At 54.6% G+C, this 142,556-nt stretch overlaps 1 protein-coding gene across 1 annotated transcript; it reads right to left on the minus strand.

The window, feature by feature from the left end:
- Positions 1 to 13,187: 13,187 nt before the first annotated feature.
- FAM135B (family with sequence similarity 135 member B) lies at positions 13,188 to 118,393 on the minus strand. Its single transcript, XM_054590106.1, has 19 exons — positions 118,317 to 118,393; positions 98,861 to 98,940; positions 72,889 to 73,031; positions 66,780 to 66,850; positions 61,554 to 61,727; positions 59,232 to 59,358; positions 38,867 to 39,020; positions 36,813 to 36,862; positions 34,069 to 34,224; positions 33,115 to 33,188; positions 26,977 to 27,131; positions 22,415 to 24,368; positions 20,420 to 20,586; positions 19,477 to 19,568; positions 16,874 to 16,971; positions 15,545 to 15,696; positions 15,083 to 15,193; positions 14,187 to 14,300; positions 13,188 to 14,005 (listed from the first exon to the last, which is right to left on the minus strand). Exons 1-19 carry the CDS (start codon positions 118,391 to 118,393, stop codon positions 13,800 to 13,802), a joined length of 4,155 nt encoding a protein of 1,384 aa, XP_054446081.1. The 3' UTR covers positions 13,188 to 13,799.
- Between the last annotated feature and the right edge of the window lie 24,163 nt (positions 118,394 to 142,556).

The following is a 142,556-nucleotide window of genomic DNA, read 5'->3' on the forward strand; positions in this document are numbered from 1 at the left end:
AGCGAAGTTTCCCTCCTTGGTGTCCACAATTCTCCCAAAGTCGGGGCTGCTTTTTACGTATCCAAAAGCAGAGAGCAATGGAACCAAGAACGCGGCTTATCTTTTTCCCCACGCACGATGGCATTTCAGGCACTTTTAGGAAACAGAGTGTCTCCTCCTTCGGGGTGGGGACCACCCCGTCCCGCCACAGCATTCCACAGGGCCAAACCGTCCTGGGGGCGCAGGCGTTCACTTGCCGCCCGCGGCGGCGTCACAACTGCAAACCCAAGGAGAGCCATGAAGTCGCCTGAGGAAGTCCCGGGCACGCGGTACGCGCCGGATCAGAGCTGCGCTGCTGCTTCCATCAAGACACATGAGTGAGCAAACGAGTCCCCACTGGGGTGGGAAGCCATCTCCAAGTTTTGGTCACACGCTCCCAAAGATCTGTATTAACTGCAGTATCTTGCAGATGTTTGTTCCTGACACTATGTGCGAATGCGAATATACACCGAGGCAGCAGGTGAAGTCCGGGAGGAGCTGTTCACGGCAAACCCTCGTTCGGACAAGCGGGTGGCAGCAGGGTGTCATATGTGGGAGGCTTGAGACCAGGAATTTTCCTGGGGATCAGGAAAGGCACTACACTCTGGCATCCAACTTGATCTATTAGAGATTCCTCAAACACCCAGAAAAAGCAGAATTTTTTAAAGAGTACAGATATCATTCACCAAAATAGACCATATTACGAGAGGGTTGGTGGGAGAGATAAACTGTATATTCTTAGGCCACATAGATTGAAACAAGAAACTGCTAACAGAAAGGTATTTGGGGGAAAAAAAAATCCCTCAAATATTTGGAAATTAAACAACACACTTATAAATAATTCAAGGATCAAATACAGAGTCGAGGATTTTAAATTGAATGGAAAGGAAAATATGACATTGTAATCCACGTGGGACCGCAGGGTTTAAAGCAATATTGATAGCATCGAATGTTTATATTACAAAGGAAGAAAGTTCTAGTATCAGCAATCTAAGTTTACACCTTAAGAAATTAGATAAAAAGCAAATGAAACCAAAACAAGCAAAAGAAAAAATGAAAGCAAAAAGCAATGCAATTGCCAAGAGAAAAAAAAAACAGAAAATCAATGGAAAAATGGTTCTTTGAAAAGATCAATAAAAATGATGAACCACTAGCCAGACTGAATAAGGACAAAGGAAAGAAGACACAAATTGCCAATATCAAGAGTGAAAGAGGGGGCTTTACTACAGACTCTTAGACACTGACAGCATAAGAAAAAATAGGAACAAAGTTATATCCGTACGTTAAACAACATCGGGGAAACAGACAATTCACTTAAAAGACAAAAACACAGAAGCTCAACCAAAAAGAAACAGATTACTGAACAGCCCTTTATCTACTAAAATAACCGAATTCATAGTTAAACGTGTCCATGCAAAGTGAAAGAAGAGATATTAAAAATCAACAACCTAAATATGTTTGCAGAATCTAGTTCACAAAAACAACCCAGCAGGTGAAATCCAAAGACATGGGCGAAAGGGAAGATCAAATGTAAGAAAACAACTTAATGAACCAGAAACAATAAACGTTTTGCGTACGAATATTCAAGAATAACACTAAAGTGCTAAAGACAAACAGGCTTACACGTGGCTCTGAGTTGGTCCTCGCTCCGAATCCCCCAATTTTCTGGAAGACAGGGGCTGGGAGAGAAAAACAAACAGGGACCACGCTGACAACAGCCTAGACTTGCAGTCGGAGGGACCCCTCGCGGGCCTCCGGGCCCCATCGCCCTGGTTCCACTGCAGGAGCCTTGAGCCGCTTTCAATCTGTGCCTCATCAGAGAGCCGGCAGCGCGTGCACCTGGTGGGGGCGCTCGGGAAACCAGCTACGTCAAAGGGGCGCCCCCCTCCCTGCCAACTCTTCCCCCCTGCCAGCGTCTGTCCTGCGGATGCGGGGGGCCGCCCGAAGCTGCTCTGGGACAGTGACACCCCACACCTGAGCCACCCCGCGAAATTCCTTTCTCTCAATTCACACATGGGCAAGGAGCACAGTCGGAGACTGCCCTGTCGTCACATCAGACGTGACTTGGCTCCCATGGTGTCCCTCCCTTTCCTGGGCAGTGTCAGGAGCCCAGACCTCCCAGGCTTCAGTCACAGTCAGTCACAGTCACGTTACCCCCGGCTCGAAGGGACGGAGAGAGTCTCAGGACCACGCACGTTGCCTTGGGACGGCCAGTTAGCTGCTGCACGCCTCAGTTTACTTTGCCGGAAAGAGAGGACAATAGACAGTGTTATCTGGCCAGTTCTGACAGCTGAACGGACTCTAGGGTCCCCATCGGCCTCGCATTTCTACTTCTTCTTGGACCCAAGACGCTTGCACTGAAATGCCGCCGCGGCCCAGCCCCGCCAGGCTCCTGGAGACCTCCCGAAATAGACCCTCCAGCCTCTGCCCTCCAGGTCTTTGCTCAGCAAACGCCCCTTCTAGACGTGCCTGTGGGAATAAAACATGGCTTCCTAGGTCAAGTCCAAGTCTATCTTTGTATCCCACTTAGAATTAATCTCATCTGAGTCTAGGGGTTCTCCACCTGGGATGACCCCCCGCCTCTACTCCAGGGGATATTTAGCAACACCTGGTTGTCAGTCATGTCTGTGGCATATTATCTCGTGTGCAGGGCCGTTACTCCTGCTAAACGTCCCGCACGGTGTAGGCAGTCCCGCACCGCAAAGAATGATCGAGCCCCAAATGTCAATAGCACGGAGGGAGAGCGCCTGCCGGAACCTGTCGTCTGCGACTTGATCAGAGGCCTCCCTGGGGCCGCCCCCATACAGAGTGGCTTCCCGCGCATCTTTCTCGGCCACGGGCAGCGCGTGCCCGGAGGAGGGACGTTCTCGGCCAGAGTGACGCAGCCTGGGTGGCGATGGAAGGCTGGCTGAGCTTCGGGGGCCCACTGGCCCCGGACTCATCTGCCCAGGTTATGAGCACATGAACTCTGTGTGGGCCCCCAACAGAAAGTAATGGGACGTTAAATGGAACCATCAGCCTGACTGGCATTCGCTGATACCACGGAGAAAAAAAATCCCCCACGGAAAGTCCCATCCATCACTCCTCGCACCAGTTAAGGGAACTTGAAAGCCACGAGGAATTTTGCACCCTTTTAAAAAATGTACCTTTTAGCCCTGCAGACTGACGTTATATTTTGCCCTTTTGTGAAGAGAAAGCCCTCATGATGAGCGATTGCTTGGCTTTTAAAGACCTTTCAAAGCATTGGGACGAAGGTTAGGCTTTGAAAGTCCCATGAAAGTGCCTGCAAAGAGTTTCTGCTTTGCATTTTTCTCCTGTATTTGCGGTGTCACCTGTGAAATGCCACCCAAAGGCCATTGGGGGTGAGGTTCTCCCACACGGGGCCTGATCTTGCATCGCCACTCTTACTCAGGGCCGAGGGCGGGCCTCAGTCACGGTGCCCCTTCCCCTGGCCCAGAACGCCCCACCTCTCCACAGACGGCATCACTTTCTAAGGAAAAGCACATATCCAGGAATTCTCGTAACATTTTGTACTTACTAACTTTTTAAACAGTATCCGACAGTTTGGGTGCAGTGGATAGTCTTTTCCTTATAACAGCGGTTGGCCAGGGCGGACCCTCTCCCAGACCCCTTCTCATCCTCCATGGTGAAGCTTTCGGGGGGGCGGGTCTTGAGGATGCTGGCTGCCACCTCATGCCCTTGTCCCCTCTTGGCCCACTTCTCCCCAGTGGATGATGTGGCAGGGCTGCGTGCTTGCCTGGAGTCCAGCTTGCCCAAGCCGTTCTCTTTTAAAAGGTTCTCAATCCCATTAAGTTCCACCACGGCCCCCGCCCACAGACCCTGCCCATCTAGAAAGGCCTCCAGACACCAGCAGGCTTATTTCCTTAACCCACAATTAACAGGGTCATCAGAGGGTTGACCAGATTACTCCTCTTCCATGTTCAGTTGTCCTTTACAACATTCTGGGGAGACATAATACACTGTCTTGCTACTGGCACATTTGGGGGTTCCAAAGGCTGCGTGACATACTCCCTCTGAGTCAGAGCACAGAGCCCAGCACAGCGCCTGACGCCGCCCCTTCTGCAGAATAAACGAGAATAAACTGCATACGCACCGTTTGTTGAACACTTATTATTTAGCAACTGCTTTTCATATATCACCTCGATTAACCATGACAAAAACCTAGCCATGTGGGCATCGCTCCACCCAAGGGACACCCGAGGACACTAAAGCATGCAGTGTCCTCTGCGGGAGGCCTCAGAGCTGGATTTTCAGACCTGCCCGACTCCGCGGCTCTTCGGACGCGAGAATCTGTGAACGAGTGAGTGGGTCGGGGACTGAGGGAGTGAGGGGGTGAAGGGCCCGGCTCTCAGGCTGCGTGTCGCGTCGGGGTGAGGCGCGGTGACGCTCCGCGAGGCTGCGCCTTACAGTAACTGCCGAGATTTTCAAACAGGTTATGTGGGCTCCACCCCAGGGATTCTGACGGCGTTGGGTGAAGGGAGGGCACGGATTGTGTGTCAAGCTCCTCCATGATATTAATGCACACTCCGGTCTGATAACCACTGGGTTACAGAAAAGGACGTTTTTCATAGGGCTTAGTTGCTTGATGAAAGACATACAAAGCTATGGCTTATGTGGGAGACCAAGAGTTCGTATTTTTACCATTCATATCAGGTGGCGCTTATCTTCCAGCGAGTTCGGGCATCCTTGTGCCAAAGTAGCTCCTGCCCTCGGATTAGGACTGGACCTGGGCCGAGCAATAGGCCGGGTTCCGCAAGATGGTCAAGGGAGAGAAGAGCTTCGTGGCGCCACCTAGTGGCGAGTGCCGAGAGTAAAGAAGATGCTCTCTTTGCCGACAGGACAATAGCTCGGTCCTCTTCAAACCGCCAGTCTTTAAACGTTCGGTCAACATTTATTTAATGGGGTCTTGGGGTGATTGATTTGCTATTAATGTAAAATGTGGGCACAGCAATGTGTTTATTTGGTTTGCACATTTTATTGCTGTGACAGCGTTTTTGTAAGAAGAAAAATCGTTTAATAGAGTATGTTAGTTTTCTGGGTTTTTGTTTTGAATCATTTTAATTTTCAACTTTGGCAGGCATGACGTCAAGTTATATTAAACCGTTTATTCTGTGGCTGTTGAGAGCCCCTGTATATTATCGCTGACGGGCGCAAAAGCTGCCCTTCTCTTTGGGGATTGGGGGTAGGCTCTCGGAAGGACAAATAAAATCACGCAGCGAACTCTGCCCTCTAGCGGAGCAAATTCTAGTTGCAGAAAATCACAAACCGGGAATCTCGGAGGCGAGCCTCCTTCAGAGGCACGTTCCCCAATGGGAAAATGAGGAAAGGGCCTAGTAAAGTCTTGCCTGGGGGCGCTCTAATGGACTTATTATGGGGTGCTCTACGCTGTGTCCCATCCTGAAGACCTTGGATAGAGACGGACAAAACAGACAGGATCCCGGCTTTCGGGAAATTCATATTCTAGTTGGGAGACAGTGAACAGAAAAAAACAAAGTACATATTAAAACATGAGCAAAGGACCAGAACGGACATTTTTCCAAAGGAGATACACAAATGAAAAGGTGCTGGACAGCACTCATCTTCAGGAAAATGTAAATCAAAACTAAAAGGAGGCTATTACCTCACACCTGTGCGAACAGCCATGTGGACCCTGGGAAGAGAGGACCCCGAAACAGGCTTTACCTGCTGACACGAACCCCCCACGGTCCACCGAGGCCCCACAGCTTATAAGCAAACAGGGCCCATCAGCCGCTGCTGCAGGGCTTCCCGGCAGCTCCCGGGCTTCAGACCCTACCCTCGGCCGCCCGCTTCCCGACTTGCCTTTCGGCCAAAGGATTGAGATCTGCCTCAACCAATCAGAACTGCTCTGTAACAACCAATCAGGAAGCGGTAATGCCGACCAATCAGAACTGTGCAATTCACACCACTCAGAACCGTGGGAATTGGGCCCCATCGTTTACATAAAAGTGTCTAATTAGGAACTTGGAAGGAAACTTTCTATATAAGAGAAGCTCTCCCCTTAGTCTCTATCTTGGAGGAGCACTCTCTTGGGTTATTTTTGTTTTTGTTTTGAAGGAGGCTGCTTCTACCAGGTTTGCAAACTGTTTGCCTCAATAAAGCCTCTCCTTTTTTGTTCTAATGGCTTTTGGATTTATTTACAACTATTATTTTTTAAAAAAGAGAGAGAGAGCTAACAAGTGTTGGCTATCATATGGAGAAAAGGGAACCCTCGCTCACTTTTGGTGGGATTGTAGACTGGTACAGCTACTGTGGGGGAAAAAAACAGCATGGAGTTCCCTCAAGAAATTAAAAATACAACTACCATATGAGCCAGCAATTCCACTTCTGGGACTATGTCCAAAGGAAACAAAATTACTGCCTCAAAGAGGTATCCGCACTCCCATTTCCTTGCAGCATTATTCACAATAGCCAAGGTATGGATGCAACCCAAGTGTCCCTCGGGGGTGAATGAAGAAAGAAAATGTGACTTCATATATAATGGAGTGTTTTTCAATCTTTATAAAAAAGAAAATCCTGTCATTTGCCACAACATGGATGAAGCTGAAGGACATTACGCTATTCTCTAAATTCTAAGTGCAATACGCCAGAGAGAGAAAGACAAATATATTACTGCATGTTATCACTTAATATTTGGAACCGAAAAGGGAGGAAGGGAGGGTGGCAAGAAAGAAGAAAGGGGCCAAACTCAGAACCTGAAAACAGAAATAGGGGGTGGCTGGTAAAAGTGTACACAAACTTGCAGTTACAGGACAAAAAGGTTTGGGCATCTGATGTAATCAGGTGGGTAAAGTTGGTACCATTATTGCATAATTGAAATTTGCTAAGAGAGTAGAACTTAAATGTTCTCATCATTAAAAAGAGATAAATATGCAAGGTAATATGATAATTAATCAGATGGGGGCAATGCTTTCACAGTGTATAAGTAGATCAAATCATCATATTGTATACTTTAAATACCTTACGATTTTGTCCATTATACCTCAATAAATCAGCGCTGGCAGAGAATCATAGGAGGACAGGCTGACTCTGGGGTGTGGTCAAGGCGGCTGCCCCAGCAGGTGAAGCGAAGCCCTGAGGGGCTTTATTCCAGCTAAAATGGAGAGCCGTTTGAGGGCGTTACGGAGGCTGGTGAGCTTTGTGCCGGTTTCAGCCTACAGACAACCCCTGTTGTAGCTGGACCCGCCTTTGTGGTTCTCGTGATTGCAAGATGCACCTCAGCAATAAGCATCAGGAAATCTGGGGGGAAAAGTCTAGCTCACCAGTTTCTGGGACCACATAGCGAAGTCCAGGTAGAAAGAGGGAGTCGAGGGGCTTAGGGGTCTGCTTTTATTTGGGTTCGAGGGTGGGGGTCTAGTATCTCAGTCTCACTCTTTATTGGTGATTAAACCTCAGAACAAGGATTTTAAAAGCAGAAACAAAAAAACCAAGTTGCCTAAATGGTCAGTTACTGCAATCAACCAAGATCTCCAAAACAAAGCAGGGCAGCGTGGGGGTGGGGGCAGGGGCGAGGGAAGGAAGCCTGGTTCCTCATTTAGTCCTGGCTGGCAGCCCTGTTTATTCCAGACAGCATCTCTGAGGCGCGCGCCAGAGCTCACCTTGGGCACTGCGTCACAAAAACCCAGAAAACCCAACATCAGGACTGACACCCCAGGGTGCCATGGTACACGGAACTGGGCTTGGCCTTGGAAGAACAGCTCCCAGGAGCTGAAAAGAACCGGGATGGGAAACAGTGGTGGGGGCGATATCGAATCCAGCCTGGGGAAGCCCCTAGCCTCGCTGGGATTTGTGCCCTCCAGCCATGACATGCGAGTAGCCGCCCCTACTCTGCTGCAGTATGACACCTTTCCGGGTACCAGGGGAAGGTGCCCCGTGTGAGACCGCTGGTAAGTCAGGGAGTCCCCGCGCTGGAGGAGAGAGAGCCTCAGCCTCCCTTGGTGGCCCTTCAGGGAACTGTGTGACGTCCTGCAAGGTCCCTCTCTGAGTGGCAGGTTCTTGTAAAATGAAAGAATCCAAGGATTCCCTTTGCTCTGCAGGCGGCAAGATAATGTGTTCCTTTGAAAGAAAGCTGGCTGGTACTGTCCTTCCGTCGAGGTCTGGGCAGCCCTGTCTGAGAGGGTGACTCAACTCGGAGCTGACGCCTGAAGAACAAGCTCTTCGAGGAGAGCCGCCTTTTCCTGCGTAACTCCTTTCTGCAGCCCTGTGCGCCACTCACCACCCAGCTCAGTGAGGGCCTGAGGATTGAACTGGAATACGTTCCCTCCTTGAGTTAATCCCAGCCACAAACCCTAAAAAGTGACGCTGCCCTCCCTAATTCCACCTTCTTCTGTGTTTCCTTTTTGTTTACAGAAACCAATTCCACCTTTATTTTCTCCTGCGCAGATTCCAAGCCAACTTTGGGAGGCAGGAACGGAGCCAGCCAGCGCCTGCTTTTTGCTCTTGGCCAGGCTCTGGGCGCCCTCTGCAGGCCCTGGGAGGGGTGTCCCCACATCTCCTTCCCTCAGCCGCCGGCTGCACTTACTGGCTGTCTCCCTGGCGGAGGGGACCCCTGTCCTTGGGCAGAGCTGTTAAAGACGCCCTAGGGAGACAGCCTGCTGGGACAGAAAGCCTGCTAGCTCAGGAATTCGTTGATACCCATTTAGAACCTGCTGTGAGTCAAATGCTAACTCATTCATTCACTCACTCAACACGTTTTTAAGTCCTACACGTGACAGGGCACATGGCGTTCCCTGGCCTGACCCCGCTAGAGTCCACTTTGAGTTCCTTCTCTGCTCTGCTCTGCTGTGCTCAGCACCCCGGGTACCCTAGGCCCTTTGCACAGTGGGCACCCCAGAAATGGCCACCACCGGGCTCCAGATGTCATCCGAGCAAACGCAGACGGGATCCCTCCAGCCCCGCCCCCGGTCCCCAGCCGTGTTTACTGCACATTTCATAAACACAAAGTCCTGGAAAAAGGAAGTCAAAAGAGTTTTTTATTAATATCGGTGTTGTTTATCATTCATATATATCACGAGCTACACAAAATGCCAACTGAAGAGCCAATGTAGAAAAATACGAGAGTTCTACAGGCACCGATGACTTGGTTATGACCATTGCCATGGGGTTACAGACAGTTTGCAAGGGTGCGCGGGTGGCGGCAGTCGCTGCGTACAGATACAGTCACCGGAATGAAGACGCGTTAGGGATTCACAGTGGCATCAAGCCGTACATCCGGGATCTCTTCCAGAGAGAGGGACCACGCCGAAGACCCTGCCTCACTCTACCTCCAATGACATAGCAGGTCACGCCTGAAAACTAAAGTAAGCTAAAATAATAAAATCAAGGAAACCCCAGAGCTCTGCGGTGTGTGATCTCTAAACACAAGCCACAGCCCCATTCTCCTGGGCGAGCCTGAGCGTGGCCATGCTTACGGACACGTTTGATCATCGGCTTCTGTCTGTTAACTTGAAAAGCAGCAGGAAGAGAAGCCGTGGAGCGTGCGAACACGTTGTACCACGGAGAGGTGACCTCTGTTCAGGGGGAGGGGCTTCTGGACCTTCTGGGCTGGAACAGGCGCCATTCATTCAGCTGCTCCTTTTGCAAGCTCCCTACTTTGACCCTGACCCAGGATGGTAGCCCCAGGGAAGCTTTGACGTCCTCCCTGGGCCGGCACGGCTGTTCCCAATGTGGCATTTCTCTGGGCAGTTTTCTGCTTCCACGTGCGGATGGGATGTCCAACCCCAAGACCAGGAGGGTGGCTTGTTAGAAAGGGGTCCCGCGTGACACCATCCTGGATATCTCCCCCCGTTCTCCTGCCCCGTTATTCTATCCACCTGGACAGGCTTCTCTTGTGACGGGCCTCTGCTCCCCCTAGATTATACATTTTTGAAGGGCAGGGTCCCATCTGATTAATTGCTGTAGCCCCCAGTGCTTAGCACAAAACCAGGCAGAGACTGAGTGAATACTGTTTGAAAAGAAACGCCTTCACGTGTAAGTTACGGAGAAATTGTGATGGTAGAAATCACAGACTTTCAAACAGTACCATACAGAGGAGACGTGGTCCTGTGTCTGTCCCATACAGTCTGTGGGACAGAATGAACTGCTCTCCTCAAAGGAAATAATACAAAACTAGCAAAGACATGTGCATGGGGCCTGGCCACACCTGAATTACTCTTCACCTCCCACAGAGCAAGAAATTAATGAAGGGCATTTTGTCATATGCAGCAACTTAGCCTTTTCAGCCCAAGTTGTAAGACATTTCACTTTGTTGCAGTAAAAAGATACTGAGTGACATTTACAGAATGCAAACTTCCAATGTCTTAAACCAGACCTGATGTTGTTCTCGCTGTGTCCAGCTTTAGCCTTTCCTCCGCTCTCAACTTGCCGGCGGCTTTCACTAGGCCCTGAGCAGGAAGATGGTGTTATTACATATATCATACAATCAGGCACTGGAATGAGCTGGAAAACTCTAGGATGGAGGCTCCTGGAATCATAATAAAATGTTCTGAGTGCTGGAAGCTTAAGCCTCAAGTTTCAGAAAGGTGACTTACCTCCAGGCCACTGTGAATGAGCCACTTTGGGGCCATGTAAATGTTTAACATACTATAAAGAAAATTCCCTATAGCTAATCCCTGGTTATAAAACGTCCCTACGGTGCCTCCTACAATTTTAGAACACGCCCTGTCGGCAGCCACTGTCCCAGACGCTCTGCCTCTCCTTCTCATCCGTTTCAAAGGCCTTTCAAAGTAGATGTTTTCAAATCTACTGTGCAGACCAGGAAACCTGACCCAACCCCCCTGGCTTGACCGCAACCAGGACTAGAGCGGCTCTGCTCATTCCAGAGACCTACCGCTGCAACACCTTGTCCCTCGAAACTATCCTCCTCTTGCAGATTCGGAAGCTTAGAGGGTCACCGTGAGCCACCATCAAAGCTTTTCTGAGAAAGAGTCCGTTCCTGTGGACTGATAGGCTGAGGGGCTGGAGAAGACGCCATGAGGTCTCAAAGAGCGGACCGTCCTCAGCAAACACTTACCCAGCCCCAGCAGCGGTACGTTGATAAACTAGACATGTTCCTTCTCTCGAGAAGACACGTTCCTGGGAAGGAGACCTACCAGGGTGCAGAGGAAGACAGTGGGACGTGGAATTCGGAAGGGGGGGCCCCTCCCCCTCTCCCTGGGCATAGCTCTCCAGCTGCTTTCAACCTGCCACAGCGGCGTTTTGTTTGCCCCGGTTAGGCTCACCATTAGCCGGGTCTATTTCTAAGAGGTCCTGAGAAACACAACAAATCATAAAAACAAAAAACAAAAAAATGATGCTGAGAATGAAGACGTACTAGACCATTATCTTAGCAGGCATTTGGTTTATAATTTTTATCATCAATAATAGAATGTCCCTGTTTTACATTATATATATATATATATTTTATATATATATTATATATCTATACTTCCATAGAAAGAGACATAAAAAACCCTTTTGAAATGAGGCATGATACATAATACTTGACACTCTTATGTACAATACAGAGATGTACTTTCTACACAATTACAGCAGATGCTCAGAGGCCAGAGAGTGTTTACAAAGAGAGCAGAGCACCCCCCCCAAAAAAAGAGGTGCACCATGCAGCTGGACGTTTATTGCCATGAGTTCTCACTATGTCCAGACAGCATATTGAAGTTAAAATGGCATCTGGTTTTTGGAAAAGACAATGGTCATCGGATTCACCCTGGCCGCAACACCACCGGCACCGTGGTCTTTCAAACGACCCGGTAATGACACGCGTGGCTGATGGGAAGCGGAAGCACACGATGAAGAGCACTCATCGGAGGGGCGGCGCCCCTCCCAGGCCGGGAAGGAGCAGCTGCCACCCGTGGAGGGTCCCACGTTGAGCACAGCGCCCGTCTGTGCCGGGAGACGTGGCGCCGGGAGCTGCCCCGCAGGCGCCCAGTCCCTCCGGGGTTAGACGGTGGGTTGGCACAGGTCACAGAGGCCACGCCCATCGGGAGCTTGGAAAGCACCCAGTGGGAGAGCAACCCAAGGACTGACCCCTGACGTGTCAGGACCAGGATACGAGGCGAGTTTGGAGAAGACCCACCGAGAAGCCTGCCTGCCTTTGATGAACACACAACCCCTGCCCGCGTCTGTCCTGTCTCAAGGCACCCACAGTCTAGCCTCCCGCCCAGTTGCCTCTCTGGCACATTTCCCAGCATCCACGTCAGCTTTCCCAAAGCCACACTGTGAACATGGGAGGGATCGGAATTCTCAGATGAGCCATGGTTTTAGGACCATGACCTTGGTGACCTAAAGTCATGGTCCCGGTGCTGGGACCGGGCACCTGGTCCCAGACCAGTGCCAACGCTTCATGAGGCGATTTCGCAGAAGCAGGAAAAGGGGCCTGGGGCGATGACACTGTCCTTGTGTCCCGTCTGCCCTCACGCCTACAGAAGATGCGTCTCCCGGGTCGGTCCCCTACCGCTCAGTGTGTCCCTCAGCACAACTCAATGATTCTCGGGGCTTCCTTCAGCCCATGGAGTGTCCTCGGTCTTTGGGACCATATTAAACATCCCGGTCAGTTTCAGAACTTCCTCTTCAGTCACTTAACAATTTAAGTTGCGATCTCCATCTAACTGTTGTTGTCCTCTCTGATCTCACCTTCATTCCTGCTCTCTCATTTTGTTTTGTTTTGTTTTTAAATCAATGGTAACCTTCCCTAGCCCTTTATTTTCCTAAGGCAAGAATACATTTCTGTTGAAAGATTCCCAGCACCCTTCTTAGAGCCCCCCTGAGGTTTGGAGCCCAGCACCCCTCCTCCGGCTAGATGTGCTGTCCTTCCGCGGACAGGAGGGGCAGCTGGCGTGTTAACGGTTTTAAGTTTTTTTTGCAATTGCAACCAATGCTAACATAGCATTTCTTTGGAAATATACCAGCAGGAGCTTCACACGCGTGTGCATTAACCTCGGTGCCCCCTTCTGCCAGCTTTAGTCAAAGTCAATTTTCCCTACCACAGACAGAGATTCGAGCAATCACAAAAACAACCCATGGGCCAGGGCTATGCATAGAAAACGTCTGGAGAAGTAGGCGAGGCGGCTGGCTCACCGCATTCTGCCCAGTTTCCTTTACAGCATCACCTCTATCCGCCCCCCCATCCTCTGATCGCCCCGCCCACTGCTGTGATAACATGGACTTGGAGTTCGGAAAGCATTCCTTTGCCCCTCGCTGAGAAACACGAGGAGAGAATGACAGCGTGGCATCACATTTTTCTTGAACAAGTGGCACATTGAGTCCGTTAAGGGTTATATTTACACATACATGGTCACTCTGCACAGAGGTTAACCTGAGTTCTGAGATGCTTGTGTGCACTTCGTTGAATCAAAAATGATAAAGCTATGAGCTAGTAACATATTGGACACAGCAAGTTAAACTGGAGCGCGCTCTCTGTGAGCTACTGGTCTTTACAACGGTGTGCTCCCCAACTCCAAGGACTGTTTCTTTATTTTCTCGTATTTTCCCTAGAAACCATCTGGGATGAGACTCCAGGGGGCTATCAGTTCGGGTAAAATCTGTTGCCTTTAATTAACACCGTTGGTTCAGCCTTCGCAAGTCTCTGACATGGAGGCACCCAGGGTATCTGTCCCGCACCCCGGCCTCCCACAGCGCCCTCCGCTCTGAGCTCCACCCTGGAACAACTGAGATCTACAAAAGGGTGACTTGGCTGACGCCCTCCTGGGTCTCGGGCAGCTCCGGGAGCTCCCCAAGGCCATTCATTACTTGAAGTAGTTGAGTCCCACCACCAAGAAGAACTTCTCCAGGAAGAGCTCCGAGTCCAGTACGGCGATGTGCGCAGCGCGGCCAATGAGCGCGTTGGCGGTGCTGGGCAGGGCGTGGAGCACGTTGTGCCGGACCAGCGTGCAGCCCTTGGCTTCCACCAGGGGGCGCAGGAGGTTGTTGATCATCTCCGTGTAAACCGGCCCTGCAGTGGGGAGCGAGCAGAGGACGTGGGGACGGAGCTCAGCACAGGAACCCAGTGAAGATCACCGAGTGTGCGCTGGGCTCTCGGTCCTGTTCAGGACGCCAGATGCGCCCGACCAGGAGGAGTCCAGTTCATGCACGTGCATTTGCTTTTTAAACTGTAATCATGAAACGCGGCTTACCTGTGTGTCTGTCCTTGAGCGCCATTTTGCACATTTCGATCCTGGCTGAATGAAACGGCACATAGCGATCTTGGGGCGAGGCCACCAGCACGACGTTTTTAAAATACTGCAGACCTGCAACGAGCCAGGCGGGTACTTTAAGTCCAGGGAGAGCCCACGTACACCTTCTGGTTTGCACGCTTTGGACACACCAGCCCCGAGAGAGGACAAGCGAACAGATATCTGACACACGGGTGTGTCAGCGCAGAAGGCCCTTCCCGGCGGAGAGGCTGAGAGCAGAATTTGCAGCAGCAGAGTTTTTGTATCATAGAAGGAAGATGAGGGCATTGTGCCCATCGGGCAGGGCGGCTAAGGCCACACAGAGCAAGCCGCTCGGGACAGGATACCAGCAAGGAGTCGGGACAACGAGCTTTTATGGGCCAGCCGCACTCAGGAGTCCTCGCTCCCTGCTGTTCTCCGCTCATTGCTGGGACAAGTGGCGCTCCTACAGCTCGGTGCCCTTCCTCACTGTCAGCATGAATGGACAGCAACTGTCTGCCCTTTGGTCAGCCGGGGTGCCCCCGGGTGAAGGAGCTGCGAGCTGGCCCCGCCGGCCGGGGGCCCGAGTGATCAGGAGGGTAAAGGGCTGGTGGGGTTCGGAGGCCACAGCTCCCCAGCAGAGACAGCCCCCGTGCATGCACGCATCTCGGGTCCCCTCTGGGATGCCTTTCCCGTGCCATCGGGGACACAGGCCAGGAGTGACTGAGCTCTCACGTGGCCTCCTGCCAGGTAGAGGCCGAGCCTCCCGACCCAGCCCCTCAACGCGTGAATCCACATAGCGCTGATGCCAGCTGGGGTCACGGAGGATCCCTGGCTCGCACTCAGGACACGCCGCGTGAAGCAAGCCACACACACACCTGTCTTCTGGCTGAGCTGGTACAGGAAGCACTTGCGCAGGTCGGCGTTATCCCTGAATGTCAGCTGCAGCAGGGACCCGGATTTCTTCAGCTTCTGCATAAGCCACAGGCCTGGGGGCAGCAAACCAGCCAAAGTCAAACGTGTGAGCAGTAATAACCGCGGAAGGAGCGACAGTGAACTGTGACTTTTCATTAACGTATCATGGGTGAGAGTAGACAACCCCCTTGTGCCCCCAGGAAGCCGGAAGCAGGAGAGAAAGCTGGGGCACCTAGTCCAACCTCGCTCAGTGCAAGCCAAAGGCCGCCTCGCTCCACTCACGTCTCCTCCCACCGTCCACGCTTGGAGGGGCTCTGAAGTCGCAGGATTCCATCAAGAGGAACGGCCGCCTCTGGCTTCTCTGGCTTCGCCTCCCTCCGCCCCGAATGAATTGTGACGAATGTCGGGCTTGGCAAAAATCTTACCTGTGCTGACCAGGGTGCTGTTGTTGTACAGGGTCCCCAGGTGAGGCCCGGACAGCGACAGGAACGTGTGGAGTTTGTTGAGGTAATACCGGAACCGGGGCCTGGTTAGGACCGATCGGATGATGATGTTGCCGAGAGAATGGCCAATGAAGCTGTTCAGAGACAGAGGCAGTGGCGGCGAGGGTGACCGACGGCCAGCCCGCTGCCCGAGAGGCCCAGCCCGGGGGTGCAGGGGCAGCGCCCGCCACCTCCCGCCGGTGCACTGGCCACGAGAATGGGGCCGCTGATTCATCCCTGTCAGGTTTCCAAACTCTGGCCACGTTCGGCTGGCGGCGGGGGTCTCTGTGAGCGGCAGCCGCTGTGCCCGGTGTGGTCAGGGAGGCGTGAGGGCGCCCTGCCCAGCTCTGTGTTATGGGAGCGGCCCCCGCCCCGCCTGGACTCGGTGTCTCCTCTCGGTCCCCCTGGGGGCGCCGGTCGAGCAGTGCACCGCCCCGGTCATGCACAGGCTGCAGTGCCGGCCCCTCGTGTGGCCGTCCTGACCTGACGCGGGGCCACTTGTCTGTGTCATCGGCTCACCACTCGTCCCCCCACAGTGCCCTTGTCCCACTGCCTGCTCTCCGTCCTCACCGGCAACACCCTCCTCCACGCCCCGCCCAGACCTATTGTCTCCGCAGGTTAGGGACCCAACAGAGCCTACTTTCAAGTTCAATAACTACTGTGGAAACCCTGTCCTATGTCCCATGCGCGTCACCTCGCCTCTGGAGGCCTCCGCACCCTCCCTTGGGAGACAAGGAGGAAGTGACGTCTTATCTCTGAGGCCTCCGGGGGCTGACGCACGTGGAACGACTCACCACGGCGCCCGCACGTGGCAAGTGCAAGCTGGTCCCTGTCAACCTCAACGCGTGCGCGTGTCAGCTGAGTCGCCTGTTACCGCGGGAGGCCACAGGCCGCCCCGTGGAAACCCTCTCCTCGGGCAGGCAGTCCGGCAGCCCTGTCCCACGCCATCTCGGGGCGCGGATCCCGCCTCATGGGGACACGGCCCCGGAGATTTAAAAGCTTGAAAAGGTTGCAGCCGGGAGTCAGAAGAACAAAAATCCCAACCTAGGGACGTCTGAGTAAGTGCCAGCCTCTCCCTCCCGAGCCTCCAGTGTTCACTCTCCTGCATTCACACTGGGACAGATGCGGGTCTGCCACCGCTGCTCTGGAAGTTCTCTAGGCCATGAAGAGCCCCAGCTCCGTTTGTCCCAGCGGTATGCGGAAGGCGTCGTGTTGCCCTCGTAGACAGCAAACTCTCAAAAGCGCCCCCTCGGCCCGGGGGTCCCCTCTTACCTGAGTCGGGATATGGAGAGGTTGTACAGCTGGATGTGCTGGATGATTTCATCCAGGAGCCGGTCCGTCATGGTGTCAAAGTCCGCAAACGTGTCCATCTGAAAGAAGGAAGAGGCAACGGGCGTCGGGCGGGGTGGCAGCGAGGCCGGGCCCCTCCCTGCACCATCTTCTCCCACGAAGCACCGCGGCGCGTCCTGGGAGCACGCCCCGGCCCGATGCGGGCGCCACGGGCTGCAACTCAGCCCCGGGAACCGGGCTCACAGGCTGGGGCCCTAATGGAGGAGCTCGGAGATCCCGGAGACACCCCGGTTAGGAGGCGGAAACGGAAGGGATGGAGAGCAGTCCGCGTGCTGTCCCCTGGCACCGCTGTCCCCACGTCACAGAGGAGGCACTCTGCCCTGAGAGGCGACGCGGTCCTGAGCCAGGGTTCACACCCAGGCCCGCCTGCCTCCAGAGCCCCCGGCCTTCCCCAGCTCAGCCTGTGGGCATAGCCCCCAGTCCGGGCCGTCCCCAGGGTCCCCAGGCCACCTGAGCCTTAGGAAGGGCAGTCGGAGGACGCAAGAGCATGACAGGCAGAGAAGAAATGTCACACGTGTCTCAGGGTCGGAAAGGGCAGACATCCTAGAAGGGGTCACACAATGTCAGGGACTAACTCTTGGAACTGCAGACGGGAACAGGCAGGGAGACTTGGGGTCAACATAAAAAAACAGTGTCTCGTAAGTGAAGCCGTCCTACCGTGTCACAGGCTGCCTGGAGTGGTGTGCTGGGGTCTCCTGAGTATCCGTCAGGGAGGGGACGGCGCGGGAGTGACGAGAAAGCCTACAGAGCCCCCTGTCACCTGCCATCATGAGCTGTGAGGCACTAGAGGGAGAAAGCCCACCAGTCCATTCCTCAGTGTCCGTGGCCTGAGAAAGGACCGTGTGGTGGCCAGCTCTCCAGCCTGGGGCCTCTGCGTCTTGGATCCGATCCCCTCTGTCTGAACCTAAGTCTCCTCCTAAGTCTCGAAGCGGGTGCCCTAACCTACTCCTCGGCGTCAGTTTACCGGTGAGGCAAAACATTTGGGACGCGCCTATGGCCGATGCCGCCACGCCTTCCGGACCCTGCTTCCTCGTCTGTGTCGTCCATTTAACACGAATTATTAAACGAACGGCGGGAATTCTGAGGCCTGACTTGACTGGGATGAGACATCCAGAAGTCACAACAGGTTCTCAGCAAAGGCTCTCGGGGACTGCCCAGTCAGCGTGTTCCTAAAGGGACAGACTGAAAATCTCTTTTCCAAAGGTAATGGCACGTGTTGTGGGACATAACCTTTCCTGAGAGACCCCTCGTGCCCTCCACCCAGTGGAGTTACTGCCTATGGACCCAGCCCTGGAGCTTTGGCGGGGCCTGGGCCCCGTCCCCGCTCCGGGAGGGCTGCGTGGGCGGGGCTGCGTGCACAGCCCGAGACCGCCTCCCTGCGCAGGCGTCCCCGGCTAACGACACCCACGTCCTGGGCACAGAAGCCCCCCTCAGCACAAACCACAAACACCGCGTCACCGAACGGCGCTGGCACTCCCGCCCCTGACCGTCATCCTCCGCTTGTCCTGGGCCCCGCGAGACCCCTCCTCCCTGGGGACAGGAGCCACCCCGGGCACGGTTACAGCGGGGGTCGGGGGGCCCAGGGCGGTCTCCCTGGAGGCAAGGGCGCTGCCCTCCTCTCGGGCCTCACTGACCCTGGGGACTCTCAGAGCCTCTGGCCCCTCGTCTGAGACGGGGAGGCAATGGTGCCGATGCTTGACCGAGGCCTGTGAAGTTCTAACGAAGACCCAGGCCCGGAGTGTTCAGCACAGGGTCGGCGCTCAGATGGTTCTCCTTCCTCCCCTCCCCTGCACACCTCTGTCCACTGCGTAGGACACACGCCCGTGTATACAGCAGGTGTCAAAGAAAAGGCAGCAGCGCTGAGCAGGAGTGGCGCAGGAAAGAGACTAGGCTTTCCGGTGTTGGCTTGTTGATGACTCCGGACAATTCCCATGTTCAGGGGTCACGGGACCCCTTCATCCTAATCAGGCTATGCCGCCCAAGAATAGCTGGCGCTCCGCCGTCTCAAGGCCCGTGGGCAGGGACTCGACAGCGCTCCCCCCAGCCCCGCCTCTCAGTCACAGCGTCTCCAGGGTCTCACCGGCTCTGACACCTCAGTAGGGCTCCAGGCTGCACCTGCCGTGTACTCACAAGGGCCCCAGCACTCCCACGGGGTCATAGGCCAGCTCCAGGGGTCACACAGACTCCAGGGGACCCCGTGCAGCCCACGGGCACCCAAGGCACGCGTGCACGGGGCTGTCAGCCCCCATCCCCAAATGCCGGGGGCGGCGGAAAGGGCCCAGCCACCGGCCTCACACGTTCCCGCTTCCGCTTCTCACTCTGTCCTCTCCGCCCAAAGAGAACAAGGAGCCCTTGCTCTCCGGACCCCGACGGGCCTGGCCGTGCTGCCCGCAAGGTGCCCCGCGGCCTGCGCGTGCACGAGCTGCCCGGTGACTGCCGGGGGCCGCGTCAGCCGCGGCTGCGGGCGCCTTATGCGCGGCCCGGGGCCCGTGGCCCCGGGCCCCGCGGCCCCATGGCCCTCGTACCTGGTTCTTCTCCGACATCAGGAAGTCCAGCTTGCCCCCGGGGAGCCCCAGCTCGATGAACGTCCGCACCAGCCGGAGGTCCGCGCTGTTCCCTGGAACGACAATGAAGCCGCTCACGTCAATCCCGTCAGAGCCGACGCCCCAGGGGTCTTTACCCCCTTCTCCCGCCATTCCCCGCATTCACCATTTTTTTCTTGGGCAGATAACGTAAACAACTAAAGCAAATCCAAGCCCCTGTCACATGCAGCCACCCTTCCCCCAGCATCAGAGCCTTTCTGGAAGTGTCCTCGCTCCGCGGGCTCACTCCCTGACCTGGACGTGCGAGGCTGTGAGTGTTGAGCACAGGAACGGCGGGAGGCACGCCTGCGGCCCCTTCGCCCACAGCCAGTTCTGTTTACCCAGGACCGTCTGCAAGGGGCGCCCTCGGTGACGGGCGTGCCACAGCGTGATGTCGACAAGCCCCGCTCACATTTCTTGCTCAATACAGAGACTGTTTAGTTCTAGCCACTCACAGGTAGTCTGCGAGTCCCCCAAATGGGCTGGTCAGCTATCTGTCGCCCCAGGGACAGACATCATGAAGGTGGAAGGGCCATGGGTCCACGTGCTCCACAGTGACCATCGGGGGCAGGGAGTGAGGACTTAGAATCTGGGGCTACTGCTCATAGCAGGACAGAGTCCAGTCCTCCCTGCATTCATTCCACTTGCCCACTCACTTATTCCCCTCATTCCTTCCCTTCCCCCATTCACACGTGTACTTCATTTTCCCAACAGCTGTGTGTGCCAGACACATCTTTTCTCTGGGGCCAAGGCCACTGCCATGTACCCAACGTGCTTCCGGCCACCCGACAGGTGCTAACCGGCCACTTGTTGAAGGAGGGCCTGATCCAAATGAATTCATGTTTGCAGCGCAGATTTTCCCGGGGGAAACCCTTCCGGAACTCACCGTCCAGGCCGTGGACACAGACTACCAGGTGAATCCCGTCTTCCAAATTTTCCTCCTCTTCCTCTGGTGGGAAATACGGTATGTCAGAAGCTAGTACAGATAAGTCACTGTACAGAAATCCGTCAATCTTCAGTTCTTTTTTAAATTTCTCTTTGGCCTGATAGAAACTGGAGAATACACTAGTTAATCACACGCCACGCTGTGCGCTGCACGTTGAGCAGAAGATGAGCCGAGCTGGAATGCAGGAGTGATGAGCAGCTAAAGGAAGTATCCGCCGAGTGGCAGGGCCGCAAAGGCGACCTCAGGGGAGACGCCTCGGGGGAGATGCGGGGAGACAGGAGAGTGCCCGCGAAAACCAAAGGCCGCACTGGCTCGGGTTCTGCAGGTTTCTGTCGTTCCCACATTGAGCGGGACTGATAAGGCCCTCCCTAGCTCCGAGCACCCACACAATCTTTAAAAAGACCTCCCCAGAGCGAAAGCTTCTTGCCCTTGACCGAGGCCACTGTGGCTTGGCTTCCACCTGCTTCTCCAGGGTCATCTCCCAGCTTCCAAAAAGAACGCGTTTCTCGTAAGGCCCTGCAGGAATCATGTTGCCTGTTTTCCGCGCCTTTGTGCCTTCTCCCTGTCTGAGATGCCCGCGTATCGGACAAGGCAGTGGCCAACAGCACAGACTCGGGGGCGCGCTGCCACGGTCAGAATCTCAGCTTTGACACTGGGCTGATCACTGAACCTCTCTGCATCCCGTTTCTCCAATTGCAAAAGGGGAATGGCATTCATCGACTAATCAATAAAGTTGTTTTGTGCAGTGATATAATCTATGCAAAATGCTTAGAACATACTTGAAACAGAGGAAGTAGAACAAAGGTATCTATTACTAACCATAGCATCATCATCGCCGTCACCACCATCATCACCAGCTTGGCGTCGCCTGGCCACCATCTCTATCACACTCTCTGTCCCCAGCCTGATGAGGTCCCTCTCTGCACCTCCGCTCGGCTGTGCACCCAGAGACGGTCCCATTTACCCAGTTCCCCTCCCTTCCGTCTCTCATCTCGCCGTTAGACAGCGAGCACAGTGGCAGGCAGGCCAGCGCTGGCCAGGGGTTGGGAACTGCCTGTCACGCGTTTGTTAAATCGATGACAGGGGCCCAGAAGGGCTATTTAGTAATCTTGACGAAGCAGCGGTCCCTCCCCTGGGGACCTGCCTGGGCCATTTCCTTTGGAACTATTGTGATGATGTAACTCTTCAGTATTTTGCAAAACAGTACCTACAGTGAGATGCTTTGATTAAATGATTCGATAATAGGCTTAATCAAATAGATAGTTTGCCGGTGAAGTCGTCATAGGGCTACAAACCCAACACCAGGATGAGGCGTGGATTTGGACGTCGCAAAAGGAACAACTTGTAGAACCACACACAAAAGGGCCGGCGAGGCAAATCTGATGAAGCCACGCTACTCCCGAAGGCCCCTGAAGAACCGTTCTTTCAAAATGTGCCAACACAGAGGTGCACGACACTCAGAGAGAGTTGTTTATCGCAATAAAAACCGAAAAGGAAACTTAGGTGCCCATCTCTAAAATAGTTTGTTGTTAAATAATGGTATATCTATGCAATGGAATATCGTTTAAACAGGAAACGATAATGCAAAAATAGATTGCTAAACATAGAAAGGTGTTTCCAATATAGTAGGTTGAAAAAACTTAGTTTGTACAGAATTATCCTATTTTTGCTTAAAAAGAATCTATAACTATGGATGCAGGTAGAAAAAGTGTGGAAGGACTCACATAGTGGCTATACGTGAGAAATGGGCTTATTGATACTTTTTACTTCTTTACGCGCTTCCACATCTCTGACTTGTAGGGTATAAACGTGTCACCTTATTTAAACGAGGAAGCAAACTGCGAACTCGGTTTTGGAATGGGGCACATGGAGCGGGGGAGCACGTGGGCACGCGGGGCAGCCGGTGCTGGGCCAGGTGGGGCACCGCAGGCTCACCTGAACATCCGCTCACCGACGTCCTCCTCCCACTGGCTGGAAGGGGTAGAGACGACCCCAAAGGAACCCAACGGTTGGTGCGTGATGGGAAACGGAGTCTGCTTGGAGGAAAATCCAGCCCTGGCGGGGGTCTCCTTGGGCACAGACGAGAACGGGAGACACGTGGCAGCGCAAGACACAGATAAGTTGACGACTTCCACAGCCTTCAGGCTGTCCAGAGGGAAGGTCTCTGCCGGGGCCAGGGGGGACCCCGCGGTGGCAGAGCCGGCCCTGGGCTCCTGGTGACCCACGACCTGGGAGTGGGCGGAGTGAGCCACAGTGGGGCACCCCGCGCCCGCCTGATGGCCCTCCTCCCGGGGAGCCGCGTCCTCGCCGCTGCAGGCTGAGCCGCCGGGTTTGCCGGCTAAGCCCTGGCCAATGGCCTCAGCCGCTGATGCGCAGCTCAGTTCAGGCGCCTCGTGGTACGTGCGGCGTTCTACACCCGAGCTGCCGCTGCCGGACGGAGGGCTCACCCCCGCGTGCCCGTGTGTGGGTGTGTCCTTTGGGGTCTCCGCTTGTGCCCCAGGGGATCTGTCCCAAGGGTGTTCAAGGGCTATGATATGTGGTATTTTAAAATTAAGACCTTTGGTTCCAACCCCCGGAGGGGTCTCAGTCCTGCCGTCCAGGCAACAGGATCCTTGAGGATCCAGGTGAACGTCTTTATTTTGGGGGACGTCTCTAGAACCGGGGCCTCGCTGGCTGTCAGCATCTGAAACCACCTCCACAGGAGAAAGGCCCGCCCTGGTGTCCTGGACTCTGGGGCCACCACTGGGTCGACTGCAGGGTCCCGGGGGGTCTACGCTCTCAGTGTGCCCAGCTGAAGTGTCAGGGACAACTCCCCGAGGCCGCACGGCATCCGTGTCTTCGGCAGATTCCTCGGGGCTACTGATCTGGGGCGCCGACGCTGACTTGGTCAGTTTGGTGAGTGCCAGCTCCCGCTCCTCTTCCTCAAAAGGCAAAGAGCTGATGGAGGTGAGGGAAGCCTGGATCCCGCTTGGCAAACTCATGTTGCTCTCGGTGTGTCCGCCCTCTAAGGAGTCCCTGTGCAGGGCGTGCCTTCGGACCAGCTGGTGCAAGGCCTCCCGGTCACCGGGCACCTCCAGGGCCCTGCTCCGGGCCTCGGACCAGGCCACGGAGCTTGGCTCACTCTCAATGCCTGAATCCGAGATGATGGAGGACGATCTCTTGATGACCCCAGAGAGCAGTGACGCTTCCTCCTGCTCCTCTGGGGGAGGGTCCTTCGGGGACGCCCGCCAAGCAGAGCTCAGGGGATCGCAAGACTCACCGGGGCAGAGCTTCACACTCAGCGGCAGCATCTTACCGTCCTGGGCGGCTCCCTTTCCCAGAGTCCTTACCTCGTGGGGTGGTGTTTTCTCTGAAGAGACGGCATTTGGACGATTGCCGTCTGCTACCCCTTTGCCGTCTGATTCACAGTTACCTTGAAAGTGTCCCTTCCCGTGCCGATCCCTCATGGCCGCCAGGGGTTCAGCTCTTCCGGGGTGCTTATTGCCAGACCTCACATCGATGTATTCCGGGCCGTCCTCCGGGCCCGGGCTCCTTCTGGGCAGGATGTCATCGGCGAGCGAGTGCGTTCCAACGTCAGACCCGTGGCCAGCCCCGTGTCCCTCCTCAGGCAAGCCCGCTGCGTGCTGGAACTCGCCGACCGTCAGGGACACCTGAGATGCGGAGCGCACGTCCGCGTGGCTGGGTGTGGTGGCGTTCTCGTCTGACCCCACAGAGCTAGTCCCCTCCCCCTCCGAGTCCATGTGGGGTGGTTTCAGGGTGGGCAAGGCCAGGTGCTCCCTGAAAGGTGATCTCCTGTCTTCCGTATGGTTCTGTTCTCTGTCTTTTAGACTCGTTTCTGCAGGGCTGGTTGCTGGAACATCAAAATTAGAGTAAATATTCAAATGATGCCCTACACAAAGGAAAAAGAAACCATATACTATAGTTTACGAATCTATGTTCACAAATTATCCAAATGCCTGATTGTGTCAGAAAGAATTTGGCTGGACTCTGTGCCTGGTTCCTTGGAGGTAAATTCTAAATTCTTACAATTTCCCAAGTGATGGGGGGTCTTGGTATCCATGGGCCCTGACGGCCTAGGGTGACCCGGTGACCCAAGGTGAGTCCTTTGAGAGTTCATGCCAAGGAGGCGACTCGGCATGCGGTGGTAATGCCGGAGAGGCCAACCACGCCATTGGCTGGTGGGAGCTTCGTGCCATGTGACACCCGAGCGGCCTCTGATGAGGAAGGTGGGCTGGGCGGTGAGGTGTGATGTGGCCAGCAACGCGGTCGACCACGCCTGCCTCAGGAAACCCCAGTAAAACCCTGGACCCCGAGGGACACCTTCCGTGCCCACACACCCCAAACAGAAGAGGTCGGGGGGAGGGGAAGGGCTGGTCTTCTACTTCCTTTAAAAAGTTTAAATCCTCCTTATGGTTTTAATAGAAGTAGAAGGGTTATAACCACTATTGAATGTTAACGCAAAGTAAACCATTGAGACACTTATGTAAAAACTGCGTAGGACTTGGAAACGTCATCACCTCATACCTTTAAGTGAAACCTATGACTGGATCAGGATCAGACCAAAGGTTGTAAAGACATGGATCGCTTTCTTATCTGGACACATTCTCAGCATGGTGAGGGACTACGCCAGTGTCCTTCCTCTGGGTACGAACTGCTGCGATTATTGGACACCCTTTTGGGGCTCCCTTTGTGCTGGTCACCCTGAGGTGCTCTGCGGACAGATCTCGCCAGGGCCCACGGGAGGCTGCAGGCAGAAAGGGCCCTCTCTGGCCCAGTTCACACAGCTGCTAGGGGTGGGAATGAAGACGCCCGGGGCAACCGCCGGCTGTGAAGGGCTCGATGGCCTTGGGACAGGGGAGTGAGGCCGGGTGGGGGGAGGGACAGGTAGCAGAGGCAGAACTGGAGTGCCTAGCACACAGCAGGCATTCTGGCCGTGGTAAGGTAGGTGGCAGGCCTTGAGCCAACGTCATTACTCTGATGTGCTAATGCAACTCTTCCGTTTCCCTTTTCACTCCACTAAAAGAATGGAATTCGGGTATGATAAGGTCACTGCGAGTTATAAATAGGAAGGCCGCCAAGCCCTTGAGGAAATGGAAAAATAGTTCTTGGTTTGGTGATACTTTTGCTCTGGGATTGAAGAACCATCAAAGTACGTCATAAAAAAAAAAAAGCGAGAGGCCAAGGGAAGCTTTGGGTTTTGAACGGGGGCCTGGATTACTCTGCACAAGTCGTGTGAGGGCTGAGGGTAGGGGCGGGGCGGGTGAAGGTGCTGGGGAGAAAGCCCGGCCTCGTGACAGTAACATTAGAGGGTCTGAGAGCGAGGGCAGCCTTCCCTTAAACTTCTCCTCTGACTCCTCAAACTTTCTCTAGGTAAATGATAAAGCTCTAGTGAAGAGGGACATAGACACGCGCACACACACACTCACACATGCAGTCTCAGCGCAAAGTTCAGCTTCCTCCCCTCCAGCTGGGCTGGCTGCCCTCGCTGGAGCCACGTTGCGGGTGTCATACCCGGTGTGGACACCAGGTGTCAGCGTACAACTGAGAGCCAGGCAGCATCCTTCCCGTGCAAGGCAGCGCTGTCCTCGGGAGCCACCCGGACTGCTGAACATCCCGCCCGCCTGAGCTTGCGGGCGCCCTGGGATGTAAAGGGGCACCAGAGTTCCAGGGGTTGGAACTCCTTGCCGAGGTGGCGAGGTGGGCGTCCTGGGCTTCGGAATCGGGGTGAACTGGGCTTTGAGTGTGGGCTTCTATCCGCTGCCTGCTCCTTCATACATACTCGTACTCCTCGTGCCTCAGTTTCTCCCTGTGAAATACAGCCTGTAGGGTTTCTGTTAGGGGATTAAAACACTGAAACATGTAACACCTGCCGCAGAAGGCTTGGCATTTTCTGTCCTTGAAGGGATCGTGGGCGTATTCCAGTTGCCGGTTTCCCTGAGCAGGGCTGTGCAAGGGGACAGAGAACTAGCATTCACTGCCTATCCCTCGTTAACAAACTGTGCAACACCAGCAGAACACACGGTGTGTGAACAAACACACACAGACGTGTTATCTTTCCTCCCCGGAACGAGCCGTTCTGGGCTGGGGGAGGAACGCTGTGCACGCGCAACCTGACATGCCCTGATGTCTGAGCTGCACATCGAGGCAGGAGGGCTCTTCCCGCCGAGGCACGGGGCACCCTGGGAGCAGGGGAACTGGGCTGTTCTGCAGGTGAAAACATTCAGACTCTCGGTACCATTCCTCCCCAGAACGAGCGGGCAAGGGAATTGCTACTACAATTGTCCCATTGTTACACGGACTTGCCAATTTCACTGGGGAAGAAAAGGCATTCGCAGTTAACTCACACGTAACCTATAGTTTTTGCTTCTCCTCTAACAACGAAGAAGCTCCTTCTTCACTCCCTTGGCCCCCCTGCCCTTGAGGCATAAATAGAGTGACGGACGTGACCCCACTGGGAAGCCCTGGTCTCCAGTGTTTCCAGAACAAAGAAGACACACCTGTCACAGGGCAGTCCACGTATCTGTCCTCGAAGATGACCGGCAGGGTGCTCCAGTCGCCGTCGATGTCCAGGCACTCCGCGGGCAGCGGGGGCATGGTGGTGAGGTACTCTGAGTTCCGGATGTCCAGAGACAGCTGGCTGTGGGCTTGGACCCTGGGGAACGCACAACCAGGTGAGCGTCCGAGGAAGAGTTTGATGCGGTAAAATTGCCAGCCCATCCCCTTATCCCAGGAAACGTTCAGAAAATGTCCAGCAGATTCCGAGAGTCGCTGTCCGTCTGCCCAGCCTTCCTGTCTCCCCAGCCCCCCAAGCCCTAGTCTGCTTTGTGGTGGAACTGGTCTGGGCACCGAAATAGAGGCCGTGGATCAGGCGTCATGTGATTAGTGAAGCATGGGGCATCTGTCACGTTCCATTCCATGGAGTGGAATAAATGCCATTCCAGTGGAACCGGGACTGGATTTCCAAATGACTAGGAATGCCACCTTTGGGAGGAAAACCTGAAATCTCTGTATTTATACTCTTCCTTCTCTGATCACCTTCAGCATTCAGGGTCTGACACATTTTGGTGGCACTTGAATTAAGAGTCATCTACAGTGAACTTTTTCCCTGCTCACTGTGTGGACCCCAGCACCCTCGGACCCCAGAACTGATAGGGTATCAGTTCTCTTAGTTTAGGATCATGTGTTTTAATCCCCCCGTACAGGGCCCTAAAAATGCCCCCATCTTCTTCTCCCATGACTCCAATACCCCTCCACCAGCAGGGGTCCGGGTCCAGAACCTGAAACAATCAGAATCCCTAACTCAAAGCCTGGTCTGGTGGAAAACGTTCATTCCCTTCTTCTCCACTTCCTGCAGAAGGGAGAGTTTATTTACACCTCCTGTTCTGGAAAGAAAAATATTTTCCATCATTTTTCTCTATGCCCACTTGCTCTTTCACACGGGAAGAAGAGGGTATTACCGGGTTGTGAGTTTGGGAGAAGAATTGAACATGCATAGCTGGAGTCTGTCTGTCTGTCTGTCTGCAGCACCTTTGGGGGCAGCCTGGCCTCTGGGAGCCCCACCTCGATCCCTGGCGGTGGCAGCCGCCGGCCCCTGCAGAACAGCTGAGGCTGCGGAACTCCGCACGAGCCCCAAGCCACACCTGTGCATCAGCGTCCTCAGTAACAAATGAACACAGACATGTGTGCATGTGTGACACTTTGTATATATACACTTAATAGACAGAGGAACTATGGACAATTTCTTTCTTTCTTATTTCCCAGCAGGAGCTTAACCTATGAAAGAGAAGGGGAAACAATGTATCCCCTTCCTCAAAGCCCTGAGGTCTGCTGCGCCTTCCTGATGCTTTGACCCTTTCTCTGAATATTCAAAGAGACTGTTGTTGCAATTAATTCTGTACTTCTTAGTCATCATCAGGACTTGGGACTTCTGGTCCAGTTTTTAGTTTACTTAAAAAGTATATTTATTGACAGCAATGTGCATAGAATGTATAAACAAGCCAAGACATATACCCAGGGGATTGAAACTTGACTCCAGACCGAAAGAGCTTACGGAGTCAGGACTGAATCAGGTAAATAATCAAGTAATCCTAAAGCAGCAGGGAGGGCTCTTAGGATAAGTCTAAGTTACTTCACGTGAGGAATTATTTCCTGCCAGAAGGTGCCCCTTGGCCGGAGGGGCTTTGGGAATGTGACCCAGTACGTACCCAAAACTGTGCTTCCGATGTGTTTACAAAATGACTTAAAATGCTAGGGGCATATCCACAATGAGCTGCCACCTCCCACTTATTTGGTGGCTGTTATTAGAACAACAACAACAACAACAACAGCAACAAGAAAAGCCCAAGGGTTGGCATGGGTGGGGCGGGTTGGAGCCTTTGTGGGAATAAAAAATGGCGCACCCGCAGTGGGTAGTGGATAAGAGTCCAGAAGTCCCCTGACAATTTCAGAGTAGGAACACCACGTTCTGCCGCGGTCCCACCTCCGGGTGTGAGCCCCAAAGAATTGCAGTCGGGGCCTTGGGAGACAGCCGCACTCCCTCGTGCTCCGCCGCGCTGTCCGCGGCGGCCAAGACACGGAAACACGCTGCCTGCCACGGCCAGGTGAAGGGAGGGAGAGAGCGCGGCGCGCCGGAATGGCACTCAGCCTGCAAGAGGAGGCAATTCTGCAACCCGGGACCCCCCGGGGGGACTCCCAGGATGCCCCGCTTCATGAAAGGAGCCAGTCACAGAAGGACAAATACCGCCTGAGTCCACTAGTCTGAGGAGGCTAAAACAGTCACGTTCCCAGGCTCACAGAGTAGGGTGGCGGTTGCCAGGGGCTGGGGTGGGGTGAGGCAGCTCCTAATCAACAGGCATGAAGTTCCAATGAAGCAAAATGAATTAGCTCTGGAGAGCTGCTTTACGGAGCACACGGGGCCTGGTTTATCACCAGCTAATTTCAAGGTCAGATTTCCCCTGACTCCAGGAGTACAGCCCAACAGCATGCAGATCCTTCTAGTTCAGGGGCTGAAGAATCCACGTTTTATTTTTTGGGTGTATTCTTTAGATAATGGCTCAGTACTATACACAGGAAGCAAGTAGAATGGGGTGGGGTCCGGATTCCCACCAACCCACAGCCAGGCCACTGGCTCACCGTGTGTGGTCTAAGATAAATTACCTAACCTCTAGGAGCCGCCCGGGTTTCCCCCGGTGTTTTCCTCTGCAAAGCAGGAGTAGTAGCTGCTCCTCCTCAAGGGGCGGACGGAATACTAAGTGCGCTGGTGGGTGCAGAGCGCTCAGCACAGCTCCACGCTGGAGTCGAGTCTACGGGCTAAGCTTCAGGAGGCAGGCACTGTGCCTATGGCTTTCAGCCCTACATACGTGGCGTCTTGTAGAGTGAATGAGGTTTAGAAGTTGCACAGTGGAAATTAAATCATCAGGACAAGTCTCCGTAGGCACCGCCAGCCCCACATTCATGCGTTCACCGAACTCTCACGGCACGCGTACCGTGTGAAAAGCGCTGGCTGGACGGGTAACGCAGGGAGGGGTAATAAAAGACGCCCTTGCTGCTGGCAAGTTCTGTGCCATTTCTGAACGCCTTTTCAACGTTGCAGCCCGCAGCAGGAAACAGCCTTCGTGTTACGTGGCATCTCGGCACAGCTGCGCCCAGTCCCAGAGGCGCACGCTGAGCAGAAGCTCCGCCGCCCCTTCTCCGTCTTACTGCCAACTCGGTCGCCCCTGTACCATCCTGCCCTGTCCTTCCCTCCTCTGTCCTTCCCCATTTAAGGGGGGCTCTTCCAAATCCGCTCCGCTGACCCCACAGTCCACGAAATGACTGTGACCTGTTTGGGAAATGCAATCCAGTTTGAACTTGACCAAGATGGGTCTTGGCAGGTGACTTCCCCCCGGGCCACGCCGTCTTCCCGCTGTCCATCCGCATTCAGCAGGCGGCTTCGGCCTCCGGTGCCGTGGGCTGTGGTCCTTAAGGCAGCCACGCCTCCCTCCGCCTCTGACCCCCGGCGGGGCGGGTCGCAGCCCAGCACCAGGGCCAGCGGAGCTCCGGGCCGGACTGCTCTCCCCATGAGAGATCCGCTGCTGTTCCCGGCACTTTGCAGAGCAACTTCTCAGTCTGAGACAAAATTCCCCTCTCTGTTCAACAGGTCTTATTCTTAATGATCTAATTACACATGGATGTCCTCTTGAATAATTTAGTGTCTATCCTAGCCCATGCCTGGGGTTATAGGTTAATTATCTACTGTTAATTAATTGCAAATTTCTCTTTTCTCTTAAGCTGTACTATGGAACAAATATTACAATCTCCTCTCACACGGATGGATACTTTTCCATAGTGCTTATTACATTTGGCCTGTCCTATTCGTTTACTTCTGCTACTGATCTGTACTGTCCATGAGGTGGGAAATTTGTTCACTCCTGGATATCCAACACCCCAAACAGGGTCTGGATTGCGGTCAACAGTAAAGAGATATTTGTTGCATGAAGGCATCTCCCTTTTATACCTATGCAATGCATTAAGAGAAGTTCAGCAACTAGTTTGATGTCCCAAGTGTTATAAGTTACAGAATCAGGATTTCGAACCACGTCCATGAGATCTGAGATTCAGGGTCTTTCCACCATACTCACTGGACAATAAAAACAAAAAGGCCTTAATTATAACTGCCACAGTACAAAGTCCAAAGTCGTTATCCTGGTCAGCAGGGTCCCGCCTGGGCCGGTGCCTGCCTCCCGCCCCGGCCCCACCCCGCTCCCCCCTCCTTCCTGCTCTCCTCACACATCTCGAGCTCCCTCAGTAGAGCCCGTCCGCCGAGACCCCCTCCGCCGGGACGCCGAGACCCCCTCCGCCGGGACGGGCTTCCTCACTGTCGTCACGCAGGGCTTGCGATGACCCGGCCCCTCTCCTGTCGCTCTGGCTAAGACGGGCCTCACCCACCCCCAGCGCAGCGTCGGAGCAGGCTCAGCCCGGCTGGCAGAGTCCCTCGTACACGCGTCTTCCCCAGGCCGCGGTCAGGGCCCGTCGGCACGGACCGCCAGGGAGCACCCCCGTGGCGGGAGCCGGCCGGCCGGGCTGCGGACCGAGCTGGCTGCTTTTGCCCCTCTGGGAGCCAGCTCCTGGGCGCTGCTGAGGACACTGGCCACGCCCTCTCACTGGTGTACTCGACGCCCTGCCTGCTTCTCCGTTAAGACAAGCAGCCCAAGGGCACAGCGTCTTCACCGCGCTCCCTGCCACATCCTCAGTGCCCGTGTGTGCGATGAACAATTGGGGCACGCGTGGGTCCCTGCCTAGCCTTCCCTGAGGCTGCCACTGCGGGCTCCGTGGGCCAGGGTGTCCTCGTTTGGTACGCACGGTTATGATCCGGCCCACTCGAAGGAAGATAAGATTAGGTGAGGTTTAGAAAAAACAAACGAAAAGCAAATGTGACATGAAAACAATGCTCTCAAGGGCCTCCCGGAGGTGAATGGAGGGGCAGGACTTTGAACCCAGGTCGGCTGGATGCTGCATCGTCTGTCCTTTGTACAAGCGGGTGGCATGTCAACAACACTCTCGCCGGGGAGCAGCTGCCTGTGTGTCCTGTGCCCGCTACGTGTGCTCACACTCCTTCGGAACACGACCGTGCCCGGCTGTCTGCAGTCTACCTGTGGCCAGGGCGACTCGGGACGCAGAGGTGCAGCATTGTTCTCAGGTCTTCTGATTTGGGTTTTACAAACTACAGGCAGGCAGTCCCAGCTGGGGCTGGAATGAGCGCATGAATAAGCGACCGAGCATCCATCTCGGGCATTTCTGAAGAGGCCATTGTAACTGGCGGGTGTGTTTTCTCCTGGTGCCCCCCGCTTCCACAGCCCAGGAGGCAGCTGTGCAGGTCAACGTGCTTCCCTGATGCAGCGGGGTGCGGGCGGAAGTTGGGCTGGGGACCTCCGCGCCTGTCCTGAGTGGGGGCGTCTCAGGCGCTTCTCCCACGGAACCGACTGCGGCCCCTCAGCCATCATTCCGGCCGCATCTAGTTCCTGAGACAAACCTGCCATTTGGAAACGAGGAAACCCTAGAGCCCGCGGGGCGAAGGCTGACGCACCTTGGAGGGACCGCTGCTTCTGCCACCAGGCAACCTGAGCGAGGAGGACCTCATCGTTCGTCAGCCCTCTGACCTTTCTGAGTACGTTTTCATTTTTTTCCTTTAATTTTGGAGAAAGGCAAGCTTAAAAATTCATCAGTCTCCTGAATGAGGGAGTTCGGTCTTCCATCATAGGCGAAACACATTTCATAGCCACTGCAAAGCCTCCGGCAAAGCTTGCATTCCCCCTCGACCCCCAACATAATTTGTGGCCACACCCTCTGCTTCTAACTCATTTTGCAAAGAGGCCTCGGCACCGATGTCTTTGGGGGCCCAGGAAGCCTGGATCCTGCCTGTGGCACCGTAATGACACTGAACAAAAGCAAGCTTGGCCGTCGGCCGCTGCCACCTGCCAGCTCCCGCCTCTGCCATTTGCCTGAGTCCTCTGCCTGCAGAGAGAACGCAGCCCAACAGGCAGGGGCGGGAGACGTCTCTCCCGCACAGTCAGGGACAGGGAAGGCAGCCGCTGAGAATGGCAGTGTCTTGGGTGGCTCCTTTAGGGCGTGACGCGGGCAGGTAATGGGCTACTTACAGATTTTCCTGAAACGTCAGGACGGCAGGTTTTTGGTGTTCCATGTAGAAGAAGGCCTCGGAGAACCTTCGGACCTGAGGAAAGAGTGTCACGGGCAGGGCGGGCGCTGCCCCGATCGGCATACGGGAGCGGAGGCCCCGGAGGCAGGTGCCACGAGGAGGAGCCGAGCCCGCCCCCCGGGAGCCCTGAAACGAGAGCCTGACCCCCCTTCGCAGGCCGCCCCTCACAGCTCTGGCTCCCGCCTGCCTTAGGGACACATGTCCATGCGGGTTTATGAATCTGCTCTTGTATTGCTTTCTGTCACTTTCATAAGTAGGTCTTAATTCTTCCGCTAGAATAGAAAACACTCGAAAACGGGGGCTGAAGAGAAATGCGGGTGAGACGGAATTTGCAAGGCCAGCCCGGCGCGTGCGTGCCCTGGGCACCCGGGGCCTTGGCTATTTGGTCTGTTTGCCATCTTTTGTTATATGGCAGAACTCGTCCAAGCGGGGAGCCAAGACATACACCGAGAGGGGTGTCTTACATTTCAACATACTCTACTTGCTGGGTATAATGCACAGCTTTTTGTCCACATTTTTGAAGGATGCACATTATACATGGGTATAATGATTATATACCACGGGTTTAATAATCTCGTGGATAATGCGCACAAAACATGGGTGCACATTATACCCAGCAAAATACAGTATTTTTCAAAACACTTTCAAGGCACTTGTCACATCTCTTGACAGGGACTCTGGTCATCTGGCAGCTAAGGGAGGTCTTTTATGGATGGGGGAACCAGGTTTGAGAGGCTCACCCAGGCCTAAGGCATCTCAGGGCCGTTCACCGGGGACCCAGGACCGGCCCTGAGGCCCACGGGGTCAGGCCCAGTTCTCGCTCTGCCCCACGAACGCACGGCCGTGACGCTTCCTCGAGGGGCCACAGCATGGGACTCGCTGTGTGACACCTTACCCGCAGGGTGTGATGCTCCTGCGCGAGGTAAGTGGTCACGTGGGAGTGCAGGGTCACCGCGTCTAGGAACTGGGTCCACAGAGCCATCAGGTGGGAGGCGAGCCAGGCGAGGTCCTTACTTATCTGCTCGGCTATCTTCTCTGGGCTGTTCAGCATCTGAGGAGGCAAGAAGGTGGAGGTAGAAGGCCCCTCCTCCAGGGCACTACCGGGGGCTTCCTCCTGACATCTCTACTTGACTTCTCTGCTTTTAGCGACTCTCTCTCCTTTCTCTGGATGTGGTCCTCTGTCCCCTTACACCCCGAACTCAGTACCCAGCAATCGTCACAGCTGCCACTTACTAATATTGACTGTTTGGCCAGTGGAACACCAGGGCGGTTCTTATGTCTTCCCGTTTCATTCCTACAATTCCCTTGGGGTGGAGTTAGTAACCATCATCGTACAGAAAAGGTATACGAGACGCAGAGGGATTCAAGACCACGGCCAAGGGGACAACAGCAGGGGTTCACCGGCAGGACCGTCTAACCACAGGGCCGCAGCGCTGCGCGGCCCCCACGTGGCGGGTGCGGTCACAACGGCTCCCTTTGACCCCCCAGCCCCAAGGCGGTTAGGTGGCTTCCACCTGGTGGGTGCTCAGCAGCCCCAGCAGCACCCTCTCCCCCTCACTCCGATTTCTTCAGGGGGATCCAGGTTGCCTTGCCTGATACTTCCAGGAGCCAAACCTACCAACCCGCTGCTTGGGGGTGACTTTAATTCGGGAGAGGTGACGGAGAGAGAGGTCAGGTCTCGGGACAGGCAGGGAGCCGGCTGCCGAGGCCTGACCCCAACACTTAGGCTTCACCATTTATTCAACAAGCATTCAGTCCCCCGACAGCCCCCTGGCTGAGCTCCGACCCTCTGGCAGCTTCTGCCCGATGTGTGAACCAACCATTTCCCAGGAGGCTTCTAGTCCTCTTCCATCTTTATGTTCCCAGCAAAAGGCAGTGCCTGGCACGGAGTAGATGCTTAATAAATATTTATCAGGTTCACACAGAGTAGAGATACATATGCATCGCCGCATTACTGTAGAGCTCTGTGTTTGCAAACTGTGCCTAGCCACCTGAAACAGTTGCCATCCCCGACCCCATCCGCGGGAGAAGGACGCATTCAAGACCATGTGTGGCCACTAGGTGGCGACGTCCTGCCTCTAAAACTCTCAGGGCTGTGCGCACCTTTTGGGGTGCTGGTTGGGGGAGCTCTGTTTCTTCCACTCCAGTCACCAGCCTCTCCCTTTAACAAACCACCACCACATCCTGTTCCCTCCCCCGTCACCAGCCACATCCCTGTAGCAGTCAGATAATCCAGTTGCTTTGTGCCAAATAAAGCCTGCGCACCTTAGGGCCGGCACCAAAAGAGGAAGCCAGCCGTGGGTCCCTCAGAGTGTGTGTCTGGTAGACCCATCAGCTGAGTTCTCGCCTGAACCGCTGCAGGGACCAGAAACGACCGTATGACTGGGACTCCCACGTGGCCCCGAGTCCAGGCCCCGGGCCCACAGCCGAGGGGCTCAGGGACTTGCAGGAAGCCACCCTCCTCCGCATCCACTCGTGGGAAGCGAGTGGGCACATACCCATGCCTCCCCGGCCTGGCGGGGCTGCTGTGAGGGCAGCGTCCTGCTCCAGGGGCGCAGGGCCAGCGCCCAGGATGGGGTAGCCGGCCTTGGGATTGTTTTCGCTGTAAACGCGGTCATCTGCTGTTTGCTGCTTAGAGACGCGCTCGCCTGCCACCCCCGGCTTTCCCAGCCCGCATGGAACCTGTCACTCTCCTTCCTCACGGCTCCCTGTGACCAGGCGTTAGTTCCAGCTTTGCCCCAGGCCGGGCACACAGGCCCCCACAGGGGCCTCAGTCGCTGCACTGCTTCCCTCTCTGGAGCCTGGCCCGCGGGTCCCGAAGCGCAGCCCTGCGCCCGCGCCCGCGCCCTCTGCCTCCAGCCTCGGGGCCTGGTTAGCCCTCGCACAAAGTCAGGGCTCCCTCCATGCCTCCAGGCGCGGCTCCAACGCGGCCTCCTCTCTGGGGTCCACCAGCTTCCGCCTCCTCACCGTTCGTGACGCATCCTCCCGCGGTCCCAGGCCATGCCGTTATCTGTGTCCACATCTGTGACCCCGCAGCCTGCGCGGACCAGCGGGGTGATGCACCTGGCTCTAGGCACATGGGAGCATATGTCCCCCTCGTCACAGCCTCTGTCCACACAGGACACCAGGTGACAGGAGGGGATGGGAAGGTGCTCGAGAGGTTGTCACTAATGACATGCACCTGCCTAGCACTTACTAGGCACATGTTCTTAATACACCCTTGACAAATTTTTGGCAAATGCTCACCACTGTCTGCATCATCACGTGGTAGGCGCTCACCTCCTGCCAGGCCCAAGCCCCTCTGAGCACAGGTGGGTGCCCGGTCTCTGTCACCCTCCGTGAGAGGCACGTAGTTGGTCGTCAATCAAAGCTCATTAAAGGGATGGGTCATGGGCAGGTAGGTGTGACCTGAGCTTCACGACACAGAGACCTGCTAACCTGGTTCGTTTCTCCAAAGTATCTAGCACAGAGCTAGGCACACAGCAGGCAGCTAATAGACACGTAACGGTTTAGCATGTTCTTCAGCCTAGAGCGGGGTTACAGGCCTGTCCTTCATCTCTACTTCTTTATCAAGCAAACGCCCATGTCTGCTCTGTGTAACGGCAGCCACTCGGACCCCTGGGTCAGGTCTGCAGTTACCTGTAGCTCTGAGCACAGCCGAGACAGCGTTTCTTCAACAGCGAGAGACTCTAGGAAGAGAAACGACAACACACAGTGAAATGCACACGCCCCGAAGCACAGCCGTTGCTAACTGCGCAGGACAGGCATAGGGTCACGTGGGCGGGAAAGTCCCAGAAAGAAATATGCTGCCAGGAAACCCCCTTCTGCCTGTCCCTACCGCCCACGGGGCCGTGTTGGTCAAGTGGACAACCAGACAGGGAGCCAGCCCTGTGACGTCACACGCCCCGACCACACCACAGACCCTTGGTGCCACGTGACACCACGTCCTTTCATGTCTTTGCAGGCAGCTGTGCCTGTGCACACACACCCTCACACTCAGCGTGTGACCCCCGTGGGACAGGGTGTGTGTCTCCACCGTGCAGACCAGGGCCCAGAAGTGCAGGGAGGTGGAGCGGCAGGGCTGAGCCCCCGTGCAGCCCCGTGGGCTCTGCCGTTCCTGACCGAGTGACCTGGGATCCCGCTGTCTCGTCGGCAGGAGCCCGGGGGCCGGGGCCCTGTGTGACGTGACGTGACGCTCACACTTCCGCCTGCGTGTGAACTCTCCGGGGCTGCACGGTGCTGGGATCGGTGGATGGCCCTCGGCTGCGGCATGGGCTCCGATTAAAGCGCTGCCGCCCAGGTGCGTGGGAGCGATCCTCGATGAGGGCCCGCGGAGCGCACACCCCACCACCCGGCGTCCGTCTCGGCCTGCGGCCCACCCGCAGCACAAAGGCCTGTTGTCACACCAATCGCAGCAGTGTCCTTGGAGTCGGGCACAATGTCTGGCACATGGTAGGTGGTCCATAAAAACATGAAATGACTGCATGAACTCCCCCCGCCCCCCAAAACCGAGTGCCTTTGGGTAGAAAGAAGGGAAAGCGGAAGCCAGTAGCTGCTGAACCACCTCCATGTCCCCTTTGGGCCAGGCGAACTGCTCTGGCCCCGCGCCCGTCTTGGCTGCATGCGTAGCATTTGGATCTACAAAACACATCAGCCCCACAGCCGCATGGCTGGGGGCGGCAGCTGCCCGGTCCGCAGGGTTAGAGCTGCAAAGCTCGCTGGTAAGACCACACCGGAATTCAGTGCTTCCACAGGCGGCACCCCCCACCCCCTCACCGGGCCCCATGCAGGAGGAATCTTAGGGGACCTCTGCCCTCAAAGACCCCAAGTCTAGTGAGGAAGAGAAATGTGCAAGTGAAACATTGTTACATGATGCATTTGGTGCGGCCAGAGGCAACCCCATCTCAGCAGGTGGCGGCCAGAGGCAACCCCATCTCAGCAGGTGGGTCCAGGGCACAGGGAGAGGAGCCGAGGGACCCAGCGCGTCTCTGTTGTTGACCTTGACCACCAGACTAAGGACCTGGTCTAGGGACCCAGGGGCCTCCTTCGAGGACTTTGCACAGACCCTGGCCATTTCACCGCTGTAAATGAGCGTGGCGTGAAAGAGACCCTGCTCCGGGAGTCACGGCAGCACCTCCGCACTCCCGCCGGGGTTCGGCCACTCGCTGCTGGGTGACCCCGAGACCGCTCTGAGCTTCCGCTCCACCATCTGCCAATCCAGAGGGCCCAGGCCCATGGGTCTCCATAATGTCTGAGGATGGGCAGCAAGCGATTCATCCCCAGAAAACCAACTCTGAGGACCAGGAAGAGGCCTCTACCATCAGTTGCAACACTGTAACCACAGCCTAGATAAGATAAGGCTCTACACCAGTGTTTTGCCTTAGGAAGCAACTTAACATTATGCTCCCACGGTGCCAGGCATGCAGTAGGTGTTCAATACATGCTTGGTGGATGGATGGCTGGATGGATGGATGGATGGATGGGTGAATGAACGCTCCTTGAGCTGCGTGTGTCTTTTCTTCCTGCATCTGCACCTCCGAGAGTCTCTCCTGCTAGAAAGGCATCGGGTGCAGCAATGCCGACCAGACACAGGCCTTCCTGCTCTGGGGCTCACAGGAGCACGCCGACTTCGCTCGCGCGCAGGCAGAAGAGGCGGGGGCCGCGGGAGGAGTGCCCCTGGGGCCCGGCCTTACCCAGCTCCATGTGCGGCAGCTCAGCGACGTCCCGCATGATGCCCAGGAAGTAGGCGCGGAGTCCGCCATGGGCGCGGAGGAGCAAGAGGCACAGCCCCCGGTGCCACCTGTGCGCGCGCTGCATGCAGTTCTCCGAGGGCACGTAGAAGCTCCCCTGCGGGGGGACAGAAACCAGAGCTGAGAGCCATCGCACACGGCCTGGCCCTGAGAAAAGTGGGAAAAGGGCTGGAGTTTCTTCCCTACCCCTGCGTGCGGGAAAAACACTGAAACCTTCCACGTCTCTGTCTTACCATGTTCACGTGAAAATAATAATAGCCATAATAATAACAATGTTCATAGTGATAATAATAACAGAGGATGAGGATGAAGACGATGATGATGATGGCACCGACCTGTCAGCTTTGTGACAGCAGATTGGCACCCACGTACCAGCCTCTTTCCCTTGTCCCTATAAGAAGAGGGCGTGGGGACAGACAGAGCGGGGCTCCTTTCCACAGGGGGATAGGAATTGAGAAAGACCTTCGCGGTACGTGGGTGAGTAGCACCTTGTGCTGAGACGGAGAAAACGCGTTGTTGGAAACGAGGAAGCCTCTGGGGGGTGACGTCATCAACGCCGGGAGAGCTTCCTGGGAGAGGCTCTGAGCGTGACTGTGAAACCTGGCTTTGCGCTCCGGGGGCCCCTCCTGGTCTGAACTTAAGAAACATGTTCCACAAGGTCTGGAATCAAAAGACTTTCCCGTCTCATAAGCAAAAAAATCCCACTGCCGGACACCCACGCTCACCAGGCACGCATCCCCACGTCTCCTCTTCCCTGGGGTGCAAGATCAGCGGTCGGCCCAGCTGTGGAGAAGCGAGCACAGCTGGCACAAAGCGGGTGTGAGGCGGCCTCCCCGGGACTCCGGAGCAAGGAGGGCTCCGGTGTCCACGAAATGGCGAGAGTGTCCCACCACGCTCCATCCCCCCTGGCCGCCCACGAGCACTGTCCATGGCAGATACTCCGATTCTGATACTCAACATGAAACAGAAACACGTCAAAGTCCCCATATTCCCAAGGAAATGAGTAGAGAGTGCCCACCCCCAGAATCCCCACTTTCTTGTAGATCCTTCTCGAATATGTCCATCCGTCTATATGCATGCATGTTTGCATGCACCTGATATACACAGGTATGTCCTAAAAGCACTTGATATACACAGGTATGCCCTAAAAGCACACCCAGACACACAAGTTGGTAAATATGCTGGACCTTTCCCTGTTCCTTGCTTTGATCACTTATGCCTTGGAGTTCTTTCTTATTGGACCAAATAATAAATGCGAGGAACCCCTGTTCCCATTTCCCAGATCCAAAGATGGTGGCTCAAAGAACCAGTAACTTATTCAAGGTCACTCCGCTCTGCCCTCCACGGAAATGATTCCCAAGTTCAGGTGCTAAGTGGAGGCAGTCCTTCCTCGGTGAGTGGCACAGGTCTCTGGGAACCACGCGTGGCGGCGGACGGATGTCCAGCGAGGTCTGCATGCCTTGCCTGAGGCGTTGCTTTAAGCCCTGCGGCGCCTCTGTTAGCTGCGACCAAGCACAAATGAAAGCGGGCAGCGGGCTAAGAATGCATCGGCTCTGGGGGTTCCGGGCCCCAAGTCTCTCTGCGTCGAGCAGCCCTGGCCTCCTGGGCCCGGCCCTGCGGCCTGCTTGCCCTGGGCCTCCTTGCCTGTATCTCCCTTAGAAAGTGCCCCGGGCCCACCGAAGAGGCCCGCACACCAGGGCATCTGCGATCGAGCTTGGCTTGTCAGACTAAACACCGAAATGAAGGGATGTTCAAGAGAGACATGCAGAATATGTTGGGGAATCTTCATACGGCTTATTCAGCATGGTTTCAGAGACCAAATAAAGTCAAAACGCTCATCCAAAAAGAAACCCCGGGGAAAATCATACAGCGGAAGACCATCATACACAGAACGAAGCAAAACAGAGCTCGTTCTGCGAGAATCCCTCACCAGCACCGCCCTCTGAGAGCGGCTGACATGCTGCAGAGAAGCCCGTCCGCGGCCCCTCCAGCTGCGACCGGGGGCCCGAGGAAGGGCCGGCGCACCCCCGTTAGGGGGGTGTGAGGAGGATGGAAAGAAAGCCTTGCCCAGTTGCCCCAGTACAACAAGAGGACACTTTAGCAACCCCCCCTCCCAACAGGTTGGAACAGGACCCCTAAATAGCACAACAGGGCCAGCGCAGCAAGAGGCCGCCGTGGACTGGCGAGCGCTGCTGGCCAGGGCCCGCCCGCCATGGGCACCCCGTCTGTGCAGGGGGCGTGGGCTGCCGGGCGCTGGTGGGGACTGGGCAAGGCTGCTCAGGGCAGGTGCGGACTTGCGCGACGCCCCAGTATAATGTCAGCGAGCAGGGAGAGTGACTTTTGGGCGCTCCGACGTACCCGCCGATGGTCCCTGGCACACGGTGATGGATTGTGCCGCTCAAACATCACCAGTGATCCCCTTAGAAGCTTGAAAATGGACTTTAACTTCATGGAAGTCCTGTGGGAGCTCCAAGGGGACCTGGTTTGGCAAGGCACTGACCCTAGAGTCTCTTGGATGGGCCACTCACTGTCAGTGTGACTCAGCCAGTCCCTCAGCATCTCGTGTGTCGGTTTATAATGTGCGAAGTCGGGGTCACACAGCAAAGCGCTCACTGGAGCACCCGGTTGATATTAAGTGCATGTTAAACGTTCGCTGGGAAGGTTTGCTTTTTACTTCATTGACAGCAGAGATGGCTGAGCTTGCTCTGCACTCGGACCTTCACATAAATGCCCCGTGAATCCACATCTCCCATCTAGTCCTGCCCTGGCCCCCAGCTCTCTGTTCCAAACTGCTGGCTTGGTCCTTGAACCTGAAACACCCGGCATGCAGAAATTCAATTAATGTGTGTGCGAATGAACTGTAGCGCCCTCTACAGGTCTCACCAACATCACGGCAACGTGGACTGGATGCAAACAGAACTGGATTCAAGGTCCAACTCACCTGCCTTGTCCTTCCTTCAAAATTGTGGCACTTCCTCATGGTTTTGGGATTTAGACTGGAATTGGCTAGATTACCACTATAATCATGCTATAGATATTGATGAGCTACATAGCTATATTTACTCACAATTTTTATGAACTACATACACAATCTCATTTTTATTTGGCAAGTAGTAAACACCGATAACCTTTCATTCAATTCAGACACAGCCATTACAGCAACATTTTTGCACAGAAATATCGGTCTATTCTCTCGCATGATATAATTTGGGAGGAATGCATAAATTGTATTGGTTTTAATATTCCCAGTGCTTATTTGAAGAAGGGAGGCAAGCTCTATCAGACCTCAACATCTAGAAATCTATTAATAGCAGCCACTGTTCATAATGTGCCTGCTGGGCGCCTGCTACTAGTTTTTGGTCCCTGGGTTCCTTCTCTTGGTGATTCAGTGAGTTTTGCATTATTATCCCATTTTTGCCAATAGAGAATAAAAATAATAACCACACCAGCATAATCAACAGCCAACCTTTACTATCTGACCCTATTAAATGTCAGGTCTTCAGTACTTTACGAGTACTAATCACTTATCCCAACGCCAGCCCTAAGCGTTATCTCTAGGTACGGGTCTCTAGGTAAGCACCATTCTCTCTAGACCGGGGAACTGCACTCCAGAGTGGCCGACCTGCTGGCCGGTTTCGCGGCCCACACGTGCTGGGCCAGAAATTCAGGCCCATTCTGACAAAGAGGCCACACGCTCCCGCCTTTGTGCCGAGCTCCCGCTGTGGACTGGACCTCAGGAGGCTTAAAGATGCACCTGTGTTCACACTCCCGCAGGCACAGAAGCTGAGCGGGGCCCTGCTGGGGGCCCAGGTTTAAAAGGAAACCTGCTCTTTAAGTGACAAGGGGGATCGAGCCCTCCGGGGCCAGCCTTTGCTTCACGACTCTCCAGCCGGGGTCTGGAAACACTACTCTAACGCTCTGGCCTTTCGGCCCCTTTCTTCGTCAGCAGCACTTGGCTGCGACATGAGTCAGCAGTTCCCCGGCATTGTGCCGACGCACTGGCTTGTGGTGGGGAGCTGCGAGTTGAACCACCAGTAAACATAGTTAAAACACAGGCATTGCAAATGATTTCCCATTACTACGACCTGACTCACAGCTGCCCCTCCTGAGCGCTTCCTGGCATCTCACTGAGTTTCCTTGAGGAGGAGGATGTGGTCAGGCCTCGGCCCATGGGTGGGCAGGGTGGGGGGGTGGTGGCCGGTCCCAAGCCCCAGGCCCCAGGCCCCAGGCCCCGGTCGCATTCCCACCTGGGCACTGTGGGGCCCCCTGGCGGCCCAGCACCTGCTCATCATCCCAGCATCGCGGGACCTTACAGGGAGCTGTGAGTGAGCAAGAGAAAGCCACATGGCTTCTCTCCCTCTGTGAGCTCATTTTCCAGCCTCCCCTCCCTGCCTGGAGACCAGGGGCAGAACCCATCGCCCATCCGCACGGGTGGCTGAAGCGACGGAGAAGAGGAAGGGGCGCAGTGAAGGCAGGGAGCTTCTGTGGGCCCTGTGCGGGGCGAGCGTCGGGGAGCTTACTGCTTTGGTCCCATGGAGTGGAGCAGGGACCAGGGAGGGGCGTCCCGGGAGGCGGGGGCACAGGAGCGACCCCGCATCTGCACCATTGCTGCACTTTCAGCCTGGAGGGACACCCGAGCCCAGCCCCCAGCCCTGCCCCGCCCCTTTCCAAGGCAGGTGCGCAGTTCTGGATGGGAACCGGGCCCTGCCCGCGGCCCGCGTCTGGGGAGCAGGTGCCCCCTCAGAACTTCGCAGCTGCTCCATCAAGGGCCAGAAGACAGGCACACAGCGGGGGGCCAGGAGCCAGACCCCAGCAACCCCAGATGCTCATTGCTTTCAACCTGGATTCCTAAACATGGGTTTCTTCCCCCTCTGTGTATAAGCCTGTTTCAAGCAGTGATTATTAAAAGATACATTTTGGATTCTGCTTGATCCAAAAAAGTCACTGCAAAGTCAATTTTATTGACTTTCATTTTGTGGGGCAAAGCAACAGAGGTCCCTAAAAATTCAGTGGGCTTGGAATTACAGGAATAACCTGGTGACAGACGGTCAAATCCAGCCTCGGCTGCCCACCGGCCCCAGCACCGTGGACCAGGGCTGACCTGCCCTCACTGGGCAGGGGGAGAAAGCTTTCCCTGAGAACCACACGCACGCAGTCCATCAGCCGTGCAATTGTTATCAGTAGGAACTCCATATGACTCCTTCCTCCGATGTCCTTAAGTGATGGCTTGTTCTGTAGTAAACTGGCCAATTCCTACATCACCGAGAGAGTCTGACCTATTTAAACCTTTAATAAATAAATAAACCTGTAGAAGCAATAACTCATGAGTCATTAGATAAGTTGATATAGTAACTCTGAATAATTCACAACCGTTCTCTGAGATACCTGCGTAATGCCTAAGATGCATTTTGGGTGAACACACAGGCCGTCACTATTGATCTCTTTGACTTCAGAGAATTCTGTGGTCATATCACAAGCATGATGGGGAGTCCCACTGGGTTTCTTCACATTCGTCAGCAAGGCATGGGGTCATTCAATTCCATTCATCATCATGACCCTAACTGCTCTATATTTGGTGCTTCCTGTGTGCTCAACACGTGAGCTCCAGAGATTCACACACGCCAGTCCCACCCCAAACCTCTACCCCGGGAGATAAATATTCTTAAGTTGGAGGAACCGGGGACACAAACATGTAATTGTGACGAAATGCGGTGTCACGTTAGAAGAAACCGTAGGATGCTAGGGACGTGCGATGGGTGGGCAGGGAGGGCTTCCCGGAACAGGTGATGCTGCAGTTGATTGCACCCCTTTAAAGAGGGGTGGAGCGAGGGCGCGCCAAGCACAGGGAGTTTCATAGGCAAAGACTCTGTGGACAGATGAGTCGGGGCAGGGAAATAAGATCCCTGGTTTGCATCTAAGGCGGATGGGTCCAGGGGAGAAAGGGAGGGGCGGATATGGGACAGACAGGCTGGAGCCCTGTCCCGGATGGTCCGACGCATCACGCTGATCAAGAACCAGTCCCCAGGCACCCGGAGGCACGTAAGAAATGGCCAGAACACGTGCCAGTGACCCTGTCCCAGGGGCTGGGAAGGTGTGTGCTCCCTGTCTCCAATGTCTCGCAAGTCCTCGCCTCTGGTCTCCAGACTTTCAGGGAAGTTGAGCTCCGGGATGGAAACTACAGAAGTGGATCGGGCCCTGAGACGTTGAGCCCATGGCTCTTGGAGCCATAGTTCCTAAGAGACAAGTCCAGAATTCCTGAGCAGCGTGGCCTTGCTCTCTTAGCCCACCGGGCCCTACTCCACATTCAGCAGCCTCCTGGTCCTCTCAGCCGAGGGCCAGAGAGCAGAGGGATAATGGAGGTGTCGGGGGAAGGCAGGCCGCCCATCAGATAAACCGGTTAGTCACGCGGCGTGTGAAGGGTCGATGACCGCTCCCGGCCCCGAGAGGCCAGTCCCGAGGTCAGAGACTCAGACATATCAGCAGAATAAGTGAGCTGTCAGTCTCTGGGACCGACGCCGCCCCGGGACACTGTGACCATGGTAACTGTCCCTACTCTGGAAGTCGGAGAGGCTCACGATGGTGTGCTGAAGATGCAAAATGAGTGTACGCCTTCGTGATTTTAATTACGAAAGGCACCACATTCCTTCAAAGCACACCGAGGGAGGCCTAGAGTCGGCCTCGGTAATTCCTCTCCTACTCTGAGCTCTGCAGTCTGGCCTGTGGATGTGGCCCTTGTCTCCCCCCAGAGGACTTCTAGCGGGCTTTCCACACACGGCTTATTCTGCAGGAACCCTGAAAGGCAGGCCACAGCAGGCCAGCAAGCGCTGAAAACAGATTTCACGTTCCGCTGCCACACACGCACGCAGGCGGCTCCTCCTGCAAGTCTGCATCCGAGGGTCCCGGCGCACCCAGGATCATGGCCAAGAGTGAGGCAGGGAGCGATGGGGACTGTCAATTTCAAACTTGGACGGTCCATCCAGGCAGAGCTATGACTTGAACGAGACGTGCCTGATTCCAGAGTCCACCCTCCTGGCCACTGTCGATTCCCGCCTCCCTGTAGAGGACACTCAGGGAGCCTTGGCTCTCTCTTGACCACTACAGAAAGCAGGCCAGTCTATTCCGAGAGATTGTCAGGGCAAGTGGGAGCCCACAGCATCGGTGCTGTCATATTAGAATGTTTAGTTGTCTATGAAACCAGCCTCAAGTATGTCTAGTTTTTATCAGCATGATCACTGTAATTGCAAAATCAAAATAAGAGTATTTGCACAATAAATCATTCTTTACTTGGAACCTTTAAATCCACTCTTGTAAAGCATGTGTCATTATTCAGCTGATTTTATGGGCAAAGAGACAGAGTGGTGGCTCTCTCAGAGTGTCAAGAATCAAGAGTTGGCTACAAAAAATATTTGTCAAAATTAATAGACCAAAAATATTCTGAACACATTTTAGGTAAGATTTGGATTATGTTGATGACCACGTTGTGATCAAATATTGCTGTGCACTGGTTGTAGCTGTGTTTTCCTCAGGGTTCAAGATCAAGTGTTAAAGGCAGGGCCACCAAGGTGATAGCATTTATATTCTTAATTGAGGCTGGGGCACCTGACTCGACTTCAATGCTGGTCTGCATCTATCGACGGCTTAACATCTAGTCATACTCTGCTGGACACAGGAGCACCTTCTCCATGACATACAGCCCAGTGTGTGTTTCCGATCACTTACAAAACAGGAAGAATGATAGCAATAACCTTGAGCACCGTGGTAAGGGATAGCTAAAGAGGTAACGCAAGGTAGGTATTGTATTTAGCAAAGTATCAGGCAAAGAATGAGCACCTGACAAAGCTTGGAAGGCTGTACCATGGGAACACAGATAAGGGGAACACCAGACTGTCTGCAGTGTGGGAGGGGAGGTGACACAGTTCTGAAACGCACAGAGGGGTCAGGCTAGAGGGGTCAAGCCAGAGGGCCCGCCAGCAGAGTGACGACGTGGCCGTCACGCCGACAGCCACGCCACATGAACACTGCCCTCCCTTTCTCTGAGCTGCAGAGATCGAGGTGTAGGAAGAGGATGCCAGGGACCCGCACCTCACTTCCCTGCAGCCTTCTTCCCACAGCTGCCCACCCCGCTGCACATCAGTATTGTGACAGAGCCTTCAGATGCTACGAACAGGCCAGGTCATGAACCTGCTATGATCAGGGACTCTGCGGACAGTAGAGTCTTTAACCAAAGTGATGGCCGTCAGAGTAGGACATTCTGAACACCCCACGTGCGAAAATGCTGAACCTGCCCGCTCAGACATTTAGAGCATCAGCACTTGCATTTTCTGGTGTTTCGCTTCATTTGCTCCTCATTAAAAGTAATTCCCCAGACTGTGAGCAACGTTCGGCAAGTTTGTGAGCAGTTGGCAAATTGGATTCTAAATATTTAATTAAGAACATTCCACAACTCAAACTGAACAAACAAATTTAGTTGTCGGATCATCATAAAACCCCAAACACTTTTCTGACGGATATCTTTATTTTTACAGCCTAACTGGAGGGGAGACTGCAATTTAAGGAAAAGATTTGCTATTCTCTGGTTCGATTAGGTGAACACGTTTTGTAAAAACTGCCACGCCATCGCTCCCTGGGATGCCTTAAAGCCACGAGAGACAAGGGTGTGGGGGGAAGTGGGCACGGGCCCCGCTGTCCGGGTCCACCCAGACTCAGACACCGCTTTGCCAATCGCAGGCTCTGAGACCCTGCGCAGGAACTGCGGCTCCACGGGGCGCCACTCTGCGTGGGAAAGAGATACCATCTACCGTGTAAGAAGGGCAACAAGATAAAGCTACCTGATAAATCAAATGCCTATTTGGTATTAATGCACCAGACGGCCACTCCATAAATCGCAGTTACACTGAATAAAATAATAATAATTACTGTGCTCATTATTATATTATTATAGCTCATTATATTATTTAATATTAATAGTATTGATACCACGATAGTGTCAGGAGCTGTCATCTCATTTTCCCGCACAATGAGGTCACACTCGGGGGAAGGGGAGGCAGGTGCATGGCAGGGCAGAGGGAGAGGACGGCTCCAGCAGGGGTGTGTTTGCATTCGGCTGCCGGTGTCCTTGTTTTCCTGGACTCGGATTCTTTACGGGCTCACTCGCCCATCCAGCAGGAACGTCTTCGGGGACAGGAGTCGAGCCAACTGGGATTCAAACATGGAGGCAGGTTCTCTCCTTGGCAAATGGCCGCATGTGGATTTAAGCAAGAGAAGGGTGAAAACAAGAGGCGGAAAGACAGGGAGAGGACAGGGCACTGTGGGGGTCTGGATGGACTCAGGGTGGGGGGCGGGGAAGACGCGCACCTCGGGGCTGGGACCCACTGCCAGGTCGCCCCGAGCAGGCACCAGAGAGGCGGCGGGGTGGGCGGACGTGAATGCTTCGGCACAGGAGCACGCACGGCAATCATCCCACTTCTGTTACTTCTCATGTAACCGCATGAAAATTAATGAGGCCAATAAAAACAGGAGAAGGAAAAAATTAACTCGGTATTGACCCTGTGCCAATCACTCTAAATACACGAACTGTGAGAGCCACCCATGGGGCTAGCGTGTGTTCTGCTCGGAACCACGGTTCGAGTTAGTGCAAATACAACGCACAGAAGAGAACAATCGCCTCAGAGGGATCTAGAGCCAGGTGAGAATTTTTATTCAAATAACTATGACTAGGAAAAATGACTGGCCTCTCGAATTCTTAGCTTCCTTGTGCGTAGAATGGGTCTCATAGTTAGAAACGTTCGTGGACGTTAGGAGACCTGGAAGAGTTCGTGCTTGTCAAAAGTGAGCACTGGGTTCAGCACTAAGTAGGTGCTCGGTATATCGACCTCCTCTGGTCTGCTTCCTGGGTGCTGGATTCCTGCACCCTGAGGTTTGCTACAGCCACTGATCTATACTCCAGAGACCCTGTTCCACCCATTCAATGACCTGCCTCCCAAAATACACACACACACACACACACACACACACACACACACACCAGACTAAGCAACACAGCCAAGAAACTTCTCACTGACACTGGCAATGTGCCCTCTGAAAAATCGAATTGAACCACACCAGAAAATAAAACCATTTCTAAAATCCCCACAATAAACATCAGTTGCAACAAGCTGCCCACACCGCAGGTGATGATAAATACCACGTGCACACTGCTCAACCAACCCAACACGCGTTCTCGGGCAAATGCCATTAATAATCACCCAGCTGAACACTAGTGATTTGGTTTCCATGGGAACGGGGGGTACTATTACACCACTGTGCTTTGATGGATCTTCTATTATTTCAATATTTGTAAAGTGACTTCTCAAGACGATAGAAACTATCCAATATATTCAATTATGCATAACGCTGGAGACAGGAAGTGTGGGGTGTGGAGCACTCCTTCAGTCCCGTTCATGTTTCGGGGAGGAAAGGACGCGGATGGGGGGCACAGGCTGGTGTTTTGCGGGGAGGACCCCAGTAGCCAGCTCTCCCGTTGCCGCTAGAACCGCTACGCCAGGAACATGCCCTGGTGGCGCACACACAGAGGTGGCGTGGTTTCCTGCCTGTCACCACGGCGGGTGTTACTATCGCTGTTACTTCACTGACTAAACCCAGGACAAAAGCTGATCAACCGCAGAGTCCATTTTAAGTCTGGATTTCTTTCCTCCAAGCCCAGGGCAGGAAATGCAGTTACCCTGCTCAGGAACCCGTGCCGAGTCTTGGACCCCTCAATGAATCATTGTGCTCAAGTTGCGGTTTGCATTTGCTCGGCTGGAGCGATTGAGAGCACAGGCAAGCCAGAGAGCACGTCCGCTGCATTTAGGAGAAAGAAATGTTCTGTACAGGGTGCCGGTGAGGGGGAGGCGAGGAACGGACAGGGCGCCGCAGTGTGGGGGGCTGGTGCTGCCAACACGGGGCTCTTTCCTGCCACGTGCTGCTTCTAAACGAGGCCCATAGGTGTTGGAGTCACCACGCGGGGTCCTCCTCCCTGCTTTCCCCCGCAGGACCCGAGGCAAGCCAGTCCACCTCCCCAAACCTCAGTTTCCTGATGTCCAAATGCAGGTGACGCTCAGCTCATAGGGTTATGACGGGCATTAAACAGGACACAGCACGGAGGGCATCGGGAGCCATGTGGCGACGGCCACCCCCCCAGAGCCCATTTCTGGGGCACCCGTTGGTCTGAAACTACACAGTGGGACTAGTTACTGCCCCCAGCCTAGGAGCTCAGAGTAAAAGAGTGGCTAGAAAGCAAGCAACAACAACGAAATGCAAGGGTTCAAATGATAGAGCGAGCAAAGACATCCTCGAGGCCCAGAGGAGGGACTCCAAAGCCGGCCTGGGGTCAGAGGAGGGGGGCAGATGGGAGGCTTTGGAGGAACACGTCCTGAACCAGCGAGCCCGGCGGGACACGCAGGCGCGCCGCGGGGAGAGCTCCCGCTGCCCTCCGCCCAGACACACCGTGCACCCCCCCGCGGAGCCACCCGAGCTCCAACTCCACACCCGGCACTGGCACCGGGTGCGCGCCTGATCCCCAGCGCAGGCGGGCGGTGACGTCAGGGCCTGGGGCGGAGGGTCTGGCGCGGACCCGCGAGTGCCCAGCTCCCAGGCCTGAGCCTGTTGGTCGGCTCCAGGAGACTTCACGGCGGGCGGGGGAGGGGGGCGGATATTTATAACACTCCTTTCTTTTTTCTCTTTTTCCTTTTTTTTTATTGACAGTCTTAGCGATGTCCCCCATTTTCTCCTCCTTCATCCCCCGCCTCCTGGCCCTCACGCCAGCCGGGCTGCATCAGAACCTTGAAATGGGGCTCAGGCACACATGAGATTACATGAACAAGCCTTGTGTATCCCGCGGGCTGGGGCCCCGTAAGATTCTGCTGGGCACTCCTGGCCCATAACGACTGTGCTGTCCCCAGCTGCAGGGGCAGCCCCAGGGAAGGACTCTCTGCTTGTCACCGCTATCACATTATCGCCATCGGAGCTACTGAAAAGTGAGAATTTGTTGGACTCGTGGTGTCGGCATCTATGTTGACAAATATATCAAGAGCCGGGAAGCTGGGAAGCTTGACAGGCCTGTGTCAGCGGAGGGACGGGCTGCGTTTGACCAGGGAGGTTTGACAGGCTGAGCTCAGCGATGGACTCTCCTGAGCCAGATTCTTGGGGCGGGGGAGGGCGTGGCCTCTACGTCAGCCTTTCGGTCGTCTCTCTGCATTTCCCTTTCTTCCTCTGCACGGTACGCGTACCTTTAGTCCAGGGCGAGGCTTGGGGAAAGCGGGGGGAGAGGAGGGGCAGCTGGCCTGCAGGTGTTGTCCGCATCGCCCCAGGGGCCCCTCGATGGCCCCCCGGCTGCCAGGATTCTCCCCAGTCCCCCGCCTGCAGCTCCACTGATCCCTGGCAGCGGAGATCTGAGAGCGAGGACAGAGAGGCGGCGGGGCCTTCGGGAGACAGGTGCGCCTTGTCCGCGGGTCTGCGGGCTGGGCTCCAAGCAGGGCGCGGCCACTTTGTGCGGACTGCTCCGTCTCCCGTGCGAACACAGCACACGTGCCTGGAGGAGCCCTCGCCGGGGCGCGCGTGTTCACCACACTCATGGGGACATCGCCCACACTGTCACGCACAGCCAGTCGGTCGGTTGCTGGGTGTCTTCCTTGTCGGGGTTACGGGGAAGTCATTCAAAGGAGGGTCCCTGGGTTCTTCGCCTACGTGCTTTCTCCCTGCATGACCTGTGCTGTGCCCCACTGCTGGGCACCCTCTGCTTGGGGCCTGCAGGAGACCGGGTTTGAGAAAGTCACCGCCTAGGACGTCAGGGCCTGGTGCTGGAGGCCTTCCATGGCCTGGCCCGCCGCCCCCCAAACCCCACCACGTGCCCTAGATCTCGAGGCCACACCACAGTCTGCACAGGTTTTGCACACCGGACTTCTAGTGTTTGAGAATTCCAGGTACCTTTTTGCAAAGACCATGGTTATAGTCAGGGTAGGTCAGACGGTGCTGCCGTAACAAATAACCCTGGACATTCACTGCATACACTGCGGAAGCTGGGTTATTATTTACGCGAAGGACACACTGCGGGTCAGTAGTTTTGGTGGGCGATTCCTAGGAGCAGGGACTCAGGGATCTCCCGTCTGCGATCCTCTTAGATTAATGTTCTCCAAGGCGGCACGCAATGGCGTGGGCAGTCTGGAGCCTCATGCAACCTACTTTTAAAGAATGAGCCTTATGTATCCCACTGGCTGGAGCCCAACACCTGGTCCCAGGCTAACTGTGTGGGAGGCCAGGGGGCTTGGAGATGTGTCTTCAAATGTGCAAGTTCCGAGGAAACGGGACTGGGGAGGATACGGCTGGCCTTGGCCACCACCGTCACTCTGATCGCCAGCTGCTTCTCTCCTCTCCCCGCACCCGCGACACCCTCCTCTGAGGGGAGCTCTCTCCCGCACTCAAGGCGTCCTATCCCCACCGCAGGATTTCTGAGAAGCCGGAGGTGGGTTAGCGTTATATCTGGACGTGGCTCCTCTTGGTCCAACAACCTATGCCTCTGAGTGAACGGTCCTACCTGGAATACCAGGGTAGGAGTGGAGGGGGAGCAGACGTGGACACCCCGAGGAAGGGAGAAGAATGCGGACACAGAGCAGCTACAGGTCTATGGCAACTGGAAATCCCACTGGGCCGGGTGTGGGAAAGGCTCCTTCACTGGGGACAAATTCTGCTGCAGGTGGGGACTCCTGGGCCCATTCCCTTGGGTCCACAGAACCTGCGGCCCCTGGGCCTGCCTTCTGGGAGGCGGAGGGGGGCAGTAGGGGGCCTGGTCCTGGCATACACCCAGTCAAAGCCCATTGCTTGCTGTATGGCACGGGGAACCACATGTTGGGATTACTCCCCAAAAGTCTTGAACTCCCCAGGCTTGTGGTTTTGTCACATAACCAAACTCAGCATGCTGCTGACCTGTTGGTTTCTGGTCTCTGCTGTGTGCTCCTAAATCTATTTCATTTCTTTGATTTTTTTTTTATTTTTTCTTTGCCTCCAGGTCTCTCTATAGAAGCTAGATGGAGGCTGACCTGAAACTTTCTGGGTCGATATGTAGGAGACTTGGGACATTAATCTGATTTTAGCCCAGAGTCCGTGTCACTTTATTCAACTGAGAAATGTTCCTGGGACCCGATACCAAAGGCTTGTTCTGTTTTCATAGTAATCTTAATGTTTGTGTTCAAAAAGAAATAGGCTTCTCCGACACTGCCCGTCGCCATATTTCAGCCCAGGCTGCCTCGGCCGCTCTTCCTGTGTGAAGGATGGCCGGGCCTTCGCGGCGCTCACCGGCCCCTTGTTTCGGCACCCCCAGCCAGCTGTGGACAGCACAGGCTGGTGGCCAATGCCCACTCCCAGCCTCTTCCCCCAGAGCAGCGATGACCGATGCTCGCGGCTGAGTGGGAGGGGCTCGTGGTTCCCACTGGGTAGGGGCCTGGATGCCACTGGATACCGCACAGCGCACAACAGGGCCCCACCGCAAAGACTTACCCAGCCCCCTGGGCGGTGCTTCCTCGCATCTGTAATCAGACACACAAATGAGAAGAAATCATCATTGATCCCAGGGCCAAATTATGACTTTCGTGGGCATTGCCTGAGGGAGTGGGGGGTGCTGGGCCAAGGGGGGCAGAAAGGGAAAAATCGGGACAACCATAATAGCATAATCAATGAAATAAAATTTTTAAAAAATCAAAAAAATAATTAAGCATCGTTGGATGGCTGCATGGATGTAGAGATGAATATAATCCAGGTTGGATTAGATCCAATTTTTGTTCTGACTTGAAATACAATGAAAACAGTCTGTTGGCCCTAAAGGTACCGTGACCCCTAGGCCCTGGGCCGTCTGCGACCGATGGCTAAGTCAGCTGCAGTCACTGCTCACACAGAAGCGAGAACCTAGCGACATACCGTCTTACCCAGCCTGTGCATCCCGCACTGACTGAGCACCTCCCTACAGTCCGTCGGCGACAGCAGGGCCGCAGACACGAAGCCGCCCCCAGGTGCGGCCTGAGACTGCCACGCCCATCAATTCCGTGTCACTAACTCCTTGCACAGAGCCCGAGACACATTAGGTGCTTATTAAGTACTTGATTAGTAAATACACCCAGAGAGACATCTCGGTCCAGAGGCAATTATACGAGGTGCCAACAGCACTAACGAGTATCCATGTCCTTCCCACATAACTTGAGATCCTCGTGAAAGGGGTAGAGACGTTGACAATGAGAAGCAAGGTAAAAGGCATATTTAGAGCAAGGGCAAAATGCAAAGAACCCAGTAAGAATACAGCGCAGAGTGAAAAGAAGGGCGCGTCTGGGAGACGGGAGGCTTCTGCCCAGAAGTCAGCTCTGTGCCTCGGTTTCCCACCTGGCCCTGCCAGAGCCACGCCTCCCGTCAGCAAGAGGGGCTGTCACGGTCCGAGGCTCCGCGCGGAAGGCTCTCTGAGGCCGAATGCCCCGCGGAAGTGCGTCCTGTGAGCATCAGTGCTTTCGAGGAAGATTCTGCGCTCGGTTCCCAGCAGCCCGACTTACGAGGGAGACGCTCCAGCCAGCAACCTGCACGGTCATGTCTCCCCGGCACCCGCTCCTGCGTCCGAGACACCCTCTTCCAGGCCAAGCAGAGGACAGAGGGGTTTCACTTCGGTGGCCGGCATGCTCCTCCCCGACAGGTCACCTGCCCTGGCCATGCACGCCGCCGGCTCGGCTGCTGCAAGCGCCACAGGCCGGCGGAGCGCCAGGGAGGCTCAGAGTATGGCCGGGAACAGACCCGCTGGGAAAGTTAACCCCCCCAGTCAACCTGCCAGGGCCCTCGTTCTCCTGCTTTTGGGGGTGCTCGGGGCCCTGGTTTCTGACACTTGTTCGTTCAACAAAGATTTCCTGAGGGTGTGTCCCGCGCCGGGCACGCGCGGGTGAGCCGTCGGCGCCGCGCCCCGGCCTGGCAGAGCAGAAGAGCCGGTGTCCCTGCTGTGGTTAACGGTCAGCCTCGTGGTTAATGGCCAGGGTGGGGAGAAAGCATCACAGGATGGCGACGTTCAAATCCCAGCCTGGCCGCTGCCCCGCCGCGCGATCGCGGAGACCTAACCGAACCCCTTCTTAAGTCGGTTTCTCCGTCTGCAAAAGGAAACGTGGGGTGACTAAGTCCCTGGGTGTCACAGCACCTGAGGACAGGTCGGGCGTTCGAAAAGGGGATTTGAAATGGTCAGCATCACGCTTTTTCACACTATAGAAGATGTTTAAATTTCCGTCACTCCTTGCGACAGGCACTCGGTCACGTGACCCGCTGAGGGTAGACACTGGGTTTTACGGATCGCCTGAGACCCTGCGGAACACAGACGCCAGCACGCAGCAGGGGCTGAGCGAACGCCGGAACGGCCCGTGGGCGCCGCGGCCCGGGAGGCAGCGCGCGGAACCCAGGCGGCTCTAAATCTGCATCTCAGCGCCACGTTGCCACCCCTCCTCCAGGCAGGGGAGACACCCCACTTATTTCAGGGAGAAAAAGGGAGTGTGTGCAGCCCCCTGCAAGGTGAAGGGATTCCGCTGACGTTCAGTCATTGGATTCCTGACCTTGGGTGAGGGTCTGCCAGACCCTGAGCATGTGTTACCCGTGAGAGTCAATCCCTGCATCCGTTCGGCCAGGCCACCGTACCCAGACGTATTCGGTCAAGCATTTTTCTAGACATTGCTGCAGAGGTTTATTTTAGCTGAGATTAACATTTAAATTAGTACACTTTGAGTAAAGTGGATCTCATAATATGGGTGGGTCTCATCCAATTGGCTGAAGGCCCCCAGAGAAAAAGACTGACCATCCCCCACGCCTCCCCAGAGAAACAATTGGAAGAAAGTTGATCGTTTAGGCAGCCGCTGCCTGTGGACCCACACTGCGCCTCTTCCTTAGGTCTCCAGTCTGCTGCTTTACCTGCGGATTTTGGGACCGGCCCCGCCTCCCCATCACAGGAGGCGATTCCTTAAAATAAGCAAATCCTGCTCCCTCTGAGGTTTGTGTGCACGTGGACACATGCAGGCCACGGATCCTGATTCTCTGGGGAACCTGGACTAACTCAGCAAGCAGGTGCCAGAGACATCACAGTACCAACGGTAGAGAGGCCTCCAGGACGACCTCGGCTGACCCTCTTTCCGCACGATGGGAAACTGATGCCCAGAGAGGGCAAGCGTCAGACGCAGAGTCACACAGTGGGCTGGTGCCGAGAGCCAGGGACGGAACCACGTCCGCGTCCTTTCATTGGGCGCCCGGCCCACAAGGCCACACTGGGGCTCTTGGAGCGACATTAGATTTAATTGTGTGGATAAACAAAAAGAAATATAATACTAGCAGAGGGTTTTATGGAGCACTTTTATGCCCGGCTCTAAGCTCCAGGCTTTTATGAGCTTATTCGTTTAATCTCAGCCACCCCGCCAGGCAGGCATTAGTATCTCTTTTGACAGATACGCCACGAGTCAGAAAGAATAATTCCCCTGGGAGCCAGGGGGAGTAAGGCTGAGAGGCGCAGTCCTCAGCGGCTCTGGGGAAGGGGCTCCAGGGCGAGAGGGGCTCATGACGAAGGGACGCAGCCCCCCACGGCGACCCTCGCCCCCCTGGGATTTGAGATTTGTCTTGCCGGTCAGCTCATGCTGTAAACGCACGTTTCTGTAAATGCCTCCGCACAGGGAGCCTTCTTTTGAAGGGAACGCCCGCTCTCCAGTCCCCCAGCTGAGGCTGCCGTCTGTGCAGATTCCAGCGGATTCCAGCGGGTTCCAGCGGGTTCCAGGGATTCGCTAATGCTCAGGCTTCTTGGGGACTGAGAGGCACAGCTGTCAGAGCCGGTGGGGGTGGTGCGGCGGGGGAGGGGGTGCTGTGTTCTCTGCCTGGCGGCCCTTGCCCGCTGGGCAGGCGGGGGTGGGCGTGGCACTGAGCCCCCAGGATGGGAGGGGGTCCAGAGGGGTGATGCGCGAAGGAGAATCGCGTCCTGAAAGAGACGCCATTGAGCTGAGCCCTGAGAGCAAGTTCACAGCTGAGCCCCCACAAATAAGCTACTTCACCCAACTCCGGTAAAAGACAAGGATGGCTTCTTTGACACATGTCCCCAAAAATAGCCAAGAAAAAAAATTATTTAATAAAAACGATATTGTATCACATGCCTGCTAGGAGTCTATTTCTGGACGGTTTTTACACATGTTAACTCCTGAGATCCTCTCTAAAATACAGGCGTTATCCCATTTTAGAGTTGAGGAGCCTAAGTTTCGACAAGGGTGAAGGAGTCCCCCCAAGTCACACAGTGTTTAGCACAGCAGGAATCTGAGGCCAGAACCTTCTCTCTGCGCCATGACAACAGCCTCAGAGGTACAGATGTGGCTGGGTCCTGCTCAGCCTCCTTAGGTGAGATACAGGAGTCTCTCACCCACCAACCCCCACTAGGTCTGGGGGCTCTGAAGAGTCTCCAAGGGAGCCCCCGGTGGCACGTCACTGGAGATCCCTGTCCCGTCCCTCCATCTCTGTCTGTCTGCAGGGACAGAACAGAATGACTGCGGCTCAGCGCCATCACCACCCAGCCTTCTATGTGAGCACAACTCACACAGTGTCGTCGGTCATTAGTCCCACGCCCACGTCTAGGGCACAGCATGTGGGTGCCCGGCACAGCGCTTAGCCCCAGGGATGTGGAGCTGAGCCAGACGACCTCTGTCCCCAGCTACTTGAAGCCTAGCGCGGCAGGGACAGAGACGGCCTAGAGCTGGCTGTGGAGGAGGAAGTGTCTGGAGAGAGACCTTGGGCTAAGGAAATCAGAGAGGGCTTCATAGAGGTGGTGTGACATGGACAAGCCCCTAGGAGATGTGCAGGGAGCTGTGCGTCTGCATTCCTTTGGGGCAGATGCCACATCGTCATCTGCATACATTCCTGGGGCCCCAGCAAAGGCCCTTGTCTTGGGATATGTGTCAAACATGCTTTCGATTGCTCCACGACCTTTGACATTGCCGAATGTTCTAGGCACTATTACCTGGAAAGCCAAGTCTGAGCCGGAGATTTTCAGGGAGTGGATCGAGGGGAGGCTCGGGGGCCAGCGGGTGTGGGGGTGGAGCGGCAGGCCTGGGCTGGGCGGTGGAGGGAGGCGGGGCTGTGATGCGGGCACAGCAGCGGCATCCGGCTACTACAGGGGTCTGGAGCAGGGGTGGGCTGCAGCCGGGGGGCAGACCGACCTAGGGGACGCACAGGCCTCCCCTTGTGACGAAGGGTCTGTGCTTGGCTCGGGAAAGCAGGAGGAGCAGGAAGTCCCTGCCTTCTCACTGCGGCCCGCAAGCCAGCCGTGCGCGTGAGGTGGCAGACAAGCCCAGCCGCGCCGGTGGGCTCCCTGCACCCGTTACTGTCTGCCTGGTGCCATGCCCACGCCGCGGACACTGGTTGCTGGTGGCTTGGTGGTTGCCCGAGGTCCTGCACCTACGAGTCTCTGGAGGCTACTTTCAGAACAGCTCTGTTTGGTCTCAAGTCTGCTCCTATCATATATTCGATATATGTATAGCTTACATATATATTCCCTAACTACCTCTCTATCAATCATCTATTTACCTGTATGTTATTGGTCTGCTTCTTGGGAAAACCCACACTGGTGCAAGCTAGTTATCCCTGAACAGGACCCTAAGGAAAATAATCCAACTGGCTCGGGGCCAATATGGACAGAGTGGCTCTGCATGTGGCCAGTGCCCCGTGCATCACAGGAGACTAACCATGGGGGTTTCTGTGGAAGAAGGAACAAGGGAGAGGACAGGATGTGCAATTACTGAGCACCTACTGAGTTCCAAACCCTGGAGCGGGACTGTACATTCACAACAGCCCTGGATACACGCACAACCCCGAGAGGTTACTATTACCAAGCCCACTCTACAGGCGGGGAAACTGAGGCTCAGAGAAGTGAGCGAATGAGACACGGAGCCAGGTTTTGAAGCCAGCTCAGGTCCAACCAGCTTTGGAGGTGACCACAAGGTCAGGGGGAAGCCCCACCCGCAACCCCCAGAGAACCATATCCTTCAAGGGGCCACGTGAAAGGGCTGCCACAGGAAGACCCTCTCCCTGTGTTATCCCTGCGGTCTGGCCTTTGGAGTAGGGCAGAGGAATGCAGCAGCGATTAAAAGAAGGGATGGATGGGTCGATGGCAGGGAGGGACACACAAAGCGAAGAACCCGTGAGTGGGGCGTTGCATGGAGTTGGAATCTTGCAGAACCCACACAGCCCGCAAAGCGGGGCTCGCTGGCCTTGGCACCGCTGCCCCCTCCCCTGCTGGCGTTACCTCGGAGGACGTCGGCTTGCAGTATCCGGCTCCGAAGACCAGGTTTTCCAGAGAAAGGCTAGACTGTTCCGGTCCCGTGTCTGGGCCGCCCTTACCGAGCCAGGAGCCTCTTCCCGGACGGGTAAAACTGAAGAGGAGAGAATGGAAGAGGGAGAAGAAGAATGTAGAGAAAGTGACGATACCACCACGTCAGCCCCCTTGGGGTGGGTGGGGCGCCTACAAGAGAAGCCCCCCAGAAGGGGTAGTTCTAGTCAGACCCTGGACGTCAGAGACTGACATCTGCAGTGTCCACGGGGGCTGGAGGCACGGCAATCTGTCCCACAGGCCAGTACCCAGGCCCTGCCCAGTCACACTAGTCACCACCAGGATCAGCTGACCCGGCGTGACAGCGGCCATCAGAAGCAGGACCGGAGGAGGTTCGGGATGCTGGTACGATGACCTGAATTTATGTCACTTGGGTGTGAGGGCACCCCGTTTACCTTTCTGATTCTCTATTGACACATTGACCAAGTCTGCTTGTACTCATTTCCTCTTTCTTTCTGATCTCTCCTATTAAATATCCTAATGGTTATTGCCTTATATTGTAAATACTATGTGATAGACATGCCTTATTCCCCCAGGGAGATTCCAAGTCTCTAAGGGCAAAGAGTCCTTGAGAAGCAACAGCCTCAGATGGCAGCATCTCCAGCGCAGGTGCCCAGAAAATACTTGTGGAACGTTTTTAATCCATTCTATTTCTGCTGAATTCCTTTATTCAAACACTCAGGAGGCCCACGCCACATGCCAGGCAGTGAGTAGGTGTCGAGGTGGCAAGACGCTGCAGGCATGGCCTTCACCATCAACGCCCTTCGGTCTAGAGAGGCAGCTGTAATGTGAGGGAGGGGAACTCAGGCCCGTGAGCACAGAACAGCTCCTGAGCCAAACCGGGTGAACAGGATGGCTAGTGAGAGGTGTCACTCAAGGAGAACATGGCCGGCCGATTAAGGGGCAGCCAGAGAGCCCCGTCGGCCAGGGCTGGGCCCAGGAGTGGCCCCGGTCAGCTCTGGGGCGTGGGAATAGTTTGCAGGTGTCCCGGTGCCTGTCTCTGGGGGTGGGGGGGGGTGGCTGCGAGAGTTTCATGAAGCCAGACAAGCACAGCTGTCGGTCCTGTATCTGCCAAAGAGCAATGACTCAATAAATACTGGTACTTACTGCCAAACTCCCACCAACGTAATAAAATCTAACATAATCAATATTATATTTATATAGCTATTGTTGACAATACCACAAACTAAATCAAGCCTAACATCATCACCAGTCTGATTTGTTTCTAACTGAGATTTGAAGCAAGTGCCCCGCTTTACTAGAAGGAACATTCCAGAAGCAATATAGAATATATCTGAGTAGTGATGCACGTGGCACATTCGGGAGACAGGCTGCAAATTAATAACTAAAACGACTCATTACTTGACCAAAGCATGGTCTTAGGCAGCTTTTCCAGTGGCTCCGAATCCCTCAACTGAAATCCAATTGCAGCCGGGAGCGTTAACAATTGGATTCTTCTCTTCAGCCTGTTTCAGGGGAGGTAAGGGTCTCCTGAGGTTAAGTTTTCCTTTCACACCTGCTTCCCTCTGGCTGGGTTTCGCTGATGCCCCGAAAATGGCTTGGCTAGAAAAACTAGAGCTTGCCCTATTTGACAGGTATTTCCCATAGCTTTCCAGGCTTCCCTTTGTTTCCAGCCACGGTGAGCTAATGCACAGAGATGCTTCCTGCAAAAAATAGGGAGCAGAAGACGGCTCTATTTTTAGCGCATCCCTGGAGGAGCTGTGCTCTAACGGCGAATACCTCTCTCAGGTCGGGCGGGGAGGGACCCGAGCCGTACCCCCACTGGCTACTAAAACCTTAAGAGGACAGGACCCATTAGCATTTCTGTCTTAGAGAGGAAGGTGGCTGTCTCTGGGCATTAGGTGACTTCTCAAATGAGGCACAGCAAAAAAAAAGCCAAGCCAGATGCAGGATCCAAGTCTCCAGGGCCGATCGGCCCTGTGCAGGTTGCAGTCTTAGGCTCCTTGTCTGTGTCTTCTTGGCTCCTGAGGCCCTCAGCTCCCCCGTCCACCTGTCCCCTGCCCCTCGGTGAGGCTCAGAGCCAGACCCTCAGCCGGGGAGAGGCTGCTCTGGCCTGCGCCGATCCGCGTTGGCCCCCTCCACTGATCACAACATAAATGAACAAACAAAACAGAAACCGACTCACAGATACGGAGACTGACGGCTGCCTGCCACATACCCTCCAAAGAGGCGGAACCGGAAGGGGCCCGCTCGTGCCTCGGGGCTCAGACATCATACCTGATCAGGGGCTGCTGCAGAGCCACCAGCGCGGCGTGGACGGTCACTGAGATCACTGACAGGTGGAAATAGTCGAACATGATGGGGACCTGGTGGTGCAGGCCTCTGCGGGGGTGGAGGTGTAAGCCCAGCGTCCGGCTGCTGATCACGGGGGCCCCCGCCACGTCCCTCAGCCTGGAAGGCAAGCGAGCGAGCTCGCGTGAGTGGCGGCGGGTGACATCTGTCGCCTCCATCCGGGCAGGCCTGCACGGCAGCCTCGCCCCAGCCACCCGCCGCACCCGCGCCAGCCTATCCAACCCTTGCACACAGTCTGCTCGGAACTGTTTTTCCCACGACTGGCAGGCGGGGAAGCTAAGGCTCAGGGAAGGGAAGGCAGGCATCACAGCTGCCTCTGGGCGGGCCTGGGACTCCTGCTCTGCCGTCCCTGACCCCACGTCCCCCGTCAGGCCAGGAGGGGACCCGGGCTCCTTCCAGGTTCATCTCAACAGGGCGCCAGCTGGGCCCACCATCCGCATGCGCTGCACCTCCCGGCGGGCGTCCCACACGGCGCTGCCTTCGCGAGTCTGTCCTTTCCACTCGACTCCTACCTCTTAGCCCCAGGAAAGGTGATCAGTTCATCTTCAGGTCCCCAACACCTAGCCCAGTACAGAGCAAACTGCGGGAGCTGATCAAATGTTTGCTTTTGGAAAGCAGTGACTGAACGAACATATGTACCCCCACGCTCATTGCAGCATCGCTGAGGGAAGCGGCCTAAATCAACAGACGAGTGAGTGGATCAAAATGCTGTGGTGCAAATACACGGTGGAATATGCTCGGCCATAAAAAGGCTGGAATCGTACCCTCTGGGACAGCATGGATGGACCTAGAGGGTATTGCGCTAAGTGGAGTAAGTCACTCAGAGAAAGGCAGACACTGTACGCGTTCACTTACACACGGACTCTGAAAAACAACACAAATGAACAAACAAAATAGAAACCGACTCATAGATACGGAGCCGGATGGTTGCCAGAGGGGAGGGGTTGGGGCCTGGGTGACAAAGGTGAAGGGACTAAGGGGGGCCCACGGGTAATTACAAAATAGTCATGGGATGCAAAGTGCAGCACAGGGCGCGGAGCCAGGGACCGCGTGATGACTGGGGCTGGGGCCGGGTGGGCGCCGGGACCATGGCGGGGGCCAGTCTGCCAAGTGCTTGGTTGTCCACCCACGAGGCCGGGCACCCGAAACTAACACGGACGGACACTGAATGTAAACTGCAGTCGACAAAAGCATTTTTAAAAAGGGAAACCAGAAAGAACGGACTGACCGGCTCCCAGCACCCGCGTTAAATAGTCTGGCGGTTTCGTCAAGCGCTCCCCTCCTTCCTGTACATTTTGTAATTGGATGAGTCTGATTCCTAAGAGATAAACCAACAGTAGACAAGGCCCAGCTGTCTTTGGTTATAAAAATGGGATTGAGTTTTCGCTAAATAAAGCCACCCAGTGCTCATCTCAGCTCTGGGGACCAGTGCCCCAGGCTCTCCACGCTTCTCTGAGCCAGAGCCCTTGGGAAACCCGGAGGGGGGTCTCCCATTGGCGGAACAGAGAGATCAGAGGGTATCAGAGGACAAGTCTCTTCTCCCTCCACAGACGAGGCCGTGCGACAGAGAGGGGAGGGGGCGGGCAGCCTAGACCGCGCCCCGCAGCCTGGCCTCTGGAAATCTGGTTGCTTAGAGCCGGCCAATGACAGGGCCAACTAAATCTCTGGAGACTGCACGACCCCACCAATAGGTCACAAGTAATGGCCTCCTCTTCCCAGGAAGAAACCCGACGGGGAGGGGGCGAACCGGGTGCCCCCAATTCTCAGAGAGCTGTTAACACTGAGAGCCACTTTCATCCTGAGAGCCGTGTATGGAGGCCTTGCGGTGAACTGCATACAGCGCTTTTCCCTCGGTCTGTGGAACAGTCACACGAGGCGCCGAAGCGTATTGTCACCCCACTGACAGGGGAGGACGTGAAGCCAACACGAGAGGACTGACTTGTTCCGAGTCCCGAGGCAAAGCTGAAATGCCAGGCCCTCGCCCAGGGCCTCTGCGGTCTGTTCTGTGTCCCTGCACGCCCTTCTGTGGGGCCCTTCAGACATAGGCGGGGCGGGGGGGCGGGGGGAGTCACAGACCGTCCTTAGGGCTCGAACACCAGGAAGGGAAACAGACGTCAGGGTAGCAGCGATGCAAGGGCGTGAACAAGACTTTAAACGACATTCCTAGGAGTAAAGAAATCAGAAACAGGGAGGGGATAGGTCTTGTGTGCTCTGTAAGGGACAGAGCAATGAGTGGAGACAAACTCAGTTCTTGGAGGCGGGGTGGGGGGGTCTCAGCTTAGAAGAGATGGAGAGAAACTTGAGACATTGGGAGCAGAATACCTGGGTTCTTACAGAGCAGCTAAAACATGAAACAAGATCACACAACACAGAGAAAGCTGCTCCAACGGAGAGAAAGACGGCTGAAGTCTTGTGGATGTGAACTGACCTCTAGACACCCAAGGCACAACGATATGACGTGTTCCTTGAAAGCAAGGAGGAGTCCCTGCTGGCAGGCCTATCTGGGGGGGGGGGGCTTCAGGAGGGGGGTGGGCTCCCCACCCCTGTGCCAGCCATGCCCCTAGGCCTTTGCAGAGCGGCCGGCACTGTGTGGGGTTAGACGAGAGCAGGGTCTCTCGTCTCCTGCGCCATTCACTTTGGGGGCTGAACGATGCTTTGCTGGCGGGGGGGTGTCGCTGTCCTGCGCACTGCGGGGCATTTAGCAGCACCCCTAGACTGCGCATCCCACCAGTGTGACAGCCCGAAGTGGCCGCGGACTTGGAGATGCGTCCCCAGGGCTCCGACTCATCGCCGCCCCTCCGCCCACAACACCCACATGCCCCCTCCTCTGTGTTGTCCTCACACAGACCTGCACCGCTCTGCAGAAGCCATCTGCCTGGGTGACATTCCAAAGCCTAACGTCTACGCCCGGGATGAGCTGCAGGCGCCTTATCATCCTTAAACCCGATTTATGAAAAAGTATGGCAGCTTCGCTTCTTCCACAGCCTCTGTCTTCCTGTTCCTCTCAGCTCGTCTGCTGCTCCGCGGGAAGCCTGCTCTGGTTGTCACTCAGTGCTTCGTGTTGCAGGGAGGCGGTGCCACGCGCCGGCCACGGAGAGGGCGAACACCCCACTTGAGCTGGCACAGGCGCAGCCTCCCTTCATCGTCACAGCAGGCCTGGGACGTGCGGGCTCTACAGTGACGCCCACTTTGTAAAGGAGGCCACTGAGATTTAGGGAAGGACAGGGACTCGCCCGTGGCTCAGGGCTTATGAGCGCAGAGCCCAGGTGGCCGAACGTGATCCATTGTGTTTGGGTCCATCCCCAGTACGTAAGCTCTCCAGTAACTACCGTTTCCAGGGCACGGAGGCCTGTTTCCTGTCTCCACCACGACGTGGCACTAAGGCGGCCTGGAGGGCTGGGTGGGGCGGGCCTTCTAGGCCGAGTTTGGAGTCAGCGGCAGGGTCCTGAGGTCACTGGGAACGTCCCCATGGAGCTATGGGTATCTCTGAAGGAAGCGGGCAGACGGTAGGGCAGGGGAGGGCTGATGAAATAAGGAGGCAGTAGGAACCCTGGAGGGCTGAGTAGGAACATGAGAACAATGCTTCTGAACTTATATGCAAGGCCACCGTCTTGAAGGGCCTCTGCGCTCCACCTGGTGCTAGAACAACAACTCCAGGGGACGGCGGGGGGAGGCGAGGTTTCTCAGGCATCCCCCGGCCACCAAGGGGCAAACAGAGTGCTGAGAAAACAGGCGGCCGGAGCGGCTGGGCCACCCGATTCCCCATCCCCCGAGCGATGAGGTGACGGATTGTCAGTGATGTTGTAGAGCCCAGAAGTGAGGGCTCATCCACAAAGTGTCCAGAGTGTACTGCGATTCTGCCAACAGAACCGAGGGAAAAGGGGTGTCCCCTCCCGTCACCTGAAGCCTAAAGAGAGGGGTCATCAGGCGAGCTCGCCCTGCGACCCCTAGAAATGGGGACCTCGGGCCCGGGTGCCTGACTGAGCCTGCAAACGTCCTCTGGAGAGACGCTGAGGGTGGCGGTTGCATCGGCCAAAGGAAGACCGGGCCGCGTGGCAGGGGACGGGCCCCGTCCAGCACGGGGCGAGGGTTCAAGTGTCCAGGTTCGCCTCCCAGGGGCCAGATGTGGGTTCTTTTGAGAAGCACCTTCTGAAAGAGCTTCCTGCGAGGAGTGAAGGAGCCAACCATGGGAGGCCTTGCTGTATGGAGGCGGCCTCAGGGTGCCACCTCCGAGGGGCGGCCAAGAACGGAGGACACGGCGGTTCCCTATGCAGCTTACGGGGAGCCTGTTCACAAGTGAACCTGTCTGCTCGGCCTCTGTGCCCCTGCAACGTCCCCGTCCTCGCTGTGCCTGGCCGGCAAGGCCCGCACTCCCTGGTGGGGAGGGAGGAAGGACACGTGGCCTCGCTGCTGCCCTGGGAACCCCCTCCTCTGACAAAGCCTGGGGCTGGGCGGGCCAGGCAAGGGGACAATGACAATGAATAGAAGCTCTGACCCGGGTGAGAGTTTAGAGATCTGGTCGTACACTCGACCAGATTTCCCAACGCCTGAAAATAAGAACTGTTTATTTGTTACACCCCCAAAATCCTGGAGAGGCTCCGTTGACCCCGGGCGGGAGGAGGAGGCCGCAGAAGCTTAGAGGAAGCAGTTCTGAGAAAGAGGAGCATCGCCTCTGTCTTACACAGCCCGCCTGTTACACAAGGAATGGTTTTCAGGATCAGGCAGCCGGAAACTAAGAGCAGATATTCGTGCCAAGTTGTGGGACCCTGGCAGAACCTCCTCTGATTCAGAAGGGGCCCTGAGGTCTGCCACCTCTGAGTGGAGGAGGTAGGAATCTAAAATCCTAATGAATGCCGCACTGAAAATGGACGGCGGGGCCAGGCAGCGGAAGGCACCGTCCCTAAAGCCGGAACGCCAGGAAGCCGGGAGGGCTCGGTGCCTATAGCGCAGGGTTCGGGGGGACGCCAGGCGAGCTGAGCCCACGCCCCTGGGGAAGCCATGGGTGTGGAAGGGGCACAGCAGCGATCAGCACATTTCTGAGGACATTCTGAGGCTCACGGCCACGAGGATGCCCCAGGGGTGGGGAAGGGCCTAGGGGGGCGGGGGGCGGGGCGCGCTATACCACAGTTCAGGGGTTTCGAGGACACTCACTGTTGTTCACTGTCGGTAAAGTGCAGGTCCACCTTGAGCTGAAAGTCGACTTCACTGAGCGCCTCTTCCACCTACGAGAGAAAGAAGTTCAAGGGAATTCGGCGGCCAAGCCTGGCCCATGTGAAAAATTCAGCCGGTCTCTTTCCCCAAGTTCAGAAAGGGAATCTCGCCACAAAGGCAATGATTTATGATTACAGCGGAACTGCCGCGCATGCTCCGTGGGATTCTGATTGAACGGCGTGTCTGAGAGTATTACACGGAAAACAGGAGGGGCTGAGGTAGTCAAATTAGGGGAAAATCCAACTTGCAAAAAAAAAAGAAGCTAATGAAACCACTTTTCTACGTTGCAGGGCTTTTGAGAGCCTCCCTCCGCAGGCAGATCTGACCTGTGTTCTAGCACAGCCCCTGCGTGGGGACAGCGGACCCCTTGGTTAGCGACGGTGGCAACCTCAGAGGTGTGTGGTCCCTCTGCCCTCCGGCCGGCACCCTCGCCTGGTGGCCATGGCCGTCCAGGGGCACAGAGACGCGGATGCTCAGGAAACGCAAGTCACCTCCCAAGGCGGCTCAGGGTCCTGAGGAAGCCCGTCCTTTGTTTGGAGAGCCGTTCCATGTCACCGTTTATTCTTTAAGACACTTTATGTCCTATCTGGGGCTGCATCGATTTTTAGCTTTCAAAAACATCTGTTTTCATTAATTAGCACAGGAATCGATCTGCCTGTAGTGCCTGCCAGAGTCTCACTTACATTTAAAAGATGCTACCCCGCCCCCACAGGAAACAGCATCAACCCCCCTCCCCAAAGGGGGCCGTTTGCTAAATACCAGACCCCAAAGCTGCCCCAGCTCAGCAGGGAAACCCAGGTCAGGGCTGTGTCCTGTCTCTACCCCCCCCCCACCCTGCTCCAGGCGGGGCGGAGCCCTTCTCCCCTGCAACACGCAGGACGCTGTTCTGTTTCCACCTTCCATCTTCTTCGCATTCAGAGCTTCCGGTTAAATTTGTTTGTTTCTGGTTTATGACCCGTGAGCCCAATTTCACCTGGAGACACATGATTTTTAGTCCTTATCAAGTTACATACGTTTAAAAATCAAGCTATTTCACATTTCTATCACAGGTTTCAGTTTATGGGGCAAAAGGAGGAGGGGGAGGAGGAGCCCCTAGACCTGGCCACACGCTGGGAAGCTCCTGGTGGGTCTTGCTGCTGTTGGGCCACTGACAATGCCCGCTCAGACTGCGGCTAAACCGCCCCGCGCCCCGGCCGCTGCTTTGGCCCAGTGTCCCCAGTCAGCTGGGATCACTAAGGGAGAGACTCATCTTCATTCCTCCTGGGTCCCCAGCTCCGGGAACAGAGCCTGCCACACAGAAAATATTAATGTATCTTGAGGAATAAATAAAGCTCTTCTCCACTCCCACCCCTCTTGAGTTTGTTTCTTTGCCAGAATGTTCTCATCCACAGGGAAGGAAATCTCTCACCTAAAGGCCTCTTTGGAAATAAGCTCCTGGTTAAGCATAACGCAGGCAGAGACATATGGATGGGATTTATCTTTAGGTCCCTGGTGTTTTAAAATTCATTATTAAAAAAAAAGCACTTAAAAGTTAACATTTTGCCGGATCCAAAGGGCCGTGAATAACTTCGGCTCCTCGCTTTGTTTTGCATAATCAGGAACCGCACTCTGTACACACAGTCCAAGCAACACGATGTCCTGCCGCCGCCACGGCCTGGGGAGGGGGCCTGGCCAAGCGCGTCCTCCCCGCCCCCGCGCAGCGCGTTCGCCTGCTGAGCCTAACTCGCTGTGCGCTCCAGCTCCCTGCTGGCCGCCGCCGCTCGCCCGCCACTTCTCCAGCACCGGGAGACACGTCCATGGGGCCCAGTTACGACGTCGCCGAGGCCTCAAACAATATTTCATCTCAAGGAGCTCCAGAACGAAGTCGCCGGCTTCTCTAACCACTCATTTCATAGTTGGCTGTTGGCTTCCTGCCCCACCCTCCAAACACACATGCTCGCACATACACACATGTGCACACATTCACATGCACTCATACATAGAGCCTTGAACCATGCTGCCGTATCTTGGTTCAAGACATCACCTCACGTAAAGGGTCGTTTTTTTGGTTGTTGTTTTTTAAGCATCAGGAAGCAGTTTTGCATATAGTCGTGAAAACAACAGTAGCTAGTACTTAGAGAAGACTCTCTATGTAGCAGGCATGGAGCTCCCACTGTCTTATTTAACATGGATAATAAAACTATGAATTAAGAAGTATTGTCTCCATTTTCAAACAAGGACATTGAGGCTGGGTGTGGTAAAGCCTCTCTCCAAAGCCCACCACGTGAGATGCAATCTGTCCCTCCTCCTCCTTGAAAGCATCTGGTTACTAACTGTATCCTCTTCATCTTGGCTGCCGGGATGCTCAGCACCTCGTGTGTGGGTCGTGCGCGCAAACGCCCAGCGCTCTTCGTTTTCCTGCTACATCAACCCTGGGCTCTTCTCCTTTTTCTGTTTTCCTGTACCCTGGCTCATTCGATTGCTATTTTATTTCTTTTTACTAGTCTAGGTATTCTTTGAGCTTTCCCAAATCTTCTGGGGCATTACACGGAGTGTTTAACCTAAAATACCCATCCTACCTCCACACTCCTGTGCCTTGCGACCATCGTTAAAACATCCCATCTTATGCCTTAGGCTTTGATTGGTTCTGCCCCCGGTCACCGCTTGCATTAACTTACTTGTGCCCTCACTGTGTTGAGTGAATCTCCACGGCTGCATTTCCTATAGCATGTGGAACAGTGTGCTTGACGCATGGATGGTGCCTAAAGGTCTGTCCACCATGATGGCTGTGTACACGTGTGACCGTGAACTCTGGCCATCTGGTGATAAGCAGTATTTTGGATATTAAAAGCAGACAGATATTCACTGGGTAAGAGCTAATGGATCCATTCCAGACAGTTTTATGGGCATACCCAATTAACGTTCACTGTCTCTGATTTGTATATAATGATTAACTATAACCTCACTGCCGTACAGATTACCCCAAACACAGGAATAAACTGTTAGCTTGTAGAGACACGTGAGTTAATCCGCAGAAGAAAACTACATGCTGTCCAGTCGACACCCTGGTCAGCCTCAGACCGCAGGCTTGTGACAGCCGGGCGTAAGCTGAGCCTGCCTGTTGGGAAGATTAAACTAGGAAAGGCTTTATCCTGTTGGGGAAGGAGCAAGACTGTGAAGGACTCCAGATGGAATAAAGGCCAAGGCGCCTGAGGGAGGCTCCCACCCAGCCTCCAGGGACAGCCATTCTGCTCTTTGAGGCCAATGACAGTGGCCCCTTAGCGAGAAAGTGCCAGTTTCACTACAGTTCAGGGCGCCTGCGCTTGAGCATGCGCCCAAACAGGGAGCACCTTACCACTCAACGCCAGGGCGTCTTTTCCTAACCGAGGGGAGTCAAGGAGGGCCAGGGAAGGAAACAGATGACACTCAAGCCCAGGACTCCAAGTACAGTTTACTCAAGGGGGGATTTACAAACCCTCTCCACCCTGGGCCAGAGAGGTCAGGCAGAAGGAGTGGTGGCCAGAGCTGGAGAGAGAGCTACGTGGCGCGGCCCCGCCCCCCGCGAAGCCTCTGGTAGGAGGACGCAGACAGCAGTGGGCCAGTGAACCCTGGACACCCACCTCTCTGGGGAGCGAGGGAAACCCTGATTTGTAGCCCTGCCCATTCCTGGGGTGTCAGCACTTCCACTGCAATTGGCTTCCAGCTACTGGTGCAAAGTCAGTAAACGTGGAGTTGGAAAGAGATGTGTATCTGCTGAGGCCCTGTGCTGTCCGCTGGCCTCAGCACACCGCTGGACACAGAGCCGTCGATGACCCAGCACTTGCGGAGCCCAGGAGGGGATACCCTGGCCCCGTTCTCCTCTCTTCCTCCAATCACCTGCAGCACCTCTCATGGGCTGAGCCCAAACAGGACCAAAAGGTAAGGACCCTGCTGATCGGTGCGGGCAGGCAGCCTCCAGGGTCCGAACCAGGTGGCGAGGTACACAGGGGAGGCAGAGAGCGGTGAGAAGGCAGGGGGCACAGCCAACAGGGGTTCGTTCTGGACTTTTGATTTCCACTGCAGACCAGGTGCCCGTGGTCACCGTGACGGCGTGAGGCGGACAGGGATCAGAGACCTGGGGGAGCACTTTCTGTTTGCAATGAGCAGCGTACAAAGGCCCCCCAAAGAAGGGGACTCCAAATTCAATTATTTCACTTTTCCAGCTAAGCCATCCGCTCGGCATTTGCTGAGCCTCCCCGGTGCAGGCCCATGGCGGGCTGTGGGGAAGCAAAGAGTCAGGCGGCTCCGGCTCTGACAAGCTACTGAACGGGCAGGAGGGCGGCCACACTCCAAAATAAAAATCGTGCCACTGCACCTTTGCGACAAAATTGCTGGCTTTCCGGTGCCGGAGAACGTGCTCTGCACCCCTCCCATGGCCTTCAGAGCTCACCCGCGCCTCCGGCCCCCCTGCCTCTCCAGCCTCATCTCCCGCTCTGTTCCCCGCGCCCACCGGGCAGGTCGCCTGGGCCCCATTGCTTGTCCTGGGACCCCCCCCCCCACCTCCTCCCACCTCCAGGCTCTGTCCCTGCCGAGCCCCCTCCGGGGAGGCCCTCCCCCTGGGCTCTTGGCACACCAGACTCCTCCCCAGCCCTGGGTCTCCACTCGTCGGTGGCCTCTCAGGAGGCCTCTCCTGTCTGTCACTTGTCCCCCGGGGAACAGTCTCCATCCCCGTGGAGCTGGGCTGAAGACCGCCGGGCAGTCTTGTTATGGAGCATCTACCACGGGCTGCGGCAGGCCCCGCAGAGTGGGCCGGCCAGGAAGCCTCCCCACGGGGCCGCCAACAAACCCCTCCTCGTCACGCCCCTGTCAGTTTATCTCATCGACGCGCAAGCTGAGCGGAGCGCACAGCCGTGGGAAGGCCCAGGGACGGGCGGTCCATGATTTATTTATCTGATTACACTGTGATGTATTGATCTAACATTAACATGTAAGCCCCGAGCCAACAGGGGTATTTCCTTGTTTGCTATTTTATCTTTAACCCATCGTAGGTGTGCTTAATGGGTGTTCAATAAATCTCTGACGGAAGGAAGCATTAATGAAGGAAGAATGAGTGAGAGCATCTTATCTCCAGCCGCACTGGGGCACGCGGTCACTGCCTAGGCCACAAAAGATGGGGATTAAAAAGCCAAGGGGATGAGCGGAGGATTCGGAGGGCCAGGAGGAGTCCGTCTGCCCACCACTTGGGGACGGTGACTAGGGGGCATGCTTATTGCTAGGTGTCCCCGGCTAGGAGCACACTTCCACCTCATTACAGAAAGGCCCTGCAGGAGCTATGCCGCTGGAACGTGACTACCGTGACTACCGGGAGAGGAGGCGGGACGGGGGCGTGGCAGCAGGGGTCTCGACCTCACACGTTCCTTCCATGAGCGGGCGTTAATCTGATGGACGAGGCCTCTGTGGTCAGGCTTCCGGCAAACGGAACGAGGCTCCCGGGCCGCTGGGCTTTTACTCATGCCGCTCCCCCGGCTGAGCTGCCTTTCCCCTCTCTCTCAGTCTGACGAACTTCTAGCACGTGCTCCTCAAAGCCGGCTCCTGTGAGGAACCGCTGACCCCTCCCGGAGCCCACTTGTCCATCCTCGGAGCGCGCCTGCTGCTCTGTCCACACAGCTAGCACAGGGGGCATCATCGATCTGGTGCGCATTGAAACTCTGCTTTCCTGGTCGCTATCGATGCCTCAAGGGCAGAGGGCCTACTCGCTGCCTCCTTCAGGATCCCCCCCCCGACCCAAAGGCTGGCCCCCGCACCGTGCACAAAGCAGGTGCGCACAGACAGCCCTGACTGGCTCATGGACAGTGGGCCCAGACCGATGAACAAAGGAGCAAAGGGAAAGTGAGTAAGAAAGTCAGCAAGTTACTCAATGGAAATTTCCTGCAACAGGAAATGAGAAAGGTAGGCATGTCCTACAGTCACGACTCCTCATCAGTCCGATTTCACAGCAAATCTATAGCTTCCGTGACCATTCCCCGCCGTGGTGGAGACAAAAGACTCAGGGAGAAGACAGCTCGTGGCTGCAGTGGGTCCCACGACTCACCCGTTCACCATCCAGGAGCAGGTGAGCACGGAAGATGGCGAGGTCGCTTATGGGCACCTCCTCGTTCCTGTACAAGATCTGGAAGACCCGGCTGTGCATGGTGCTCTCATGGACACAGGCCGCCGCATGCAGGCTGCTGCCGTCTGCAAGACAAGAATCCAAGGGCGCCCGTGAACTCCAGGACCCTCAAGGACCTGCAGCCTCCTTGGGTGTCTGTCCAGCTCAAGGAAAGCAATGGCCCCAAACCACATTCCATGCCCAAAGATTAAAGCCACAGAGGAATGAGACCCCATCACATAAAGATTTCTGTTCATTGAAGGGGCTGGCATCTCAGAGAACCTGGTTCAATCCCTTACAAGCCACGTGACCTTAGCCAAATCACTTGTTACGCCCTCATCCATGCTAAGTTCCTTTTCTGCTGACATGTCCCCTCCTCCATGAAGCCCTCCATGACCTCCTCCCCCAGAAACAATGAGGAGAACAGGGAGCTGAGGACAGAAACTGCCCTTCATCTTCAAGGACGTCTTAGGGCCCCCCGAGTCACCCTCTCCTGGAAGTGGCATTTGCACAATACAAAGAGCACTCTGTCTTGAGTTTGAGGTAAATGTGCTCATTCTAATTTTATTAGGTATTTTTTTAGGGAACGTGTCCATCTCCATGGCCTCCAATGGGTCCCAGATCTACCTGAATCCCGCGAGGCCGTTCCAAAGTTAGACTGAACTTCCGGACGGCACATCTAACTGGCGAGCGGAGGAGACCTTAACCTCTGACCAGGGTCATCAGGGAGAGCAAAGGGCAAATGCCTTCAAATCACCTAACACGTATACTGCACAGTCAGAAAAATAGAGAACCATCCTAAAATAATCAACGCTCCTATTTACATCAGGCAGTGAGTACCTTCTAATAACAGCGACCGCCTACTTGCATTTTACAGCTTCCTCAACACTTTGGAAGGCGCTTCTGTCCTTAATCCTCACAGGAAGTGGCCGGGATAAGTTTGACTGCAAATGGAAAGACCCAGGCTCTGAGAAAAGGCAGGTATCCTGCTATTTGCTGCGCAATAAGGCCCCGTGTGGGTTCATCCTCACACGTATCTACTTAACACCTGAAAAAACAGACTCAAATAGATACAACTAAAGTAAAAGGAAAGGCACCCATTGCTAGCAGAAGGCTTGTACTCTATAAAGCACGACTGAAAGATGAAATAGCATGGTTACAAAGAAGCCAAGGAAATGAGCAACGGCAGTGCAAATGGCTAAGGAAAACTGCTCAGGTACCCTGTGTACTGTTCCCAGGCAGCTTGGAGTCCCTTGGAAACGAGGACAAAACGTCCCTGTCACCTCCCAGGGCACAATGACATCTAAACCAACGCCAGCCTTGTTGCTGCAGAGTAGGAAGCAGAAACATGTAAAATCCCAGGTCATTTCCAAGGCTGCTCGGATATAGCTGCTCTAAATGGGACTTCATCACAAAGGACATGAAGTGACTGGCCTAACACAGACCGTTCGGACCTGTTGGATTCAGGGTGACGTGGCCTTCAGGCAGCCACGAGCCTTGCGTGCAACTGCCTCTCTGTTTCGTGTTCACTGCCCCAGCCTTTTCTCACTGCCAAGGTCTAGTTCATCTGTCAGCCAGAGCGACCCCGTGGCAGAGGACGGAAGGCCGGAGCAGCATGAGGAGGACCAGCCAGCACGACAGCCCAATCACGTGCCTTCCTGGGCAAGTGACATCACCCCCTGCGACAGCCGCTTCCCACGTGACACATGAGCACATCCACACTGACCTCCCGGGACCCGCGTGGACACGAAGAGAATAAAATAAACCAAGAGCCTACGGCCAGGCACGCACCAGGCATGCGACGCGCTGCGGGATGACTTTTTAATTGAGTTTAGATGAAGGCCTGAGCCTTTTCGGTTGACTGCGTTTTCACTGGCCCCATTTCCATGGCAGATTAAACTCCTCTAATTCGGAAAAGGTTGACAAACTAGACCACAGGACTCAATGGTATTTGCAGAAGGTCACCAAACCCCACGGTGCCCATGTTGCCCAGGACAAGGCATCACTTACACCCAAAAGAACTTTCTGTGTCATTTTCTTATCACTGTTAAGTAGGACATAATACAGGTGTCTTCTTACAGGAGGCTTGCTGCTCAGGAGGAGCCCCGCGGGGCGGTGGGCATCGTGGGGACAGCGCCTGCCTGCTTTGTTCCCACCGGAATCCTCCCTGCTTAAAGGACAGCCCACGCTTGGACAACATGCCCTTTATCCTGCCCCTCCCCCCCCCCCCCCCCGCCCGACAGTGGGAAGGAAATGCTGCTTTCTCCTGGGCAGGCCGCTCCCTGGAATGCCTGGTGCTGGCTCTCCTGCTCATTTTGCTGAGCCTTGCCGGGCGGACAGAGGGCACCTGTCACCTCCTCTGCTGCCCCCTCCCAGTACTCCCAGGCCCTGGGTGCCCAGAGGTGCAGGGAGTGCATGCTCTCTGCGCCCTAGAACACCTTGCTCACACGTTGGGGTGCTGCCCCTTTCCAGCTGTGCAGTAAGAGCCACTTTTTATTTGGGGACCAGATATCTGCTCAATGGTCCAGGGGGAAGCGGCAGGTGGCAGTCTCCTGAAATGTCTGTCTTCTTGTATTTGGGGCGGGTGCCACGCACACGTATCTGAGAGCGGGGTTGGAACTCCAAGGGAAACAGGCGGACGGAAGAGGGGTGAGAGGAGGAGGAGGGGGCGGGAAGGAAAAGGAGAGGTGGCAGGTGGGGGAAAGGGACAAGGCGGCGGAGGAGGAGGGACTGGTCAAGGGCTCCCGCGATCTAAGAGTCCACTTCGAATGGCTTCATCTAGAATTTCAGGCCAGGAGGCACAGGAAGGATTTCTGGTTCTCATGTTTCTTTTCACAATGAAATGTGTACTATCCGCACTTTGCATATCTATGTACCTCTAAGTGTTTATAGCCCAAATGGTGCCTTTCCCTTGGCTGAGTGTCCCTCAGCCCTCTCGGCCCCTGTGAGGGCGGATTACCTCGTTGAGGTGCTGTTCATGTGACGTGAACTTTCTGCCCAGAGTCCAAGCCCACAGCGCTCCCCGGGGCCTTGAACCGTGGCCTGACCCCTCTGCTGCTCTGAGAACTGACCAGAGGAGCCCCCCATGGAATCGGGGTTGTGCTAAACAGCCTAAACACTGGGAGAGCCTCCCCTCTCCGCCTCCCCCCCGGCCTGAGGACAGCTGGCTGAGCTCTGGGGTGTTACCAAAGAAGATGCTGAGAAGCTACCACTGGACTTCAATCCAACCCAGGCCACGTTCACACGGGAGAATCCTCCGACACGCCAGAGCCCAGAGAAGTGGAAAACCCAAGTTAGATTATAAGCGACTCAAGGTCAAGACCTTGGCTTTCTTATGTTTGGAATAGCTACTCCTTCCGTAAGGCAAGTGTACATTCTAGACTTGCCCAGACCCCACTCTCTCGCTCTGTGGCCTTGGATGGTCCATTAAATCTCAGCTTAAATGAGGAAGAAACATGCCCTGCCTACTTTTCATAACGAACGTGAGGCTCCGATGAGAGGAGGAACCAAGACAAGAAGTGCGTGTTTAGCTGTATAATCCTTTAAGACCTGAGCAGATTTCCCGCTCAGCTGGAGGTGGTGTGGATGACGACTCTTTACACCAGTTGTCTGGCTACTTCTAGGACCAGGACAACAGGAAGACCCCTTGAAGCTGAGCTTCACTGTTTTTTCTAACCATTTCAGGGAACAGGCAGAAGAGAAGGCCACCTCAAAGTGGTTGTTCACTGTGTCTCCAGGAAATGGCCGGTGTGATTTCCCCTGGTGTGCTGGTGTTTTCTGTGTTCACCCTGCCAGTGAACACATCGCCAGGGTAAGGAGCTAGAACCTTCTGCGACTCCAGAGGGCTGCTCCTTCTCCTGGAGACCTTGTCACCCCAGTACCAGTGGAACAATGTGCACAGGGCAAAAGAAGGCTCCTGGGAGGGAAGGGGACAACATCTGAGGACTTTGTCTGGAGTCTGGAAGCTGGGGAGACCTATGGGACTGGGACAGACTTGTCCCACCAACAAGGTCTCAGCATACGGTGTGGCTCAGGCATGGACACTGTGTCCAGGGATAACGGTGCCCTGGCCGAAGCGGGGGCCCCAGATGATGACGCTGGATGCTCACCACGGCCCAGGGGTTCGTGAGTCAGAGGTGGGCGGGGCCACACTGAGGCTGGGATGGCCTCACCTGGCACAAAGGTAGAGCTCAGAGAGCAATGGTGGAAAACGTGAACGTTGCCTAAGGAGTTAAAACCTGGGGTCCCGCCCCGTGGGCCCTCGAGGCCCTGCAGACACCTGGTCCAGCGAGGAGTTCACCATGCAGGGTACAGTAGCTTCGCCGACTGTGGGGCATATGTTCCCTGACCCCCAGGGGCTGCCTGAAACCTCCGGTGGTCCCTAACCCTACACAGGGGTGGGCAAAAGGAGGTTTACCGTCGTTTGTATGGAAAGAGACGCACAGGTTATGATTTTATTACAATAGCTTTACTAACTCAAAAGAATGTCCCAATGCAACTGTTAACCCCCTTTGTCCTCACCTGTATATACTGTTTTTTTCTCTTAAAAAGTTAACTTTATAAATTAGTCATAGGAAGGGATTAACAAAAATAACGATAAAAATAGAACAATAGTAACAATGCACTATAAAAACAGTTACATGATTGTGGCCTATATTTTCTTCACCTGAGGGATATGTTTATTGATTTGAGAGAGACAGAGAAACATCCATTGGTTGCCTCCCATATGTGCCCAGACCAGGGATCGAACCCGCAACCCAGGAGTGTGCCTTGATGGGGAACTGAACCCCCAACCTTTCGACCACAGCACGATGCGCCAACCAACTGAGCCACACCAGGCAGGGCCCGCTGTGGCATCTTTAATTAAAACAAGGGTGACCGGAACATAAGCCGTGCGACACTGCATAGTCCGTCTGACAACCCAGGTGCTGCTAAGTGACGAGTGGGCAGACGCACGGGACAACTGGATGACTCACACCCCAGGCACGATGGCCCATTTCATCGTGCTATTCAGACCGGGGCGCTATTTAAAATTTATGGATTGTCTATTTCTGGAGTTTTCCATTTAGTATTTGGACCGTGGTTAGCCGCAGGCAAAGGAAAGCACCGAAAGTGGAACCACGGATAAGGGCCTCCGGAGGACCCGCTTCAGCAGGGACCCTGGGTGGCCCCGCCAGGCCCCGCGGCAGGGGTGCTCAGACCCCGTTCCCTCCACGCGGGCATTTGGGGGCGCCCACTTCCCTGGGGAATCTCAGGGCTGTCGGAGGCTGTGCGAGGGAAAGCGTCTGGCACCTCTGCCCCGAGGCAGTTAGACCCACGGGCTCCTACATGGAGTATCTGGAAGGACGTGAATGTGCCTATACCTTCAATTCGCGCGGCACACCATGTGGGTGACACATCGGTAAAGGGCTGCATTTTGTCATTTTTATGGTCTTTTGAAAGGATAGCCAATGTTTTGAGTACTTGCTACTTCAAGTGCGCTGCTGCACACAGAATATTAAACACTTGGCTTTAATGCATGTGGAAATGAGTTTATGCCTTGTCCACAATCCCATATTAATATGTTTCTATGGTTTGTGCCATAAATTATATGAATTCATTTATTAAATTCTTACAAATCACCTTACGCACCAGGTCCTGGGCAAACCCTGGGATTCCACAATGAACAATCATGGGCGCCCTTGTGTGGACTAGTCCCTTTTCTGTCTGTCCCCGCAGATGCCTCCTTGTGTGAATGAATCCCTCATCTCTCCAAGTGCCTTGCATCCATTGCAACATCTCGTGCAGCCTCCTTTAACTATTTTAACTGAGGTGGCAAATTATGTACCACAAACCGGGTTTGAGCATAGACGGTGTTATTTATTAATGCTATGATTTGGAAGAGTTACTTGTCTGTGATATATAATTCATACGAAATGGCTTCGCTCATTTCTGATTGCTCTACCAGGTTCCAGGTACTTCCCCTTCCTTATCTCACCTGACCTGGGGCGTGAGAGCCTTCCTGTCACCCATGGGGAGACCTAGGATCCGCTGAGGTCAGGTGTAGCTTCAGCATCAAACACAGCCCAGGAGACGATCGAGCGGCAACTTTTAAACTTTGTGCTGCTTCCTTCGCTCTTTCATCCCTTAGACTGTGTAGTCACAGAAAAAGAATTCCCATTGTGGAGCGGTGGCTTGGCTGCTTTTGCATCTGATGGTCGCCCCAATTTCACTCTGTTGACCCTTTCATGAAGTACCATCGTGTCAGGTGCAGGGATGAGGGCGGAGGGCGTGGGGAGCTTCCCGACAGCAGTGGCGGCTGGAGCACCCAGGGTGTCCGACGCCTCACCTACGCCGCAGGAAAATGGAAGCTACAGAGCAGGCCTCGGCCTGATAGAAATCCCTATTTCCTGAAACCAAAGAAAAGAACGCAGGACAAAATACCATTTAACTTGCTGAAAACGACGAGGCCTGATGCTGCAATTTCCTAGCAAGCGGACGCCCGTCAACACCGAAGGGCTTAATTACTTAATTGTAAACCAGTGCGAGGGGCCTATTAAGTGAGCCCAGCAAGGCCGGCACTTGATAACACTTTACCGGCCAATCCTGTGCGTTGCTACGTAATCTCAGAAGGAAGTGGCCTGTGGCGCGCGCCTCACAGACTCATCTCCCCGCTGTGCCCCTGCCAGGCTCCCTTCAGGTCCCGGCCCCTCAGCCACCTCAGGTGTTCCAACGGCAGAGTGCGGGGCGTTCCTTGTACCTTGAGGTTTTGTAAGAACAAGAGCTGGATTTGCACCAAAGATGTGAGCTGGATGTAGGCTCTGCCACTGGTACACTGTGCACCTGCAAATGGGAACATATGTGAGCTGAGCCCCCGTTTGCTCACTGTGAACTGGGGCTCGGCAGGAACACCTGGGCAAGGCCTGGGCGGGATGGAGGAGATGGCTAGCAGAGCACCTGGCACAGGGTCTGCCATTTGACAGGTGCTCGGGGAAACCGCAGTGAATGAGATGCTGCTGGGTGGGGAGTGTGCGGTGGGACCGTGCAAAACAAGCCATGACAGGAGGTCGCCTGCTAACCGAGGTCTGTCGGGACGGTGGGATGGGAACCCCCGTGGCCCCGCAGTGCTGGTGTGGATCAGGGCAGTGGGCGCCGCCCGGAAGGTCGGAGCACGCAGGACCACCCCGCCCATTCCGGGGCGGGGGGAGCTTTGGCTGAGGTTTGAGCTCGGCTGGCCTTGGTTCCTGCTCAGGCAAAAAATGCCAGTGACAACAGGACTCCACACCCCCCGTGCCTGCTAATGGAAAGCAGGTCCCGGCTTCCCCTCGTTCCTTGGGACGGCCCCCTCTGAGCCTGCTGCCCCTCCAGGTTGCGAGCCTGCACCCAGGCCTAGGGCCCAGGTCTTTTCTCCCTGCACGCGTTTCTCTCTTCCTGGGGGTCCCAGCCCATGCCAGGCCTCCCTGGACCACTCACGCGCCAAGACATTGCAAACGGGCAGCGCCAGCCCTGCCTCCCCCAAGTGTGTGCTGCCTCACATCGCCCCCCACTGCCCCTTGGATGTCAAGCGCACCCCATAAACGTCCACCCACAGGACAGAACCTTCCGTCAAGTCTCCCAAATGTGTTCCTCCCACAACCTCTTACCCAGAACAGTAAGATGCCTCCTGGTCAGTGCCGACTCTCTTTCCCTCTCACCCCTTATCCACTGACCTGCAGATCCTGTGGGTTCACACCCCACGTGTGGTTCTAATGAACCCCTGCTGTGTTCCTTCACGATTTTCTCTCTGCCTGGACACACAGCCAGCGCTGGATGGAAGGGTTTCTACCACATACCCAGAGCGAGCTCTGGGATACCTCTTGACCCGAACTTCTGCACGGCTGCCTTAGCCCCCATCTACAACTGGGCCCCCCATGGGCTTAGCGGGGGCAGCTGGAGTGAACGGTAACCCCGCGCTCACAGGATCTGGCCCTTCAGGGAGCAGGGCCTGGAGGGACTGGTGCAGGAGCCGATGCCGCCCCCGCTTGCTGGCCTATTGCAAACACTCTCCCTTCCAGCGAGCGCCGCCTGACTGTCGCGGCTCAGAGCGAACGCTCTCACCTCTGCCTCCTACACATCGAGTCCTGGACGCCGCTCGGCACCCCGAGGATGCCATCCACAGCCCCAAACCTCGCATTCCGTTCATCAAAAATATTAACCACCCCAGGGCCTGGGCAGGACTGCAGTCCCTGCTGTGGAAAAGGCCCATGAGAATTCTCTTCCCATGAACAAGTGTCAGGAGCAGCACACGGTGAGTGTTCACATCGAGCCCCGTGTAGGTGATGGATATGCGTTGAGTCCAGTTCAGAGATACAGCAAGGTGACGTGAGGAATCTAGAGAGCTTCTCTAAGCCACTGGGACCCACGGGGGACGTGGGAGGCTTGGGTCAGTGCCTAGATTTTCCCCTATTCCAAGGGCATGCTATTCCTTTAATCCCTCTGCTTTCTGTAAAATGGAGCTTTAATCCCCAATTTCAGGGTTGTCGTGCGTATCAAATCAGACGATGAACATGAATGTCTGTGGCTTGCTGTAAAGAAACACTATGGTTTGATGTTCTGATGCCTTTCTTTTTTGTCTGGGAGAGCCAGCGCATACTGACATCTGCTTTGCCAAGTGCATGGTTCTTTCCAATCACACAGGGTTATTTTTTGCCAACTTCCGGAGGTCCCTGCCCGGTGCTTGCTCAAAGAAGGTGATTTATAAACACTTTCTGAGCATTCGTTTTCCTCCGACATTTTCCCCTGCTGAGCTTTCTTCTTGTCGTCACTCAAGACCCTGCTGCCTTTGTCTCTTCTTCCAAAGTTCTTCTCTCACTCCCTCCTCTGTCCCCTGAGCAGTTTGCCCCGGCCTGCAGAGAGCGCCTGTCACAGAGAGCCACAGAGGGACGGTTCTGTGTCTTGCTGTGACCAGGCCGAAGCTCCTCGGGGCTGGAGCACACAGCCCTGCTTCCCCGCCCGCCCCCTCCCCACTCCTGCCGCCTGGCGAGGTGCCGGGGTTCCACTTTGCTAATGAATGGAGAGCCCCATCCTCCTCTCAAAATCCTGCCCCCGTCTCTGTGGCCTCACAGACGTCCCCTCCTCCTGGAGGTTGTATCATTTCCTGAAGTTGGAAGCAGCACAGACTGAAATCTGATCTGTATTCCACTTCAGACTCTCTGCTCACCTGCCAATGACTTACCTCTCAGAGCCTAATGTTCTTCCTAGTCAACGAATCATGGGAACCCCCTCTTCTGAAGGGTCATTGTGAAAGGGAGGTGACACAAGCACAGGTGTCATTGTTTTTATTAAAAATGTGCACCGACTCCCACTTTATGCCCCACGTTTACACATTTACATGTCCCATACAGTCCCTGTCCTATTTTATTCACCCCACCCCCACCCAGACGCCCTCTTTTCCTCCACATTCTATAAGCTGTTTGAGGGCAGAGATCACAGGACTGTCAAAGAAACTAAGAGTCTGGCAATAGGACTGGTAGAGCTCTAGCCAGGGACTGAGATCCTCCCCACAGAGAGGCTGAGTCCTCAGTAGGAAAGGCAACTTTTCTTTGTTCATCTCTGAGCCGCCATCCTCCGTCTGAGAATCGAACGTCCACGGTGGGGGCTGATGGCTCACAGGAAAGCACACAGTTCTGTGAACCCACTTCACAGACAGGAGCTGCGAGGCTCAGGGTGGCGGGGGATCCAACCCCGGGGGCACAGTCAGCACTGAATCCTGAGATCCAACCCCCAAGTCCAGGGCCCTGCCCCCAACCCCTCCCTGACGCTCCCTGGGACACAGAAGGACCACGTTCAGTGGTCCCTCCATGCCTTTGTGTCTGAGCAAATCCTATAACCAGCCTCTGAAAGCCGCAGCAGCACCTGCCTGGGTGCCAGCCAAGGCTTAGCCAGCTGGCTCCAAAACCCAGGCTGGCTTAGCTCTTCACCCTCAGACTCAGTTGCCGCAGCTTTCGAGTCAGTTACCAGCGGTCTGTTCCCACAGGCTCCTTTTCCTTCTCACCTCCAGCTCCGCGCAGCTGCAATCACACATCGTGGCCGTGACCCCCCGGCCAGTGTAAGTTGCTGGGGTCGGGAGTGGGGGGCTGCTCAGCTCCTGGACACCGGGCAGAGTCAGCCCCCGACGCTGGGCTTCCCTAGCACGCGGCTCTACCTCCCCCGCGATCACGCATCCCCTCTAATGATTTCTTTGCATGCCTGCTCACGTCTCTTGGGGTCCAGTTGTGCTACGTTCCACGCGGCAGGCCCAAGAAAAGGGAAACTTTTAATAAATGCTGTGTTTGGAGTATTCCTCCTTCTTTATTTTACATCGTCAACTTCTTCTCAACTAGCTCCTACCCAATGGTCTAAAACACACGCAGAGGCCCAAGCGCACAGGGCTGCCAGCTACTTCCGCCTCTCCCCTTGCCTTAGCAACGAAGCTCAGCCAGAGGACGTCTCTACTGGTTGTTTCCACTTCTCCGTTGTCCTACTCACTCTTCAGGCCCCCAAGTTCTGGTTTCTGGCCCCTTAGCACCACAAAGAGCTCCTGTCAAGGTGACCCATGGCAGGCATGTCGCTAAGATGCCAAGGACAGTTTTACTCCACCTGGGGCTTGAATTCTCAGCAGCTTTCTGCCATGTGGGTCACGCCCTGGTGCCCTGGCTCATTTTCCTGCTGGAGGCATGTTGACGGTCTTCTCTTCCATCCAGCATGGAAACCCTCCCCCAAGGGCAATAGGTTGGCCTGTTCTGTGCATCCTCCGAGTCCTGTACAGAAACGAATGTAGCTCAGAGCCTCTCACTGAAAATTAGGTCTCTCACACACACTTTGCCTCTAAATTCAAGACCTGTACGTTCAGTTGACTACTTGAAATCTCCGGCTTGGATTTTCGAAGGCACCATACATCGAACACATTTAAAAGTAAATTTTTTATGCTGCCATTAGGAAAAGAAAATAGCCAAAAAGGTGGTTTCTCTTCCAACATTCTTTATTTTAGCGCATGATCCTACGAGCCAGCCTCTCGTATGAGCCAGGGACCCGAGAGTCATGCTTGACCCAAGGTCATGAGCCTCAGCAGCCGCCCACTCCCTCCAGCACTGACTCACCTGCCTACACGCCCTCGCCTCTCACCCACGCTGCCCAGTGGACTTCGTTCCGCTCAGCCCACCCTGCATTCAGACTCTCTCTCCACGCTCTTTCTGGAGAAGCATCTTTTCAACGCACAAAAGGATCACGCTGCTCGGCTGGTCAAAACCCTTCAGTAGCTGCCCACGTTTTTTAGGATAAAGATTTTTTTAAAAACCCAGTCCTTAGATAGTCCTCAAAGCCAATGTGCGCCCCAGCCCCGCCCCCACCAGCAATCCATCCTGATCGCATATGCGGCCCCCGTGGTCATAGTTCTACAGCCACCGTGGCCCGCCTGTCCTTCTGCGTCACAGCGCTCTGCCCACGCTGTCCCCTCTGCCCAAGTGCCGCTCCCTTCCCTGGGGACCCAGTGGCTTGCTCACGGACTGCTCTCAGTTCAGGTGCCTCCTTCCCCGGAAATGACCACACCCACGATGACAGGCTCTCCTAACACACTGCATCTCTGGGCGTCGTGGTACCGGCTGGCGGAGGCCTGACTTTGTGCAGTTATTTGAGTAGTAATGCCTCCTATGTTAGACTAAGTTCTCTATCACAGCTAAGTTTTGCCCAAACTGACCTACTGCACCAGAGGGCATGCTTACTAGAGATTTGTGGAACCGGGATTCTAAAATATATAGTATTAGTTTGGGGAAAAGTATAAAGCCAGTAACTCACGGACCTTTTAAGATTTTTTTAAAACTAATTTCCTTCTCACTTATTTATTACAAAAATAAATCACAGAAATGCAGAGAGGTCAAGTTATCCACGTGACGAAACAAAATGAGCCTCCCAGCTGTAGCCGTGACCCAGAGGCACCCGGCTCCGCGCTTTCCTCGTTTGCGGGTTCTCGGCGGTTCGGGTGCCTCCCTTGGACATGGAACAGACTCTCGGTGCACCCCTTGCACAATCCGTAGGCATTTCTTGGTGCTGCCACTTCGGATCTGTGAGAACAGGGGTCGGCCGATCACGCCCAGCTCAGAAGGTTGACGCAAAGTCCATTTACTTCAAGGAAGATAAACAAGACCATTCATTTTCAGAAGCCATGGCTTTTACTGCCTTTTTACTGGGCTGTAAACTTGGCTACTATCGACCCAACTTCTCTAAACTAAAGCAATCAATACTGGGGATGGGTGCGCGGGTGAAGCTTTCAGGCAGGATTTAAATGACATCCGCAAGGGGCGTGAAATTCTTGTCACTCGTCTGCTCTTCCTTCCACCCGCCTATCCAGCCGCCCCCTCGACACCTCAGCCCTGGGTGACACACCCTCGAACAGGCGTGCCACCAGGCAGCTGAGCTATAAAGAGTCTCTTTCCTCATAGGATTTACACTATAGTAAGAGAAAGAAAAGGAAACCCCCGAGTCATCATTCCACTGTGATGGCAAAAATGCCCCAAATATAAAAACAGAAGGAAACAGAAATGTGGGGCACGTGATTCGGGGAGGGGACAGCCTAAAGATAAAAACCGCCACTTTTGTGGGCTATTGAGGTCGAAGTGCGACAGAAGCCAGGGCAGGCCGTGCGGACGGTGCGCAGAGCCCCGCTCGGAAGCAGAGCCCCGAGGGAGTGGCTGAGGGCCGGGCCTGTGGAGCCCGTGGTGGGAGCAGGACAGTAACGTGGCACCGGGGCAGAGGGGGGACAGTCCCGGGAGGCAGCACAGATGCAGCGCTGCCATGACGTCGGTCTCTGGTGGCACTGCTCCAGCGGAGGAAAGGAGAAGCGTCCCCTCCTTCCAGCCAAGCAGGGGGCCCTGCTCTAGGACCTGTATGCAGACCCACAGCCTGGGGACCAGGGGACAGTGCGTGTTCACTTCTCAGAAAGTTACGGCCACCCCGACAGAGGATAGAGGCTAATATATTGGGGTGAGCTTAGGCATTCGTGATTCGTTGGGGCAAAAGAGAGAGTATTTATGGACCAGAGGGGAGACCCAGGGGGGAAGAGCTGGCTTGGTGTTATTTTAAAGCCATGACCCACCCATCCATCCATCCATCCATCCACCCGCTCACTCATCCATCCATCCAGCCAGCCAGCCAGCCAGCCAGCCATCCAGGGTCCACCTATAGATCCATCTATTGACATACCCAGGGGTGTGTTCATCTACTTATTCACTCCTCATCCAACCGCTGACTACCCAACATCAACTCACTTACCCTCAATCATGTATTAGGCCAAAGTAGATTTCACATGTCCTTGCTTTTCATGAGACCCCAGGATGGCGATGCAGTTAGATTCAGGTGGGGACCCCCGCACTTCAGTGTGTAACTCTGCACCCCGCATCCCTGAAGGATGAACCATCGCATGCACCCGCACTGGCTCCCCCAGGGGACAACCTGAAGGACAAAAGGACTCCAGCAGGGAAAGTCTGCGGATGAAACATAACGAAGTGCAAGATGGAGATGCAGGCAGGCAACAGCAAAGAGGGCCAGAGAGGTGTCAGCACGGGACCCCGGAGGCTGCATCTCAGCAGCAGCGTGGAGCACTGTCTAAATGCAAAATGACGGTAAAATCAGACAAACACAGATACAAGTTCTGAGCCCCGCATCGACCACCCTCGGCCTCAGTTTCTCCTGCTACACATGGGATCTTAGTTACAACCTTGCGGTGGGAAGAATAAATTGTATTTGTATGAGTAGGAAAGCCCATCTTAGGCTAATAGGCAAAAGCTTTGATATTTCAGACTTCAAAGGTTAACATTTATTTTTGCTAAAAATATCCTAAAAACTAAGTTAAATGTCCACCTACAGAACAGAAGTTATTTTCCTGTGTGATATGTCAAAGAATCACTCTCAAAGATATGTTTGGCAGGAAGGTGGGAAACAAAATTTTATCACTGAGGAGCAAATTATACAAAGGACAAAAAAAAAAGGAAAAGTTGTAAATGGGCAATTCATAAAAGGGACATAAAAATAAATAAGCAGTACACAAAAAGATGGTCAACCTCCTTCGTAACTGGGGAAATGCAAACTCGAAAGAGACACTTGATTTCACCCTCCCAGGTCTGAGGGGGGAGGGGAGGAGAGTCTCATTAACCACTGGTGGAAGCTGAGATGGGAGCTTTGAAATGCATTTTTGAAAACTGAGATCTACACACGCAGCTTTCTCCCTGGACAAGCCCTTCACACCTTGCAGAGGAGGCATGCCCAGGAATGCTCACTGAGTCATTCATCCGCATCTGCAAAGCCCCCCACCCAGGGGCGCGGTCCCCAGCCTGGGGGCGCTTGTGAACCGCTGGCAGAGAGACAGGCACTGGTGACTAACTCCCCACAAGGAGGCGCAGTCGCTGGGAAGGACGGAAAGGGGGCGTGCAGCACGGGTGACGTCGGGGTCAGTCTGCAGGGCAGGGTTGGGGTGGGGAAGCCCTTCTGGGTTAGCACAGCACCCTGAAGGGTCTGGGAGAAAGGTGGGGGGACGAGAGGGAAGGGCAGAGGGAGGAGGAGCCATGACCCCAAGCGGGTGCCAAGGGAGGCAGGTGAGAGGGGGCAGGGATTCTGACGGAGAAGCTGGGGCTGGGGCGTTGCAGGCAACCAGGGCGTGAGAGGTGACTTGGGAGAAGCAGGGCCAGCACTGGGGCAGCCATGTTGGCCAGGCCCACGCTGGTCACCAAAATACTTCCGTGACAGCATCAAAGAAAAAAAAAATTCCTAGAAAACGAATCACCAAACCACAAACTCCCCTGAAGGGCATTTTTTTCCTGCTATAGGGCGCGTAGGAAATTCTCAGCCTTGTGGAGTTTGGGAGCTGTTGCCCCACGGTAGGTCTGCAGTACACGTGGCTTTCCTTCCTATCACACACGTGCCTGTCCAGGCTGGCGGTGCACCTGAAATGGCGGGGGCGGGGCCTGACGCGCCAATTCTCTAGGAAAACACCGAGCCGCGCCCCTCCCCCGGCCCCGCCCCCACATCGGTGCGCCTGCGTCTCCCCACGCCCACTCTCTCATTGCACGCTGTCGGCATGGTTTTCCCGTGGACGCCGAGGCCTCGTTTCCTTGGCCACAGGTCCGGTTTCTTTACGGATGACACCTCCGCTTCCTTTTTTAAAAAATAACATATTATCCGCTCAGCCAGCAGCATCAGGACTTACTCAGCTGTCAATCAAATCTTATGAGTATCGCTTTCAAAGTAGGTGGAGTTTTAAGGATGGTTGTCCGAGCCTCTCCCCTCAGACACGCGAGTTCACAATCGCCATGAAGCTCCCCGACCGGGGATCACAGTCTCCTTCTGCCTTGTACTCTCCCGTCTGACCTACTGGAGGGCTGATCTGCTGACCAATGGATCGAGCCAGCGATGCACTCATTCACTCATCAATAAAGCTGCCAAGCTCTGCTCATGTGTGACCCTTGGCCCGGCCCCTCCCTGGCTGCGGCTAACTTGCGACCCGGCCTCGAGAATGTGCTGGGAGCACCACTACCCCCGCCCCCCGACACACTGGGGCCTCTGCTGAGTGTGGCTGGGCTCTGCCTGCCCTGCTCTGGGGATTTCACATTGGTTGAGCACTTCAGTGCACCAGGCACTTTTGCTTGCTTGGCGATTGCACCCCGTTTTCACAGCCCTGTGGAGCGTGGCCCCCAGCACCTCTCTCCAGAGTGTGGGTGAGCCAGGAGTTTGCGTGAGCTGGTCGAGGTTGCAGTGCACACGGAGAGGGTGGAACGTTGTCGTGAGCGCCAGTCTCTCTCCTCCCATCGCACCTGCAAGGCTGGCGGGGCCCCTCTGGTCACAAATCAAACGCGCCTTTCTGTCATTCTCTCACCTTCGTCTCTCAGTGTGGGGCACCGTGGACCAACGTTCCCAGTTCCTGGCGGGAAAAGGCAGGGCCCTTGGGGTTGCGTCTGCGCAAGCAGCGTCCGGGCTCCACTCGTCTTTCTTTCCTCCTCCTCCTCCTTGAATCCAAGCTGAGGGGTAACTGATGAAAACATCCCACAGCAAGACTCAGGCAACAGAATTCGTAGCAACTTGTCTAAGATCCTGCAAACCTTTGCTCTTTTTTGGAGTCCAAAGTTCAAACTCTGCGTGGCCTTGGTCTACGATGCTGCTTCTGATAGGCAGCGGGTGGCTCTGCTCAGGGACCTGCCAGCTGGGCTCTTGGCACCTTCCCAGCCTGCTCCGTGCTCTCGTGATCTGCGAAACTCATCAGCTGTTTGCTACTCGGGACTTTTCGTAAAATGCACACGCATGTGCTGATAGCAGCTGATTAGAGCCAGCTGATGTTAGCCTGACTCTCATCAAACAAGCTGGCTGGGAAGCGTCCTGAGCAAGGTGGCTATATTGAGACTTGAAGAAGAGCCCACCTCAGTGAAGGACGGGGACCTCGAAAGATCGCCTACGTGCGTCCTCAGGAACCAGGGCGTGACCGCTGCCCAGCACTGCTGAGGACCAAAAGGTCCTGCTGGGGTGCAGGCAGAAAATGTCCATCTCATCCTCACACAGCCTCCCGGGAGCGACACTGAGCTCGGACTTGTCCACGTCGTGGAAGTGGCCAAATACATCACACGACCTTCACGGAGGCTTGGAGGGACTCACCACCAAGCATGAGGAATGCGATCACAACAAATTTATGATACGTAAAAATAAAAGATACAATAAGTGGCTGAAGTATCTCCATTTTCTTTCCTTGCAGAGAGAGACTAGAAAGAGAAGTGTTTAGAAAGAAAAATGGAGAGAGAAGAGAGAAAGGGAATAAGGGGTGAAAAAAGCGAAGGAAAGAGAAGAGTCTGAAAAAAGAAGATAACTCACTAAGTGCTGTGTTTGTATCACTATGATTACCCAGGTGATGGCATTACGGTTTTATTTTAATTCCTGTCCTTATGGTTTTCAATACATTCTCAATGAGCCTGGGTGCATTTTGCAATTAGAAGAAACCCACCCAAAGAATCTACCCACCTAAGGAGAGAGACAGGCATCGAGAGCTGCCCCAAGCCCCTGCTGTGTTTCCCCCTTAAGCCTGTCTCTTCTTGTCCTGTTTCCAAGACCTCAAGGCCGCCAACTTTTCTCGGTGGAAGCTAACTCGCAGGAAGGAGCAGCAGGTCATGCCCGAGCCTCACACACACCTGGCCAAATGCAAAAGCTCCACCCTTGCAGCTCCTTCCTTTGGTTAGACATCTCCTTGCCCAGGTTCCGTGATTCAGGAGCCCGAGGAGGACTGATGCCCAACACAGAGAGTCTCCTGGGGACAGATTCCTCAGACTGTGTCCCGTAAGAGGGGCAGCCAGGCCTGGGAGGAAGGGACGCCACATGCAGGTCCCACGGTGGCTTTGACATAGACTCCCTGGAGCTACAGCTTTGCAGAGAGACAAAGTGTCCTTATCTACAGAAGGTGGCTGCTGGCCCCCTGGACGCAGGCACTGATTACTGAGCTGGGAACAGAGACCAGTACGAGTTGTATGACCCTCGTCTTCCCTGAACCCCAGGGTCCGGGGCCCAGGGGGTCTTTAGGGGTCTACACCCAACTACGCGCACACGGGGATCAAAGCCACAGAGCAAAGGCCCCGTGACTCAGCCAGGCTGGGCAGACTTCTCGGGCGCAGTGGCCCGTGGGCACTGAAGGAGGAGCAGGAGGAAGCAGGCCAAGGGGTGGGGACAGAGGGAGAGACACACAAATGCCTCATCGCCCGCATGTTAAGGGGGGCGCCGACCCCGTGCATCACTGCCGCGTGCTGGGAGCAGCGAGGGCGGTAAGGGAGGGGCGCAGAAAACTCCCAGGAAGAGGACAAGAAGCAGGATTATTCCCACGTGGAAAGGAAACCAAGCTACGAACGTGGTGGCGCGGTAACAGGAGGAGTGAACAAGGAAAAACAGAGGGGGACACGCACATTCTGGGGGGCAGAGGGTAACAGAATCGGCAGAGGCAATTTAGTCCCTGAGGAAAGAGGGAAGCAATCCAGGCTGAGCCAGGGCAGGCGCGGGGCGAAAACTTGAAAAGCTTTATTTCAAAGACCTCGAAGACAAAGCCTAGAAATTGCTGGTAAGGGATGAGCCTACGCCGTATCAAAAGCCTCTCTGGAACTTGGGCTCTGTCTCGCTGAGACGTCCTCTTTGAAATCCAGTCCCGTCCTGTCTTTTCCTCTCAGTTCTGTGCCCATCCCTCCGGAGCTGCTTTACATTGGCCCACCGCTGGGTCAGCCGGCCAGAGGTCCTCCGGGCCCGGGCTTCAAAACCCACGGGGTCCCCACGGTAACCTTGGCTCAGCGCTGCCCTTAGCCCCCGGTGTCTGCTGGGGAGTTAGGCTCAGCTCAGATCCTCCCTGGAACCGACTCTGACTTCCCAGGCTGGGCCACCAATGCATTTTGTCACAACTCAGTCTCCTACAGAAACTCAAGTCTGTACACCATGGCAGTGTGATTTCTTTAGGTCATTGAGTTAAATAATACAAAAGTACAACATTTGCTAAAGAAAATCAATAAAACCATGAGGCTATTTTGATTGACATGCAGGCTTGGAATTGGGAGCTATGGAGCCTTAATGAGTTGTTGTGTTTTTTTTCCCTGATTATGTAAGAGTTGGTATATGTCACATTTACAACAACCCCTGTTTGTGTTTGTAGGATAAATACCTCGTTCCTTCCATCTACCCTGCATATCGGTTTCATTTCTGCTTTTCATTTTAAACACTCCCCCACGATAACTCTTTGCCTTGATGTTATTCAAGAATTCTGGAATTAGCCCTGGCTGGTGTGGCTCAGTAGACTGAGTGCCAGCCTGCAAACCAAAGGGTTGCTGGTTCGATTCCCAGTCGGGGCACAGGCCTGGGCTGTGGGCCAGGTCCCCAGCACAGGGCACGTGAGAGGCAACCATACATTGATTTTTCTCTCCCTCTCTTTCTCCCTCCCTTCCCCTTTCTAAAAGTAAATAAATAAATAAAATCTTAAAAAAAAAAAAAGAATTCTGAAATTGATTCAAACAGGAAAGTTTCAAAAGGTCGCGGAGAAGGGGACCAGCCTGAGCCTGCACGGGACTCTGGAGTGTGCTCCATGTCAGCTTGCTCCTCCTGAGACCAGCAGCTGGGCTCATATCCCTGTACGAACAACCACTGGGTCACAGCAGGCGCTGGGGGTGCAGACAGGGACAGTGGCAAAGTGCCCCTGGGAGCCCGGGGTCGCCCTCCAAAGTGGCGGGACTGGGACTGCCAGCGGCGCTGGGGCGGTGGTGGCCGGGCGGGGTGGGGCGCAGTGCTGGGTGTGCACAGGCCGAGGGAGAAGGAGCTGGGATCCGTAATGCGGAAACGAGCAATGCGACAGGGGCGGGAGAGCACCCTGGGGACCCGCGCGAATAGTTTCCGTGGGTCCAGTGGCCTAGAGCGCTGGAAGGTGAGGAGGGAAGGGATAGGCGTTTGACGTGGAAGGAAAAGCAAGGACAGGGTCCGAGAGGAGACAGGAGGACGCCTGCTGCAGATGGGAGGCCTGAGAGGCCAAGCAGGCTTAGCGATGCCGCTCCCAGGACAGAGGGTAAGGGACCATCGGGCCTGGACCCCAAGGGAGCCAGCTCGCTGGCCCAGCTGGCCGAGCAGAGCCCAGGCCTGGGCAGGGGGTCCGAGGTGAGCGGGCTTCGGCGCTGAGGGCTGCCCGGGGCCGAGCATCCTCAAGTCTCGGCTTGATCAGGCTCATCCCACCCGAGCTCCTGAGTCCCGCTCTCCTGGGGCCCCAGGCAGGCACTCCCAGCCTGGGGGCTGGCGTGTTGTACCTGCTTAATAGTCTCCATGCAAACAGGCATTTTTGATATTTAGGTGCGCTTTAATGGACCCAGAAAAGAAATTAGATTGATTCATTTGAAGAATAAATGTCTCTCTCTCCCCGCCCCCTACGCTGTGAAACTCTTAAATGCTTCCACTTAATGGAAATGGAAATTACCTCTCAAAACATTACTAAAGCTAATCACGGTGGTTTTTACACGTTTCCACAATTTACGGCGCTCTCTCTCCTCTCGCAGTCGTGAGCAATGACTAGCAGGTGCCTGTTTTGTGCCTAATCATTGAATACGGTCTCAGTGAGCTTGAACAATTTCTCTCCCCCAAGTCTGACTTCATTGATCAGCCCCCTAAGGCAAAACACTTTTTTTTTTCTTAAACAAATCCTAGTAGGAGGAGACTGCAACAATCTATGAGCTAGCACCATCTGGGTTGAAAGGAAGGCCAGAGCGAAGCACACTTAACATTGATTTGCAGACATGGACGTGCCGCGTGTTTGTAACCCTGACCTGAAAAGAGGAAATACACCTCCGAGACCCACAAAACCGAATCGAGCCCTTGCGGCGGGGAGGGTCCCACTTTTAAATTTCTGAGTTCAGGTTTCTCTCCTTGAAATACTTTCGCCCTCACATTTTAATCGACTGTCATTCACCTTTGTACCTCAGAGGACTGATGCTTTGTAACAAATAGTTTGTAACAAATGGTTTGGCCTTTGCCCTTCTTCTCACACAGAGCGTCTCAAACCCGTGGAATTTTCAGAAAGAGGAAGCGGTGTCTTTGGTTTGTTGAAGGAACGCATCACCTGGGGGATCTGATTCTGTCCCCAGGGAGGCGGTGCCAGAATTGACCTGAATCAGTTTTACACACGTACAGGTCTATGTATCTATGTGTATAAATAGTCACACACAGGGAAAGTGTGAAATCAATTACACACGTTTACATGTGTATATATAATAAAATTATTATGCGCATGGATATATGTGTATATACATATGCACACAAACATCCGTGTATATGTGTCTTATGTGTCTTATGACTCCTGCTAAGAACAATGAAAGTAACATTCGACTATGGAGACACAAAATGACATTCCCTCACCCGCGTCCCACCGCCTGTCGGCCTCCTCAGGGTCCACCCTCCCATCCCGCCTTCAGGTGTCACGTGCAGCCACGCGCTGCCTGGGCAGCCTCAGCCCTCCTTCAGCCACGCCTGGGCTCCCTTTGCCTCAGTGACGCTAGGTCACCCCGTTTCAGCATCCCCCCTTGTCACCTCCGTCCTGGGAGTGCCTCTGCGGACTCCCAGCACAGGCTGTCCCGGGGTCGCTGGCCAACTTTCTGGTGAGCAGACAAGAGAGGCAGCTACACTTACCTCTCCCAGCTGTGGCTCGAGCACTGTGCTGGGCGCTTCCGCCTCGCCCCCTGCGCCCACAAACCCCCCGGCCACCCCGGGCAGAAGGTCTCATGAGGCCCGTTACAGTGAAAGGGAAGCCAAGGCTCAGGTGCTGGAAGCCTGGCCCCGGCGCTGCAGAGAGGCTCTCATGAAGATGACAGGGACGCTGACGTGGCAGTGAGCCTGGGGCCTTCCGGCCGTCGGGCCTGCCTCCCTCATCGTCAGATCCCTCAACCCACCGCTCCCTCCACTTCACCGAAGCTCAAGGAGAACAACTGGAAGACATCACAACAACATTTCCCTTTGATGCTCTGGAAGAGCCACAGGACGTCCTGGCCTCCGTGACTCATTAGAGGCTCACCTGTGAGCGAGACTTTTCTATTCCCGGGAAAGACCAAGGCCCCATGGCCGTGAGATCCGTTAGAACACGAAGGCCGAGAGCGCCCCGCCACCCCCACGTCTGCCCAGGGCGTCTCCCTCCGGGCCGTCCAGCCGGCCCCAGGAGCTGACCTGACGGGCCGCCCCAGCTGGAGCGCGGCCACCCGCTCCCACGGGCGTCGCTTCCGTCACGCTGGGGCGGGGGCCTTTCTAGAGCGCCCGGGGGAGGATCGCCCCTCGCGGCTGGGAGCTCAGGGCCCGTCGCCGCCTGTCCCGTGAGCCACACGGCTAACTCAGACAGGAGCTGGCCCTGGGTTCCCGAGAAACCGCCCCCAAATCACCTTTTTAAAAAGCGTCAAAAGAAGACAGCACAAGGGGGTGCGGGTTACGGCTGCATCTCACACTCGGGGAACTGTGATTTTTTGTCCTAGTCACAGAATCGCATCGTAAACATCTAGCTTAGAGAATTCACGGAGAAATTGTTTTGCATCTCGAGAAGTCGCCTCTAAATCATTTGCCTAATTGAAGTGCGTTTCCGGGTAATGTGGCTTCGAGAGCACGGACAGGTTGAAAAGGAGAACCGGAGAGTTGCGTTCTCCCCTTCATTTACGAGACCACGTCTTGTGTTTGAACAGCGTTGTGTTTATGTCGCTGAGTCTGGCCTTGCCTATGCGGCTGAGTCACGCTGCTCAGGAGGGCCCGGCAGGGCCTCGGAGCCTGCAGCCTCTCTTCTCATTTCGGCTTATTCTCACCGCCCACCACCTGTCATTCCATAAACACCTTCGCCTTCGCTCTGCTTTGTTCAGATCTCTGGGACATAGGTCATGGTGCCACCTCAGTCCAGGCCTTTCCTACCTTTGTCTGTGGGGCCATTTCTCCTAGTGCTTCCAGGCTTCATCCGAGACCCCATCCCAGTTTGTACCTCTGCTGTATTCACGTGACACTTCTGTCCCTACCACCCCCCACCCCCGCCCCAAAGACTGGGCTCCTCCGAGTCAGGAAGGCAGCCTCTCGTTCTCAGGGATCTGTCCCAGGACCAACAAAATGCTCCTAAGTCAACAGCCCCTCTGTGCTCAGCAGCAACCTCGTCCAGCTAACCGTCATGATGAGCCGGCGCCATTCCCATCGCTTCCGTGCCCAGCTGTTCGATCCGACCACAAACCTGCCACCCGCACGGCACCGCGGAGGGGCCTGCAGGAGAGCCCGGGTAAAACACCCGTCCAGATCCGCCCAGCCGAGGAGTGTCCGCAGGAGGGTGTGAGCCTGGAAGGCCCGGGGCCTGCGGCCTCAGCACCCTGCGCCCCGCCTCTGCAGACACCGCAGGCCGCTTCCGCAGTCACGCGAGACGGAGGCGGGCTAGCCCAGTGGAATCGTTAGTCCCAATGAGACCGCCCGGCTGCTGAGTGCCGCAGACATCATTAGATGCCCAGTGTCTGGGCTCTTTCTGACTCTTGGTCAATGTGTCAAAGCTCTTTGTCTAATCATATATTCTCTATATGTATTTCTTTTCTCTGACTTGGAAATGCATGCAGCAGTAGAACGTCTGTCCGGATGATCGATGGCATGCAAGTATGAATGCTGGCGCTTCCTCCCCTGCGGCACACACAGAGGGGGCCCGTGGCGGGGGGCGGCGGAGTCGGGTTCCTCTCCCCTCGAAGCTGGACTGGCCTTGTCACTGCCCTTGACCAACGGAATGTGGGGATGTGGCCCCGTGTCAGTTCCCAGCCTATCCCTGAAGAGACCTGAAGCCTTTTTCTTTCTCCCTCCTGGAGAACCGAGCTACTGTGTAAGAAGTCAGACCACCCAACAGGACAGGAACCCAGTGTTGCCTCAGGCGCTCCGGCCCCCGAATGCGGGATCGGGCCTGCGAGTGAATGGGTCTCGGGGGCCCACCCCCCATGGAGGCCACAGCGGAAAGCAGCAGGTGAGTGACCAGCCAAGCCGCCCAGTCAAACCATGTGATTTCACTCATACGTGGAATCTAATGACCAAACTGAAATAACAAGGAAAATGGGGACAGACTCATAGATGGAGAGCAGGGTGACAGATAGCAGTGGGGCGGGGGGGTGGTGAGGGAGTGGACGGACGGAGTAAAAAGGAAAAAGGACCCACGGACGTGGGCAACAGTGTGTTGACTGCTGGGAGGGATGAGGGGATAAGGGGCCCAAATGGTAATGGGGAAAATACAATAAAGATTACATTAAAAAATAAACAGAATCAGTGTTTACAGCCATTATGGTTTGGAGTCCTGTATAAGGCAGTAATATCTAACTGAAAATTATGCAGTTGGAAAGTCCACTTTGGAGAAGCCCTCAGAAATGCCGTCTAGTCCAGAGCCGGGGGTGACCTCGTCGTAGTTAGAGCGCCGTGTCAGCCTCCCGTTCTAAATGCTGTGTTCACGTGCAGGTCAAGGGCACACCAAACGCCTCCTGATCAGCCCGTGTCGAACGAGACCGAGAAGGAAAATAGCTTTTGCCCCACAGTTGCGTTTCATTTTTCTTTTCTTCGTCTCCGTCCGGCCCTATCTTCGTCGTCCTTCCCCAGGTCCCTGGCCGGGCCCTGCCCGCTGCTGGGGTCCCTCAGCTCCCAGCGGGCTCCGCCGCCGCCACTCTACCGAGTCACAGAGGAACTGGAGTCCTCGTCAGCCTGGGGCTGGCTTCCATCAGAGCCGCAGGGCGTTCGTCCCACCTGACTGCCAGGTGTCGCCCTTGAGTCTGTGTGTTGTCCAGGGGCACAGGGCCCGCCGGCCTCTCAGCCCTGATCCCAGGAGACCCTTCATGGGTCAGGCTGATGGGACGCTGACCTTGGGCCGTTCCTGTCCTGGCTACCCTCACACTTAGAACCTCTGTGAAATGTAAAATATGCTCTAAGACAGGGACCCTGCAGAGGACGGGATTTTGTCCTCACTTTTCAGGTGAGAAAAGGGAGCTGGAAGTTGCCACTGCCCCAGGTCGTTCAACTAGTCCATGCACCATCGTGGTTCAAACCCCTCCTCGCAGTCAAATTCACACACTTCGTTTCTGGCAGGAACTGGGATGGGTCGGGGACACAGCACGGGCAACAGCAGAGCGGAGGCCGCAGGCTTCCAGAATGGACGCGGGGCACAGGAGAGGGGTGACCACCGTCTCAGGTGCCCGATTTCTTCCCCAGAGAGAGGGAGAGCGTGGAAGAGGACAAACATCTTGGAAGTGTGGCCACCTGACTGCCATTTGACACTTAACTCTGCCAGAGCTGGGGGAGAAGCAGGTGGCGTCCGGCGTCTTTCTCCTTCTAGAACACAGGCTCCCGCGCACCGGATGCCGGCTGGCCATTGCTGTTGTCCCCTTGATGTCCTCTGAGTGACCGAAGGGCCCCGCTCCCCCTGCCACGCCTCGCAGCCTCCTCCAAGGAGCCGTGGAGCAGACCGGGGCGTGTTCACTCCCGGTGCGCGGGGATTCCTGAACGCGCGCGGCGCTGCTCACGGGCCGCTGCCGCCCACAGCGGGCGGCCTAACAGCCGCACCGATACAAACACACTTCCCGGAGGGCGGCTTTAGCCAGAACCCTTATCTCTACTTGATTTAATGTTTACACTATTCTTGGCCAGTGTCACAAGCACAGTTAAAGCCAAACAGATTCCCTGTAGTTCCATCTCTTCCTCTCCTCACTTTCTCTCCTCCATCCCTCAATTTGTCTCCTTCTCCCCAAGGTCTGGCTGAGCTACACGTTCTCGCGAGTTCACGAATGTAAGTCTCTCCACTAGACTATAATCTCAATGCGCACAGCTTACTGCTTGTGGAATGAGGTCTCTCGTTCCGACTCAAAACTCTATTTCACTGAAAACCTGCTGGGAGCCCGGGACCCCCACCCATACGCCAGGCTCCCCCAGTCTGAACATGGATTGTGTTTGGCAATCGCCCCCCAAGCTGAGAATGTGGCTTTTGACTCCCCTTCACAAGTGGGAAGTGCCACCACAACTGCCTACTTATTCGGTCCCCTGCACCAGGCTGAGCATGCCATTCTCTTTGACAACAGCTTCCTCTTACCCCCCCAACCCCGCCCCACGACCCCTCGCCTCTCGGTGCCGTTTCCACCTTCTCCCTCCCTGGCTTGACTTGAGCCAACACGCCCACAGCCAGCTTTATCGCCTAGGGCCAGGTCTCCTGGGACAGCGCTTCCTTCAGCCAGGGGTCCCTTGCAACAATGCACACACGTGGCCACACCAACAGCGGGTCTCCATTTCCAAAACTCACTCACACAGCTTCTGGCGGTGACTTGCCGAGTGTCTCTAGGTACCTCGCATTCTGCTGAGCCCCGACGCACAGCCACCAGGGCAGGGCCACCGCTGGCAGCAAGCGCCCCTCCGCCACCCTCCTGCTCACCTGTCTGCCCGACGATGGAGGCGCTCAGTCTGTGGGGGATCCTGGAGGACACCTTCAAGGTCACTCGGATCTGGTAATACCTAAGGAGAGAGCAGAGGACAGGCTGCTGAAGATCACACTTCGCGTTGTTGGCTTCTTCTGAAAATACCAAGCCTTAACCCTTAAGGCCATGGGAACCGTGGACGCTTCTAGGCAGCAGGCGTGAGCCCCTGCCATCGAGGAGGCTCGCTCTGCCCGCACGAACAGTGGGCCAACCCGGAGACGGGAAGCTGGGCGCACCTGGGATCGCAGGAGGCACACGCAGGCAGATGGTGATGGGAGCAGAAAAGGGGACAGAGCAGTCGCACGGCACAGGAACACAGAGGGGAGCAGTTTCTCTGCGGCCAGAGGAGCCCACCATGTTTGCATGGAGGACCACACATGGGAGTTGAGTTGCTTTCCCCTTGCAACACAGACAGGCGCTTGCTTTGGAAACCCAGCAGCCGAGCTGTGGATTCTGGGTTACGGCCAAACACTATCCCCCGTGCATTCCTCTGCCCTGTTTTCAGCCTCAGTCCCACTTCCAACTTCCCTCCTCTGGTGACATCGCGCAGGCTCCCGGGTTGTTGGGACACCTGCAGGGTAGCCCTCCGTGCACAGGTGCGGACGCATCTCCCTAAGTTCCGTGTCTCGTGGTTAACGACCCCCGTCCCCCGCACATACCCGGGAACATTTCTGCCATCGTAACTGCTCTCCCCTTTCACTGGCTGTGAAATAGCAGGGGAATAAACAGAGTGAAACAGGAGTAACATGAGCCATGGACATGCAGGTCGCCCACAGCTCACTGAGCCCAAGGCCGGGGGCCCTTCTCTTGATGTCCTTGCACTGGGGACACACGCGTGGGATGCTTCTGTTGACGTGCCTGCGGTGAGCTGAGGAGACGCAGGGCAAAGAGCCCTGGCACTGGATTCTTGTCTCCTGGGTCACATCATTGGAGAGCTGCGTGATTTTGAAAACATCACGCAACGGCTCTGAACTTGTTTTTGTATCTGTAAAATGGAAATGTTTGTAAAAGGTAGCTGTCCTAATGTCTGCTTCCAAGAAAGACTGTGTAGACATACGGTTTCCTTGTCTTCCCACTAAGTTCAACTAAAACCTCTGGGCAGTGTATCCACAGCAAACAAAGGAAGCTTCTTCAAGATGGAAAAGGAAGCAGACAGCCCAGGGACCTCCAGGTCCAAGGAAAGACAGAATGGTGTGTCGTTGCATATGCCTCTGCCTCATCTATTCCAAGAGAAGCCAACCACTCAAAAATGCTAACAGCTGCAGATAAAAAAAATATATATATACAGCCAAGAAAGCCCTGCTTTCTCTAGAGGAAGGACCTGAGGCGGGGCAGCCTAGCAAGACGGACAATTTTTAGACGGTAGTCGTTCCACAGTTCCGCTGGCACCATCAAAGACCAAGGAAAAGCCGAGAGGTCCGCTGTGGCCCGCTTCCCCCACCTGGTGGGAGAGGATCCGGGCAGGGAAGCAGATTCTGACTACTAACGGGTAGTGATGAAAACCCCACCTGCCCTGCTGTAAGTGGGGACCATGCGGCAGCCTGGATCTCTGCCCCACCCGGCGGGAACAAGGGCATTAGTGTGCCCATGTGATTTTGACAAGGGTTGAAAGCAATTCAATGAAGGAAAGTAGCCTTTTCAATAAATGGTCCTGAAGGAATTGGACATCCCTTGGCCAAGCCAAAACCCAAACGAAACACTCACCTGAAATCTCACACCTTGTACAAAAATTCAAAGAAGATCACAGACTTAAATGCAAAAGGTGAAACTATAAAACTTTTAGGGGAAAAAAATAAAAACAGAAGAAAGATTTGGAATCTAGAGCTAAGCCAAGAGTTCTTAAACTGGACACTAAAGCACCATGCATTAACTTAAAACTTGATGAATTCGACTTCATCAAAATTAAAAACTTTTCTTCTGCACAATGCTCTATTAAGAGGATGGAAAGACAAACCACAGAGTGAGAGAAACCATTTGGCAGTCCCAAGCAGTTGACCCTCCCTAAGGGTTCTGTTTGTGGATTTTCCTGCTGGCTTCGTTCAGGTATGAGTTATGCTGCAGCTGGGCATGATTCAATGTTAGGGAATCAGATATACTGTAGAAACCCACCTAAACAGAATCACACCTAAAACAAGGTCAGGTATCGATCCATTGACAAAAAGGTTGGGGCAGAGGCTCCCAGGGCCCTAACCCCGCATGTCCCCTGGGAGCGATGGCTCAGTATAGGGAGACAGTTAAAACCATCGTGGAATCCACAGAGAAGTGGCCACGAGCACCCTGACCCAGGTGAGGGAGACCGAGGCAGAGTGGGCTTCCAGCCCTGCCTGTCCGAGGCAGCCGCTCTGTAGCGGTAGCCGAGTCCCACTGTGCAGACACTTTGGCTGTGTCCTGCAGGATGTTTGGGCATTTCAGGGAAAGACAGAAATTACTATTTTAAGAAAACAACTTTGAAATTGTAAATGTTGGCTCCTAAATCAATGACAAGGACAACAGCAATAACAGGCATCGCAAACAGAATTGGTGGCTGCACCCGTGGCCTCTGTGTCAACAGAACAAAAGATGCGCGCAAGCTGCACACCTGTGGGCCGGCAGCTGCCCAACTCTGATTTCTGCAAATGCAAAATGGCCCGGGTAGTATTTCCTGCATAAAAGACCTACGCATTTCAAAAATCCCGTCATTATAGGAAGACACACAAGTCCCCCAGGGCCACCACCGCCAGCCGCAATATTCCCACGGATTCTTCTCTGCGCCTAAAATGGGTCAGTCGTGGCCGGAGGCTATGCGTCACTTTTCGATCAGACTGTGTGTGCTTGGGGCGGCTGCAGCGGTGCTCAGGATTTATGAAGCGTCCCCGTGCCAGCACCTGTGTGAGCGGGACCTCTGCGTATGCAGTCCTGTGGGGTCCTCCCTAAATTCTCTGTGAAAGAAAACACCCCTCCAGTGCCAGCCAAGGAAAACATCGGGTCCCTGCTCATACCGGACTCCTCCCCTGCAGTAGTGAGGCCAGCAAAGGGCAAACAGAACTCTACCTCTCGAGGTAGGTTTTTCCCACACCTTACGGGGCCACATTTGGTTGCATAAATCAAAACCCTCTTGTAAAGAGTTCTAAAGCACCGTCTGAATTTTTATTCCTTAAAAACACTGATGCCACCGAATGGTGCTTTAAGGACTTAGTGGTCATTTTGAACTTCAGGTGCTTTTGTAAGAAGGTGTTGAAAAGAAATGAGTTTCAATTAGGCGCATCCAGGTGGGCTCTGTCTTGGTTAAACAGAACGCTTTAGCCCCTTGGGTAACCCTCTCTTGTTCGACAGGCACTTTCTGCAGGGTCAGAAATCCACACGCCTGTTCACTCATGACACACACGATAGTGTTCAATTCTTTCAGGAAATCTTTCATGCATTTACTATAAATTTCTCCTTAAAGATGAGAAAACTAACCTCTAGAGACAGGGAAATTTGTAAATATCCAGTCATATTCATTAAGTAACATTTATAAGCAAATCTCCAAAATGACTTTTTGATTTCATTATGAACACTCTGTAACTACACGTAGAGCCACCTCCGTCCAGCCAGGGTCCCTCAGGAATACGCTGTGAAGAAAGGTGCCTTGAGCGCACATCCTTGGAGAGGGAGCCAGCGGGAGGAGAATGTGGGGGAGTGAATTCCGGTCAGAGAGAACAGAGAAGCTGATCCCAGTGGGTAGACAACTTCAGACAACATGTTGGAAAGGCTGAGTCACCCCCCCTGCACAGGACTCCTTTGGGGAAATAGTAATAAAAAGAGTCATCCTTTATTGACGTCTGGTGGTAAGAGCGACACTGAAGGATGCCCTTTCATGGTGTGGTCAGCAGAATGGTGCCTCTTCCAACGACATTTATGTCCCAGTCTTTGGCACCTGAGAGAAGTTTGCGTATTAAAAAAAAATCAGAAAAAAAGACCCAGGAAATGACCGATATATTTCCACTACACACTGATAGACTGATTCATCTGTTCTGAGAGTCTCCACCCACCATGACCAGAATGCAAAACATTCTGTTAAATTTTAGCGGCCTCCACAGAAAATCAGATCTTTTTTCAAGAGACGGCGGCTCAAATAGTTGGATAAACTTTGTTTGTATATTGCAATGCGGTCAAAACATAATGATTGTAGTGACGCATTTAGATCCTGCTGATATTCACAGCGACAGCCCTCCTCCTTCCTTTTTCCCATCTCCCTGCTGATCTGGAAGAGTCCGCGTGGCTCACGCCGTCAGCTGTTGGCTCAAAATCCATAATCCCCCCTTCCTTACAAAGAAAGAAGATCTTGTCAAGTAATGCGCCTACCTAAGCGTTCTCCTGACCCACGGGCAGAACTGCGGTGAGTGAATCAGAGCTGTGTGATAATGCATTTCCAGAGCGGCTGCATTACAGCTGCGCTTCCCCGCCACACAACGGTGCGTCCACAGTCCACTCGTTCTTTGCGATGCTTCATGTGCTTGGGCTTCAAGTTGCTAGCATGATGTTGGTCATGGTGGGAAAATTTACATCATGAAAATCAACAAGTGCGGCAACTCTCTCTCTTTTTCAAGCCAGTTTCACACAGTTACCAGCACACCGCGCTGCCTTCTCCCCTCATAACCAGCATCGCCCCGCTCTTTTAACCAAAAGAAACGTGAAACCTGAACAGGGTAAATAATTGGGCCATTTGGAATAATTCTAAGAAAGGCACTGCCGGGTGCGACTCAAACCATCGAGACTTCTGGAAATATCTATTTTATTTCTCAGAGACACCTCACTGAGTAAGACTACACTAATGAGGCTCCTGCGATCATTCTCCTCTGGCTTGATGGGAAGAAGAGCATGTGGCCTTTTCATGTAGCCTTGGGAGTCTGGACAAAATGTCCACAACTCTTCTCCCATTTTCCCCTCTTTCAAAAATCAAAACAAACTCCAGTGGCAGTAACACAACAGCAATGCTTAGCGTGGTGACTTGAGACTATTTCAACTTCTCTGGACTTCCATTTCCTCACTCGCCAGTCGGGATGCCAGTGGCTTTCTGGAGTTCATATGAAAAGAAATATATAGGCTCCAATAAATGATGTGTATTATTATCACTATTGTTATTCTTGCCTGTTGACCCCAAACTGTTCATGGACACAGGTCTCTATTCGTATAAGCAGCTTCTTAAGAACTCAAACCAGCAACCCAAGTAGCCTCACTGGAGACACTGCATATAAAAATCGAGGTTGCTGAGCCGCTGGAGCTCCGTGAAGGGCCCCCACCTCTGCGTCTCATCTGCCGTGTTTGCGCACCCCGCCTGGTGGACTTGTTGTCCCTGCCTAAGGAGTCACCCCAGACGGGCTTGCTTATCTGCCCCAGCCGTGTATTCAGGTTCCTCTCAGAAAAGCAGCCAGTGAAGGCTCCCTTTGCAGGTAAAATGAAGCTCCTTCACAAGGGCCAGTACGGGCCAGGCCTCGTCACAAGCTGCCTGGCACCAAGGCACTCGACAGGTGGCAGCCCACTTCCCTTTGGATCTGAGGGAGCATTTGCTTTTCTTCGCATGCGTGTTGCTTGATTAAATGAGGCTGCGTGTGAAGCCGGCTTTCAAGCTTCTTGCACAGCTTGAAATGACATGGGCAATTTAGAACCTCAGACCAGAAAATCTGCCGCCCAACATCACACTGTGACAGGGGTCTCTGCAGAGAGGACACCTCTAATTGGCAAGACCGGATCTTGCCGCTGGCTCCCAGCCATCAGAGGGGGAGGACAGCTGGGGAAGCGAACACAACTCGCAGGCCGTTCAGGCAGAGGGGACAAAGGCGTGGCATGAAAACAGGACGGAACCCGAGGGCGCTGGCTTCCGCCCCCGACCGGCCAGGTGTTAAATCACGGATTTGCCGCTTACGGGTGATGCGTGACCTTGAGCAATTCATTTTCTGTCTGTGAGCATTGGTTTTCTCATCTTAAAAATCAATTGTTGTGACGATTACTTGGGCTATGACACGTGGAACCCCGGCACAGCGCTGAGATACTGTAAGCACCAAGTCCTCTTCCAGCTACTGTTGTGCTTCTTATCTAAACTCAGACTCATCCAGACGTTGCTAATGGGAGGTCAACACAGAAAGGGTGAGGAAGGCCCCAAAGGCCACCGAAGTAGCTTGCAGGATCCCTGCTGGAACGCAAGACTGCTAATGTTGACTCATCATCCAACCCATTGTACCAACATGTTCGTATATCACTTAATTCTTGGGTATGTGTTGCTTCTTCGACCAAGAGATGGGAAAGTTATCTCATTGTCACTTGCAGGTACTTTACAATCTTAACAACAACCACAACCACAACATCAGAGTAAGAATGCAGGAAGTCACCGGTTCTTAGAAGCCGACCTGGGGCCAGGCCCCATCCCAGATGTTTGCCACGCATTGTCACCTTCTTCCCCGAGAATATTCATAAAGAGGCTCCTTATCTCCTCCATGATTCCTACAAGGAACCTGCAGTTTCAGAAAAGATGTCTCTTACTCATAGACTTATAGCTTAGAAGAAGAATTGGGATGGAAGCTCACGGGTTTTGCACCTGTGAAACTCCAAGGTGCAAAAATATCCTTCAGATCAGCATCAGCTCATACATGCGCACGAGCAGCACATCTCTAGGTATGTGATGACTCATAATCAGAACATGAAGGGCCCGAACACTAAGACTCTAAGGCTCTGTGCCCATGACAGTAGCAGAAAGGCCACTGCAAGCTTCTGTCTGCTCTGTTCACATGCTTACTACTTTGTCATAGTCAACTGCAAGTTGACTGACATTGGATACAAGTCACCAAGCCTGAGGCTGAGGACACTGAGGGGAATGACGATATAGCCCCTGCCCTCACAGAGCTCACAGTGAAGCAGAGATGAAGGCTGGTCTCACAAATAATAACCCTAGTCCTAAGGAAGCACTCAGAGTTCCCAAGGAGATGACATGAAGGTCAAGGTCAGCTCGGAGCACGAAGACATTCTCTGATGTGGGAGGCAGGGCTTGATCAGGACAGAAGGAAATTAAAATGGGTCCCTAACGATAGTAGGATGTTAGGATAGTAGAGACCCCACATGTCAAGAAACAAGGGTGAGAACAGAGTTAAGGCCAGTGAGGACAGAGTGGCTGACAGCAGAAAGCAGGATCCCGGACGTCACCCATTTCCAGCAGAGCTGCACTATGATGCTGGTCTCAAGGAAGCGAGGCTGGGACCGCATTCAGTAGATTTACATTCCCTAGAGAGTCACCGTGTGCTTGTCTGTGTCAGAGCGCAGGCTTTGGCCCAAAGTGGGACGGCGAGGGGCTCTGTGCATGCTGTGTATTGCTACACATGAGTCCACCTGGCTTACCCAGGGAGCGACCCGTTTTCCAAGAATCAGTGCCACTGAAGCCCCATGCCACCGTGGCTCCGCCCTGAAGAAGGGGCAGGTCTGGGCCATGCTGGGGAAGAAGGAACAGTCTCCAAAGTCAAAGAAAAGTTTGAGGAGATGCAGAGGGTTGTTCCTGGAGAATGAGAGTTTATGTGGGGAGAGATGGAAGCTGAGTTTGGCTGGAGTACAGGAGGGAGAGTGAGGAAGTAGAACTAAGTATTTACGCTTGTATGTGCTACTGGACAAACAGGTGGCCCCGGGGATGTAAGTGTGGTCAAAGGCACCAACTGGGAGACCGAGCAAACTTCGGTTTTAAGTCGCAGATTCATCACCCCGCCCCCCCCACACCTGTGCGACCTTAAGAAAGTTATTTAGCTTCTCTGAGCTACCAGTGCCTCCTTGTAACATGCAGATAAACAATTAGACCCAACTCATAGGGTTGCATGAGGGTGATGTAAAAAATGTCTAATGCAGCCCCAAATAAGTGCCCAATAACCCTTAGCTGGATTAATAGAATTATTGCCATTATTATTCTAATACAGCAAGTCTCCGCGGAAGGCATTGTGCCACATTGGGAAGGTGAGGTCTTTGGAATCACAACTGGATTGGGATCTTGGCTCTGTCACCTGCCAGGTGTGTCACATTAAGAAAAGCATTTCTGACGTGGTTCAGGGCAATGGCAGTCTGCGGCGGACAGCACCCCACCTCCCTGAGCCTCAGTTTCTCCACTTGTCCAGGGGAGATAAGAGCGCCCATCTGGTAGACCTATTGTGAGGCACAAATGAGGTAACCCAGGAAAGGCGCCAGCGCACGGCAGGCACCCAGAAAACACAGGCATCGCGAGCACGATTTTGGATGGCGCCCCGTTCGGCCCTGCCTCCCTCCTGAAAAAAATACCCACACCACCTAGAATGAGTCATATTTCACACATGGGCTATGATGACAGGTAAAGTAGGTCACTACACGGTGCCGAGAAAAGCAGCGAGGTGGATGATCGTGGGTGATTGATAGGCAGAGACAGACAGATGACAGATAAGCACACTCGCCAACTGTTCGCTCCGAGGAAGAGCCCTGACCAGCTCCCAGCCCTGCCATCAGAATTTATCTTCGCAGGAGAAACTGTTACCGCCATGGGTAGCTTTCCTCCTTTGTCCCTCTATGTCTCCTAAGTGTCTTTTGATATGAAACCTGCCAGGTGCTTGAAGCCATTCTGGAGTTTTCCAGGGGTTCTCTTTTTTTTTGCATAAAGATTTCCAGGTCCTCATCAATCAAATCTTTGTCTCGCCAAAACTGTTGAGACAGAACAACCACGCAGAAGCTCCGTTTGGCCGTGAGGCGTGCTCGGCCATGACCGTGGCGGGCGGGGGTAGGGGGCTTTGAAGCCAACCATCGTCCGAGGAGGCAGGCTGCTGCTGGAACTGGTCTGCGGTCAGGCGGGCCGGGGAGCCTGAGGGCCCCTCGCAGGTTGGCTGCGAGGCTTAGAAGGGCCTGTGCTGCTGGGAGCTCGGCCCCCAGCCCAACGGAGACACGGCCCTGGAGTCACGGCCATTGGCGGTACCAGAGCTGGCTCAACAAGTTCACCAGGGAGACGGCATGATCTAAGTGGACTGGACAGAAGAAAGGAAGGGACAGCATTCCCCAGTGTTTAAAGGAGAATGCAGAGGCTGTGTCAGAAAGCTCTAGGCACTGAACCAGGAACGGCAGCCTGAATGGGAGCCGGCCCATCACGCGGCCGGCGCCGACGGGTTGCGTGTGCGCTCAGCCCTCCCTCCCTCCCTCTCACACCCGCGCACACACACTTCTCTGCCCATAAAGCCAGGGCACCTGCTCTTCCTTCGGCAGCCAGGCACCCCCTGCTCATTTTTATTGTCAGTTGCTTTTTCTTACGCTTCTCCCTCCACCTGTAATGAAGGTTCGCAAAAACAGCCTTAGGGTCTCTCCCAGCTCTAAACAAAGTACCGTCATGCCACGTGGTCACTGCTTCTTATGGCTCTGCAGCTCGCGGAGCCTCAGGAGGCGAGAAATCAGTGGCGGGCTTTGAGTTCCACACAAACCTCAGAACAAGTCATCCCTGGGATCTGAAGTGCAACAACAAGCCTTGTCACACGCTCAGTGAATGCGCCCCCCATCACTACCTGGTTCAGGCAAGTCCCCTCGCCAAACCCAAGACGTGAGCACTGACCACCTTACGGCCTCTTCACTTCAGCCACTCGATGCTCTAACTCAGATCTGCTCCCTCTCCTCCTTAAAGCCTCCCCCACACACCCCGCCCCCAGGAGCCTCCCCGACCTCCCGCCCCTGTTCCAGCAGCAGCGGCAGCTCTGGCATCACAGCGGAACATGAATGGCCCTGTCCTTTTCTGCCTAGCAACCCCCTCATCCAGGTGGGCGGTCCTGATGCCTCCCGCGAGGGGCGGGCCTCCCAGTCACCCCCAGCACCTCATCGTGCCCCGGCTTGTCCATCCCTGACATCGCATCCCATGATCGCAACTTCATCTCCCACGGTTCATTGTGAACAACGAGCTCGTGCCCCCCTCTTCCTCATCTTTCTGCTCAGGATCCCTAAGGCAGAGCCGACGAGAACAGGAGCTCTGCCTCCTGGACGCGTGAATTAACGACAGTTTGTAAATAAATGAAGGGAGCACCAGGAGAGGACCCTGGGCTATTTGACGAGGCGCAGCGTGTCGGGAACTCCGAGAGGGCGGCACGCGTTCTGTCTGCAGGGGAGGAGGTCAGAGACAGCGGGCCGGGTGAGAAAAAGAGGGGACGCCAGGGCTCGACTCAAAGGGTTCTATTCAGAGAAACAGCTTTCATCAACGAGGTGTGAACCCAGTACAGAGTGGGGCAAGAGTAGGTTTACAGTTGTGATTACACGAACCAGTTTATTCTTGTCTTCTTATTTATACAGTACTGTATTATTTTCCACAGGCACCGCTGCAAACCTACTTTTACCCGCCCTGTGTATTCGGTGAAGGAAGTGCCCCCCGGGTCTGCCAGTCGCTGGCTGGGGGAGGCAGCTCTCGGCCCCTCCCCCTCCCTTTGCTGCACGCAGGGCTCCAGGGTCTGGAGAGCCAGGAACGGAGGTCTGCGGAGGGTTTCCCCGGAAGCGGGGCTCTGCGGGTTGTTGGCTGTGGAGGTCCTGAGACTGAAGGTCCCTCCCCCTGACCTCTCAGGGAGGGGAGGTGCTCGGACGGACAGCCTCCCTCCTCATCAACGCGGCTGGGCACTTAGGACAAGGCCAGCAGCACAATTTATCATTTTCAGGGTGTTTTCTTTATATTACTAAGAGTGAAATGTTTCCTAATTGATCAAGGAAAAATGTCATGACAACGTCTAAATCATGAACCACACTTTAATTTTTTCTTTAAATACCACAAGTAAATGTCCAAAAATAGAGTACTGGTCAAATAAATTATGATGGAACCCTATGACGGAATCTTTGCAGCTATTAAACACTGTAAAGAAGTGTACGGGGTTATGGAAAATGTTCCGGGCATGAAAAAAGAAAAAATAAAGACCTGGTATATTACATTTTTGTCACGGAAAACACATGTGCTTATAAAACAGTGTTTGGCTGGCGAAAGAAGAGAGAGGGGAGAAGAGAGACAGAGCGAGGGCAGAGGGGGGAGGTTCTGATTACAAGTGTAATATGTGTATTGTGGGAAATACGGAAAATTTATAAACATGCACACATGGGCGCAACTCAAAGTTCAAGATGAGGACATTTGATAAAATACATTTAAAGTTGTTTATGAAGAACATTTGACAACCAAGGGAAACACAAGAAGAGCAGGAAAGGACCTCACTCTCTTAACAGCTTCTACTCTGACTCACGGTCCATTCAAAGAACCTTCTAGAAAAGAAACAGCTGTGTTTTCGTGTATCTCTATTGACCGTGTCACTGGTGTCTCTAAAGCAATTATTCTTTGGAAATGTATTGAGTACTTGAAAGTTGCTAAGGGAATAGATCTTACACATTCTCAGCACACGACACACACGTCCAATGGTAACTACGCAAGGCGATGGACGTGTTCCCTAACCTTCTTTTCATGACACATATGTGTATCAAATCATCACACCGTACACCTTAATTTCACACGATGTTATATGTCACTTAAATCTCCATAAAGCTGGGAAACAAAACAGAAAAACAAGAACAGAAAGCAGAACCTCCCCCACGGAGGCCAATGACACTCCGTGTGGAGTCGGCTCGGTTTCCCGCTGGCAGGGAGAGAGACCCCTTCCTGGGGCCGGTGGTGGTGACTATCAGGCACCTGCTTAAACCAGGAAAGAACCGCCCGTCCACAACGGCCCCGGCCACCACTAACCAGCGGCGTCCGTCCGGGCCGGCGTCTTAGCTGCAATCAGAGGACGGGCAGGCTGCCGCGAGCCCGGGCAGCCGTGCGAATCCCGGGCCTCCCTTTAACCGGGGGCTGCCCAAACACTCCCTCCTGACGGCTGCGAAGGGTCCTGGAGGACAAGCAGAGCAACTGAGGTCAGAGAAGGTCCGTGAGTAGCCATAGTACCTGGCTAGGAACAGGAGAAGTGGAATTAGAACCTAGATCTCTGTCTTTCAGGGGACAGATCTGTGTCCCTGCTGTTCCCCTCAGTCTCCTCGAGAGGCTGAGAGGGAGCCGCTTTGAATGCAAAACCGGAGGGGACCTCACACAGGGCACCCAGCGTTCGGCTCGGCCTGGGTCCATGGGAAGTAATGGGCCCCGCAGGAGGCTCTGAGCTCCCCACAGGCCCTTCCCCCGCTGCGGGCTGCGCTCGCCTCTGCCGGGCCCTTCTCCTTACACGCCTGCCCAGCAGGTCCTCAGCCAGGGGTTAAGAGGATAAAAGGCTTACAGCAGCAGCAGGCCTCTGAAGTCACAGAGTCTAAAGTGAAAAAAGAAAAACCGGGATCACTGTTAACCGGAGCGTGGATTCGCTAGAAAAATAATCTGGAACCTCTATCTCTGTAAGCACTTGGGTAACTAGCCTCTGCTCACGCTCCATGAAAATAATTATAATAAATGCTGTTTTATGGGGAGGGGAAGGTCACATTTGTATGGAAATACTAATGACAGGATTTAAGGGAAAGAAAGCATCTCAGAGATTATTGGGCCTACCCATCCCCCATGCGCTAGGTGGAAATGCAAGGGCCCCCCGGTCAGACTGATTTAAACAAACACACAGAGAACGACTCGGTTTGCACAACTGGAAACTCATGGAGCTGAAATAGTGAATTACATCTGCGGCTTCTGGAGTGAAAATCATACCCTCTGACCATTCATCAGGGGGACGCTGTCTCTGCAAACGTGTCCCTGTCCAGGCGCTGGCAATGCTGACCTTGCAGGTCCACCTCCACTCTGGCCTCCCAGGCCTTCCCTCTGCAAAGCTGAGCGCTCGGTGCGCCTCTCAGCCATTTCTGATCCCCTGTCCCTCTCAAACTGGGAATGACTGAAAGGGCCCACAAGCAGCCAACAAGGCCTGTTCAGAAAACATCCAGCCATTGTTAATATAATGAGAACAGTTTGTGCAACATCAGTGCAACCTGGCAGTCAAGAAGAGTGGACTGGAATGCACAGGTGTGAAAAATGACCACTTCGCTGTACTAGTCAGCGGGGGCATAGATGCCGTTGAGCGAGCATGTATACTGTGTGGCTGTCGCATTGAAAATGAGTAGAGCAACGAATCTGCATCCAATTTTGAGTTAAGCTTGAACGTTCCTCCATGGAAACTATTCGGATGATTCAGAGGGTCGCAGCTCTGGGCAGCTGGTGACTGGCAGCTTCATTACAGCAACACGCCCGCTCATGCATCACGCCTCCTGCAGAGTTTTTTGGTGAAACACCAAGTCACCCAGGTGACTCAGCCCCTCCTACAGCTCAGATTTAGTGCCCGGCAACTTTTGGCTTACTTTAAATAGCAATTGAGTTTCCCAAAACTCAAATCACCTTTGAAAGGGAAGAGAAATCAGTCTGTACATGAGATTCAGGAAAACACGACGGGGCAGCTGATGGCAGCTGGGAGAACGGTGTGAGGTCCCCAGGCGCCTGCTTTGAAGGGGACTGAGGTACCATTGTCCTACATACAATGTTTCTTGTATCTTGTATCTTCTTCAATAAATGTTTCTATTTTTCATACTACATGGCTGGATACCTCCTGGACAGACCTCGTATTTTAATAAAAGTAAAAAAAAGAAGAAGGAGGATTGTTTGTGACAGAACCAGACGGATCAATTAATTGATCTCTGGCAGGCAAAGATAATTGCATTTCTGGGTCTATTAAGGCCCATCCGGGCTGGTTAGCTAATTTCACAGGGAGCCGGCTGTCCCTGGACATCAGGCCGTGACGGGCAATGTCGCAGCACCAACACGACAGCATTTTCTTTCAGGAATCACTTGGCTTAGAACTCAGCCATTTTCCCTCTGGGACGGAAAAGGCAGGTGAGTTTGTTCAGAGAGGCTCGCAGGCGTAACATTTCTGTGAGCATTCGGCCTCTCCTATCGGATCTGCGAGCACTGATGGTAGGCCCTCTCTGCACAACTGCTCGGTGGACAGGACCGAGGTTATCTGCAAAATCACCCAGCAGCTCCGAGCAGAAAATCTGCTAGAGGGTACTGTAGAGAAGGCAGGGCAAAGAGACAGACGAGGACGCTGAACCTCCAACGATGAAAAACCTCACTTGGTGAAAATCGGTTTGATTTAGAGCCTCGTATGAATTAAGGTTGATGATGAAATTTAAATTCATTCTCAATGAAAAAAAGATTCGTTCCCTTTCAGCGAACAGTATTAGAAATGAAGGTTCACATTCTCATAAATAGGTATAAATGAGTTTTATATATATATATATAATGACTTACAAATCACGTAATGGGCTTTATCACTCGTCGTTCATTTAGGTATGGTACTTCCTAATGAGAAAATTACCGTAAATGAAATAAGATCTCCCCACTGCTCTCCGACTCCCAGAGCCCCCGTTGGAAAGCCAACCCAGAGCCTCCGCAGGGGCTCGAGCAGAAGACGTGCGGGGAGGCAGCTAAGGTCCACGCTCCCACTGGAGGACAGCAGACGTCACAACCCCATTAGGAAAGGGTTGGTCTGGGCCACTAACTTCCCTACAAGCAGGAGCCTAACAAAGCCCGGCCCGGATAAGGGATAAGCGCTATAACCCCCTCCCTCCCTCCCCTCCCCGTCCATACGCTTCCCCTCACGTTCGTCCCCCTGACAACACTGAGCCATTCTGGTCTGCACCTGCCTTTCCGGGTCCTCTGCACAGCTGACTCCCACCCATCAGGTGATAAGTGACAAGTGACAGCTGTGAGCTCGTCTCCTCCCAGGGCAACTTCTCTGACTCTGCCCGCAGATTGGATTCCCCATCTGTTTCTCCTCACAGCACCCCAAGCCCCTCTCCATGACAGAAAGCATCGCACATCACAGTCCCTTTCCATGGAGCCTCTGTCTTCTCATTGGCTGGTGAACACTTAAGGGCAGCCTACTCTACATGGTCCTGGTTCGAGAGCCGAATGTAGTAACATATATTGGTGTTCACGGTACTGGCTGTGTGAATGGACGACAGAACCAAACATACAAGATATGCTTCAGGAAGAGAGAAAAGGGGATTCCTAAAAACTGGGCTGAATACAGTAAGTAATAGCAATATGCAGGAATGGTTGGGAGAGGGGTTCACACTGGAGCTGGACTTTGCACAGGGTAGAATTTTTACGGCAGACGTTAGGAGGAGGAGGGACAAGAAGGGTCTGAGCACAGACAACAAGGTGGAAGAAGGCCAAGGTCAAACCGCTCAGGCTTTGGGTGCTAGACTGAGGAGTGAGCACAGCAGTGACAATTTAGATAGCATCTACTAGATATCAGGCACCAGGCTAGCTGTCCTGCCTATATTAATTAGTGCAATTAATGCCATGATGCCCTGAGATAGACTTTGTCATCATCATTTAACAGGTGATAAAAAATGTGGCTCTGAATGTTTTAAAGAGATGTCCTCACATGCTCAGTGCTTATAAGTAGCAGCACCTGGCTTCAGAGTCAGGCCTGAGCCCCAAGCCAGGGTCCCGAAGGCCCTCCTAGCCCTGCCTCTTGTCGGGACGAGTCTGGCCAACAACAAGCACAGGGGTGACGATTCGTGATGCTCGTGGACTGGGTGGAAGAGGGGCTTTTCCTTTGAGAATCTGCCTCAGTCAACATAGACTTTGGATAAATGCAGGTTGGCTGTTTGTTCAAAGCAATCAGAAAGAGGTAGCGTGCAACCTGGGTCTATAAAGACTACGCACAAGTCAATATAAATGTACCAGAAGCAAGCAACTCCTTGATTGGGATAATTCTCATGCAAAACTCTGAGTTCTGTGTCCATGTGGTTCACAGCAAGTCACAGGGAAGCATCTCTCTGGCCGGATGGGGAAACAGTGAGTGGGGACACCTGAGCGGCGGCTCAAGGGGGCACCTCCCAGCAACTGGAGAAGCCCGGTGGCAGGTGGGTGAGCACAGTCAAAGCCAGCCTGTGGGAGGGCGCGCTCCCTGTTTTGCAAGCTCCAACGCTAATTTCTGCCACCCAAGGACCCGACGCAGCACACAGTCACACACCCGCACGACCCCACAACGGAACAGCTTCCCTCTGTGTAACGCCATCAGCAGATCGCCCACTGTCTTTCACCCGGGCTCCGCCCTGCCCATGAGGCTTGGATGGCAGCCATCACTTCCCCGTGGAGTGCTTACTGGGTAAAGTAATTACATTTCACCATAAGCAGGATCCTGGGGGATTCCGAGCAGAAAAATCCTTAGCCCTCGAGCGTCAGGGATCATGCCTGTCAGCAGCTTCCCTGGCAGGTGCAGAATCCTGGCCGATGTCACACCCAGCCGGTCCGCAGCTGCCTGTGTCAGGACCCAGGGGACTGGGGACCATGGACCTCACTGTCTTATTACTGATGGGGCCTTCAGGAGAGAGCCTAGAACTTACTCCATCACCCTGAGAGGTCTAACTGCCTTCACCCAAATGTTGTCTTGTTTACAGGTTGTTTAAGAATGTAGGTGCTATGGATTCCACCCTCAAGCATGTTTGATCATAAGAGTATGTCCAAATCCACATCAGAATAATGCCCCTAAGTGTTCACACTCCTTGACATCATGAAATGCTAACGTTAAGAGCTAGGAGACATTTGTGAGAGTCCTTGTTCTGCCAGATGGACCAGAGGTCGGTCACCAACTATGGATGATTTGCATGTTTACCAGTAAGAAAATTTTTGAGCATGCACCCCTCAAAATGTATACTTATTTTAAAATTGTGTGTGTATACAATTCTACTCGTGTACAATATGCATTATAAACATAGGGAAAGGTCTTTTAAAAGATAGGAAATACAACAATCCATGTTTTGAAAATTAATTATTTTATGTTTAATGGACCCATAACCTTTTTGTCCATATATATATATGTGATTCAAAGTTCTGGCTTTAACTTACCCTAATCACTATTAGATTTTAGTGGTGAGCATGACTAAATGAGATGCCTCCCCAAGCCACACAGGTCTAGAAAGATCAGCATGGCAGACTTGCTGAATAAGCCATGATTTCCGTACTTTTCTTTCAACCTCTTTTAATGACAGGGGTCTCCTCGTGTTTTGGACTCATCGCTTTGCAATGTCTTGATTTCATACCAGCCTGAGTCCCAGTAAAACCTGAAGGCCCTACACTGATACAGGTAGGATGAGGTGCGTTATGAATAATTATGATTACAAATCCATCTATCAATTTTTTAAGAAGTCCAAATGGCTCAGTCTACTTATTTTTTCATCTGATGGACTTGTCATGCCATCTGCATGCATGTCATCAACAGGCTTGGGCAAGGGGAGCGTAGGTGGGGCTCTGTCCTTCCCTGGTGTTTGCGATACTTTCATTATTTACCTTCACTTCATGATGATTTTCTTACAGTGTTTGTTTCTAAGCCACTTGCTACTCTATGAGGGTTGATGCAGTTAAAACGAGAAGACAACAGACAGATGAGCATCACTGGCTGGCCACAAACTGCAATATACAGCGACCAGAGGGGGCACTGTTCACTTACTTGACCTGTGGGACACCCACTTTTATTCTGACGCCCGAGTGACTGAGTGGAACTCATGACCTTGAGCCACGTGGACTCAACAGGGCTGCCAGGGGCAGCCAGAAGTCCGATTGTTAAAGAAGCTTGATTTCCCGCCGATTTCTGGTTAAAACTATTGTAAATGGAAGCTCTAGTGTTCTCTCCCCACATCCCGACGGACATACTGTGCACCCCTGGGCAGGTGCGGCCCACTTCAGAGTATCCAACCTTGCATAACAGGAAACAATGTGGGCTCTTGAGCAAGAAAGCACAGGCCCAAATCCCACATCTGCTGTGTTCGAGCTGTGTACTGCTTACTGCCCTGGTCCCAAGTCACCTCTCTGGCATGACACAGGTAATACCACTTATTCCTCTGGTTGGTGACAAGGGGTCAGGAGATATGAACAGAAAACTACCGAACACCATGACAGACCCATGACATGATCAAAATGCTTCCTTTTCTTATAAATGTGGAACTTGAAGAGCAGAGTGGAGGGAGATGACCAAGCGGCTCCCACAAGCAGAAGCCAAGCCAGGTCACAGGAGGCTTGGCCCCAAGTCCTGGCCCTTCTCACCACATCAAATGAGTTCTGACCCAGTGAGGGGGCCGGAGCGAGGGCGATGGGCGTCCACAGACGCAAAGCTCTGCCGCATGCGAGTCCAGCTCCAGAACCCTACCCAGAACCCCTCATGCTGCCCCTTTCCCTCCAACACAGAGCTGGTCCCAGACCATTTCCTGGTAATGCATGTCACCTACCAAAAGGACTCAGCACCATGAAGTTCATCTTTTGTAACCAAGAACCATGACACGTAAGAGGCACTTGAAGCACTCACTTCAGAATGGTCCCTTTGGAACCTGAAGTGGCAATAAACATGCACAGTCTTCCTCCTCCATCAAGAAATGGTGTCTTCTTCCCAGCCTGGAATCCAGCCTGGCCTTGTCCTGGCTTTGGACCACAGAACACCATGGAAACAACGTGACACAGGTCCTGAGGTCAGACTACAAGAGGCTGTGTGCGCTCCCACCTTGCTCTCGGGCCGAGGTGCAAACAAACGAGCCGGGCCAGCCGGCTGGAGGATGAGAGCCAGCAGAGGGCAGAACCCAGCCTCCCAGCCACGCACCCCCCGCCCCAAGGGGGTCCAGTAGGGATCAGCTAAGCCCAGTCCGGCTCCGTGGAACCTCCAGGCTGAGCCCAGCTCACATCGCTGATGCTCGGACTCACAAGCCAAATCCAAAGTTGTTTTGAGCCTCTAAGGTTTAGAGTCATTTGCTATGCAGCAAAAACAAATCAACAGGTACCTATAGTTCTGCTCTGTTACTACGCGCACATCACACAGTGTCTGTGAACTTGGGTTCCCTGGTCTGTAGCTTGGGGAAGGAGAGCGGTCCCGTGAGGACACAGAGTCCTGGGCTGTGCTTAGGTGCCATCTATAACCATTCAGCATCACTGTCAATTATCTGCAGTGACCCTGAGAGGTAAGTCTGTCATTGGGAAACTACTGGGATCCTGCGTGGAACAGGCCAAATTCAGAGGTCGCCCTCAGAAACTGGAAGCCACTGGATTTCATTATGTAGTTAAAGAGGACATCGTAAATGCTCAGTTTCTGAGAGAGCTGGGCACAGGTTATCAGGACTAAACAAGCTTCATTTCCGATGAATTCACTCTCCTTTAACACGGACTGACAGCTTGAGCGGAAAGACCAACTACGGAGAGAACAGGCAGAAGAAAGCGCAGGAGGAGGAGAGAAATTAGCACATTTTCTAGTCTCTCAATATACAGTTTATTTTTAAATGCACTAGAGGTTTGGATTTTCCACTAGGCAGGAAAGACAATGGAGGAGGGAAACTTTTTCATTAATCCAAAAGTTGCTGTAACCTGTCCTCTCTTCTCCACCCCCTCCGCCCCCGCCAGGAGAAAAAACATGCACAAATATCCACAGAACACAAACAAAGGAGCAGACTCACCCTCTCTGAAAGAGATCCACGTTATAAAACTTATGGAGCTCTACAGAAAACTCAACCGTTCCTTGTACTTCAGACATGATCCTGTTGGTTCATTACCTGAAAAACAAGAGAGAAACGAACAGCTTGAGATCACACCCACCCAACACAGACAGCCTGAGCTCCTAGAACAGGAAGATACAGCGCAGCCGTAGGTGGACAGGAGTTTCTGATGAACAGGGCCATGACGTGTCTGCCCCCGGGGGTCACCGCCCATCATTCCTTTCCTAGGGAAAGGCGCAGGGAGAGGAAGTGACTGGCTCGGCGTCACACAGCTCACGCCTGGGGGGACCCAGGTATCCTGGTTCCAAGGCAGGGCTCAGTGGCAGCCCTTCCCCCTCCGTCTCCCGGCGGTGGCCTTCCAGCTACAAGGACCTGCTTCATGGCCAAGAGCCCTCAGAGCCCTTCCACTGTCCACCTGGGCAGCCCTCCGCAAGCCACTCACGTCTCCCCTTCCCGGCCTCCTCATCTGCCACGTGAAGACGGGAACTAGCACACGGCTCTAGCCGATGATGTGACCATGAAGTGAACTGGCCACATTGAGCACTTGGCACAGTTCCTGACATGGAACAAATACTCAATGAATGGGGTATGCCATTCATAAGAACTCATAACTGAAAGTACTTACTATCATGGTTAAAGTGATAGAAAGCCCATATCCTTTCTGCCCCCAAGTCAACTCAGGGACCAGACCACCACCAGGGCTGTGGTTCAGAGCCCAGCCTCCCCGAGCTCATGGGGCCTTCCCTGCTCCCCAGCCGCGGCAAGGGTGCCACCCGGGGAAACATTTCTGAAGATGCAGAGTGCCACGTGCCCTGACCTCTGTAAATTCTGCAAGAGGGAACTTCAGGCTGATGAGTCTGGGAAGACCTGACTCACAAAGTGTGCTGCAAGCCCACCTCCCTAACGGCTCAGCTGCAGAGGCCTGCCCTGGACCCCCCTAACTCCCAGGAGCCAGCCAGAGTCTGACCGTCTTTCAACCTCAAGTTCAAGCCATTGCCAGGAAAAGGCAGAGGGAGCGGCCAGCCAATAAAGCCTCCTCCAGGCACAAGGCTTTATCCCCCACCCTGTGCCTTGGCTGAGCCTGAATCAGCCCCCCTTAGTTCTTACAGCAGGTGGTCTCTTGCGGGTTCCAGCTCCCTACACGCACGGGGCAGAATGGAGGGGCAGTAGGGAGGCTGCGAACTCAAGGCGAGCACAGATATGAACGACGTCAGCCATTTCCTGGCAAACTGGCACTCGCTCATCCGCGGTGGCAGTAATTATTGTTGCTTCTGCTTCACCACTGTTGGCAGAGACTCAAAAGGCCCCTTGTGGGTTCCAGACACACAGCATTGGGCTTCCCTCCTTTATTCCTGAGGTCCGAGAGTCCTGGCGGGCTGGACTCCACGTCCACTGCCGTGGGCTGGCTATTTGTGCTTTTCATTGCAACATTTCTAAAATGTTGACGTGGTTATTTACATTTTCTAAAATGTTTTGGAACATCTTCAGTTGCCTCTGAGGGAATTTGTTAAAAATATGAAGAACGATTGAGTATTTTGGAGAAATACCATGATCCCAAATCCTCTGTTCGCTACTGCCTGGCGCCCAATCCTTTTACAAACATGTTTTCCTTTAAAATGTAATTTTTCTCTTCAAACATCAATCTTCCAAGTGTGTGGCCTTTGAAAAATGAAATGAAAAAAAGAGCACGTTGATCTTCCTACGCATCAGCCTTCGCTTCCTGAAAAGGGCACGCGGAGTTAATGTGCTCAAAAGATTATAAATCGCAGCGTTAGGACAAGGTGAGTGGGACGGTGCAGGAGAGGACCTGCTCGAGCTACGGAGCAGGGAGCGGGAGGTGGCGAGGGTCGCGCGGCACCCAGACCCCCCGCCAGCCGCCCAAAGCAGCGAACCAGCGCACAGCCTTCCCGCATCCTAGGGCAGCAGGGAAACCCTTTCAGGATGACCTGCAGGGAGCTGCCTTCTCCCCACCCCCAACCCCTCCAGGCGAGTCTTCTGAGGAGGGTCAGCCCAGTTTTCTGCCCAATCACCATGGGGAGAACCTGCTCTGTGGTTGAGGAAAATGATCTGCGTAGTGATGAAGGCCAGCCTTCCTTCATCAGAGGGGGAGGGGCGCCTAAGAGCTGCCTTCTGTCTGCTGAGGGAGCACCTCACAGGCCTTGGGCGCCCACCCGGGCTCACCTCCGCACAGGGCCTTGCACAGGCCACGTGACATCTGGGAGTCTCAGTGTTTCCACCCAGAACAGGGGCCTACGCTGTCTTTTCAGGGCGTTTTTGCTGAACTCACTGTCTCCACTCCCCGGGAGCAGCCCCCGGGGCTGCTCAAAGCCCCAGGGGTGCCCAGGCCACTGAGCCACGTCCTGGAGCTGCCACAACACACAGGTCAGAAAGGAGAGTTGGACCACCGCTGTGGTCCTCGGAGACAAATGCCATGACAGAAGACTGCACAGAGCAGGCAACGATGCTCCGTGGTGATGACTGCGGCCCATGGGACCGCCTGTCTGCATCCGCCCAGCCCAAGGGACACAGCTCAGCCCCTCGGCACCCGAACAAACTCAGGCAAGACCTTAACCGCTTATACCTCAGTTTTCCCGACTAGAAATTGCTTTGGAGTCAGGCGCATGGTAAGAAGTTTAGCAAGCACAAGCTGTGACGCTGGAACACCTAAAACCGATGTTGGGGACACGGCAGGGGAGAGGCGGTGGCTAACCGACAGGCTGCGCGCCTCGCTGGGGTGTCCGCCCAGCAGGGGCCAGGGCAACCGCAGAACTCAGGTCTCTGCCTACCCTCTGTCCAGCAAAGGCAGTCCCAGTGGCCTGGCCCCCCAACGTTGCAAGGCACTTTCCTTCCTTCCATGTGGAAGCCCACAGGGGCGCATTTCTGTGTTTGTTTATTCCACATGGGAAGACATGCTGGGGTCCTGCTTTCCTGGGGGTCTGTGTCCGTCTTAGGCAGCACCCTAAGATGCAGGCGCGACAGCAGCTGAGGCCCCACAGCCTGGTCAAAGCTAACGGGTGTAAACTCGGGGCAGAGGCCTCGAAGCCCCAACAACCAGGCGCCCCAGAGCCCCGCGGCACCCAACGCAGAGCTGCGCCTTCCCGCCAGGGCGGCAGGCGGCTGGCGCTTGGCCTGAGCTCCACTGTGGCCACAACGGGGGACATTTCATCTGTTCTGCCAGCCCCCTGCCGAAACGCACGCACACAAATGAACACGCAAGCATGCACAGCCATGGGCTCACGCACAGCAGATGCGTGTTGGGACCTGACCTCCTGGAGAGGCGCACAGAACCATGGAAGGGGCAGCAGCCGCACATCGGCCGTGCCCTGGTGGTTTGAGCACGCGCTGGGCTGTGTTAGACTCGTTCTAGCCCTTCTTGCGTTGTCGTAGCTACTTGGCAGTGGGTTTTGTGTTTTGTGTTTTTCTGCAGGTTGACAGTAATGTATCTTTTTCAGCAACGTTATAAGCACTCAATAAGGTAAATAATGCTAATATTAGAATAACTCATAATAACAATAAATTGTATAGGAGGAGTTACAAGTAGCAAACGTGGGCTTAAAAGTCTTCAAAAAAAGTCTACCCTGGAGGACGGGGTGAGCAGGGCAAGCAAGGGCCAAGGTGCTGGGGCCAGGTGCCGGGGCCAGGTGCCGGAGCCAGGTGTCGGGGCCAGGTGTCGGGGCCAGGTGCCGGAGCCAGGTGTCGGGGCCAGGTGTCGTGGCCAGGTGCCGTGGCCAGGTGCCGGGGCCAGGTGTCGGGGCCAGGTGTCGGGGCCAGGTGCCGGGGCCAGGTGCCGGGGCCAGGTGTCAGCCCCCAGGGCCTGGGGAAGCACATTCAGCAAAGGGGCCCGATCCACAGTTAGGTCCCAGTTCTCTGGTCCCGGGAGACGCAGAAGCCACGTCTCTCCTCCTGGGGAAACCTGGTTTGGAGTTGTTACCCTCCCCCCATTCACTGACATGGGGAGGGTTCAGTGCCGTGACAGAAATAAGACCAGTGAGAAATAACTGTGCCCAGGTAAGCACCTGCAGAAGCCAGAGGGAGCAAGCTCGAGCCCACGACCCGACGCACCCCGACAGCCCCCAGCCCATGAATTCCCCACCCTCTTGTTTTGGAGTTCTGCCTCCGTTACAATGATTCCGGAGCATTCCGTTTGCAGAGCGGCAGTCCGCCCCACCGAGTCCAGGCACCTGACGCGGCAGCAGTGGAGCCTGGCGGTTTCTCTCTTTAACCGCCTGAGAGCATAAGCTTATGTAGGCATGGACCTCACATGTCGAAGTGCAGCGATTCAGGGGGCCCCTCAGTCACCTCCCCCTGCGCCCAGCACGTGGGTGAGAAATGGGAGGCACTGAGAGGGACGTAGCCTGTCACTGTCCCAGAGTGAGAGGCCCCAGAACCCCGCCTGCTCATTTCTAGTCCAGAGACCTTGGCATTGCGGAGGGTCCCATGTGCGCATCCGTGGTCTCCCCTCATCATCACAGGTGCCCAACCCCCCACCAGGCGAGAAGGACAGGGAGCGGCACCCCTGATACCTGCACAGACTCGGGGATGAAAGGCGCGACCCGGGTTCATGAGGACCTCTGGGCTCGGCACCTCACCAGAGACCCAGGGCTCGCGCAGCTCAGCCTCCTCCTTCTGGGGCTGAGGAAACGGGACATCCGTGTGGCTTCGGCTTGCCTCAGAGTCACAGGGCCATCTGGCCGAAGCGTCCCTATTGGACCTTGGTTCTCCGGGGCCTTGGACTTTGCACAAACACACCCATCTCTGCAGCAGGGAGCCGCGCAACTCAGACGCCAGCCGGCCCGTCCTCTCTCACTGCGTCTGCCCCCCAGGGCCCCCGAGAGGGCCACCTCACAGCGCTCCTGTCCTCTGCGCACATCCACCGGATGCCCACCTGTCGCCTCCTACCTGATGGGCTCCGGGCTCCCGGGTCCTAGGCCACTTCCCCAGGCCGCTCTTCCTGGAAGGTCCTACCAGGCCCCTCTCTGCGCAAGCCCCATGCCCTGTGCGCGTCCCAGTGCAGCCCTGACCACCTTCTGTCCTGGGAGCACATCTGTCTTTCAGGTTAGACTGTCGGGTCCTTAGAGGAAGGCCAGCCGCTGAGCGGAATCAAAACATGGCAGAGAAGCACACGCAATAACGTTTGTGGGACACACAAGGGAAGGCGCGAAAGCACGAAGGAGCATAGCAGAGGCGCGCACAGGAACGAGCGGCTGGGTTGCGCACCCATCCAAGCCTGCGGGAAGCGCCCGGGCACGCGGAGCCCGCCCCTGCTCTGCCTGCGAGGCAGAAAGGACTGCACGCCTCTTACTCTGCTGCAAGTCGGAGCTCCTGCCACCCTCCACGTCTGCAGAGGGGAAGGAAGGCGGTGCCGTCTGCCGCGCCTGAGGGGGTCCCGCCGGGCCCCAGCATCTGGACGGGGCGCAGTGACACCGGCACCCCCGCCACAGCAGAAGGCTCTATTTACCCCGCCCGAAGCCGCGGTGTAAACAGGAGAGGAGGTGAGATCAAGCCGCCAGGCCGCCACCGAACCCGGCAAGGCTGGCATTTCCCACGCGCTATCTGTTGGTGCCCCGGCCAAGGCGCTTTCTGGTGTGATTTTACATGTGTCTGTCATTAGCTTCCCAAGTGTGACAATGACTCAGCCTGTGTCTGCGGTCCCCAGGGCCCACCCACGAGGTCTCCAAGGCTCCACGACCAGCCTTCTCCCAGAGACATGGGCGCCTGCCCCCGGCCGGGATAGAAAGCCACACAGGGACACGCTAGGGAGGCCTGAACAAGGACCTAGAACAGTGCTCTCTGGGGCCTCCAGGGAGCCGACAGGAAAGCAGGCACCCCTCTGCACCACACTCTGTTCGGGGGGCAGAGGCTGGGGCTCCTCAGGGCCCCTCGCCCCCAGTCGGCAGGAGGCCTTGGCCTGCTCTTGCCCGCGCCTCCAAGGCCCTGCTTTAGACCACCCCGGAGCTGGCCTTGCTTTCCCTCCTGCTCTCAGCCCGAGGGCCGGGTCCACAGTCAGCCTTGGCCTCCTCTCAGTTCCTTTCCAGCTTGTCGCCCCGTGCCGCATTTTTGGACCATAAGCACCCATGGAATTCTGCAGCTGCTTGATTGCTGTCTCCGCCCCCCGCCCCCGCCCACAGATGCCCACCTCCAGGGAGCAGACTCTCACTGACTCCCGGGTCACCGTACCCCGGGGGGGCAGCTAACTGGATCCAGAGACAGGGCCCCAACCTAACTGTTCAATAAACGAAGGTGGCCATTGAGCTGAGCCCTGCAGAAAGGGTAGGGTTTAGGAGGCGAGGGTCGGCACAGGTCTATTTAAAGGGGACCAGGGAGGCCAGGCAGAGGGGGCAAAACTTTTGGAACAGCTGTTCTACTGGATGCTTTATCATTTTATTTCACTTAATCTATGAAACCTGCCCTAACAGAGCATCACAAAAATGCCCCTGCTTCTGTGGGAGGGGCATGGAGGCTTGGGAGGGCATCCGCAGCCCCCCGAGGCCGCCCAGCTAACAGGTGATCCGGTGGCTCCACAGCAGCATGGACTGCGCTGTCCGTCCTTGGCCAGCGAGGTCGGGGGCGGGGGGCGGTGCTTCTGGTGAAACAGAGCCAAGGCTGTGCTGGGGGCTTGGGGGGGCCGTGCAAGGCCCGGAGGGGCAGGGCCTGGCGGGACTAAGGATTGGAGTCGCCTTCAAGTGTAACATACAACAAACTTGAAGAAGTTTGGCTGGGATATTAAACTTCATAAAATGACAACGAACAACCTGGTTTTGGCATGAATGAATCACGAGCTCACGCGTTTTCATTTCTAAAATCAACCTTCCGTCACCAAACGTCCCAGCACAGGCGGCCCAGACCGCCTCCAGGCTCACCACGAGACCCCGGGTTCACTCAATCGCGCGCGGCGAATGTCAGTGTTGACCGAAGGCCCAGTTCGCGTCAGCACCCACACTGGGCGCTAAGGGGGACACCAGCGAATGGGACAGGAGCTCAAGAAGGAGAAGAGGACACCAGATGATCATTATACCCGGCAGTGATGACGACAGGGGACTCTGCAGGAAGCCGGTCCCGGGGCGCAGAGGGCCCCAGCGCTTCCTCACCAGTGTGAGCAGCAGCGGGAGGTGGAGACGCCCAACGGGCCCCTCACCTCCTACAATCTGAGCACCTGGGAGAAAGGCAATCACCAGGCAAACTTAGCAGCGGAAGCCGACATGTTTACCCATATGCAAGGTGTTGTTTGACATTCAGGAGTGAAAGTGTAAACAGTTCACATAAACAGTCACACAGACCAGGAAGGGAGCTGGCAGGCTGCGTGGGGAAGAGGGGAGAGCAGAGCCAGGCTCTCCAAGGGGCCACACCTCAGCGGGGCCAGGCCTCACAGGACCTGTTCCCGTGCCCCTCCCGCAGCCCCCCGCGGCCTCCCGCAGCCCCCAGTCCCCAGCACTGCACAGAGCCAGGTCCCCTCATTTTCAGTGGCCAGGGACAAGGGAGTCCCTGGAATAGAGCTGGGGGTGATAGATAGACAGATAGATAGATAGATAGATAGATAGATAGATAGATAGATAGATAGATAGATAGATAGGAAGGAGAGAGAGGGAGAGAGAAATGCAGTCTTAGATATGTCTACTCTCCAGCCTATCTCCCTCCCTCTTCCCTTTGCTGCCCCCCACTTTACAGATGGGGACCTAGAGCTCCCAATCCCCCATCACTGGCCTCTCCCCCTTCCACCTCCAGCCGCAGCTCCCTCTCCCACCCATCAGACTCAGTCTACCCACCAGCATCACAGAGAGGCCACCTGTCCCCCAGCCCCCCACTTCCCAGCTCTCGCCTCCCTAGCTCCCTGCGCCGACCACTCCTGGGCTTCTCCCAGCTGCCGCAGCGCCCCCAGCCCGGCGGGCTCCCCCTTGTCCCTCCACGTGAACTCACTCACCACCTGCCCTGGTGGCGCACCAGGCTGGCGGCGATCACATTGGCTGACAGGTACTGAGGGCTCCCTGTGTCCCCCGATCTGAGATTGTTGCAGAACTCACTTCATCCGCCCGGCGGCGCCCTGCAGCGAACAGTGCCGTGACCACCCCCAGCATGCAGGGGAGCCACCGAGGCGCTCCGCAGCCCGCCTGAGGGTCACACCGCTAAATAAGCAGCAAAACCCTGATCACACCCCAGGCAGTCTGGCGGGGCCCCAGCGCCTCACCCCTCAGCGGCTGTCCCTCAGGTAGGCACTGCCCAGGGCAGGGGGACACTCACTTGCCTCGCGGCCCCGCTCTGTGCTCAAAAGGCAGCCCAGGGTAGTGGCCAGCGGGGCTGAAGACTAGCCCATCAATTGAATGGAAACAGTTAACGTAGGGAAACACCTCTCATGCTGACTGTCACACATTCAGATGAGGTTTGGAACTTCACCGCCTCCTTTAAATAAACGCTGGCCTTTCCTGTCCTTGCCACTGGCTCTGCAAACTGTTCTTTCCTCTTCTGGCCCCCCCGCCCAAGGCCCCTCCCACCCAGATCCAGGTCTCCTCCCACCTGGTACCTCGGGCCTCTCCAGGGAGCTCTCCAGGCCAGAAGACGAAGGGGCACTTTGCCAAGTGTGAAGACATTAGCTTAGGAGAGCAGTTCCTACCAGAGTGCGAAGGAAGCCAACAGCTGGGGGCGCGCAGGGAGGGGTGCACTTCTCAGCAGGAGCCGAGTAGATCCTGCCTGGCTGCCTGTGCCCTGGGCCTCCGGGGCTCCAGGAATCGGCCTGTAGCCCTCCCTCAGCGCTCCCTCACCTGCTCCTTCTGAGCCGAGCGGGACCAGAACAGTGCGTCGGACAGACCTGAGTTTGCATGCCGCCCCTTTCTAGCCTTGTGACCTTGGGCAAGTCACTTAACATCTTCCCAGCTTCTAAGTACAATGGGTGAGGTTGGGGGTCGGGCGTAGGGGGGTGACGTTAGCTGAGCACAGTCCTGGCCCAAGCAGGGGACAGTGTGCTGGGTGTAGGTCTCTCTTCCCCACGCCATCCTCCCTACCCCTTTGCCCCCTTCCCGTCCTCTGGGAAGGAGCCGGAAACTGCCTCCTGCTCTCTTCCCAAAGGAACCTCTTGGTCCGGTCAACTTGGGAATCACCCCTGGAACAGGCTCAATCGGGGACCCGGCAGGACTTCTCGGAGACTTTAACGTACGGGCGCTCGGTGTGGCTCTGCACAGTGGGAGAACTCTCCCTGGCCCAAGTCAGCCCCAAACCTGCATTTGGTGCTTGGCGGGGTGGGGGTGCTATGTGCCATGAATGGTGTCATGTGTGCACAGCGAGCTTCCTTCCTGAGACTCAGCCAGCAGGCTGCGGGGGCAGGGGAGCTGCAGAGAGCCCCCTTCCACCTGGAACAAGGGCCCGGCTTCGGGGGCGCCCCTGTGTGGCCCCAGGTAGGAGCCTCAGGCAGTTTGCTTTCCAGCCCCAGAGCTCATGCCTAGCACCTCCTCCCCCCGCCCCCTCCTTTGCTCCGTTACATTATCTCTGATGTGCGGGGAGCCACAAAATAAGCATCTCTCTGCACAGTGACGGTTGAATAGATGGACGGAGGGACCGATAGATGGACAGATGAAATGCCACAAGAGCCAAAGTTGTGTGCAAGGGTTCACAACACCCAGATCGCCCGTGAGCACACCGCGTGCCTCGGACCCAGCCATGGGCCCCCTGAGCCTCGGTCCCTTCATCTACGACGTGACTCTGGAGTCCGCCAGAGCGGGCCAGGCAGGCAACATGCACGAGTAAACAGAGACGGGCCCTGTGGTGAACCAGACAGCAGCAATGAAATTCTTTCATTGGTGGGGGTCCCTGAGCCCCAGTGACCGTGATTTTTGAGCCAGGTAGGCCTGGGGCTGCCCCGTTTTTTCCCAGGAGAAGACAGACACCTTACGCACTAGGTGAAATCCCCTGATATCAACAATGGGAAATTGATTCAGAAATGTTCAGAACCCTCCGCAGTCCAAACAGAACCCCTCTGTGGGGTGTGTCCCCGGGCCTCCAGAGGGCGAGCTACAGACCAGGGAACAACGAGCCCCATTTATTCAACAGCTGCCTCGCGCCAGGAGCCGGCCTGTGTGCTTTTCGGCGCCAGTGCATTCAGTCTGCCATCCGCTCCAGGAGGGGCTCCTGGTATCACCCCCATTTCACAGAGGAGGACGTAGAGGCTTGGGGGGCTGAGCGCTTTCCCCACCGTCAGAGAACGGAGTGGGAGCGGGGAGCTGCAGACCCCCTTCCAGGAATGGCACGCACTCACGGGGCCTCTGCCACGCTGTCCTCCTCCGCACGGGCTGCCACTCGGCCCCCAGCAGCCCTGTGGGGTCATGCTCCTGTCTTCCCCCAGAGCTCACTGAGGCTCAGACTGGCCACGATGCCCCACGTGCCAGCGCCAGCCAGCGCCTGGGGGAGACAGGTCTCGACTCAGCCGTGCGCACCGGAGAACAGGAGCGCGGGAGTCAGGCCGCGAGCTGTGCCCACACGAGGAAGCAGGTGCTTCAGACAAAGCCCTGAAAGGCGGGGAGGGAGGTGACAGGCACAGCCAGGTGAATCATTTAATGGGTGATGATTAGGTCACTTGTGTGCCTTCTCAGGACCTTCACTGTGCTCCACATTCGGCCCTTCTCCCCGTTACCCTTTCAAACCACCCCGCCCCCACCCCAGCAAGGTGCTCCCAACACCTGGAGTTAACGCCGTTCCATTCTCGGTGCCACCTGCGCCTGGCGGGGAAGCCTGTCCTGAATCCCAAGTGCTAATTACTGCATAAGCCTGCAGTTACATTAATTATATCTAAATGTCTCCGCTTGTGCAATAAAGCTGCCTGCACAGCCCTGCTGGTATCTCTCTGCTCTCTGGCCCCGCTCTGGTCCCTGGGTCCTCTGAGGAGTTCCCTGCAGAACCGCCAGCCCCTACATGCATGGAGCTGGCAGGGAGATGCTGGCCCTGCTGTGTGGCTGGAAGGTCTTCTCCTTTGCATTGCAGGTGGGCTCCGCCCTGAGCCAGGCACAGAGCTGGGGAAAGCAAAGGAGCTCCAGGGGATGGGGGAGCCTGAGGGCCAGAGACACCTGGGTCTGCCTCCAGGCTCTGCCCTCGCCCTCTGGAGGCTCTCACCTGACCCCTCCCTTGCCTGGCCCCTCCCACACCCGGCCCCTCCCACACCTGGCCTCTCTGTTTCGATCCCACTAGATTCCAGAGTTTGAATGTGAACAGGCATGAGGAGGACTCTCATATTCCCGGGTCCCAGCTGGGTCTCCTTGGAGGCAGGTCTCGTATGCAGCAAACATTTACTGAGCCTGTATCACGCACCAAATAATATCCATGACATTGGAACACGAAAGAAAACTGTTGATCTCTGTGCTTTGGGGACAGAAAGCAGAAAAATTCTGGGCTCATAGAAGACCTTGACTTTAACTCTCCACTCCTTAACAAAGAATTTGGGCAGATTATTTAACTTTGCAGTGCCTCGTTTGCATTGTCTGCAAAACGAGAGTAACAGTTCGGCTCTTCACGCGTCTATGAGGATTAAAATAATACATGCAAAATCGCCACCACAGCCTGGCTCACAGCCTGTGTCCACTAATCAATGCTATTCTACTGGTTTCCTACAAACGGGCCCAGGGCACCAGGGCTGCAGTGTCGGCTTCCCCGGAGTGAATCATTTTCCTGAGAATGGACCTCAGTTTACCCATCTGCTCAGTGAAAGGGCAGCTCTGCTTCCTGGAAAGACTGTGGGTTTCGGGGTCAGACAGGACTCTCTGGCCGTGTGGCCTGGGTTACAGAACCTCTGGTGGCCCCTTTCACGGCTGTCTCCCCGACAGGACCATGCAGCCTATAAAGGAGGTGCAGTGGCCAGCATGCGGCTCCCAAGTCAATAGTACGTAAAGGAAGGAAAGGGATGGAGTGAGAAGACAGGCAGACACTTCGCAGCTTAGCTGTAAAGGCCCATACAACAGCTTAAACGCTGTCGTGACGATGTTCGGGCTCGCTGAACCCCCAGGACCCAGGGGCAGGGTGGGGAGGGTGAGGAGGGCCTGGAGGACAAGCGGGTCCACTGTGTCCTTCCTCCCCAGCATCCAGCACCGGCCCCTATGCACGAAGCCTCAGTGAATATGGCCTATGGGTGCGCTCATTCATTTATTTAGACCTCACAGCTACTTGTGTGTGACAACTATCACTGGTGGAGAAAGATCGCCCAGAGCTGCAGGGGCACCAACCCCGCTGGCCCAGCCTCCCACCCAGGCCGCAGCCTGTACGTGTGCAGAACAAGGCCTGCCCCATCGCCCCGCCCCTGGCTCTGCCCCCAGGCGGCCGCACCTGCTTCCGCTGCAGACGCTGCAGACGGCACGTGTGCCTCTTGCTTATCACGGAACACATGTGGCTCTTCCAGGCGCATAACGAGAGGATCCAAGGAAACAAACCGAACACGTGTAAGAAGCAGTCTCCTGGCATGGCTCAGTGGATTGAGTGCTGGCCTGTGAACCAAAGGGTCACCGGTTTGATTCCCAGTCAAGGCACACGCCTGGGTTGCCTGCCAGGCCCCCCATAGGGTGGGCGCATGAGAGGCAACGACACATGGATGTTTCTCTCCCTCTTCCTCCCTTCCCCTCTCTCTAAAAATAAATAAAATCTTAAAAAAAAAAAGTTTCCTGGGACCCAGCTACCCTGGGCCCGAGCCGGGGTGTGTGGTCCCCCTGGCAGAGCGGTGGGGTTACCCACCTGACCAGGCAACCAGCCCCATCCTGAGCTGCCCGTGCGCCGAATGAGCAGATCCCATGAGCATTTGCAACCCTGTGCAGGACCCAGCTCCGTGACGGGGGAAACATGGCCAGGAACTCTGGAGCCATAAGGCCAGCAGGCAAAACCCACACCCACAACATGGATGAACCTCAGAAACGCACTACATGGAGGCGCCAGCCACGGAAGGCCAGCGTTGTATGAGTCCACCCTTATGGAATGTCCAGACCAGGGAAATCATGAGACACAGCGTGTGTGGTTGCCAGGGGTCATGGGAGAGGCGTCCGTGGTGGCTGCCAACTGGTCGTGCGATGTCCTTCAGGAGCGATGACAATGACGGGGACTGCACAGAGGTGTTGGTAGTACAACATGTTAATGTGCTAAATGTCACTGAACTGTGCACATCAAATTGTAAATTTTTTGTTACGTGAATTTCACCTTGATTATAAATAGGCCACCTCCAATGTCACACATGCTTTTACCAAGTGACCCTCCCATCCAATAGCTCAGTAAAGACAAATTAAATCATTTCATCTGCAAACCCTTGTGGTTTGACCGTGTGTCTTTGCTGACTTCAAGGCCTCCTATACCCCTTGGGTTCCAATTCTTGTTTAAACGCCACAGATTACCTCTCCATCTCCATTGTCACCCAGGAGTGACCTCAGAGCTTGTGTCCCCAGAAACTTTTCCTCCGAAGAACGCACTCACGGGGGTCTTCCAGCCTCAGAGGACAAGGCACCACCATCCCCGGCCACTGCCGCCCCGCTGGGCCTGGGAGGAGGCTGGCTGCCCCCCGGGAGCGGCCTGGCCAGCCAGGGCAGCCACCTTCCCCCAGGCACCGCTTCTCAGCTCGCAGCCTGAGGCAGGGCACCCCGCCCCGCCTCCTGCATCCCTGCCGGCCGGGCCTGCGAGGCGGGCTCGCTGGGCACGGACCTCAGCCGGCTCCTCTCTCAGCTCCCAGGCCGTAGAGACCTGGAGGCAGCCCGGGCTCTGCAGCTGAGCCCTCCCAGGGCTGTGGGAGGGTCGGCGAGGGGCTTCGCCCTCCTGTACCACGGCCGCGTGCCACCAAGCAGCACCTGCAGGGGCCGAGTGTAGTCCGGGCACAGACCCTCTCTGTCCCCAGCGGGGGCCCCTGGGGTCCGCACAGATGAAAAGGCCCCAATTGCATTTTCAAGGGTATGAGGGTGCATCTCCAACCAGAAGGATGCTGCTAAAAATAACAGTTCTTCCCTGGATGATTTCACATTAAATCTGCTCAATTTCCGTGTCAAATCCTCACTACCTTCCTTCCCCACCCCTGCAGGCCACAGGGGGCCTGGAGCAGAGGTCTCCGTGCTGCGTGGAAGGGTGAGCCGTGGGTGTTCATAGACGTCAGCCCGGTTCAGAGACCCCCGGGGTGGCTTCGGCTGCTGCTCATCCATCACCCGCAGCCCCAGCCCCAGGTAGGGGGTGCACTGGCTCTGCGGCCCTTCGAGGCTCCTTGCCAGGGGCGAGACAGAGGGTGGCGTAGGCAGCAGAGGAGGGCGGGGGGCCTTCCCTTCGTTTTAAGGCAGCGGACTGATGCAAGGGTTTTAAGCGTACGGTTTCAAGGTGTGCGCAGCCGCCACAGAAAATGGTGGTGTGCTGTATGGAGACGGCAGGGGTCAGACCCCAAGAAAAAGGAGTAAAAATGCCTTGTCTCTCACAGGGATTCAGTCCCCGCCCAACCTGGCCCTGCCTCCTGCCGCTATTTCCTCCCATACAGAGCTTGGTAAATTCTTGGACAGACTTGCACTCAGGCTGACTGGGAGGATGGCAGAGAGCTGTGGCTGGGCCTTGAACCCAGACCTCCAAGACCCCGGAATGGCTCGTTCCACCCCCAAGCCTTGCCAGAGACCTGTAGTCTCAGCCCCTCATTAATGAAAGAATAGCAGGGGTAATGAGAATGATTTTTTTAGAACACCAGTTTAGGGCTGTCATGGCAGAGCATCAGCTTAATTATTGTGTGTCCTTATTTTCCAGGGACCGTCCCAGATAACATCCCGTGTCCCGGCAGAAACAGCGACCGTGTCCCCTTTCACTGTCTGAGCAGCCGGGGGTGGACAGATGGTGTCTGACTGTCCCGTCCTTAACAACGCTCTGCGACCTGCCTTCTTACCGCTGGCCTTTTGCTCACGAAGCAGGCGAGGCTCGGACGGATGAATGGTTTCCGCTAAGTGCAGAGCCGAGTTTGAATCTGGTCTGCCCAGGAGAAGGGCTGACCCACGGCCGTGGGCAGCAGGGTGGGGACTGACGGCAGGGGTGGGCGAGGTCAGAGCAGGGCAGAGAAATGGGGGGGAGATTGAACAACAGAATAAAATAAAAAATTTAAATTTAAAGAAAAAAAGAGAGAGAGGGGCTGAGCAGTCATCTACACCTGACCATTTCTTCTCGGGATGAATGGTTTTCGGGCAGTGCCCTATCAGCCCCAGGGCAGGGTAGAAGCGACCCTTATGACCCACCCAGGGAACTTAGGGGAACCCAGGGGGTGGGCTCAAGGGTCCTACCATCCCCACTGCCAAGAGACCAAGCCCTCTGTCTATTACAAAGAAGATAAGAGCTTCTGTGTGACTTCCTTAGTGAGGAAAAAAAAGTTCTAATATAAAAAAATGGGATAAACCATTTTATTTATTTATGTATCTCCAGTGGCTAGAACGAGGATAGGAACCCTGGGTCCCCAGTACATACTTCACGAGAAAACGAGTGAACAAATGAACTTCAGTCCCCACCAAATCCCCTCCCAGGCTGACACAGACTCCCGGTGGCCAGTTATATTCCCATCAAAATTCACCACCAAAGTATTCACGTCAGAGCCCCCGGCCCCAACTTCGGAGGGCGAAACACAGAAATACAGCAGAAAGCCCCGACTGCGGAAGGAATCGGAGCTCACCTGGCCTTGCGGGTAAAAAGTGGACCTCTGACAAGATTATAAAGCATGAGCATCTCTCCCCCTTTACTGAAATTACCTAGCAAAAGACATTTTATTTCCTCCTCAGTGTTGCCTTCAATCGGCAGGCAGCCTCTGACCCTGAGCTCCTGCGTGGGCACCCGTTACGCTTCAGCAGGGCGTAGATCGTTCCTCATGCGTGTGTTCTTCCCTTCCCACAGGGAGCCCAGGAAGCAGAGTTTGTTTCCATCTATTCCCAGGGGCCTGCAGAATACTTGGCTTCAAGGTCCGATGGGCAGATGGATGTTTGGCGTGAAGGAGGCAGCCCCCTGTGCCAACCCGTCGGTAACCTGGGTTTTGGGGGTTCAGGAAACATGGTGACGCTTGGTCGGAAGGGCACCCGGCCAATGCGGGAGCCAGAGGCAGCCCTCAGAGGCCCCAGCTCAGGTGGGTGGGAGAATGCACATGTCCCAGACCAGGACACATAAGGCACATCAACGCCGCACACCCAGGCCACTGCCAGAATGGCAGGCTGCTGGCTCTCCGTTCTGGCATGGTGGGGGCATAGGAGGCAGTTCCAGGGACCAGGGACTGGGTGGTAGACCAGAAGCCCGGTCCTTGCCACGGGCTAATGCCCTAGTGTCTCCCCGGGTTTATCCCCATCTCACCCTCCACCTACCGCCTTGGGCAGAAGTGGGTGGAAGGCAAGCACGAGAGGGGGGTGGGAGAGATGAGTTAGGGGAAGTAGGCTGGCCACCTCCTCTCCGCGAGAACCCGACGTGGAGGACGCTGCCTGGTGCCACCTGCGGAATCCCCTCGCGCTCCTCAGTACATCGAGGCTTGGCCTGGTTGAAGCCCATCCACGACAGGGATCTCACTACTGCCTAAGCCTTCCGGGACCTCTTTGTTCCTTGGGTGACCCACAGGCTGGCTCCACACTGATGGGAGGGAATTTGCCCTAATTTTAGACAATTCAAACCCCAGACTGGCGCGCCCTGTATGTGGCCCACGCTCCAGGGACCTGGGAGGTATGAGAAGCACTGCCTCCAAAGAAGAGTGGAAACACTGGCAGACGATGCTGTTTATTTGCTAAAGTTTGGTGACTGTGGAAACTAAACCACCAGCCACATCAGGACCTCGGATAGGGCTTTGCAGCGCTATGAGCTGAACAAGTGACGGGGAAATTCAGAAAACACACAGAACGTGTGGTGTCCAAAAGAAGAGTCCTCCTGAACCACGTAACAGGGCATTTTATTACAAAATTATGAATGTGTTCACTCGTTTATATGAAATATTAGTTGGTGCTAGACCAAAAGAGGCTTCCGTGCACGGCAGCACCGGGGAGGAACAGGGTCGGCGGAGGTGGAGGCTGCAGGCCTCCTCAGAGCCTTGGCTGTGGCAATTCCTTCTATGCCCCTCTGGGCGGCACATTTTTCTCACTCCCCTGATTGAAACTTTCTCAGCACGGGTTGTCTCCTTAGCCATCCCTGCCTGACAGCTGCGCACCCAGGTGGGAGGGCCGTGAAAATCACCAGCAAGCCTGCAGGAGGCCCGCGGCAGGCACCCCGCTTCCTTCCCTGAGGCGGCGACAGCCACAGGCTGCAGAGGAACCCAGCTGCTTACCAGCCCGGGCTCTGAGCCAGCTGTGGGTCCCAGGGACATCTCCAGAGCAGTTTCTTGGCCTTCAGCAAAAAGAAAGAAAAACACCCTTTTAATGCCAGCTGACACAGCAGCGGGCCCTGGGAGCACAAGGACGACCGTCTTTCTAGCTAACGCAATATTTTCCTACAGAGATAACGAGCAACTGCGTGTCCTTCCTCAAGAGCCTGGCAATGCGAGGGGCCGCTGGGCAGGAACTATCACTCCGGGTGGTACACTTGCAGGTAAAGCTGAGAGAGCAAACTCGGCTCATCATGTCTGAGCACCGTCTGGCTTAAAAGGAGCTTCACAGAAAGTACCAGCATTCTGGGGACTCCGGCCTGGTCTGCCTGGCTAAGCCCACTCGCCACACACATCCACACTGATCACGTGCTGGTCAGGTGGGGTTACGGATGGTTACTGAGTGCCTACTAGGTGTGTGTCCCTGGTGAGTGTGTGTGTGTGTGTGTGTGAGAGAGAGAGACAGAGAGAGAGAGAGAGGGAGCGAGAGAAGGAGGGGGAGGGAGGGAGAATTGGTATAAAGGCTCTCCAAGCAATAGGGCTCTTGTGCAGAGAAAACGAGGAGAGAAAGCAGTAATCCAGAGGGGTCCTGCAGACTCGGGAAGACCTGGCACATTTTCTCGCAGATAGAATCCACCCTTCCCATGGGTGTGACACACACAGGGTATTTCTGGTATCAGGCCAGGTTGCATAATGCCACTTATGGATAAGAAATTTCTTATTTTGCCAGGGAAACTGGATGCATGTTCAGGAAGCACACAGTGTAACTATGCAAAGTGGAAAACAGTATGGCGGCCCCTCAAACAACTAAACGCAGAAACCAGGATATGATGCTGCAATCCCACTTCTGGGATTTAATCCAAAGGGGCCGAGATCAGGACTTTGGAGAGATGCCGGCACATCAACATTCGGGCCGGCACTATTCACAACGGCCAAGACACAGAAACACCCTGTGTCCGTCGATTGGGGGAAAGGGTAGAGCGAACATGGTCTATGTGCACCATGGAATATTGTTCAGCCATAAAAAGAAGAAAATCCTGCCATTTACAACACGGATGAACCTGGCGGACATGATGCTAAGTGAAGCGGGCCAGATGGGGAAAAACAAATACCGTAGGCTCTCACATATGTGCGGAATCTTAAAAAACCAGACTCATAGAAACCGGAAGGGGCAACATTGTTGCTGGGTAGTGAGAGGAAAGAAATAAGGAGATGATGGTCCAAAGGTACAGAGTTTTAATTATGCAGGACAGGTTCTCAAGATCCACACTAGAGCAGAGAGCCCGAGCTCACAAGGCTGTGCCGTGTACTTAATGTGGGAGAAGAGGACAGGTCTCACGCTGTGTTCTTACCGCACCAAAACAACAACAGCAACCACAGTAACAATCCCAGGGACGGGCGGAGACTTTGGGAGGTGACAGATATGTGTGTGGCTCCGACAGTGGGGACGTGTTCACAGGTGTATGCTTCTCCCCAAGTTTGTTGCATTATATACACGAAACAGGTACGGCTTTCTGCGTGTCAATCAATCACACTTCAACACAGTGGTTTAAATCCTCAGCAGGGATAGTGTTCCCATTTTCAGTAAATAAGTAATAGAGTTGAGAGAGAGAGAGAGAGAGAGAGAAGAAACTAGAGAAGACCTCTCGTTCCTGCCCAAGTCAGTGCTCAGCAGAGCCTCGACCCAGCGCTGAAAGGACTGGACAGCTCCCATCCTACCATACCTGCCTCACACAGGACCCACAACCTTCTCACCCCTCCACCCTCAAATAATAGTGGTAAGTGACGTGTGCAGAGCACCCACCCTAGGCCGGACACTGTGCCCAGGGCTCCCCTACGTTAGCTCACGTCTGCCCAAGGGGGTAGGCGTTCCCTGTTGAAGGGGCTCTCCTGCAGAAAAATGGCCACATTTCTTGTAGAGTGGAGTTGGGGAGCTAGGCCGCCATGAACAAAGGGCCTCGCCCAGTGCCTGGCTCAGAACAGGTGTCCAAGAAGTGGTCACTCCCTCTCCAGGAGGCTGCACTGACCCTGACCCTCCTATGCTGCCCCAGGGACCCTCGTTTAGCTGTCCTTGGGGATGATGACAAAGGATTCAACCCCAGAGTCTTCCCCAGGTCAGGAACTGGCCAGGCCGGCTCTGTCAATAGAGTGTGGGAACTAAAAACCAGGGAAGCAAAGCGACACCCCAGGACGCAGCACGGCAGCAGCTGAGACGGGACTGGGACCCCCGCTTCTCAAATCCATAGCGGACCTCCCGTTCCCCTCACGGCTTCCTGGGCAGCAGAGCTAAATCATCGCCGGTGATTTAAGTGGCTGGGAACAGAAGGACAAGAGGCTGTTAATTAGTGCAAAGAGCTAATTAAGAGCACACGGCCCCAAGGGGAATCTGATTACTCTCCAGAGTCCAAGAATGAATGACAGGGATGAAGAAACTGAACGGACTCCAAGCCCCACGCTCCTCCTGGCGCCACCTCCTGAAACACGGCTTCACCGACCGGCTCCCCAGTGTCTGAAACGGGGGTCCACCCCTCCGGCACAGCATTCAAGGCCTGCTCTGGTCCGGCTACAATGCACCTTCTTAGCCTCTTCCCTTGCCCCTCCTCTGCCCTTGGCCCAGTCTGTAATGTTTCTTCCCTTCACCCCCTCCCCACCCACCCCCCACAAATCAAAATTCAACTCAGCTCCTAAGGACCAGTCTAGACGGTGCTTTCTCTCTTTCTCCCAGGGCAAAATAAATCTTCTTTCTCTATTGCCAGAGCACACAGCTCAGAGAACTGTGTGGCAGAGCAGCGGAGAGGCTAGACACCAGCCGTTCACTAGTCATGGGAGCCTGAGCAGGTCCCCTGGCCTCCCTGAGCTGTGGCTTGCGAAATGAACCAGGTAGTCACTTTCTAAGGCTGAGTGACCTATATAACACGTAACACCCGTAGCACACTCAGGACGGCGTCTGACACTTACTTTATGCACCCTCATATAGCCGGAACATAGTGTAATGATATGCATAGTTACATTTTGATGTTTCACTGTTTACCTTGTAACACCATCATTTTCCCTCTTCTTTGCAGAGTAAATTCCAGGAGGGCCAGGTCAATATCTTGTTCATTCATTCATTTAAAAATCAGTTACTAAGCGTCAATACATATCACACATCCTGCTAAGCACTGGAGATACTCAGCCAAACAAACAGAAACAAAACAAATAAATAAAAACCACACACGATTGCTGTTCTCAAAGATTGCACTATTTGGGGAGAAAGACATGTAGCATTTTTCTTTGACACCTTGTTAAACTAGAACAATGATCTGTACAAAGTGGGTATTCAACTTTTAAAAAGTTTACCCTTGATGAAGTACTTTCTTTCTCAGGGCGAGCATTAGACAAAGCAATATCTATACATTATCTCAGTAAATTTTTATAATTTCCCACTGTTCTCCCTGTTTTTAGACGATGGCTCTGCTGGATGAAATGGCTTGTTCCAGGCAATTACAAAGCAATAGCACTGGGTTCCAAACTCAGCCAGCCTGACCCAAACTCCCTCTCCTTTCCACTCGACTGTAGTGCCTCCATTTATTGGATATTGGGTTATTGGGTCAATAAATAAATTGATAAGGGAAATAACATTAAAAAGAGGGGAATACCTTTTCAGGACCCCATCTGGGCCTCTCCTTCTATAACTGGAACCCATGTTCTCTCAGATGGCTTTTCAAAGTACAGCCAACGTGCACTGTCACCACGTGACCCCTGCAATGCTCGGGGGCCACAGGCAAGTCCAACGACTTGTCCCTTACTCAAAACATGCCCATCACAGGTGCATCCCAAAGCCGTACTGAGTCAACCACATGGTCACCATTATCTTTTACTAAATTTCAAAATCGCACACTCTGGGTGCTACTGTTCATAATATAAGATCAGCATTAACTGAGTGGTCACTGGTTGCCAGGCATTCTGCCGCGTAGTGACATTCATTGACAATTTGATCTTTACGATGACCTTTGAGGTGGGTGAGATTATTCCAATGTTACAGCCGCAAAAGACTCAGAGAGGGTGAGCAATGCGACCAAAGCTCAGGGAGAATACATGCAACGTGAAACTGGATCCCAAAGCAACACTTTTAGGTTGCTAGATTTCAGCCTTAGAACTCACTCAGAAATGTCAGATGCAGTTGGCGAGAAAACAGATACCGCTCTGAGCAAGGCCTCTTGTCAATAAGACGTTCTGCGGACGGAATTGGGACAGAGCCTTCTCACGAACTCATAAACCCCTTCAGAGAGTGCGCAGTTCTATGGCTCCCAGGCGCGCACGCTACAGTGGCCATACTCAAACGTCCCCTGTCGGCTTCACTGAGCATCCCATTTGGAATGGCTCTAGCACAATGGAGACAGAAGGGTAACCTAAGCCTTTTTCCACCCTCTTTAGGGTGGACAGAGCACAGGCCGAGCACCAGCCAGGCTTGCCTTTCTGTCCTGGCTGCGTCTCTCGCTCAGTGTGGATGGACTCTGAGCGTTGGCCTGCGCTGTAGTCCAGGAACCACAGGCTCTGTCCTTGGTGCTGAAGTCACACAACTGAGTGAGGCTTGGCAAGAACCCAAGGATTTTGTCCAGTATCTTCAGCACAGCACAGCAAGAGAGAAACCTGAACCTGAACTTACACCTCAAAATAGTGTGTCAAAGGACTAACGTCTTATGAATAGGTGCTCAACGTTATTTATAATCTGATCGATACAAATTCAAATAAAAGCAGGATACCCCTTCCCACTGACCAGAATGGCCACCATGAACACGGCAGACAGTACCAAGTGTGTGTGAGGCTGTGGAATATGCGAAACTCTGGTGTACTGCTGGAGGGAGCATGAGCTGGTCTGATCAGTTTGGCAAACTATGTAGCAATGTCTACTAAACTAAACATGCACAAACCTTACAGCACACGCCATTCTTAGCAATATATTCAAAAATGCATATAATACACATGCGTTAAATGACATATCTAGGAATTTCCTTGCCATTTTTTGTAACATCCCAATACTGGGAATTATACAAATCTCAGTGGACTGGGCAATTGAATCAAGGTATGTTCATACTTTGCACACTACACGTCAAGAGAATGAAGTAGCACTATCCACACCAAAATGGGTGAAAATTACATAATCACATTTGAGCAAAGAAGCCAAACACAAAAGAATATGGACTGTATGATTCCATGTATATGATCTTCAAAAACCAGTCAGGACGGTAGCTCCCCTTGGTGATGGGGGGCGGGGGGCGTGACCGGATAAAGCTCACACTGGCTTCTGGGTGTGTGGATGACGTCCTGACTCGTCACCAGGGTGCTGGTTAAACTGGATTTTTGGAAGTTTAATGAATAACCCATTGAAATTATCATTGAAATGTGTATTTCAATGAAAAAAATTGTTTAAAATCTTCTTCCATGCCACTCATATGTTAAAATATGCCTTTTATGTTGATTTTTCCAAAAGTCCTACGCTAACCCTGAGACAAAAACTACGTTTCAAAGATACAAACAAAAGCTTCTGAGTCTTGGCCTATAAGACACAAATTATATCTACCTTTCCCAAAGGAATGTGAGAATTAAATTGCAATGACATACTAGAATAATAAATGCTTGCAGTCAGTGAGTCTTAGCAACATCATTACTTTAACATGAGGCTGGTCCACAGCTTGGAAAATTGTGTAGCAATACTTACTAAAACTGGCTTTTATGTACCCTATAGCACAGCGATGCCCATCTCTACCTAGAATATAGGGTAATTTAAACAGACGCGATACCATTCCCTGACAACGTGGCAAATTTCAATTTGTATTGCCTAACACACCTTTCATTCTTCTTATAATAAACCCCTCCTCACCCCAGACACAATTCCCTGTGTTTCTTTACCTAGTGTTGACCCGGATTGTTGTCTACTTGGCATTCCCATGCCGCCCACCTGTCCAGAACATTCCTGTTTTCTCAACATCATGCCTATCACAGGCAATGTCTTCAAAGTCCTCCCCCTCTTTTTTTTAATGTTTGATTGTTTTAAAATGTTTTCTTGTTCCTCTTTTGGACTCTCATACTTTGTCTGCTCTCCCAAAAGCCATAACAGCACCAATATCAATCAGTTGCTGTTTATTGTGTATCAATCCTATGTTAAGCTTTGACACAAAGGTTTTATACACAGTGACTTGTCATCTAGTTGATCTGAGATGATGCTGAGGCACCGTTGAATGTTTTCATTTTAAATAAAGTAAGAGATGTGAGCATTACTATCCCATTTTCAGACAAGGACGCAGAGGCTCCCACTGACTGATACATCTGTCCCACACTGTCAGCAACTGGAGGACCTGGAATTCAAAACCAGGGCCGGTGGACAACGGTGCTGAATGCTCTGTCCCGAGCGACCTCCGCTTGTCCTTGACCGCAGACACGCTGGGCTCCCAGCACGATAGGTCCAGATGTAAGGCCATCAGGCGGCGGAACACAATGGTTATTTGTCCATCTGCAGTCAGAGGCGCTGAGGCAGAGACCTACTTTAGTGCTTAGGGCTTTGTATCATACTTTATGCAACAGGAATCATGACATGCGAGGCCTGTGTTGCAGTGTCATCTGTAGCTGCTCAGGAACTGCCTGTGTTACTTCACCTGATCCTCAGGGGACAGAGAATATCCCCCCTTGATTTGCACTTATGTTAACTGGGGCTCGGAGAGGCTAAGGTAAGGCCTGGGTGTAGAGCCATCGACCTTAGTAGTTTTATGCCAGGCTCTTTCCCCACGAACCCCCTTCCCTAAAGACCCCAGTGTCCAACGGTCTTAGCGGGGATCCCTGCCGATTCCCTAACAAAGGGCTAATGAGGGCACACTTTTTGCTTAAATCATCCTCAGTTTTAGATTTACCTCTGTTCCTGTCATTAGGATTCACCCTTCAAAACC

This window comes from Pteronotus mesoamericanus, unplaced genomic scaffold, assembly GCF_021234165.1.
Source record: "Pteronotus mesoamericanus isolate MK-2021 breed Mesoamerican mustached bat unplaced genomic scaffold, CSHL_Meso_final scaffold_174, whole genome shotgun sequence".
NCBI classification, from domain to species: domain Eukaryota; kingdom Metazoa; phylum Chordata; class Mammalia; order Chiroptera; family Mormoopidae; genus Pteronotus; species Pteronotus mesoamericanus.

Excerpts from the sequence above, each read along its gene's own strand:
- FAM135B (XM_054590106.1), bottom strand. The coding sequence starts at position 118,393 with ATGTCTGAAGTACAAGGAACGGTTGAGTTTTCTGTAGAGCTCCATAAG. Across the intron at positions 27,132-33,114 it reads CTGACGTTTCAGGAAAATCT|GGTCCAAGCCCACAGCCAGC; the intron begins GTAAGTAGCCCA and ends TGCGTTCCCCAG. Across the intron at positions 16,972-19,476 it reads TGATGTCGGAGAAGAACCAG|ATGGACACGTTTGCGGACTT; the intron begins GTACGAGGGCCA and ends TCCTTCTTTCAG.